This window comes from Drosophila montana, unplaced genomic scaffold (genome assembly GCF_035044405.1).
Source record: "Drosophila montana isolate Dmon_TW-CO22-7 unplaced genomic scaffold, ASM3504440v1 contig_2482_1, whole genome shotgun sequence".
NCBI classification, from domain to species: domain Eukaryota; kingdom Metazoa; phylum Arthropoda; class Insecta; order Diptera; family Drosophilidae; genus Drosophila; species Drosophila montana.
Genome location: NW_026997352.1, coordinates 1 through 126115, shown reverse-complemented (window position 1 = coordinate 126115; position 126115 = coordinate 1). Strand labels below are relative to the sequence as shown.

At 44.0% G+C, this 126115-nt stretch overlaps 11 protein-coding genes and 1 non-coding gene across 12 annotated transcripts; 5 read left to right on the top strand and 7 right to left on the bottom strand.

The window, feature by feature from the left end:
• Positions 1 to 6834: 6834 nt before the first annotated feature.
• TRNAP-CGG (transfer RNA proline (anticodon CGG)) lies at positions 6835 to 6906 on the bottom strand. Its single transcript has one exon. It is a non-coding gene; the product is annotated as a tRNA-Pro (tRNA).
• Positions 6907 to 10974: 4068 nt separating this feature from the next.
• Positions 10975 to 11914, top strand: LOC135428599 (proteasome subunit alpha type-6-like). The gene has a single exon (XM_064682672.1). The coding sequence runs from the start codon at positions 11064 to 11066 to the stop codon at positions 11811 to 11813; it is 750 nt and encodes a 249-aa protein (XP_064538742.1). The 5' UTR covers positions 10975 to 11063; the 3' UTR covers positions 11814 to 11914.
• A 5374-nt stretch (positions 11915 to 17288) lies between these two features.
• PGRP-SA (Peptidoglycan recognition protein SA) lies at positions 17289 to 18118 on the bottom strand. Its single transcript, XM_064682695.1, has 3 exons — positions 17782 to 18118; positions 17609 to 17727; positions 17289 to 17533 (listed from the first exon to the last, which is right to left on the bottom strand). The coding sequence occupies exons 1-3, from the start codon at positions 18072 to 18074 to the stop codon at positions 17349 to 17351; spliced, it is 597 nt and encodes a 198-aa protein (XP_064538765.1). The 5' UTR covers positions 18075 to 18118; the 3' UTR covers positions 17289 to 17348.
• A 5030-nt stretch (positions 18119 to 23148) lies between these two features.
• fd3F (forkhead domain 3F) lies at positions 23149 to 40500 on the top strand. The gene is made up of 5 exons (XM_064682694.1): positions 23149 to 24376; positions 26873 to 26968; positions 39361 to 39532; positions 39590 to 40040; positions 40108 to 40500. Exons 1-5 carry the CDS (start codon positions 23178 to 23180, stop codon positions 40371 to 40373), a joined length of 2184 nt encoding a protein of 727 aa, XP_064538764.1. The 5' UTR covers positions 23149 to 23177; the 3' UTR covers positions 40374 to 40500.
• A 1688-nt stretch (positions 40501 to 42188) lies between these two features.
• RpII215 (RNA polymerase II subunit RpII215) lies at positions 42189 to 49692 on the bottom strand. Its single transcript, XM_064682706.1, has 4 exons — positions 49340 to 49692; positions 46115 to 48358; positions 43815 to 46059; positions 42189 to 43730 (listed from the first exon to the last, which is right to left on the bottom strand). Exons 1-4 carry the CDS (start codon positions 49418 to 49420, stop codon positions 42631 to 42633), a joined length of 5670 nt encoding a protein of 1889 aa, XP_064538776.1. The 5' UTR covers positions 49421 to 49692; the 3' UTR covers positions 42189 to 42630.
• A 563-nt stretch (positions 49693 to 50255) lies between these two features.
• LOC135428633 (transmembrane protein 242) lies at positions 50256 to 51047 on the top strand. Its single transcript, XM_064682712.1, has 3 exons — positions 50256 to 50415; positions 50470 to 50711; positions 50777 to 51047. Exons 1-3 carry the CDS (start codon positions 50349 to 50351, stop codon positions 50906 to 50908), a joined length of 441 nt encoding a protein of 146 aa, XP_064538782.1. The 5' UTR covers positions 50256 to 50348; the 3' UTR covers positions 50909 to 51047.
• Positions 51048 to 51050: 3 nt separating this feature from the next.
• On the bottom strand, positions 51051 to 51764 carry Kmn1 (kinetochore Mis12-Ndc80 network component 1). The gene is made up of 2 exons (XM_064682711.1): positions 51509 to 51764; positions 51051 to 51421 (listed from the first exon to the last, which is right to left on the bottom strand). Exons 1-2 carry the CDS (start codon positions 51702 to 51704, stop codon positions 51054 to 51056), a joined length of 564 nt encoding a protein of 187 aa, XP_064538781.1. The 5' UTR covers positions 51705 to 51764; the 3' UTR covers positions 51051 to 51053.
• A 566-nt stretch (positions 51765 to 52330) lies between these two features.
• Reepl1 (Receptor accessory protein like 1) lies at positions 52331 to 53684 on the top strand. The gene is made up of 2 exons (XM_064682710.1): positions 52331 to 53003; positions 53061 to 53684. Exons 1-2 carry the CDS (start codon positions 52545 to 52547, stop codon positions 53511 to 53513), a joined length of 912 nt encoding a protein of 303 aa, XP_064538780.1. The 5' UTR covers positions 52331 to 52544; the 3' UTR covers positions 53514 to 53684.
• LOC135428630 (uncharacterized) lies at positions 53580 to 55240 on the bottom strand. Its single transcript, XM_064682707.1, has 2 exons — positions 54040 to 55240; positions 53580 to 53969 (listed from the first exon to the last, which is right to left on the bottom strand). The coding sequence occupies exons 1-2, from the start codon at positions 55100 to 55102 to the stop codon at positions 53725 to 53727; spliced, it is 1308 nt and encodes a 435-aa protein (XP_064538777.1). The 5' UTR covers positions 55103 to 55240; the 3' UTR covers positions 53580 to 53724.
• A 380-nt stretch (positions 55241 to 55620) lies between these two features.
• On the top strand, positions 55621 to 96448 carry Myo10A (Myosin 10A). The gene is made up of 7 exons (XM_064682663.1): positions 55621 to 56152; positions 67573 to 67868; positions 72302 to 79447; positions 93789 to 94282; positions 94350 to 94584; positions 94643 to 95785; positions 95877 to 96448. Exons 2-7 carry the CDS (start codon positions 67743 to 67745, stop codon positions 96042 to 96044), a joined length of 9312 nt encoding a protein of 3103 aa, XP_064538733.1. The 5' UTR covers positions 55621 to 56152; positions 67573 to 67742; the 3' UTR covers positions 96045 to 96448.
• A 1196-nt stretch (positions 96449 to 97644) lies between these two features.
• C901 lies at positions 97645 to 99645 on the bottom strand. Its single transcript, XM_064682675.1, has 7 exons — positions 99501 to 99645; positions 99290 to 99428; positions 99070 to 99228; positions 98816 to 99007; positions 98698 to 98758; positions 98481 to 98611; positions 97645 to 98411 (listed from the first exon to the last, which is right to left on the bottom strand). The coding sequence occupies exons 1-7, from the start codon at positions 99633 to 99635 to the stop codon at positions 97645 to 97647; spliced, it is 1584 nt and encodes a 527-aa protein (XP_064538745.1). The 5' UTR covers positions 99636 to 99645.
• Positions 99646 to 104074: 4429 nt separating this feature from the next.
• On the bottom strand, positions 104075 to 118528 carry LOC135428606 (uncharacterized). The gene is made up of 3 exons (XM_064682681.1): positions 118422 to 118528; positions 104889 to 104965; positions 104075 to 104714 (listed from the first exon to the last, which is right to left on the bottom strand). The coding sequence occupies exons 1-3, from the start codon at positions 118526 to 118528 to the stop codon at positions 104107 to 104109; spliced, it is 792 nt and encodes a 263-aa protein (XP_064538751.1). The 3' UTR covers positions 104075 to 104106.
• Between the last annotated feature and the right edge of the window lie 7587 nt (positions 118529 to 126115).

Here is a 126115-nt window from a genome sequence, read left to right as displayed (position 1 = left end):
TCAGCTCCATTCGAGCAGAACTCAAATGAGTGCTTGGTTGTGACTGCAGCTCAAATGAGTGCGCAACATGTGCTATGAATACACTCACGAGCATGCAGAGCTGATTCAAGTGATTTCAACGTACGCCACATGTAAATATAATCAAATGATAGAGTATCTGTGACAACTGAATTGCGATTGAAGCGATTCAAGTTTAATAAACAAACTTTAATACAAATTTAATACAAATTTAATAGATTTACAAGGTTCGTAATTCCAAAGTCTTGAAAAGCATACCGAATCCTCCCATAGAGCTATAAGATATAGTAGCTCAATGTTTATAAGAATATAAAGAACATAATGGAACTCATGTTAATGAAAAGACTAACAAGTTTTCCGTAAAAATCATTTAAATCTCGACAGATTGTTCCAATGGCAGCAATATGTTATGGTAGTCCAATGATTATATTTATTAGATATATCTCAAAGAACAGAAAATTACTTTACACAATAGCTAAGCTATATAATTTGATTGATTCACATATGAAAACATTCATGAGAGACTAGTTAACATACAAAAAAACAGAGGCGCATGCCATAACAACTTGGATGTTAAAACAGATCAGGAATGTATATACATGCTGTACGGGCTCGGATTCCTTCAATTTTGTGTTTTATCAGGAAATCCTAACACACTCGTCAAGGCAATAACAAGTAAGAGGGAATACCCTGAACAACCTCCTCTACCAACACTTCTTTAGCAGTAATAGAAATACATTAAAAAATATATATGTTTGGTTCCCTTGATATAAAGATATTTTTATATACATACTGTTCATGAAGCTACTTGTCAAGTTTGGTGTCTCCAGCTTTTATAATTTACGAGATTTGCTCAAGAAACAGTTTTTCGATATCGATTTTTATCGATTGCTTGTTAACAGGGCAAGTTATCGACTATCGGAAACAAACTCGTACTAGCTCTTATAGGTTCTGAGATCCTTGCGTTCATACATCGACTATCGGCTATGCTGATGCTGATCAAGAATATATATACTTTATGGGGTCAGGGATGCTTCCATCTGCACAAATACATTATACCCCTTTTTCAATGGGTTCAGGGTATACAAAAAAAAAAAAAAATACGAATTGAAAACTAAAGTTTTCTACTCTGTGAGAAGCAAATGTTCTTTTTGTGCTTCATCATTGACAAATCGTTTGAGAAATCGCTTGATCTTCACGTTAACGTTTGACATTGGGCCAGACAATCAATTATCAGTACTTTGATGTTAATAATAATATTATTATTATTATTGTTGCTGTTGTTGCTTGTAAACATTCCATTTGAAGAGTGCATGTTAATGGAATGAGTTGCACTTGTTGTCGACTTTCTTCCTGCTGCTAGCTGCAACACATGCTGCTGCACGCATCTCATGACTCTCGACTGGCAATTACAATAGCTCAATCACTGCCCCTCCCTTCCCCACCCCTTCAACCTGCCCGCCCCGGCTGCAATTGCATAGCTCTGGCGTAAGTATGCCAAGTATGTTGAGCACCTGTTGGCATAATTTCTGGCTCAGCTCGAGCTGCCAGCAAACGAGTTGCCAGCAACAACAACGACGACAACAACGTTGGCGACCCTGAAATCAATGCAATTCTCTACTCTGTAGCACAGTGTAGTCATGTGTTTGCTTTTGTTTATCGTCGCCGCTTGGCCTGAAACGTGGTCGCCGTTTAGCTCGCCTCGAGATTGGGCCAACTGCTGCGCTTCGCTGCAATTGACCACCTGCTCTTGTTGTTCTTGTTGTTCTTGTTGCTGTTGTTGTTGTCGTGCATCCAATTGAATTGAATGTGCCACGGGCCCACGTGCTATACCTTTTCGACTCTCTTCCTAATTTGACAATTTAACGGGCCTGCATTCAGCCTGTGGGCGGCTGCCCACGTCGCAGCTCTGCCCCGAGCTGGCGTGGAGGCGGCGCCCACGCGGCCCCAACTGCCGCTGCCGCGGTCATAGTTGACAGCGAAGACCTCAACAACCCCGGCTCTTGTCAGGCATGCCCGACTAGCAGTTACCCTGGGCCCACACATACACTTATAATATTTTCGCCTATGGTTTCCCTGCAGAAGGTGTTTTTTATCTCAACCCAAATAGAGCTAGATAAAAATTTCTTTTTAATATGAACATATAGCTGTTGTCAGGCATGCCCGACTAGGAGTTACACACAAAAAAAAAATCATTGTAAATTGTATAAATTGCACATAGATTTAAATATTTTTGCCAATGCATTATACCCCATTTAGCAATTTTCAATGGGTATAGCAACAACAACAACTTGGCAGAGGCGCGCATTCCTGAAGGTGCGCAAATCAATTTGACAGTCGCGCTGGCGCGTCTAATGCGCCAACGGCAGCCCGAGTGTCCACAGTCGTCGCTGATCCTCGTGCCCAACATGGACACCAAGTGCAGCTCCAGCTTCGGTCAGCCTGATTGATTGGATGCGCGCATGCGTCGCGGCGACGATGACAGCAGCTGTGCCGCTTAATTGCAAGTACAACAGAGCAAGAGGAAGCGGCAGCGGAGGAGGACAGCAGAGCCCAAAGGCAGTGAACGACTTAGGAAATACCCTGTAGCCGCAAAGGTCTGGGCCAGCGAAAACGAGAGCTGTATTAACAAAAAGATCGAAATCTCGAGAGGGTCGCTTCGGGAACCGAGAGCTGATCCAGTTCCGGACCTATTCACGGCTTGGCTCCAATTTATCGATTATACATATTTGATCGATAAGTCATAGTCGATAAGTCACATTAATCATAAGTAATTATATCTATTGAGGTAGATAAAGGATTCAAATGTTCTTGTAATTGAAATATGTTCACATTCTTTTCTCTCACAGAAGCTCTTCGATTACCTTCAAAATTCACAGCTTTGCTGAAAATCTTCGCCGACTTTGTAGACACTTAAGGCTCAAGTTAATCTGAGCAAGCGTATACTCCCGTTGATTCTAGGGTATGCCCTTAAAATATACCCTTGAAGAGGCCACCAAGCGACAATCAAGTTAAATGGGCGTCTTTGTTCGGCAAAATGAAACGCGAAAGCGTTGAGCATGTTATTGGAGGGCAGGGTGCGGGGGGCGGGGCATATGGCAGACAATGGTCGATTGTGGCAGACAGACAGACTGGCAGACAGACAGACTGGCAGACTGGCAGACAGACAGATAGATAGACAGCCAGACAAACAGACAGCATAATTTATAGTTTTGCAGTTCGAAGAGCGAAGTCGCGTCTTTTGGCCAGAAAATGCCGCGCGATTTGCTGTCAGAGCCAGGTCCCAGTTCCCTTTTCCCTGGTCAATGCGCCCTTTTCCCTGGTTCCTTTTCCCAGTTAACCTTTTCCCAGGTCCCTGGTCCCTTTTCCCAGTTCCTTTTCCCCAGTTTCCTTTTCCCAGCTTGCTTTTCGCAGCTCGCTTTTCGCAGTTCTCTTTTCCCAGTTCCATTTTCCCAGTTCCCTTTTCCAGTTCCCTTTTCCCAGTTCTCTTTTCCCAGTTCCTTTTTCCCAGCTCCCTTTTCCCAGCTTCCTTTTCCCAGTTCCCTTTTTCCAGTTCCCTTTTCCCAATTCCTCTTTCCCTGCTCCCAGTTGCGTTCCCCATACCCAACCCAGTTGCAGTTGTCAGCTGGAAAACTCAGCGCCAATCAAATGGAAATTGATAAGCTGCGTGTGTGGCTGACCGCAGCTGTCATAACTGCGAAAGCCGCCCCCCCCCCCCTCCCCTTCCCCTCCTTCCTTTCAGCTACATTATTGCCGAGCATCTCCATTAGACTGAGCTTGAGGTATGCAAATTGCCGAGATGCCGCAGCTGTCAAATGTGAGCTTCATTGGACAAGCCCCAGCCGCAGCGCATATCTTGGCCATTAGCAACACCTTAGACCAGTTAATTATGGCCAAAACTATAAATCAGCCTAACAAGCCACCAAGCACGCACTAAAGCTGCCAAAAGATGCTTTAACTATAGCTCGAAAGCCTCAGCTAATTCTGATGCCTCGATACCTCGACTAGCATCGCCCGATCGAGTCTCGTATCGCCTGCTCGTGGGCGTTTATGTTAATTTATTACGCATATTTTTTCGTTTTTTTCTTTTAGCATTTTTCATACCCTATACCCATTGAAGAGTCGTTAAATTGGGTATGCCCATCTCCATATGTATAAACTAGCTAAAGATGAGAATCTTGGCGAGAATCTCGAATCTAAATAATAAACTTTCGTTTATTAAACCTTTGACCCGCATTTGCCGCCCAAGAACTTATCAAATAAATTCTCACAGAGATCTTTGGAAATGATTTCGAATCCGATCGATTTTTCCGCCAATTTTTCACTGTTACGAGTGAAATTTTCCCACGTATTCATTAAGTTCTTATGTAGAGCTTTGAAAATCAAGTTGGCATCTAAATCTGGCAGTATTATTCCTGGCCAAAATTCATATAAAAATGGTACCCTCAAATATCCCAAGGTCAAAATTTCCCCACCCATAACTCGGCCAAAACTCAACCGATTTACATAAGGTTAGATCAACTTGGCATCTAATTCTTGGTACAAATTCAGGTGCAAATATCCTATAAAAATCCTATATAGACATAGGTCAAAATTTCCCAAATATCATGTACACCAATGGTTCAAAATTCCCCACCTCCATAAAAATATAATAAGAACAATGATCTTTATATAAAAAACAGTTTTTCCTGACTGACTTTACTTTCTGGCTGTCTTCAGCCGATCGCAGCCAAACAGATTTTTAGAGCTTTAGTCTCCCAGTCGGGCACTACCGACTAGATCACTCTACACGGTATCAACTAGTCGAACTATAAAGTAATCTTGTATTTATTTAAAAAGAATTTATCCGCCAATTACAGGGTATCAACTAGTCGAACTATAGAGTGGTCTTTTTATATTTTTGGCAGCAAATTAAAAGCCACAAAACTGAAGCGAGCGCTGCCCGCGATACATTCCACACACACAAGAAACTACCAGCACACACACACACACACACACACACACACACACACTTGGCTACAAATTCTGGGTTTTGTCTGTTGGCTCGTTTGCGGCTTTTAGCCACGTGCTGCATTACTCGAGTCTTTTTAGACTTTTATGGAAATTAACATTTTTTAATGGGTTTCTTTTTCTCGTATTTATTTATTTGCTTTTTTTTTCGTTTTTGTTTTTTGTTCAATGTGTTTTTTTTTTGTTGTTTTTTTCGCCCCGCTACATTAATTGTTTTCGGAAAGCCGTCGCGCTGCATATCTTTATATTTATACATATATATGTATATATATATATATATATATATAGGATACATTTTGTGGGCATGCATGGATCCCGGTTCGAAGCGATTCGTTAATCATCAACGTAATTTGGTGGCATGAGTCGGCTGCATAACGAAATCCGAGTCCAAGAAAATCCAATCGCAGTTGCGTGCAGCATCGTGGAAAATGAACGTGCAGCGTGAACAATGGACAAAAGATCTCCCAAAAGGCATTTAACGGATATTATTCAAGCTGCAGGTGCAACTGGGGCAAGCTCAAAGCGGGAGTAGGGGTAGGGGAGGGGGAAGCAGCGGCCAACGGCATCGGAAATATGCGCAATCCGAACAGAAATTCAGACGACTAAGGAATGTCAGTCAAAGCGCCATCTAGCGTCGGGTAGCTTTCAAAGTTTAATTCGTGCAAGTTACGAAGTGGTTGATTGGGGGGGGGTGTAGGAAGGGGGGCGAAAATAAGCAACGACCAACGGCAACAACAAATACAGACGATTGAGGAATGCCCGCCAAAGCACCATCTAGCGTCGGGTAGCTTTCAACGTTGATAATTCGCGCAAGTTGCAAGCTGAAAACTTTACAGAAATTGCTTGAGAATTCGCTCTAACGAGCAAATGATGCATCAAATTGAGTATTTACGCTCTCCACCAATATTTCGCTCTCTTGCTCTCAAACGGCTCGCGTATAGATGGATATTTGTGAGTCAACTACTCGAATTGTATTCTTATCGCTCCGCTTGCCACAATTTCAATTAGTCCAGCTGCTGGCTTTGGGCCTGGGAAGCTGCAGTTCTCGATTTGTGAGAAATTTTACGCTCAAGAGCAGCCACTTGACTGAATTGTGGGAGTGCAGCTCAAGTGGCTACGAGGGCAGCAGGGACAAAGAGAAATAAGAGAGGGAGAGGGAGAGGGAGAGAGGCGGTAAGCAGGGATTGCAACTGGAGCAGCTCCTACTCATATCTCAATCAATCAATCTGCAATTTAAAATCGATTAACAGGCCAACAAGAAACACTTTGAAGGCAAAAAACTGGCTGCTCCTGCAACCTCGACCACAACCACAACCACATCCATATCCAGTTGGAGCAGTGCCCAAATCTGTGTCTTAGTTGAGATGTTGTTGAAATTTGGTCGCCCCAAGTGCTGACCGAACACACGAGAAGAAGCAAAAACAAAAACAAAAAAAAACAACGACACGCAACTCCGAAGATCAGCATCAAACATGTAATTACATGAAACTCCATGATCATCATCATCATCATCATCATCATAATCGTCTGCTTCTTCTTCATCAGTTACAGTTCGTTCACGCCAAACTCGTGGAGACGGGAGGGGGGCAACTTTGACGCCCACCAAAGAGCCGCGCCGTGGCTAAATGACAAATGGTTGATAGAAGCGCCCCCAACCCACCCTCCCCCACCCATTGCCATCAATAGAGAGGGGCTCGAAGATGAATGCTAAACGAGCCGCAGCTTGAATGACAGCCCGATAGCAATCTCTATTATTATAATATTTCAAAACAAAACGCGAGTGAAAAGGAACAAAAAAAACGACCTGGGCTCGTCCGGGAGTTGAACCCGGGACCTCTCGCACCCGAAGCGAGAATCATACCCCTAGACCAACGAGCCATGTTAATTTCGTTCGCCAATTTACACAATACAAATCGCAGCGAATAAAGCTCGAGCGTTATGTGTGAGAAAATGCCAAATCCAATTGGAATGGCTGCAATTGGTAAACGCCAAGAACTCAGCCACACACGCACACACACACACGCGCACACATTACTCCTGCTCTTCCTTAAGCAGCGATCGGCTTTTGTAGATCGCGCTCCTCCTCGCATTGAATACGGGCCGTGCTGTTGTAATTTTTAGCCAGAAGCCACCACTGACCTGAACTGAGGCGGCCATATCAGCATGATACGCCCATGTATATAGTATATACATATATACATATATGTACATCTATATATATGTGTGTTTGTGTGTGTGTGTGCGTGCATGTCTGCCCGCCGCATATGCAGCATATTCAAAGATCTGTTTATTGTTTACACTGGCCGCTGGAATCGGCCTTTTTAAGATGCCAAAACTATTAAGACGGGAAATGTGCGCGGCGACAAGCCGACATGCATATACTCTAAAAAAACTTGGAAATAAATTCGAATTAATTGCTTGAACTCGACTAGTACCTTCTAATCTCTAACGAGCCAATGAGTGTGAGAGAAGAGAAGAATGCTGGAATATATCCAATGAAGGGAAGGGCAGACATATCGTAATACTGCGAGGTATTTAGATGATTCTTCCTTTGGAGAAATATTAATTCTATATCAAAATATGTTGTTTTTTATACGATATTAATTCTATATTTAAATTGCACATTCGTTTATTATTTTATTATTCATATATTTTATATTATTTTTTATTGTATTTTATTAACAACTGCAACTATTATAATATTTTGTTCATTTTTTATGATCTCTCAGTTCTTTAGATCCATTCCTTAAATATCTGCCTAAAGCCGCTTTCTCAGTTCTGAAATGTTGCACTTTAGTGCAACTATGGGATCAATGGACTATAGATGAATCAAGTTAATCTCTTCTCACTCTGAAATTTCAGGTATTTTCATAATTTAAACATTTCAAACTGTGTGCAACGCTTTCATTTCTATAATAAAACGATTTCCCTGCACTTCCCGAGCAAGTTCTAATGCCCAGCTTCGGTTAGTGTATGGAAATTGTTGTTTGCTAGCCAAGCAGCACGTGCCTTCCGATCTATCAGATTTCTTGCTGGCATTATAAAGGCAACAACAACAACAACAACAACAGCAACAACTGCGAGCAGCAACTAAAATTGTTGCTGGAGCTGAATTTTGTTACAATTTTTTTTTTCTCTTTTTGTTTGAAATTTCTTTGAAAACAAAGCAGAACAACAAAGGGGCTGTACGTGCAGGGGAGTAAGTGGGGTGACCAGTTGAGGGGGGGGAAGGGGGGTTGGTAAATAGATTGTTGTTGTTGTTGCAGCTTTAATTGTTGCCGCAACTGTTGCCTCTGCTGCTGCAGATATTTATGCACTTGATGGGCCGCCTTCGCCTTCGCCTCCTCCTCCTCCTCCATCCTCCCTCCCCAGCCCCCTCATGCTGCTGTTTATCGTGATTTACAGTCCATTTGTGGGGTGCAGCAGTTCGATACGATTTGGTGTGGATTGGAATGATCCGCTTGCAGTCGATATGCTCAAACACCAAGCGAGCTCTTGACTCTGAAATACAGTGCTCGCTCGCTAAGGGGAACTCTCAGAGAGAGGCAGAGGCAGAGAGGGGGGAAAAGTACAACAAACTAACTAATGCTTAACACGCACTTAATCGAAAATTCTTATTTATTATTAGAATTTATTCTAGAATTTATACGATGTATTTCGAACTTTTCTTTGGGCTTATAGGATTTCCAGAAATTCGAATTCTCGCAATAGTGAGCGATATATACAAAGGAGTATATCCTTTGCCATTTCCTAAAGTGCTTCAAAGAGTGCTTCTATCTCTCTCTTCTCTCTCTCTCTCTCTCTCTCTCTCTCTCTCTCTCTCTCTCTCTCTCCCTCTCTCTCTCTCTCTCTCTCTCTCTCTATCTGCCCCTTCTCTATCTGATTCAAAGAGTGCTTCTATCTCTCTCTCTCTCTCTCTCTCTCTCTCTCTCTCTCTCTCTCTCTCTCTCTCTCTCTCTATCTGCCCCTACCTCTCTCTATTTCTGTATGAATCTACTTCTCTTTCTCTCTCTGCCCCACTATCTTTTTCTCTATGCCTCCAACGCTCTCTCTCTCTCTATCTATATATATATGTATATATAACGCCCCTAGTTCTCTCTCTCTCTCTCTCTCTTTCTATATATACATACATATATATGTATATATATAAATCTCCCAACTCTTTCTTTACACATACATATATATATATTTATATATATACATATATCCCCTATCTCTCTCTCTCTCTCTCTCTCGCTCTCTCTCTCGCTCTCTCTCTCAATGCTCCCCGTATAATAGGCCGACTTCTTTGAATGAGTCTTTCTCTCCCTCTCTCTCTTTCTCTCTCTCCCTCTCTCACACTATCTCTTTCTCTCCTCCTTCCTATCTATCTCTATCTCTCTCTCCCTCCCTCTCTTGATTGTACCCTATATAATAGGTTAACGTCTTTGAATGAGTCTGTCTCTTCCTCTCTCCGTCTTTCTCCCTCTCCATCTCCCACTCTATCCCTTTCTCTCTCTCGCAATCTCTCACTCTCTCTCTCTTGCTCCCTTTCCACCCCCTCTCTTGATTGCTCCCTGTATAATAGGTCAACGTCTTTGAATGAGTCTCACGCAATTTGCGTTGAACAATCGCTGAATTAACATACTCCGCGAGACACTCCGCGTGCTCCGCTACTCGCTTTAAGATTTGCTCCAGTTCAGCAGCCAGCAACAACGACAACAACGACAACAACGACAACAACAACAACAACGACAACTACAGCAATGACAACAGCACTTAAATAGACAACAGTTAGTTAATAGCGCCCCAGAGCTAATGTCTAATGATAATAAGATGATAAAAATGACAATTTGCGGCGACAAATGAAGTTTTATGCTTAAACAATCGTCAAAAAGCTTCGATCAGATGAAGCTTTAACTGGAATACATACATATATGAAGATATATTCGGGACCTGTCAAGTGACAATCCTTAGCCTTAAATTCAAGAAAAACTTGGAAAAAATCGAATATGTTACGTTTTTTTGATAAAAGATGAAGACTTTTGCGAATGTGGTTCTAAGCTACATTACGTAAAAGTCTCCTGAAAAAACTCAAATATTAATAAGTAGAAGGCATACCTGAAACATCTCATACTTTGTTTATGTTTTTTTCCCAAATTTATTAACTTTGCAACAAAGTAAATGAACAGTCTTAAAAGTTAAAAATTTTGTCTGGCTGCGCACCAGCGACCTCTCGTTTGCTAGTTCAACGCTCGAAAGACCAAACGAAGCAGGCTTTTGTAAGAACTTTGGCAGAACCCTATTTTTATTGGTCATTTTCATACGAATGTTCGATCACTGTATTTCCCAACTTGGAAGTAAGATTTTCCAAATCCCCTTCAAAGTCGTCAATCTCCACCACCAATTATTTCCTAGCTCCGGCTGCTTGGTTTGGTTACCAAGCAGTTAGTCGGATTTATAAAGATTAAGTCCTAGTCAAGCATATTTACAAATATAAACAAGAGTGCTCTAGTCGGGCGTGCCCGACTAGGTAATACCCTGAATCCAATTTTACCCTTACTCTTTTCTAGAAGCTACAAATCAAATTTGAACACTCTAGCTATTAAAACGAACGAGATTTGCTTAAAAAAGAGGATTTCGATAACGATTTTCTATCGATTGCTAGGAATCGGCGCTAGTTATCGATTATAAAAAAAATCTCGTACTGCACGGCCAGAAGGAGGAGCTACGTTCTAAATTTCAAGTCTCTAGCTCTTAGAGATTCTGAGATCCTTGCGTTTATACATCTGGACAGACGGCTAGATTTACTTGGCTAGATTTACTTGGCTATATATGTATATAAAGTGTTTGGAGATGTTTCCCTTTATACCCTTTCTCTCAACTAATAGCAAATAAAATGGAATAAATTTGCTCTCTTTTCCCATTGCACACATGAATTCCTCTTACTGGAGCTGAACAACTGATTAAATCGAGTACATGGAAAAGCAGTCTGTGCCCAAGTTGTAGATTTGACAAATGCCGAAGAATATATTTAATTAAGTATTGAATACGGGATGGCTCGAGGCAGCGCCGCAGGCTTTGACAGGCACATAACCGTCTTTTCGCCAGAAGGACGCCTTTTCCAGGTGGAATATGCATTCAGGGCACTCGCACTGGACAACCTGACGCTGATCGCCATACGGGGCGCCAGCTGTGCCGTGCTGATTGTGCAGCAGAAGCCGCTGGATAAGCTGATTGTGCCGGAGACAGTGTCGCGTTTGTTTTCAATTAACAAGCAGATTGGCTGCGGCATGATCGGACGCATTGCCGACGCCCGGGCCCAGGTCCAGAAGGCCGTCTACGAGGCGGGCAGCTTTCAATTCCGATACGGCTACAACATGCCCATCGATGTGCTCTGCGGCCGAATGGGCGACATCAGCCAGGTGTACACCCAGAACGCCGAGATGCGTCCCCTCGGCTGCAGCATGGTGATGATCGCCTACGACGACGATCTCGGGCCCTGCATCTACAAGACCGACCCCGCTGGCTATTGTTGCGGCTACCGGGCGACCGCGGTGGGCACCCAAATGCTCGACGCCCTTGCCTATTTGGACAGAAAGTACAAGAAGAATCTCAGCGACGAGAACACCGTACAGCTGGCCATCAACTGTCTGGCCACGGTGCTGGGCATCCAGTTGAAGGCCACCGACTTCGAGCTGGCCATGGTCACCAAGTCGCATCGCCTATTCCACATACTCAGCCAGCAGGAGCGCGAGGAGCAGCTGGGCAAAACGGTCGGGGGATCCACGAATTCGAGTCGATAGCTCAAGCTCGAAACTCCTATTCCTATTCCTATTCCATTGGAATTGTGGCACGAAAACCAACCAAAAACACGTCCGAAAGTTAATAAAGTAATTTTAAAAGATATGGCTGCAATTTGTGTTCCCATTCGGTTCTTTAAGTCTTTCTTGGATTTAAATCAGTTGGATGAGCTCCTCTTCTAACTCAGTTCAAGTAAAGCCAACAGCTTAGTTTACTCCAGAGTTACCCTGCTCCCTGCGCCAAGCTGCCCTTCACTTCGAACACAAGCCCCACACTATAAGAAATGCGTTCCCTATTAACTTCGGCGTCTACAGTCCGATCTTATTGAAGTTTTCTAAGCTTAAATATGGCACACCAAAGTGTGTATATATCAGAGCACAAGGCTCTATCCTTGAGACTAAGTTCTTTCTTATTTGCGAGGAGAAGGGGAGAAGGGGGGGAGGTATCCAAAAAGTGAACTATTTTTAATTTGTATATGCTCTGCGAGAAGCTACATTTCAAGTCTGATGCATATCGCGCTAATAGTTCCCGAGATATGCGGAAAAAACGAAACTGAGCTTGAAACTGAGTTTTGTTTTTTGTCAAATTTCGGGGTAATTGGAGGAGGCAGCTGAAGAGCATTAAACGAGAGCGTACACAGCAAATTTCAGGTATCTAGCTTGAATAGTATTTGAGTTATGCTTAAAAAACCAAGTCTCGAAATCGATATTTATCGATATTTTCAAAATGGAACGATATATCATTCGGCATGTGGTAATATATATTTAAAAAGTAGTCGCAAGCTATTGTATTTCAATCTGACAGACGTGCTAGACCTTGGCATACGGATGGACTGATCAGTAGAGCTGGAAAAGGATCGATGGGCCTATCGAATATATCGATGTATTTGGATCGCAAAAACTTAAACGAATTTCACTCTAAGCCTGATCTCAACAATACAATTCATGGTATTGGAAATGTTACTTATTTTTAGAGAAAATAATAAATTAGTTTCTTGTCTAATGTCTAATAATTTTCTTTTTTCAAAGATTGATACTATCGATGTTTTGCTTAAAAACAATCGAAAACATCGATTGTCTCAGATATCGATGTTTTTCCAGCTCTACTGATCGGGAATATGTGGAAACGGGGTATACAAAAAAGAAATTCAAAACATTTTGCACTGTGTGTCAGAGCGAGCTTTTGGGTAATTAAGAAACTTTTGCTGCGCCAATATTTAACGGCAGTTTCGCACTCATCGATTAACCAGCTAGAGGGGCAGGGGCAGGGGCAGGGGCAGTAGAGGGGTTTCTGTGTGTGGCAGGTGAAAATCGATGCAGCGACAGCAGCTGCGTAAATTTTACGCAATTGGGGACAACAAATTACACGCAATGCAATTTACTGCGGGACCTGAAATTGCAACCGGAACGGAGGCAGGAGCTGAGGCAGGAGCTGAGGCTGTGGCTGTGGCTGTGGCTGGGACTCGAGCTGGGGCCGGGACTGGGTCTGGGTCTGAGGCTAGGCCTGTGGGCCTGGCTGCGTCTCGAATTGAGGTTATGCGACGCTGTCTGGCCTGTGGCTCGCTCGATTATGCAAATGCGGCGAATTTCACTGGAGCCAACGCATCTAATCGAGTAGCCGAAGCCATAAAATCAAGTCCACGCACCAGACGCATTCCATCAAAATACTGTACCGCAACGGGAGTGCGCGACGAGGCGATACCCTGTGACTGCGTGCGCTTCTTCAATGAACTCTTAACTTTCATTTCAAAAATATCGATAAATATCGATTTCGAGACTTGGTTTTTTAAGCATAACTCAAATACTATTCAAGCTAGATACCTGAAATTTATTGTGTACGCTTTCGTATAGTGTACAAGGACTGAGAACATTTTGCTCTTCAGCTGCCTCCTCCAATTACCCCGAAATTTGACAAAAAACAATACTCAGTTTCAAGCTCAGTTTCGTTTTTTCCGCATATCTCGAGAACTATTAGTGCGATATGCATCAGACTTGGAATGTAGCTTCTCGCAGAAAACACAAAAATTAAAAATAGTTCACTTTTTGGATACCTCCCCCCCTTCTCCCCTTCTCCTCGCAAATAAGAAAGAACTTAGTCTTAAGGATAGAGCCTTGTGCTCTGATATATACACACTTTTGTGTGCCATATTTAAGCTTAGAAAACTTCAATAAGATCGGACTGTAGACGCCGAAGTTAATAGGGAACGCATTTCTTATAGTGTGGGGCTTGTGTTCGAAGTGAAGGTCAACTTCAAAGAACTCTTAACTCGTTTATTAACAGCCCGATCGTTATGAAATTTTCAGTCAATAGAGTTGACACTTCAATTACTGTGAGTACCAAAGATCAAGTCTGCAACTATATTTATTCTCCAGTTTCTAATCGCTGAGGGATAGACAGCCAGAGTTGGCTTTTCCATCGAGAATACTCTACAGATGCCTTCTTCTGGCCATGTCAATTGCTTGAGGGTATAAAAAAGAGCTGCAACAACTTGAATTTGTTAATGAAACGTTTTCGGACTTGAGCTGGCAAATGTGCCAAGCGAATATGCACGTACAAATCGTATTTGCAGATATGTCAGTTATATGTTTGTTATTTTTTTTTAACATTTTATTTTTACGCAATGCATATCGTACATGGCACTACAGCAACAACAGCAACAACAACAACAATAACCAGAGATTGGCACGCAACTTTTTTGGCTTTTTGGCAGCCAACGTTAAAAGAGTTGATGACCCCGAAACCCCAAAGAAGACGCTCGATGAAGCCGCAGCAACATCAGCAACAGCCACAACAACAACAACAACAACACATAACAAACATCATTACAACAGTTTGCCAAAAAAAAAATAAAAGAGAGAAAAAAACAGAACAAAATACCCGAAAATGGCCGCAAAATCATTACAAAAAGCGGCAAAGGCCATGAAATCGAATCACATATGTTGAATGTGATGTATGTTATGTATGTGATGTATGTGTTGCATGTGCAAGCGGGGCTAAGAACTCGCTTGATATGAAACGAAAAGAACTATATACCAATAACCTTAATTGGATAACGAATACATGCTGTCAAATGCCTTATATGCAGATGATGTGGAAATCGTGTCCAAATATAACCCCAAACAAAATACTTTCTATGGTAACTCGGCTGCTTGGCAGTCGATCTATGTGAAATTTGGAAAATAAATAGAGAACATGCTTGTTAGCATGCATACCAAAAGTCAAGCTGATTGACTGACTGATTGACTGATTGATGAGCAGCGCACAGCCCAAGGCGAAAAGCTAGAGACCTTATGTGATGTACGGGAGAATAATAAATAGAGGACATGCCTGTAAGCATGCATACCAAAAGTCAAGCCAGTCTGATTGACTGACTGACTGACTGATTGATTGATGAGTAACGCACAGCCCAAGGCGGAAGAGCTAGGAAGTTCTAAGTCTATACCAAGAGAGAATATTGTGTAAATAAACCTGGCAAGTAGAAAAAATTCGTATACAACTGTTTTATGAAACTTTCTAGTTGAGATGATATCAGATGATTTATTCAAGTAATTTATACTCTGGCCCAAAGTTCTTTCGTTTAAAGAAAATCCAATTTTGTGAGCGAAAAATTTTGATCTAAGCTTATATGAACAATCGACCGTTTCACGTTTTACATGGAAAATCTAACATCAAAATCTATCAAAGAGCAAAAGAATATAATTCGAACGGGCAAAGCCGGGTAATGCTTGCTCTAACTATGATAGTTTATGCTTCAAATAGCAAAAGAAGCACGATCTTATTGCCAGTTGGTCAGATCTTTACATTTCATTGGCTTATAGATACCCTGTAACTTACAAATACCCTGTAACTTACAGATACCCTGTAACTTACCTTTGTGAACTGATGGAATCGCAGCTGGGTTTGTTACAGTCCTGGACAGGCGCAACAATTGCGGTTGCATTTGTTGGCCGGAAGTTTTGGTTGGCCGCAGGATGCGTGGACGAGGGGCTAAACAGTTACTCTTGCACACGACAGAGACACAGCGAAAGAGAGAGAGAGAGAGCGAGAGAGAGCGAGAGAGAGAGAGGGAAAGAGGGAGAGACCCAATTGGTGTATTGCAGATATTTGGCCAAGATTTTTGTTTTGGCTTTGACTTTGGCCTCGCAGCTTGGCGAACGTTAAGTTGAATATTTTTCACACGCTTTCACTTGAACATCAAAAAAATATAAACAAATTTTTGTTTGCTGTGCTCTTCTTCTGCTTCTTCTTCTTTAGCTTCTTCTTCTTGTTTTTATTACAATTTGGCGCTTTAACTGTATTTTACTGCATTGCAATAGTTGCGTTCGTTTCTGCCACTCGATTTCGCACAGAAGCACAGTAGGAAATAAACAAAATCACAAACACAATAAAAAAGAACGCGAAAAGAAACGCGATAAACAAACGGCGCGAGTATCGAAACAACAAAAACAAAGTCTAAGCTAGCGCCGGCCGCTGAACGCGCTTCACCTCCGCTCGTTTCAAATGCGATACAACAACTGTTTGCGGGCTGTCAATAGGTGGCAAGTCGCCGCACTGAGAGCGGCACACACATGTTGCGCTCTCTGAGCGATAACTAAAGACTAAAAAATACCGCATAGCGAAAAATACTGTACGAACGCTGCCTATCGGTATAAGCTGAGAGCTGCACTAGCTCACGTCCAGGTAAACTACAACTTTAAAAAACAATTAAAGAACTAAGAGCATTTGATAAGTGCAATAAATAATACATACACTAAACTGTATTTGGCTCAATAGCGATTATTAAAAGGCGTTAAAAGACGAAGCGCAAAATAAAGCTATCGATTATTTATTTTGCCTGCGCTGCGTTAAGTTCGAAAACCAGAGTTTGCTGTGTGCTTCCGATAGAGGGCGACACCGTTTTTGTTGAGCTGCTGAACTTTCAACGGAACAGTGAGTATGTAGAGGGCGGCACAGTTTTCCCATATATAGTGTGCTTGAAGTTCGCTATACAGCTAAAAAGCGCTGCATGGTTGCGTTAAATATATGAAACGAAGAATAAAATTGATGTAACAAAATAATTCAGAAATAAATACAAAACGTTATTCATAATAGCAATATATTTAAATGCTAATATTCAAATAAGTTATAAGTCGGCTCTAATACACTGTTCACGGCAGTTGAAAATAATTTTCTTGTTGTAAAGCTGAAGACCGTTCAACTGAGTAGGCAGTAGAGGGCGCCACAGTTACAGCGCACTTGTAACGCAGTATTTGGCTAAGTGGCGTTGTGCAGTTGCGTCGAAAGTGGGTAGCAAAAATGTGATCGAAATGACAAAATAAAAAAAAACTGAGCCGTGTGTAGAGGGCGCCACAGTCATCGTTTATATAGTGCGATCTGACATTGCCAAATGGCGCTGCGCTGTTGCGTCGAAAATGCAAAGCGGAAAATATGATCGTAAGTACGATAAATCTTTGAACGTAAATAGAAAACGTTATAAATTCACGATAAAAATATATTTAAATGCAAATCTTAAATCTAGATTCACCAGGGCATCCGGATCAGGGATTGGGCAGCCAATGTGGCCACTCCTGTATCTCATTGTAGAGCGTCAGGCCCGGACTCTGGGTGCTTATCACCTGGGAGCCGCCAATTAGCCCGTAATCCTCGCTCAGCTCGCCCAGCTCCACGCCGCAGGCGAGCAGCTTCTTACACGCATCCAACGCCGCCTGCGCGGGCAGCTTGTCTGCAAGGGAGGAGGCAAAAGTTGAGCCAAGAAGCTCGTCAATACTCGGAGACGTAGACGGAGACGGAGACTTACCCACGTAGTTGCCAATGAAGGCGATGCCCGTGCCGTTCGCATTGTAGCCGTAGGTGTGAGCGCCAGCGATGCCCCAGCCGGTGCCCTCATAGACGATGCCGTCGTTGCCAATTAGAAAACTGCGCAGGGGCTTGAGTGAGCCGGGAAATATAAGACCTGAACTGCAAACTCACTTGTAGCCAATGTCGTGGTAGTCCAGCTGCGTCTGGTGATAGCTCTGCATGCCCTGCAGCAGCTCGGCGCACTGCACAAAGCCGGCGCACTCGCTGGTGACCGTATGATGGATGACCACAAAGCGGACGGGCCGCACCTGGTAGTTGATGCTGCACGCCGGCTTGCCGCCCCATTGCCGCTTCAGCTTCGTCTGCGGGCAGTCGGCGCCCTTCTTGCGCCCCTTCTTCCCCTTCGCCGCCACCGACGCCACCAAAACCAAACAGACAACGAGCAACAGCATCAAACGGGACATCTTCTCTGCGTTCTGCTCGGCTCCGGCTACGTTTGGGTACTGCCCGCCGGATCAGTCGCAACCGCTTCTTATCGCATGCATACGCCTCGTCCCAAGTGACGCAATTGCCGACGAGCGGGCGGGTGGAGCGGGTGGAGCGGGGGGGCAGCGCTACAGAAACAAGTTTTAATCTCAAATTCGTCTCATACTCTGCCAGCGGATGCTACAGAAAATATGATCCAATATGCAACGCATACAAATGCTACACACCTTTCAATTAAATAGCTCGAAATAGGTTGAAAAGCGACTGCTTGATTGTGAGAGCAGTGGCTCTTAAACTGTAACGCCAAAGCGACTGCTTGATTGTGAGAGCAGTGGCTCTTAAACTGTTAACCCCCAATTTTGTACACTTTTGCGGCTTGATGTTGGGAGGCTATCAATCTACCTGCTAACTAGCAGGGCGCCTACTCTAAAACTGTAAGAAAAGTGGATCTCAAAGTGTATTTATAAGGCACTGCCCTTACAACTGTAAGATTGGAAAATAGACATTGTTGTGAATGCGCGATGTTTTAGTAGGTTGGCTGCAAGAATAGTAGTTCCAAAACTGTAGCCTTAAGGCGGTGCCTTTCCAACTGTAACTTTGGCAAATATACATTTTTGAGTGGATCTAAATATTTTCAATCTAAGGAGGTTTTCGAGCCGTTCAACGCCTCTTACTTTAAAACTGGAAGAATAGTTCCTGTAAAACTGTAGCCTACAAGCGGTGGCTTTCCAACTGTTACTTTTTATATCCACATATAACCCAGAACATATAACCCTGTTGGAACTTGGATTTGCATGCCATTGCGCTTTGCTATGCACAAATTATTGCATTTCTGTATTTAAGTTCCGCAAATTTTACAGCGATCGGACTATAAGCACCGAAGTTGAGCAAGATTGCATTTTCTCATAGTTGGATGGAAAGGAAAATTAATAAATAAATAATTTGTGCGTGTAAGTACAGAAGGAAGCTGAGCTAGGGTATCTGCTAGTCGGGCATTCTGATCAGGCAACTCTTATTTGTTTATATTTTGAATATTCATATTTAAAAAATGAGTTTTTCTAGGCTTCTCACATATGTACGAGCCAAATTCTGCCAGAGTCCAGAGCACTTTATTATAAATTTTGTTTTTCTCTTAAAATCGGACAATATAAATATCACATATCATAAATATACATATATATATATATATACTACAACAAATGTTTCCTCTAAGAGAAATCTCATGTCTGAACATTTATATCCACTTTGATGCCCTTTATCGTGCAGGGTATTTAATCTTCCGCATGTCGCTTTATCTTCTTTGAATTTATCTTAATGTTTTGCGAATTTAGTCCGGGAGTCCCAATTCAGCGGCTTCTGTTAGTAATGTGATGAGTTCTTTTCTTCTTTCACTCAAAGCTCGCCGAATCCAATCATGAGTCATTCGAAAGCCTGAACTCAAACAGGTTTCCAGAGCTGAACTTCAGCATTTTCGATAGTAAAGACACTAAAAAACCACTCAGAAGCATTTGCGAATAAATGGATTTATTCCGCAAAATACACTCCGAGAAAAACGAGCATCTAAGTTTCAGTTTGACCGGACAGGAATTCAGAAAGTTTTCACCTTCAAATGTGAAATATTCTTAATTTTAAAAGTAGCTATAAAAACAACAAAGACAAGTTTTCTACAGGCTGCGATATACCCTGCAGCGCTTAGCTAGCTTCTAGCTGCCTTCTACAGCAGCTGAGCTTCTTCTTGCCTTGGCCCTAGCTTATGCATGGAATATGCATTCTTGATGAACTTCGTTATTTATAGTCCAATCCTTATGAAATTATCAGGGCTTGAATATGGCATAAAAAAGTGTGTATATACCAAAGCACAAGGCTCTACCCTAAAGACGAATGTTTTTTCTTATTTAAATAGGGAACAGGGGAGTTATCCAAGAAATTAACTATTTTCAATTTGTGTATTCTCTGCGAGAAGCTACATTCCAAGTTTGATGCATATCGCGCTAATAGTTCTCGAGATATGCGGAAAAAACAATATCTCAAAATCGATATTTATCGATAATATGTAAAGGGCAGGTGATATTGAAAGCACATAGTTAACTTGTTCTGTTAGTTACATATGAGAATATATATTTCAAATTTTGAGTCTCTAGCTCTTGTAGTTTCCGAGATCGATCAGGAATATATACAGCTTATGGGGTCGGAGATGTTACGATCTATGTAAAGTAGGGTTACGTTTTCCAACCTATACATCCAGATATGTCAACTAGGCGGGAATCCGAAATATAACAAAAGGAATCTTTAACAAATTTATCACTAGTCTTGTAGTTGACTTTATACAGTTTGTAGGCATAAAGTCTGAAACATATTTTCGTACTTGTTGTCATGCAACCTTTTATTTGTTTCGATACTTCCTGAACTGATGAATGCGCCTCGAAAAATTAATTTAATGATGCAACTTTATATATTCAACCCAATGTATATCATTATTCAACATGATTGATGCACTCTGAGAAAAAAGTCAAATATTGTAAAATCGAGTAAAAACGTGGACAAAACGCGGCTCAAATTTTTTTTGAAGATTGGAATTCTGATTCTAGGGAACTTTATAATAAATACTTGAATATGGTTCTCAGTCTAAAGAATATTGTACATGTATATGTCTTAAGAGGCTTATTACAAGTAACCAAGTATTTTTTTTGTGCAGATATATGTAAAGGTTGACATATCTGGATATATAGGTTGGAAAACGTAACCCTACTTCACATAAGAACTTGAACTGTATTTCTACCAAGTCTCAAACCGAATTAAGCAAGATTTGTTATTTACATCATGAGCGGCATAGCTGAGATTACAGATCACAGTTTAACATCTACACTTCTTCTGGATTTGAACCAGCTGCTTGGTTCAAACCTTAACTTACTTTACATAATATTATTTTAAACATATATTAAGAGGGACATCTATTGGAACTTGGATTTGCGCTCCATTGTCATACGCAAGATCTCTCCACGAGCTTGCCTTTCTCTCACTCTCTCTCTCTCTCTCACTCCCTCTCTCTCTTATTCTCTCTCTCTCTCTCTCTTACTCCCTCGCTCACACTCTTTCTTGCTTCCTCGTCCACCCTCCCTCTCTGTCGCCGTGTAACCCTTGGCAATTGCGAGGCACTCATGAGACAATCCAATCCTGCGCAACACCTGTGCGAGAGGCAGCTCGACAGGCTGTCTACGACAGGGTGTCCGCTCTGCAGGCGCGATTAGACGCTTCAATGGCCGCCCCGCCGCCCCGTCCCGTGGACATGTCGTCGAATTGGCACTGGGCTATAACGGGGACTGGGCCTGTGAGGGACGGCAGGCAGCAGGCGCGGGCACATGTTCGATTATGGCCAAAACGCGACCGAGCAGAACCAGAGAGAACTTAGCTCAGATCGTTGGCGGTGCCCGACTGCACGATACTCTGTTCGCTACCGAGAGAACAGCTCGAAACAGGTTGAAAAGCGACTGCTCGATTATGAGATCAGTGGCTCTTAAACTGTTAGCCCCAAGTCAGTCGATGTGAGGAGGCTATTAATCTGCCTGCTAACTAGCAGGGCTCTTGCTATAAAACTGTAAGAAAAGTGACTCTCAAACTGTATTTATAAGGCACTGCCTTTCCAACTGTAAGATTGGAAAATAAACATTGTTGAGTGAATCCAAGTATAAAAAGACTGCAAGAAAAGTGGTTCCAAAACTGTAGCCTTAAAGCGGTGCCTTTCCAACTGTTACTTTGGCGAATATAAATTTTTAAGTGGATCTTAATATTTTCAATCTAAGGAGGTTTTCGAGCCGTTAAAGGCCTCTTACTTTAAAACTGGAAGAATAGTTCCTGTAAAACTGTAGCCTTAAGGCGGTGTCTTTGCAACTGTAACTTTGGCCAATATAAATGTTTGCAAGTTTCTAAATATTTTCGGGTTAATCTAAAAATAAGGTTTTGGAGCCATTGAAGGACTCTTATTTTTAAGCTGAAAAAGTAGTTAATGTAAAACTGTAGCCTCACGGCGGTGCCTTTCCAACTGTTACTTTAGAAAAAACATGTTTGCGCAGATCTAAATATTTTCGGCTCGATCTAAGGGGGAAGATGTAAAAAGGCCTGGTAAGTTCACGGACTCTAACCCTGTGCGAATCATAGCTCTAAAAGTGTAAATCCAAGGCTGTTCCTGTAAAACTGTAACATTGGGAAAATATCGATTATTACCGATATTGAGAAGCTATCAGCAGACAGCTTTGGTGACACAAGCTCCAAAACTGCGCGAGCAGCGGCTCTCAAACTGTAACATTAGCGAGGTGCCTTTTCAACTGTGTCTCAAGAAGAGACATTTGCCTCGATCTTAAGAGGAGTTTAACTATTGTCAACTTGCTATGCTCTCGAGCAGTTGTTCTAAAACTGTAAGAAACAAAAATAGTTGCTCTAAAACTGTAACAGCTGTAGAGTTTTGCGTGGCCAACGAAATGTTTCCCACAAATTGAACGGACAGTCGAACGGACGGACTGGCGGACGGACGGACGGGCGGACGAATATACCCCATTGAACAATTGCGTACAGGGTAAAGTAAAGAGCGCGCGCGCTTTGAGTATTGTTAAAAGGTCGTGGGCCCGACCCGCGGCTTGGGTCGGGGGTCATCGATAGCTGCTTCGCTTGACTGAGTGCGCAAGGGTAATGAGAGGCGCGGCCCTGAGCAGGCGCAGGCTGAGGCCGCCGCCGCTGCCACGGCTGCTGCTGCTGCCACGGCTGGCAGTATCGCAGAAGCTCTGCTGTCAGCTCGTTGCTCCTGGCCAGGAAAAAAAAAAAGAGGTCCGACAATCGCAAACGCAATCGCCCAGCCGCATTCCGTGGCCAGTCGCAGCGCGAGACGGAATCCAGCGCGGACTTTTCACATCTAGTTGCTGCTCCTCATCCTTCTCCTTCGCCTCCTCCTTCTCCGGCGCCTGCTCCTGCTCTTAAGCTCTTCTTTTTTGTTTGTTCTGTGTGTGTGCGTGTGTGTGTGTGTGTGTGTGTTGAGAAAATCGACGTGAAAATCAAGGCGAAAACAAATTCGGAAATATTTTTGAGCAAATATGATTGTCAATATGCCCGTCAATGGGCCGAACAGCAGCGCGGCTCAGTCGCATCCCAGTGCCAGCAACAATAACAACAACAACAACAACAACAACAACAACTGCAACAACAACTGCAACAACAACAACAACAACTGCAACTCGCTGCAATCGCCGTGCGAATTCAATTACCTGAAACGCAAATACGAGACGCAGCTGGAGCAGCAGCCGCTGGAGCCGTACGAACAGCTCGCGGCGAATCCGTGGAAGAAGCGTCATCTCGACTACGATGCCGGCGGCGATATGTGCTTCCAGCTGCAGCTGGACACGAGCAGCGCAGCCACATCGAGCGGCGCCGCCTCCTTCATCAACGATCTGTTCGCCTACGACAGCAGCCTTCTGGTGCCCGCCGCCTCCTACTGTGCGCCGCCCAGTGCCCCGTTGGAGGCCGATGCCGGTGGCTGGCAGACGGGCGAGCTGCTCGAGCTGGATCATCGCTACAATTCCGGACTGCAGGCGGACTTCTCCCAGCTGAATGCGACGCTGCCGCCGCCACCGCCCCAGCAGCAGCAGGAGCTGCAACCACAGCAGCAGCAGGATCAGAGACAGCAACAGCAGCAGCAGCAGCAACAGCAGCTGGAGATGGTGTCCAGTGCCAGCTTTTTGGTGCCCATTCCGCAGAAGACACAGCCGGCCCAGGTCGGCTGTCGGCCCGTGGCTTGTGGCAGACGCTCTTCGCCGGCGGCCAGCGAATCGGAGGCGGATTTCGAGGACAAGAATCTGTCCTGGCTGTTGAATTTCAAGTTCGATGAGTTTCCGCATCTGTCGCCGGATGTTGGCGGCGTTGCCCGGCTGGGCAATGGACCCGGTGTTGGCCTGGAGGCGGCCACGCCCACAGCGACTGCTCACATGTCGAACGCATCGCCCTGCAGCTCGACATCACCCGCATCCGCATCCGCAAGCACATCCAACTCGAGCCAGTCGCTCAGCTGCCACACAACGCAGCTGGAGCCGCGCGGACGCTGCTCGCCCAAGAGCTGCACATCCCCGTCAAACACAACGACAGCAACAGGAGCAACAGGAGCAACAACAACAATAACGACACCGACCAGAACTGGCCGCAAGTTCGAGGAGCTGGTCATGGAGGTCACCTCTGAGATGGATGGCAACGATATGATTGTGGCCGAGCATGTCGTCATCGAGGATACAACGTCCAAGGCGTAAGTACGAGGTGGCCCAGTCAGGGGAAGACATCTCAGAATAAAATAAGACCTCTTGGAAAGCATATTCCATCATATTCCATAACTCCAGCAAAGCCCTAGCACCCCAAACCTTTTGACTTTAGGACTTGGGACAAGCGGCAAAAGTATTCCTTTAAGAGTATTCCTTCCTCTCAGTTGAGAGACTTAGGTTTCTGCTCTCCCTAGACCGAGCTATCATAATCCGTTTAGATAATAGATCACATCATCTTTCGTATCATATTGCCGAACTCCTACGAAGAACACTCCAACAATCCTCCATATTATGCAGAGCTTTAGGAATTGGAGTTGCAATCATGTTCCCGAATTCATGTGAAGGACTTGGGACCATATCTGTAGGCAACATCCAAGCTGCGGGAGTATTCCTTCCTCTCAGTTGAGAGACTTAGGTTTTTGCTCTCCCTAGACCGAGCTATCATAATCCGTTTAGATACTAGATCTCATCATCTTTCATATCATATTGCCGAACTCCTACGAAGAACACTCCAACAATCCTCCATATTATGCAGAGCTTTAGGAATTGGAGTTGCAATCATGTTCGCGAATTCATGTGAAGGACTTGGGACTTGGACAAGAGTATTCCTTTAAGAAAAATCTCAGTTAACAGGACTTAGATATCTGCTCTCCGGAAACCGAGCTATCCTAATCCCATTAAATACTAGATCATTTCATCTTTCTCTGCGAATAGCAATCCAACACTTCTCTTTCTTAAACTCAGGTTGAAGGTTTTCATTTATCTTTAGGCAACAACCAAGCTGTAAGGAAGAGCAAGGAATAACACTTCCACGGTCAAGCTACTGCAATCAGTTTAAATACAAGATTAAAGATCATTAATGAATGAAACTCCATCAGAGTACTTGAAATCCTCTATATTAAACTTGACCTTAGGAAGTGAACTATAGGCAACATCCGAGTTCCTTGAAGAGAGATCTCAGCTCTGGAAACCTAGATATCTGATCCGCTTAGATACTATTTCAAAGGTTATATATTTACGATTTTCTGCGAAAAACACTTCATCAGAGTACTGAAAATTCACTTTATTTAACTTGACTTTAGTCATTGGGTTATGTTATTTATTTGCAAACGACATCCAATCATTATTCCCATTGATCCGTGAGATTCCTTTCTAAGCACAAGATGAATGCAACACATCAGATAGTTACTTGAAACAAGAACCCAAAGGAGCATATTTGGGAAAGCAAAAGAAAACAAACTCAACCAAAATAGATTTCTCACGGAAATGTCGCAAATATTTCATCATTTTGAACCCTCTAAAGGGATTGCTGGAAACTAAACTTCCGCAAAGGGTTTCAACTTATATGTTCCTTGATTTCGCGACGTTTCCCAACTCTTTTAAGTGACTTATGTGGGGTTTGATCGAATAGAATAGCCCAGATTGGACAAAATTTCAACTATTTATAACAGTTGATCCATTTTCCTGTTCCTTGAAAGAACTTGCTCGTAATTGAGACCTTGATTGTTTATTGTTATATCAGATTTACGTTCTCCAGCCAAGTTAGCCGCTTATTAATTTTTGTTTACGCATTTCCTAACTTGTTCAGCAATTGCTTAGTGGAGTTTAATATCCTAAGTCTGCACTTGATTATTAAAGTACAAGTCTTCAGATCTCTTTCGAAGTATTTTAAACATTTGTAATAAATACTTCGGGCTTATCCCAGGAATACTAAATAGGTACTTCCGGAATTTCCCAAAAATAATACAAAATTAGTATATAATACTTCGGGTTTATCCCAGGAATAATAAAAAAATAATCAATAAATATTTGGGGCTTATCCCAGGAATGATAAATAAATAATAAATAAATACTTCGGGTTTATCCCAGGAATATTAAATAAATAATCAATAAATATTTGGAGCTTATCCCAGGAATGATAAATAAATAATAGATAAATATTTCGGGTTTATCCCAGGAATAAAAAATAAATAATAAATAAATACTACGGGCCTTTCCCAGGAATAATAAATAACTCGATTATCTTAGAGTAAAATATTGTAGACTTCGGCTCGTAGCTAGGGACAATGCTGTGAAGCATATTCTCAAAGAATCAAATAATTTAAATAGACAAAAATTAGCTTCCAGCGAAAGTTTTCAAAATTCCGTCAAGACAATGTCGAGGATTGCAAGTTCTGATTTTTCCCCAATTCGCTTGTTGACTTTCAGGAATTTCTGTATTTAATTGAGAGATTTGCAAGCTGGATTGAGTTTAATATTTAGATAATATATATATATATATATTTTTTCGATTTTCGTCAAAGTCGAACGCAACTCCATTTTAATAAATATTTATTTGACGTATTTTTTGTCTCTCTTCTGCTCTCTTTCGCGCTCTCTCTCGCTCGGCGTTCGCTCTTGTGCGATGGGGCGCCAATCGATGTGGCTGAACGTGGCCACCCGCAACCAACCCACCAACGAACCAACCACCGCAAAACAAGCAGGCCAAAGAAACCACCGTTTACATACACGGAACTCATCGAATACGCCCTCGAGGACAAGGGTGAGCTGACGGTGTCGGGCATATACCAATGGATATCGTAAGTACTCGTTAACATCCACGATTCCAGCCAGTCGAGCCAGCCCCGCTCCACCCGCTCCACCCGCTCCACCCGCAGCCCGAACGACTTGGCTTTGATGGGGGTGGAAAAGCATTTGCTGCTGTGTGTGTGTGTGGGGTAGCAGATGGGCAGGTGTGTGTGTGTGTGCAGGTGTGTGTGCAGGTGTGCGGGATGGGGGATGGGGGATGGGGGATGTGGCAATGCCGGATGCAATTAAACAAATCTCAAGCATTTCTTTGCGCATTCCCGTTGGCCACTTTTTTTTTAGCTTCCTCTTCTTGCTGGCCTTTATTTCATTTATGTTTGGCTAACAACCGACAACAACAACAACAAATATAGAGCTAAAAACTTGCCAGTTCCAATAATTTATTACCTGTTAAAATTCTTGGCAAGTTCTTTGTTCTTTTTGTTGCCATTTTATTATTGTACTTTTTGTGTCTTTGCATTCGCATTCGTTTTAATTCTTAAAACACAGCCGTTTTTGTTGTTGTTCAACAAGTTGTCCCATATATCAAGATTTCGACGCTTTACCCCAAGGATTAGGCATAAACAAATAAATGTAGGTAATATATTATGTGGCAGTTGCTAAATGGAGTTATTCCAAATTTATACACTTTTATTTACAGCCGAGTCGATCTAGCCATGTCCGTCTGTCCGTCTGTCCGTATGTCTGTCGCATGTATGAACGCAAGGATCTCAGAGCCTATAAGAGCTAGAGACTTGAAATTTTAGCTGTGGGTCCTCCTAGTGCCCGCGCAGATCGAGCTTGTTTCCGATATTCGATAACTTGCCCCGTTTCCAAGTAATCGATATCGAAATCCTGTTTTTTGTTGTTGTTGAAAGAAGAGGGTTCAGGGTATCCCCTAGTCGGGAGCTCCCGACTAGAACCTCTTACTTGTTTCTCTGCTATTTATTCCAATTTATCTTGACCTTAAGGCAAAAGCTCTTAAATGTATTGTACTTTTTTTATGGATCAGGAAAAACGTTTTACATTTTATCTCTTGCATAATTAAAATGTGTCTTTCGTCACGACATTTGTGAGGGACTAGAAAGTAAAGATATCATCGGCACGCCGAAGACTTAATACCCTTCTAGACATTTGCCTTTGGGCTTTGCAGATATGTGAGCAGAGCGAAAGAAGCTCGTGCATGCTGAGTTTGAGAAAAATGTCTTGCAAAACAGAATATTTTGTCATACAAAAATTCATTCATGTTATTCTTTGTGGGAATTTATTTGAAAAATGCTTTCCTTCTTGGTGGAAATGGAGTTCAAATATTTGGTGGGTGACGTTTCGTATTAAAATTGATTTCCAAAGATCTATGCAAAAAATCATTTGAGACGTGTTTCACAGTTTTCGCGGAATCAGAGGTTCCTCGATGGCAAACGCGATTTCATGATTTTGTTGGTGAAGTTTTAAGTTTTGTCCGATTCAAACTAATTTTCAAAGATCTTTGTGCGGGTCAAAGGTTTAATAAACGATAAAGATTCTCTTTCAGCTCTGATTCCTTATTCGATGCACTTAAAACATATTTGTAGAAAGAAGTGGAAATCTAGATGGGAAGATTTAAACGGGCGTGTTATTAGTGGAAATGGTTATATCGAATATGTATATCAAAAAGTTCCACGGGCAAGGCCGGGCAATACGCGCTAGTTTATACATATATATATATATATATATATATATGTCAGCTATATGATATAGTGGTCCGATCCGGTCCTATGCACTGCCTGCAACAGAAAGACGAACCTATGTAAAGTAAATTTTCAAGATTTTAGCTTTAAGACTGAGAGACAGAGGCACAGAGGGAGGCTATATGAACTCAGCTTTTAATGCTGATCTAGAATATATATATATATACTGATCTAGAATATATATATATATACTTTAGAGACTTGGAGATTTCTGCTTCTATGCATTCCACAATTCATGACAAAACTATAATATCCTCTACAAGGGTTTAAAAGTAAGGTTTGTTTCTGGGTTTGAACCGGCTTGGTTCAAACCCACTTTGCAACATACATATATGTATTTCAGGGTCTCGGTAGAGTTTTAAATGCAATTGCCATCAATTTGCAAAGGGTAAAGAAAAAACGAGAAGATTCTTTTGGGATCATTTGCATTCGCTGTGCTGAAACTCCTTCAATTGGAAGTGCATAATTATCGTTGTGGCTCGAGAACTTTTAATTGGAAATGCATATTCGTTTCGTTTTACCGACTGTCTCGGTTCCATTTCCCTTCCCCCCCCCCCTGCCTTTTCGAAGGGGGTCACAAGAAACTGGGAAAAGCCGCAGAGGAACTTTCCATATACCCATATAAATATATATATGTTAAAATATATTTCGATGTGTATCTACATCAGTTTGACGACAATAATAAAAAAGTTTTAACACATTTTTCAAGGTTCATTAATTTAGCCCCTGCCACCTGCCACCTGCCACCCACTCCCCTCTCCCAAAAAGGAGGGGGGTGGACAAATTGTCAAAGTTGTAGGCCTAGTCGCAGCCCACGCAACGGCGCTAGCTTGTGGCAGGGCGCAGGGGGGCGGGGGCGGAGGAATCACTGTAAATATTTGAAGCCACAGCGAAAATGTTGCGTGTAAATATCCTATATATGTTAATGTATATAGAGACCCCTTGCCCCGCCCCCATAGGCCTGCACCCTGCCCCTGCCCCTGCCCCAGCAATTGATGACATTTGCCCATCAGCTGCCGCGGATTGGGGCACGGGCCGCAGCTCGGGCAACCTGTTCATTAAATGTAATGAGCCAGCAGACCGACCAAATCTACCCTGTCCTATCCACCCCACCCTCCCACCTGCCGCTCCCCCCTCATAGAGTCGCCTCCCTCGCGCCTGCTTAGTGAACTTTTTTTTATTGGGAAGTTTTCATTAACCATTCACAAATTTACTTTGTGGGCGCCAGCAAATAGGCTGGGCACGGGCGGGGCTTGGAGCTGGGAGAGGTTAGCAAGAGAGAGAGGGGGGGGGGGTTGTCGAGGGGTTGGCGCACAGCTGGGCGAAGGGCTGCAATCGTCAGGGACGCGTTCAAGGCAAAAAAAAAAAAAAAACAGGCGCCTGCGCAAACCTTGCGGCAGCTCGCCCACGCGAACCCCCGCGACCTCTGTGCATGTGTGTGGCAATTGCCCATGAAATTTATATACACACACACACACACACATGCACATGTGTGCCTAGTATAATTATTAATTGCCGGGGTTGGCCGTTTGCCGCCTTTTAGGGCCTGCTTCGACTCTTTTTCCGGCCTTTCTACACCTTTTACACGCCTGAATGCATCAGGATCAGGTGTTTGACAAGCGCAACTCGGCGCACAATTTCCAGCAATTACTCGGTCAACCCATTAACCAGGTCCCAGGTCCCAGGCACCAGCACCAGTCTCGAGTCCGAGCGGGAGCTGCTCTTCCGGTCAATTTGAATTGCATATTGAGTGTTTATTGGATGCGGATCATGGCTCATTGCACAGAGCTCAGGGCGAAGGGCGAAGGGTGGAGGGTGAAGGGGGAGGGGGGAGGGGTGAAGGGTGAGGGGTGAAGGGTGTACCAGGCAGGACACGGTGTGCAGGATCTGGAACGGGAAAAAGGTTCCCACTTCCCCGAAAAATACCTGAATCCAATCAGAATATTGCCAGGCAAGAGAGAGTTCGGTTTTAGCTGAAAGATAAGAGAGCAGGCAGATCGGCTATCTTCGGCACACCGAAGAGAAGATACCCTAGTCGAAATTTATATGCGCTTAGAGATATGTGATGGGGGCTTGTGAAGCTCGTTATTGAAGATTTCGCTGTAGAAGCAAACAAATTCTTTGCACAAAAACTCTTGCAGATTCTTCCTATAGCTGTCAAAGTCATATTGGGTCGAAAGAAAATACCTGTACGAGAAATTTCTTTGTTTCCCTAACTCTTATTTACTTTTAACTTATTTGGAACATCTTTTTAATATATATATTATATAGTATACCCAATCATATATATATAACAGCATATCATAAATAATCATATCATATGGATAAATGTAAAATGTTCTGTCTCTTGAAATTGGAATTGAAAATCTTTGCTTAGGGCTCATTTATCATATACTATATATAATAGCATATCATATATATCTTAGCATAAGTTTCTGTTTAGATAAATGTTTTGTCTCTTGAAAATATTTTCAACAATTTTTGCAAAATCTTCTTAACATAGTATATAGTATATATATAGTATATAGTATATCATATCATATCATATACTATATCATAAAATGTTCTGTCTCTTGAAATTGAAAATCTTTGCAAATCTTCTCAATGTAGGACTCCTATATCACATATGTCATAGCATACCATATAGTATACCATATAGTATACCATATCATATATATCTTAGCATAAGTTTCTGTTTAGATAGATGTTCTGTCTCTAGAAAATATCTTCACCAATCTTTGCAAAATCTGCTTAACGTAAGACCTCTATATCATATCATATACGTATACCATATCATATAGTTTATCATATCATGTATATCATTGTATAAGTTTTTGTTTTGATAAATGTTTTCTCTCATAAAAATACCTTCACCAAACTTTGCCAGCATATCTGCCAAATCGTAAGTCTTATGTCCAAAAGGGCATTTAAAGGTCGACGTTCACTTTTATTGAATAGAATTTGAATTCTAACATTAATAATTGAAAGTTATTTACCATTAAGAGCCTCGATTCAAGCTTCCTGCCTCCCTAGTTTCCCCCCTGAACATCAGAGCCTACGATCCTTTCTTATATATCTTTTTATAATCCTTTTCGAATAATATAATCGCATTCTTTCCATATCGAAATCTACATCTAAATGCATAAAAGTGACAAATAAGATTTGCTTCTCTGATTGTGGAGGACATCTTTAATGGGCAGCCGGCAGAGTCTGTCTCTTGTTCTGGCTTCTGGCTTTTGGTGGGCGTGGCCAGCTACGCCCCATTTGCTATTTAAAAAGTTTTCTTGACTTTTTGAAGCAAAGCGCAGGCAACTTCTTTGGCTGCCATAAATCCATAAATTGTGCACATTTTGGCGACTGAGACTTGGTTGGAACGGGCGGGGGCGGGGGCGGGGCCGGGGTCGCAACAATTTATGTACTGAGCTGCAATACATTTATATAAATATAAATGTGGATATATATATATATATATATGTGTGTGTGTGTGTGTGTATGTGAAACGAGGAGAGGAATGTGGAGAAATGAACTCGAAACAAACCGCCAGAGAAGTAGTTGCCCAGTCTGGGGTATCGGTTGCCCAAGCGGCGAGGAGCTCCTGGGCGCCATGTCAAAAAATATGTAAATGTGTGAGAGAGTGTGTGTGTGTGTGTTTCGGCTTGCGTGCCAGGCACGCCCAGACACGGCACGGGCAGCCAACCAACCAGGCAGCCAGTCCAAGCGACCAGCTACAGCGCCAGCCTATCAGACAGAATGCTTTATAAAGCCTCTGGCACGGACCCCGTCCAAAGGCAACTGCCGCACCCGTACCCGTACCCGCACCCGTACCCGGACTCTCACCCGGACACAAAGCTAGGGGCAACTCAAATTCAAACTTAATTTACGGTGCCAGCAGGCCCTGCGCTGGACAGCAGGCAATAGGCGGCGCGTAGCTGACAGTTGGCCTAAACCAGGCAGCCAGATACTTCAACCCTCCCCTCCTCCACCCACTCATACGACCCCACAGGCGCCAGGTGATAGCCTGTCAGTCCGGCTGCCTGTTCGACCACTCGCATTATTTGTGAGACCAAAATCGAAATCGAGACAACAACAAAAACTATGGTCTAAATCAAGTTGATTCTATAAAATATCTGTTATTTTGTGAGCGAGGGGGGGGGGGGGGGGGGGGGGGGGAGTGCGGGGCCTGCGCACGATGCCGTGTGTTTCGACAATTTGATTCGAGGCCCAAAAGCTGAAGGCGAATGCGAATGCGAATGCGAATGTGAATGGGAGCTCAGTCATTCAATTCATTGACAATGATGACAATGTTGATAGTGGATATTTGATTTTATTTTTCCTGCCCAACCCCCCCCCCCCCCCAACCCACACCCCCCTTCCACACAAGCAACCCCGCCCACGCTGTGAGCACCCGCTGCAAGCAACGTTGACAACTCGACAAGTGCGAGAGAGAGAGAGAACAAGTCATCATTGTCGGATTTGATCGACTAGGAGATACCCTCAACTTAGCGAGATACCCTTCTAGCTTCCTTCTTTACGCAACACCCTACTTCACTTGCCTTAGACGCACGCCAAAAATGGTAAATAGATTCCCGATGAACTTCGGAGCTTACAGTCTGATCCTCGGGAAATTCTCAGGCACATAAATGTGCATACATAGCAAAGCGCAAGGCTTTACCTTTCCAAATAACGCAACTTTCTCAATATGTGTTTCCCTTACGAGAACCTACATTATGTAGCTCTTATAACGCTTTGAACCAAGTCTCATAATCGATAATTATCGATATTATGCAAGTGGAAGATCATATGAAAAAACAATGGCATAGTATAAGAAAGTAATAGCCGATCCACAATGCTCAAAGTATGTTACATTTACAAACTACACATTATGCGGTTCCATTGCCAAATGTCCGTTGTCGTTAACATGTGAATGGCAAAAGTGCTGCTTCTTTAAATAAACACTATTTAAAAAACTATAAATGTAAAAAACTGTGGGATTATTAACATTTTAAATTATAATTTGCTATATCAGCTATTTATGGTAATAATACTTATATATTTTTCATAAGTACGAAGTTCGATAAATCATCGCAAAGCCTACGAATTATTCGGGTCGAATACCAACATATTTTGCAAATGTGAAAAATGTGGTTTGCTTAGAGAAAACGCAGAGGCCACATATTTAACATTTGCAACAAATGTAAGAAATGTTGACAGTGGAATTAGGCTATTAGGGGAAAACGTACAAGCGACATAATTCACATTCGCAAAAAATGTGAAAAATATTGTCAGTGGAATTAGGTTATTAGGGAAAACGTACAAGCGACATATTTCACATTTGCAACAAATGTAAGAAATGTTGTCAGTGGAATTAGGCTATTAGGGGAAAACGTACAAGCGACATATTTCACATTTGCAACAAATGTAAGAAATGTTGTCAGTGGAATTAGGCTATATGTATATATATTTGAGTCTAGTCTGAGATCGACACACACAGAAGGACGGATGGAAATGATCGACTCGTCTTCGAAAACAAATATGCATTTCCTTTTTTTGGTGTTGGGAGATGCTTCTGCCTGTCACATGCACCGGCACAAAACCCTTTTCGATGTGTGTACGAATGCTTTTGTGTATCACTGTCTAAACGCCCACAATAACGCCTATCGATTGGTTTGGGGCCCCGAGTGCATGATTAAAGCATGCTAGACATGCAGCTCCATAAAGTACACAACATCCAACTCCGGCGGGCACCCAATTCCCATTTTCCGTTTTCTATTTTCCGTATTTCGTATTTATAATTTTACAAGTACATTTGGGTGCTTCGCAGTGCCCACATTTTGGGGGGAGTCTAACAATAACTTAAACATGCCAAACATGAAGAAAACAAACCAATTTCGAACTTTGCACCAAAAATATCAAAGTTCCTGAGTACGTATGTCTCTGCAAATACCCTGTGACATATTGGGCATATGTGATAGTCGATGGATATCCTATATATATGTCTGGCGGATTTCTTTTTGTTTTAGTAAAACCTTCCAGCTAGTATAGCATATTATAACACAACAATATAATCGCATGGATCTGTTAATAGCAAGTTAAAATCTTTGGAGAATGTGGAAGATATCCGAATTTTGGTTCGATTTTTTCCATCTTTTTGGATTTAGTATCAAAAGTCAAGCCACCATATGAAACTTATCGATATTCAATAGATGGAGAAGTTATCGAAGAAAAAAATAAGCCTGTTCTTCAGCTTATAATATACGTTAACCTACATTCGAGACTTGAAGGCTCCAGCTCTCTCTTAAAGGTCTCAACAACTAGATTACAAGTTTATTTTCTGATAACGATAACTGCCCCATTTAATGAGAATCGATATGTATCGATACTCTGCTCACTTCAACCTGTGAGATCGAGGAGAAGACAAACATGCATTGCTCAGGAAACATTCTTATCTACTTTATGGGATCTAAGATAGCTCCCCGCGCTCTTGACTCTCGATATATATCGATATAATCGATAGCTCCCCCATTTCCTGACTCTCTATATATGTATATATCGAGGTATTGCCCACCTCAATTTCTAAAAGATAGCTCCCCCTCCTCTTGACTCTCGATATATATCGATATTCTGGCTGCTTCAATCGCTGAGATCGAAGAGAAAAGAAACCTACATAGATCAGGAAATATTCCTATCTAGTTAATGGGATCCAAGATACCTCCTTCATATTTTGACTCTCGATATTTATCGATATATTGCCTGCTTCAACCTCTGATAGGCAGCTCCCCCTTCTCTCGACTATCGATATGTATCGATATTCTAATTACTTCCACACCTGAGATCGAAGAGAAGACAAGCATGTATAGATCGGGAAACATTCCCATATACATATACACACATTTTCACATAGTCAGCATGCCCTTTCAGCGGATATAGGGTATGATAACAAATAAAAAACTGTCAGCTAAATGTGTTACACACATATGAGATTCACCCCCGCCCGCCCGCAATGCCAAGTACCGAGTCGTATACGAAACCATTTATTACGAATTTCTAGCGTAAAATAGTGAACGCCAGGAGCCAGGAACCAGCTCAGACCCGTGCCACATGATGCGGCTTCTAATCAAGTCCAAGCTGCATTCGCTCCGCTCCACTCAACCAATTTGAAGTGCCATCCTTTCGGGCGTGTGCCTTGGCTGATGCGTCATGACGTCTGCGTGGGCGGAGGGAAAGCCAATCCGAATGACAGTTATCAGAGCGGGGGAGACGGGGCTCGGGCGTCGGGCGTCGGGGGGTTGGGGGGGATCATTAAAGAGCTGCCTGACGCTGCCTTTCAACTTGAGCCAGACAAGCGTCAGGCCTGGAGCCCAGGCTTAGATTTATGCATTCCATTTCATTCCGTTCCAGTTCATTTATAAAAAAAAAGGAAGTAAATCTATATAGATATATATGGGTGTGTGTGTGGGGCATGCGGCCCACAATGGGCGCCTCGCGTGTTGAAATACAGAAAAAAATATTGTTGGATTGCTTTTTAGCTCGGAGGAGGAGTTGCCCGACGGAGCTCGAGGCGAAGCAGAGAGATTGCTGGCAGGGAGCAGCAGTTAACCAATGACAATGCGCTGCTGCTGCTGCGGGGGTTGTTTTCGGACCTGGCGCGTGTGCACCAACCCCCCCCCCCCCCATCCCCTCCCTCTCTCTGTGAAATACTTTCCATTTTGTTGCACAGCCCGCCCCCAGCTGCCGTCCCAGGCCTGCGTCGGTGTCGTTCCTGCCCAGAGTGGGAGCGCGCTTGGCACGCGATGTCCCTTCCGGTCGACGTAGTTTCCTTTTACATATGCCCCGTGTCGGGGGTTGGCTTCAGCTGCAGCCACCTGCCCGCCAGCTACTCCATTTTTCGCTCCACGTCCACATCGCCTGTTCGTGACTGACTACAAAACGACGCATAATTTGTGCCACTGCCGCTGTCCGTGTCCGTGTCCCTGTCCGTGTCCGTGTTCCCGCCTCCTCCCACTTGCCCCATCCACCCTCCTGTCTGCCGCAGTGGCGTGCCATGACGTGTTCCATGTAAATTTGCCTGCTTTGGCTTCGTATTCAAACTTTAATTGCAACTGGTCAAAAAGTTGTAATAGTTCGAGCAGCCCGACCAGGCCAACAACAATTGGGGGTAGGTTCTGACCACGACTGGCCAATCGGCGCCGCGTACACCCCGCTCTGGCCCACACGTTTGACCAATCCGTGCTCGGACCAAGCAGAGAAAATGCCAATGAAAAACTAACAGCGAGAAACTATGAATATCTTCGACATGCCGACGATTCAATACCCTTGTAGACATTTTTCTACGGGTTTGCAGATATGTGAGAATAGGGAAGCTCAAAAATCCTCTTAAAGAAAATAGTTTGCCACCCAAAAATTTATTCTTACTAAGATTTTTCCTATCTCTATTTGGGAAATTCCATCCGTATGTGTGGAAAAATCAACAAAAACATTTGTATGCAAGTTCTTGTTTACTGTCCGATCGGATTAGAAATCATTTTCAAAGATCTTAGTAAGTATTTATTTTAAATGTGACAAGGGCAAGGACGGGGTATACCCGCTATTATCCTAGATATAGGTCAAAATTTCCCACCCCCATAACTTGGTCAAAAGTCAAGCGATTTTCTGGAGGTTTGGCGCTTTTTGGTCATGGCTTGGTCTCTAGATCGATTTGGCATCTTAATCAGGAAATATATATGTATATATGTAATTATGTAATTATGTACTCACCTGTCAACTTTCACGCAATATTTTTTTATCGTCATCTATCGGAAGGCGGTAGACCAACTTTAATAAAAACACTTTTTCTGAAAACACATAACTGAAAGAAAGCAGAAAAATGGTTTATTAGTTTAAAATACGGCTTTTGGTTTGCTGAACCTGGCTTGAATTAGTGAGAATCGCGTAGATGAGCAATACTTATAAATACGTTTATTGTTCATTTTCAGCTCAGCTCAATATACGCACATGTTCAAAAACATGCATACATGTATGTATTCAAATAAATGCAAAGCAATATGCATACATACGATTGTAATAGTTATTACTTTTGTTAATAATAATTGAAAATGTTTTTAATACGTACTAGTTGCTTCAATGGCATCCGCCAAAGCCATAGCCATTGCCTCCTGCAAGTTGATTCTGGCTCCTCATTTGCTCAAGCTGCCGTCTCCTCCAATATTGTAGCCGCCGCCTCCGCCACTTCACTTTAGCCCATAGGCATTTCATACGACTTACTTGAATTCATGAGAATCGCATAGTAGGGCATTAGTTAAGAATATTTTTTTTTTAATACTCATACATACATACATACATACACACATATATTCACACATGCATACACATATACATATACCCATATATTTATATATGCTCACATATATTCACACATACCTACATTCACACATACATACTTACAGATATATATACATCCATACATACTTACAGATATATATACATACATACATAAATACATACATACATACATACATACATACATACATACATACATACATACATACATACATACATACATACATACATACATACATACATACATACATATATACATACATACATACATACATACATACATACATACATACATACATACATACATACATACATACATACATACATACATACATACATACATACATACATACATACATACAAACATACATGCCTACAAACATACGCCTCCTGCTCCGCCCCCTTGGTGCTCCACCGTCATGCTCCTCCGGCCTCCCAGTTTCCAGCGTTGAAGCCGCCTGCGACTAATACATAGGCGAAGCCTGCAAGCCTTCGTTACATTTTTAAGAATCGAGGAGGAGGGCAGCTTTAATTCATACGTTTTCTTATTTAAATTTGCCGCTCGACAAAACAAATTGGTCTGCTATTGGTATAGAGGACAACTTACACGCATATATACATACATATGTACATACGAACACACATACACTTTTTGAATATATACTCCCATTCCCTGCGAAATTGGAAATATCAAATATTAATATAAAATTATGACATTATTTATGCTTTGTTAATAGAAAAAATATGATTTTGAGCATTAGTCAAAGTCGAGATTTATCTGTAGGCACTTGCATGAGAATATTTGTGAATATACATATATATATATTTGAATATAAGTAAGCTCCACGAACCGATTTCGCAAGAAATTACCCAGTTACTAGAGCGAAGGAAATTACTGGGAATTAGATTTCTGCATAGGTCACTCGCGTGGGTTCTGAACTCGGTTCCTACCAATTTGACCAGTTTGGTATTAAAAAAAATCATTTAGTATTTTTATTTTATTCTTTTCTTACTCGTCCAAAAGTAGGCAATACACATTTGAGGGAAAATTTATAGTTCGGAAATTTTTTCTTTATAATTAATCAGAAATTATAGAAAATTATAAAATTGAAAGAATGTTAAACTTGAAAAACTTTCTTTATGCGTCAAATTTTCAACTTTTTCTTAATAATTAATCAAAAAATATAGAAACTATAGAATTGGAATAATGTTGAGCTTTAAAAACGTGCTCATCCAAACGATGCTAATCATTTTCTCTCTCCCTCTATTTCTCCCTTTCTCTCTCTGGCTTATGCTTCCGCTCTGACTGTGCCTATGTTGTTGTCCCTGTCGGTTTCGTGCAGCGATCGCTTTCCCTACTACAAGTCGAACGACGATCGCTGGAAGAACTCGGTGCGGCACAATCTGTCCATCAATCCGCACTTCCGCAAGGGCGTCAAGGCGCCCCAAGGCGCCGGCCACCTGTGGGCCATATCCAGCGGCGACTCCGCGGAGAATGTGCTCGCCTGGGAGCATGTAAGTATGCATAAAAACGCGCTGCATTTGCATGCCTAAGAACACTTTGAATTGTAGAAAAAGCAACGCTTGGATTTGTTCTTCAAAATGGAATCGATCAATCGCGAGCGCATTCAACAGCATCAGCAGCAAATGCAGCAGCAGCAACAGCAACAGCAGCAGCAACAGCAGCAGCAGCAGCAACAGCAGCAGCAGCAGCAATTGCAGCAACAGCAGCAACATTGCCAGTCGCCGCAGCAGCAGCAGCAGCAGCAATCGAATTGCCTTTACGATGAGGCAGCTGCAGCTGCTGCGGCGCTGACGCAGGAGATGCTGCAGCAGGCGCCGAGCGAGGCGTCGCCCACGTCGCAGGCCCATCCGCAGCGCCTGTTGCCCTTCGGCGATCTGCTGAGCGACGAGGAGCTGCGCAAGACGGCGGGCCAGATACTGAATGGCATCCATCGGGAGGTGGAGGTGCAGTCGGTTAACTCCATCATCAGCACCTACCAGGACGTGCTGCTCGACAATGGTGAGTAGCTTGCGGCTCGCGGCTCGTTTGGTGGTCTGTTCATAAACGTGCGCCTTGCTTCCAGCAGACTATCTCAATCCCATACACAAGGACGTCGCGGTCACCGAGAGCGGACTGCGCCAGCACCAACAACAGCAGCACCAACAGCAACAGCAGCAGCAGCAGCAGCATTCGCTCAGCCACTCGCAGTACTACATCACCGAAATCGATCCCATGGAGCTGGGCATACAGATGTCGCACCAGGTGGAGCCGTCCGAGGAGGAGGTGCTCTTCAGCGACGACTTCAATCTCAACTACTTTGGCTATAATCCCGGCAGCGATATTGTCGCTTGACCGCGCAAGCAGCAGGCGACGCAGTTGCTGCCAGTTGCGGAACTAGTTCCGGAACCAGTTCAGCTGCAGGGGAGCAATCGGAGTACTCATAAGCCAATTATAAACCAATACTAGTCACACTTACCAATTCGTCGTCGAACTATCTAAACTAACCACCTACGAGCCCCTCCCCAAGTCGCAGACCCAGTTCCAGTTCCAGATCCAGTTCCAGTTCCAGACCTAGCCCCATGTATAGTCTAGTCTTCAATGTACCAACCATTTTTTTTTTTCTCTAATCATATCTAGTTTATCTTATAGAACCTAAGAGTAGCCTCTACTTAGCATTAAGCATTCGCATCATACCGAAATCCCGGGAGCATTACGAGTCCATATTTTCGACTTCTGGCTCTGGCTATAATCCTTAGTTAAGAGTTTTTACTAGTAGCTGATTACCTATACTATATATATATATATATACATGAATATTCACACATGCTTAGATACTTACCAATACCTATCTATAATATATATATATATACATACATATATATATATATTGTCCAAATACTAATCATAGTTCGTATCGATATTGTTTACCCTACCCCATGTAGCATAACGGCACTTACTTGTACAACTACTGATCTATCTATTATGGCAAATACATATACCTATTCTTTTTTTTATTTACATTTAAATCGTAACTCTCATGTCTATATATGTCTGAGGAGGCTTAAGGCTGCAGTCCCGCAAATGGGTTCGGTTAACGGGTCGAGGTTCAAGAGCTCGTTAAACATTTTATTTTTAACCAAACCAAGTCTCGAAAGAGAATATCCCTAGAATCAAAATTCGAACTATTTTCTATAGATACATACTCAGCAAATGTGCTTCTTCTTCCCTTAGCTCCACATTATGCATGGCAAATTGAAATAATTCAGAGTTTAAAGTCCGATCTTTAAGAAAATTCAAGTTTTCCAAAGGTTCAACTCCCAATTTGGTGTCGCCAGCTCCGAGAAAATCAATTCTAATAAAAAAAAATTAATATTATACCGAAACTTTAGCACAATGTCTGTAACTAAACAATTTTGCAATTTTTTAAAAATACCTTAAACTATTTTTAAACAAAAACATGTTTCGAATGAGAATACGATATGCCTGAAATCAAAATTTGAACTATTTTCTATAGCTGCACTCACATAAAACGTGCTTGAAATACTTCGGTGTGTATAGTCCGATCTTTATAAAATTCAAATAACTATTACAATTTTTCGGAAGAGGGGAGGAGCTATCCAAAGGCAATAAATTTGGAAAAGATATAAATTAAATCTGCGCGGGCAATATGATCCGAATTTCTAGTCTCTAGCTGTTATAGTCCCTGAGATCGACGTGGCTTAATCGACTCGGCTCTTAATGCTGAATATATATTTTCTCTTATTCTTAAAGCTATCATGACGAAATTCTGCCCAGATGTGTCTATCATTTGCAGACAGTGCATGTTTAAACATCGGTCGGATCGGGCTACTATATCATATAGTTGCAAGCAAAAGTTAAGCTCTTGTATGAAAAAACTTGTATAAGATTCTTCAAGATATGCGGACAAAACTTAACATTTACGAAGTTTTACATATGAGCAAAGGCTTAACAAAATCGGACTACTATATCATATTAAGGCTAATACGGAAAAGTTTATACTTAGAAAGGGAATTCGAAATAATTGAAACGCGAATCTCTACATGAAGATGCCTTGATTTGTTATTCTTGTTCTCTACTCAAACTACTCGACTTATCAGAGTTATACTTACATATATATAATCTATACAAACAGATGAATACTTTAAATTTTTGTGGTTTACAAAAATGTTTATTAATTGTTTTATTTATATTACGACTATCGTTTGTCATTGTGCTTAATCGGGGGCGCTTTAAACTTAAAAGATTATATATTTGTGGGAGGATTTGTTGCATATGTATAAAATTTAATAACATCGCCCTTAAATAGATCGACTGACAGAAAGGCGAAAAAAAAAAGAAATTAGCTACACATATATTCATATATATGTATATATATATGTGTGTGATTATCATAGATATCGTTATAGATATAGATACATAATAGCGTGAGGTGTCCGGCTCTGCTCTACTGTAGATCGCCCGCCGCCGTCACAAAGACAATGAAGTATCATATATATATCTATATATATATATATATATAGGGACTGTCGCTAGATTTTGATGGATAAGATGCCATTGTAATCCTCCAATTCAGAGGAAGGCCGCCGCCTTAGTCGTCGCTCTCCTCGAATGTGGGGCTGCTGGGCGAGTAGGCGGGACTCGTGGGGCTGAAGTGCGAGGGCGCCGTCGGTGAGTACATGGGCGATGTGGGCGAATAGTTGCGCGCTGTGGGCGTGTACGTTGGCGATGTGGGCGAATATTTGGTGCTGCTCGGCGAGTAGATGGACATGTTGGGCGAGTAGCGTGGACTCGTCGCCGAATATGTTGATCCTGTCGGACTGTACTGGTTCGACGGTGAGTGCTGCGGCGAACTGGGCGAGTACAGCGGCGACGTCGGCGAATATTTGGGTGAGGCCGGTGAGTATTGCGGCGAGCCGGGCGTATATTGTGGCGAGCCGGGCGAACCGTCATACGACGGCGACGGCGGCGAATACGTTGGCGATGTTGGCGAATAATTTACGCCCGTCTGTGAGTATGCCGGCGATGCTGGCGAATAATGCGGCGAGGCCGAATAGTTGGGCGACGTCGGTGAATACGAAGGCGTAACGGGCGTATAGTTCGGCGAAGTCGGTGAGTACGAGGGCGATGTGGGTGAATAACAGGGCGACGTTGGCGAATACGATGGACTCGACGGCGAATATGAGGGCGACATCGGTGAGTAAGACGGCGAATTGGGCGAGTAGTTTGACGAGCTCGGCGAATACGCATTGCCCGGCGAATACATATTACTGCCGCTGCCAGCAAACGAGGGACTCGACTGGAAATTCGACGTGGGCGAATACACAGGCGATGTTGGCGAATAGCCCGACGACGACGGCGAATAGCCGGTCGACTGTGGATTAAAGTTGGGCGTCGCCGACGCATAGCGTGGACTGGTGGCCGCATAAAGCGGCGATGTAGGCGAATAGTTCGGGCTCGACGGTGAATAATTGGGCGATGCACCGCCCGGCGAAGAGGCCGTATAATTGGGCGATGTCGGTGAATACGATGGCGAGACGCTCGGCGAGGCCGGAAAATGTGGCGACATCGATGGCCCCGGTGAGCTGGGCGAGGAGCCAGGATGCGCTGGCGACCAGCTGGGCGACATACCCGATGCATCCGATGCCGCCGAAGGCGAGAAACTGGGTCCGCCTGGCGTCATGCCGCTCACTAAAAAAGAGAGTAAGAGAAAACGTTAACGTAAGCAAAAGAGATGGCAATAGAGAGCGAGCGAGAGCGAGAGAGATAGCTTACCATGACCGGAGGGTGAGAAGTAGCGCGGCGTATGGCAATTCACCCAAGGCGTCATCGGCGGCGTCATGCTGGGCGTAGAGCCGCCGCCCATGAAGATGGCAGCGCCGCCCAGCATGCTGCTGCCCAAGGAGTTGGGTATCTCGATGCCGAAGCGGCATTTCTCGGCGTCCAGCAGCAGGTCAAAGCAGCCGGTGCCCATCTTGGGCAGCTGTCCCATGATAATGTTCTCGGAGACGCCGCGCATGGGATCCGTTTCCGCATGGGCGGCGGCATCCATTAGCACATCGACTGTCTCCTCGAAGGAGCAGCGCATAAGGGCGCCCGTGTCCTGTCGATTGATGCCGTGACGCGTTATGGCCATCAAATGGCCCTTGGCCGTCATTACGTCGCACAGCAGCGCCAGATGGCGATAGTTCACGTAGAGGCCATAGAACTGGAGCACGGCATTCATTTCCTTTTCAACGGATTTACGAACAGCCTCGATGCCGAGCACCTGGAAGATCTCGCAAATGTCGTTGGAGGAGGTGCGTATCGGGTCAACATCGCGCTCGGAGAGCACCTTCATCATGGAGGTGCCGTCCGTCTCGAGCAGCCACTCGCCAATTGCCTTGAATTCGCCCGTCTCCGTGATGACGATGCGCTTCTTGCTGTCCGTTTGGGGCAGATGCATGTACACCTTGCCAATGGCCTCGATGCCCTGCAGCGTCATATCCGACAACATGTTCGCCTCGATGCAGCGCAGGAACATATCGTCCTCCATTTTGTCGACAGCCTCGTCCTCGTCCTGGAACTTGTTCTCCTCGTTGTTCATGATGCGTATGCGCAGCACCAGTTTGTCCGCATTGTCATCATTGAAGATGCAATTGAGATCCTCGCCAAAGCCGACATTGATTTTCTCGGCGATCTGCTCCATGGTCAGCTTCTTGTCTGTCATGCGCTTGCGGTCGAGCTCGATGCGGAGCAGCCAGGGTGAAATGCGCGTCGGATCAAAGTCGGGCATCTCGTAGTAGACATTGACAAACTCCTGATCCTCGGCTATCACCGTACGCTGCGGATCCGGATCATAGTAGATGGCCGTATTGGCCGTCACTTTGCGCAGCGTCGTATGCTCCAGCCGGCACAGCACGTTCTTGGCCTTCTCCGCATCGCGTGCCGCGCCGCCTGTCAGGAAAACGGTTAGCGAGGGCGCCTTTGGCTTCTTCGATATATTGATGATCTCCTTGAGCCTGGGCACGCCCAGTGTTACGTTCTTGGAGGAGACACCGGCGAAATGGAAAGTGTTCAGCGTCATCTGGGTGGCCGGCTCGCCCAAACTCTGGGCGGCCAGAGCGCCGACCATTTCACCAGGATTGGCCTGCGCCTGCTGGAAACGCGTCTCGATCTCACCGATCAACCACTCGAACGCCTCCGTGGACAGTCGAAACTCCTCGGATACATATTTGGTGCACAGCGTCGAGCGTATGAGGCACTGGAACAGGAGAGTTGCGTTCTCATTGGCTTGCTTTGAGATGCGATCGTTGCCGGTGACGATAACACAGCGCTCCAGCAGGCCCTTGACGCCGCGTATGACACGCATAGGCGACAGATCCGTGGGCAGGCGTTTGTTGATGTGAAAGATCTTCTGGACGTTCCAGATCATGCGCTGTAAATTGCACGGCAGCACCACCTTCGAGTCGCCATTGGGAAAGATTGTGCGCAAATTGTCGCGATCGCTGACCAGGCGATCCCACTCGGACTCCAGCTCCTGTATGGCATCGCTGCTGTCTGTCATCTCCTTGATTACATCGTCCGTGAAGACGCGCCGCATGTAGCGCTCGTTGGACCAATCGAACTTGAAGCGTTTCTCGAACACCTTGTTCGACAGCTTGACCGTGGGCATGTGCTGGAACTCGACCAGCTCGCCGCAGAGGCCGTCCTCGCCGTAACGCAACTGAATCAGCTGGCCGACAGAGTTACGCACGGTGCCATCGTAGTTGACCATCACGGACTCCATAGCCTTGATCAGACGACGCTGGATATAGCCGGTTTCGGCTGTCTTGACGGCCGTATCGATGAGACCCTCACGACCACCCATGGCATGGAAATAGAACTCGGAGGGTGTCAGGCCGGCCAGATAGGAATTCTCCACAAAGCCTCTGGACTCGGGACCATAATCGTCCTTGATGAAATGCGGCAGAGTGCGCTTCCGGAAGCCGTACGGTATGCGCTTGCCCTCCACGTTCTGCTGGCCCACACAAGCAATAACCTAAACGGGATTGGGATTAGCTCAAGCGCGTGAAAATCAGCCTTCGAACACTCACCTGTGAGATGTTAATGTTGGAGCCCTTCGAGCCGGACACGACCATGGCCTTTAGATTGTTGTATTCGGTGAGGGATTTCTTGGCGGAGCCGCCAGTTTTGTCACGAGCATCGTTTAGGATGCGATTCACCTTGTTCTCGAAGGTCTGACGCAGCGTGTTGCCGGGCGTCGGTTCGAGTTCCATGTTGTGCGCCTTCTGGATGACATTTATGACATCGTCCTTGGCCTTCTTGATGGCCATCTGGATTTCGTTGTACGTCTGCGGATCGGCAATGGTGTCGCCAATGCCAATGCTGTGGCCCTCGAGCAGCAGCCAGTTGTTGATGACCGTCTGGATGTTGCCGTAGAACCGGCCAGCGATATCGTGGCCCAGCTCCAGGAAGCAAATATGCAGCAGGGAGCCGGCAGATGTGCCCAGCGTCTTCTTACAGAGTATGCCCATGATCAGTTCACCGTGCTCCACCATAACCTTGGTGTCACCGGGCGATATCCACTTGTAGGGCCCGTCATCCTCCTCGTCGGGATGCGTTTCATGGGCGCGTATCATGTTCACGTTGCCGGGTATAATCAGCGAGAAAATCTGTTTGCCCGTCCAAAGGGGACGCGGCTTCAAAATGCACGGCTGCGGCATTTTGCCATCCCAGGTGGGCAGAAACATGAGCAGATTCATCACCTGTTCGCGCGTTATGAACACATCACGCTTGGTCATCTTACGAACGGCCGTCAGGGTGTCCTGGACAATGCCCATGACGGGCTTGTTGGCCTGCGGCGTTATAATCTGTCGCGGGGTGATGTGTATGTTCTCCACCTCGGCGCGCGTCTCCATGGACTGCGGCACATGGAGATTCATTTCGTCGCCATCGAAATCGGCATTGTACGGCGATGTGCAGGACAGATTCATACGGAACGTGGACCAGGGCAGCACCTTCACCCTGTGCCCCATCATACTCATCTTGTGGAGCGTCGGCTGTCGATTGAATATGACCAGATCGTCGTCGCGCAAATGCCGCTCCACTTTGTAGCCGCACTGCAGATGCAGATCTGAGGATTTGGGATGAAAACGCAGATCAATGCGCTCCCCATTGTCGCGGACAATGTATTTGGCGCCCGGATACTGGGAGTTGCCGCGTCGCACCAGCTCCTGCATGCGATCAATGTTGAAGGGTGTCACCAGCTCCGGAAAGGTAAGATTCTGTGCAATAGAGCGCGGCACGCCCACCTGATCGATACGCAAATTGGGATCAGGTGTGATGACCGTACGGGCGGAGAAGTCCACACGCTTGCCCATAAGATTACCTCGGATGCGGCCCTCCTTGCCTTTGAGACGCGCCTTGATCGCTTTCAGCGGCTTGCCGGACTTCTGCATGGCACGCGGCATGCCGGGCATGTCGTTGTCGACGAGTGTGGCCACATGGAACTGCAGCATCTTGATGTTCTCCTGGATGACGTGCGCGGCGGCGCCGCTGGCCTCGTTCTTGCGCAGCTCGTTGTTCGCCTTGATAATGTCCGCCAGTTTGTGGGTCAAATCGTCCTGATTCTTCGCCGCGCCAAACATAACGACAGCCGGACGCACGGCCAGCGGCGGCACGGGCAGCACTGTGACAATCATCCAATCGGGTCGGGCATATTTGGGATCCATGCCCAATATGAAGCACTCCTCGTCTGTGATGTGCTTCAGTATCTCCCAGACGCGCTCAGCGGACACAATGATCTTCTTCTCCTGCGAATCCTCGTTCACGTGCTTCCACTCGGCGGTCAGATCGAGGCCGGTTCGACGTATCGAGGGCTGGTAGTGGCCGCAGCCGCCGTGGCCGGGTTTCTTGTTGGGATCAACCTGCTGATTGTCCTTGGTCAGATCCATGTCCTCGCCGCCCTCACAGATCGTTTTGCCCTTGCACAGATCGTAGACGTAGGCCAGACGCTTGCGCGGCTGGCCCTTAGATTTGACGACGATCTCCTTGATCTTGGGATTGTGCGGCGACACCAGCATCTTGGAGCAATAGAAGCACACGCAGCGCAATATCTTGATCGTCTTTGTGATGAAGCCAATGTGAAACACCGGCTTGACCAGATCAATGTGCCCGAAATGTCCGGGACACTCGGTCATGTTGCCGGCGCACGTCTGACAGCGCGACGTGCGATCTATGACGCCCTGTCGCGGATCCATCAGGCCGCCCAGCTTCGGACGGCCGCCCTCCAGCGTCTCCGCAAACTGTACGCCGCCCTCCGTCACAGACATCCGGCGCTGAAGCATCAGAAAATTAATTTCAAATTGTATTATATATTTCATAAAGGCGAATGCAGATATTCCTTTTTATTAGCCCTGTTTTTAGCTAAATAATATATGACTTTATGCATTTTACTGATTGATTGACTGACTGATTGATGATCAACACGATCAACTCGATTGCTGAAGCTGATCAAGAATACATGAGCCTAAAGCCGAACCTGTTGGAGCCCGGCAATGGGCAAAATAAGAACGAAGCCTTAAGAATCTGAATTTGAGGTTAGGTTTATATGCGAACGGAACTTTAAAGTAGGACATTGGTTCGAACCCTGAACAGAACCAGCGACAAATTTGGATAAATCCAAAAATGTCATGCAAAAAATTTACAAATATCCAAAAATATCAATCAAGTTGTGAGTTTATCCCATAATTTGTAAGTTATTTAAGGATCTGTGCAGGTTTCTTTATGCCTTACGACAGGCTAAAACATATTTAAAGTTTTTCCACAGACCAGAGGAACGAAACGAAGTCAAAATGCGGTCGTTGTTTGGCGCGATCTGATCTGATCCCTGAGAAAATGAGCGCCAAGGAAGCGGAAGGAAGCTGGCAAGCTGCAAGAGATTTGGGACTGTTTCTTGATCACATTATATGGAATTATTATATACTATACGACTATACTATAGTATAAGAGTTCGCTGTTAGGTCTGGGACAACTTGAAATGCTTATGAATACTCCATTCTTATATCGAATCCAGGTCTGGAGTATATACATATATACAAAGTGGGAGGCGGCAGCGAGTTCGGATTGTTATTTCGTCACAAAGTGTAAATCCCCCCTCTACAAGGATTTGGCAAAAGATGGGCAATTCGGGTTAAGTGGCCGCCGATAATTCTAGTGAATCATTGTGTGCATCTTGTTTACTTAAATGCGACAATTGATTTTCAATATGGCGTCGATTTCACATTTCGCATTTCACCTTTGGGTTGGATGGTACTTACGATTTCGTCAGGTGACAAAATGCCAAACTGCACACGCTTCACCTGGCGCAGCGGCGCCTTCGAGTCCGTCGTGGTGCTCATTGCGATGCGAAAAGTTTAAGATTTATCCAGGGAGAGCTGATGAAAATTTTGCACGCGTGACAAAGCCACAGAGCAGCGCAATGGGCACACGCTTGAAAATTGCAGGAAAAAACAATAAGTTGTTGGCGTTTGCTGCGTTGTTTTAGTGCATTTTTTATTACAATTGTTCGTGTTGTGTTGGGAATACACTTTAATATGGACTTTAGCTGCTAAATCCGCGTTTTTTCAATTGCAGACGCGAGGCAACGCAGTCCGTAAAGCGCACTAAAAAATTTAGTGGGTGTCCGATTTGAGCGCAATGCAACTCTGCGTTTACCTTTCTCTTTGTTCGATAGCGTTATCGAAGGCAACACTTATCGCGGTAATTTTGCTGCGCACAGCAACAGTTTGTTATTTGTTGTTCGGTTTTTACTGGGCTTGTTGTGCAACAATGTTGACGTCTTTTTTTTATGACAATTCTAAACATTTTTTTCGTTAGCTGTCTCTCTTGCCCATTCTAGAGTTGCCGCTACAGAAAAATTAAGGTTGTCTCTATGTTCACGTTAGCGCCGATATCTAAACGATATTGTTGGTTGCGATTTTCAGCATTGCATTTTAAGAGTCGATAATAAATTTAAATTAATAACAATATTGCGGCTAACGTTACGAAAGCACGCTCTAAAAAAATTATTTCCACTCGCTGTTGTTTCCATAGGCATTACTATCGTTATTATCAAAGTTCAGCGATTCTCTTAATTATTATTGTTGTAAGGCATGGATGTTCGTTTAAATTTAATTTTATTGATTTGTTTTCTGTCATGTTTATTATTCGTGACTATCGCAAATATCGGGCAAATACCTATCGATTTATCGTTAGGGCAACAACTTTCACGACCTGCGATTACGACAATACAAAAAAAAATATCAAAATAAGTAAAGATTTTTCACGATGAGCGAAGCCGGCCCCGCCGTAGATGCAGTGGAAGCGGAAAAGCGGCGCAAATTTCGCATCCAAGGTACGCAAATACATAAATTCAACGAATAGAAGCTCATTTCATACCGAATTTAAGCGGCTGCATTTATGGGTCTCGTCGGCGGCATCTCTGCACTGTTTGGATTCTCGCGCACACTAGCCACGGCCAAGAAGTCAGACAGCAAGGTGCTGCAGCAGCAGGGCACACGCCAGGGCATTATACTCATGGACGAGGGCGCAACGCTGGCTATGCGCGCACTCGGATGGGGCACACTCTATGCGGTGCTGGGCACTGGGGCATTTTGCTATGGATTCTGGAAATTGAGTGGCGCCAAGGATGTACGTAACACACATTCACACGCTTGTCGAGGGTTTAATTAATATTTTCATTTAATTTATTGTAGTTTGAAGAGTTTCGCATGAAAATGGGCAACGCACTGCCACGCATTAGCAGGGAGGAGCCAGCTAACAGCCGCACGGACTTCGAGAGCCTTACAGATCTAATGAAGTACTTGGCCGCCTGGAACAAGGAGTAAACTGCCACCACACACACACACTTACACACAACACACCCACACAGCTGTTGGCTAGCCTATAGAGCTCATAAAATGTTTGTTCCATTTGTACCTGTTAATAATTAATGTTTATGAGCCGTAAAAAAAAAGCAACTACAAATATGTTTCATTCGTCGCGCATTCTATTTGTCTGAGATTCGGCTATGTTGATGCGTTGTATTTGGCATGCCAGGGACTGACAGCACTCCTTTAGGTTTTCCTGTATCTCTTGGATTTCCTCAAACTCCAGCATGAACGTCGTTCCATCGTTCATAAACGTGCTAAATCCGCGTATAAAGCTTTGTAGATTGGGGCCTTGACCGAGGTAGGCCAGCTGCTCCTCGCTGGGCCTGTAGGTAACGCCTCCCGCAGGGCCAAATGCGCCCGGTCTGTGCATGTATTTGGTGGCAAAGGATTCCCAATTTTGTTTCTCCTGCACAACGCTCTCCATATACGCCTCAATGGCAGCACCGGCTGTTTCACAAATAGATCCCGCTGAAAGGTTTAAGTGTAAGTTTAAGTTTGGTATATATACATATACATTTATATTTTTATTTATATTTGGGCGTGACTTTGGCTCACCTTCCGCCAGGTCGAGTGTGGTATTGAAAATGCTTCTCTTCTCATCGTAGACTGGTTTCGATGTTATCGTCTTGTGCAGCTTGTCTACAACATCTTCTACGTCAATATCGGAGATGTCATCCACATCGCTCAGGCGCGCAGTAGGCGAATTTAAGCATTTCTCCCTTTCACATGAAATATTTGCTTCGGCTTCCATTTTCAAAATATGACGCCGGAATTAGCGCAATAGACAAGGTTACGCAAATAAGAGGACCGACAATTGGCATTGAGCCTGTGACGTCAGAATTGCGCAGTCGATATTAGAGTTGGGTGCATGTCGTGCATTCATCGTTGCACGAACCGCCACGAATTAACAAGACGCGTTGGTGTGCACATGCCATATTAACAAAATAAAATCATCCAATAACTACTAAATCAACTCCGATAAAAATTACAAGTTATAAGTTTTGGTAGAACTAGGAAACAATACAATATTTTTTTTAGTCATTGGGTTTTGTAATCGGACCTGGGCATTTGCATTGGCAATAATAACAGGATATTAAGCAATTGAGGGCTTCAAGTTTTGTCAAGAGTTGCTATCTCTTCGGCGTGACGTATTGGTAATATTTTCAACGAGCTTATTGAATTTTCGAGTCTTCACAGAAAATTGTCTAACGCCCGTCGCTAGTCGAAATAACGTTCTTGCCGCGGTCACCTTTTGCGTGAGTTGTACGAGCGATAGCGATTTTTATGCCAGCACTTATCAACACTGCATAGCGGGCTTTTCATTTTCAATTTGAAAGCAACGAAAGCAAATTAATTAAAATCAAGTAGTCATCGTTTTAATTGTATAGTTTGTTGTATTTGGAGCAGAGGTGTGTAGCTCACTTGAAACAGTGCTTTCACAAAAACAGAGGCGTGCTCCGAAATATCGAAATTATAGAAATAGGAAATTTTGTTCACAAATTTCGTGTGCCGTGGTTCAGTGACTTCTCCGGGCGTAAAACGTTAGTTACCAATAAACCAAAAAAGAAAGAAAACCACAATTATTTTCGACATGATTTACGAGTTTATCATAATGCTGATCGGCTGGCTATATCCGGCTTTCGCGACATACAATAGCCTGAACGGCAACCTACGCTCACAGGTATCCTGGATGAAATACTGGATTGTGTTTGGCGTCTTCAATGCCTTTCACTTTTTCACCGGCTGCCTGGAGCCGTGGGTGCCCTTCCTGAGTGGCTTCAAGCTGTTCATTTTGTGCTGGCTGCTGCCCAGCTTGGGCAGCGGCAGCCAGTTCATCCATGACGACATACTCGATCCGCTGCTGAAGAGCAACAAGGAGGCAATCAATCGAACCGTGGACAGCGTCTCGAGCGTGAGCAGCGCCCTGCTGCGCGAGCTGGTTAAGATGATCTATCACCTGCTCGTCGATGTGGTCGAGCAGTGCTGGCTGATGACCCGCAATGCGAATGACATCCATGTGACGCCACGCCTCCAGGCGGCCATTAACGAGGTAATTGCCGAACTCCGCGCGGCCAGACAGGCAGCCATATTCATGCCCCATTCACAGCAAGCAGCCATTCAACTGGAGGATGTTAACACCGTCGAACCACAACCGCCGTCGCCACCATCGCCGCCGACTCCACCATCGCCGCCGCGGCCGAAGCCAGACGCCAGCCAACCCTCAAATGGAGCTTTCCGGGCAGCCGCCCTGAGCAGCAGCATGGTAGATGACCAACTGTCGTTGCGCATACTCCTCGCCGAGGCGGTCAGTGCGGAGCGCATGCAGTTGTGCCAACAGCTGTCCAGTTCGGAGCATTTGGCGCCGATCCACAGCCACGTGAGAGCGGTACCCCCGATCACAACGAAGCCCACGCCCAAGCCACAGCGTCCGCCCAAGCCGAAGCGCGGCAAGCGCAAGCATCTGGAGGCAGCCGCCGCACGATTCCAGCTGGAGATGGATCTGGATGCCGATCGCGCCTATCGCGAATACTGCGACGCCGATGACGAAGAGAAGCACTAATCCCCCCACCATCTGGCACCCAGCTACATTTGAGTGAGACGGAGGAGGAGGAGGAGGAGGAGATAGTCCGAGACAGAATAATCGGCTTAGCCCAGTTTTTGTGTTTTTATCAGTTTCTTATGTGCTAAACGCATACTTCAATAAATTAAGCTGTTGCCATCTAAAAAGTAAGCCTAGGTTTGAGGTTGCGCCTCCTAAGCCTAGGCCTCTGCTAGGCAGCCGCCTTGCGTTCCCGTTCCCTGTCGCGCTCTCGCTCTCGCTCCCGCTCCCTCTCACGCTCCCGTTCCCGTTTGACTGTCGGCAATCGGGTCCAAATGTAGCCGCCTGTGCGGTGCGTCGTATACTCATCCACATCGGGCAGCGGGAAGGGCGTCGTGCGATCGTAGTAGTAATTGCTGGGCGCGTGCATCACAAACTCCAGATAGCACAGTTTGCGGGAGAGCTCCTCGTCGGGACCTGAAACGTAAAGGCAATGAGACCATTTGCATTGGCGGACGCGAATATTTCTCAATTATGATTGGCTTACCAATTAGATAGGTGGCTGGATCAAAGCCCTCCTGGGGATCGGGACTGTCCTGCGTGGGTATCAGCCAGGTGAGAAACGCCGATTTCTCGCAGTAGGCATCCACCAGTAGGCCCCGAATCTGGGCATAGAATATGTTCTGTTCGCTATCCACGATGCTCACAATGTCGCCGATCTGCATGTAGCTGCCCTTGTAGAACACGCTCTTCACGAACTGCGTGCAGGCCTGCACCCGTGGCGTCTTCTGGGCGGGACGCTTGAAAAGGGTGCGGCGATTGCGTGCACCGGATGCGGCGCCAGCGCCGCCAGCTCCGGTTTTGCCATGTGCCTTGGCACCGCCGGCCGCATGTGACGGACCGCCAGGCGATTGCCCAGCAGCACCGCCGACGACCTGGCCATTGTGGCCATTGATTGCACCACTTCCGGTTGTATTGCCACGTCCCGTTAGCTTCGATTTGAAGCGTGTGCTGCGCGTGCTTTTTCGCAGCCGTTTGATTATGGTTGGCGATCGGGCGCCATTGAGGCTGCTGCGCGTCACTTTGCCAGCGCGCTGCGGCGTCTGGGACGTGGCTGTTTCCGCCGGGCTGGTCTCCGCCATTTTGGATACACATCTGACATCTGCATTTGCGTCGCCATCGGCTTCGAGGCTGGCCTCGGCCTTAACTGTAGCGGGACTGTTTGCTTTCGCCTTGACGTCATCCACGGTGGCCTCATTGGAAGTTTGACTCCCGTGTGGCGGCTCCTCCTTGGCTGGCGGCTCCTCCTCTGTTTTCCGATTACCCTTCCCAATACCTTTCCCATTGGCATTAATTTGCATATTTATCGTTGGCCTGTTGTCGTCCAGCTCATCCAGTTCGTCCAATGTCTCTGTAGTGGTCAAATCGGCATCAATTTCCATTTTCACAGGCTCCTCAGTTTTCGCCAGTCGCTGCTCGGCTGCTGCTGCTGCGTCCAGGTTAACACAATCGGTACAGTGGGCAACTTCGGCTGCATTTGTTGGGGTTGTTGTCTCTTTCTGGCATTTGCTGCACCTCGTGGGCGGCTCGCATCCAGATGCTGTGGACATTGTTAGGCTTAATTTTTGGTGAACCAACACATACACACGGTTCACGTCTTAATTGAATTTTTGTTTATTTAAATAATTAATTTGGTTGCTGTTCTGCAAATGATACTGTTATGCTCAGCTTGTCTGCTACTGCTCAATTGAGCTGTTAATACAACAGAACATTTAGATTCTCATAACAGTGCCATTTTGAGTCGGCGAATATTTATGTTCGCTCGCAACTAAAAGAACATTATTTTTGACAATATATATATTTACTTTTTCATATGCTCTGCTCAGTATTATTTTTTTTTAGCCGGATATAAGTGAATAATTAAACATGGTATTCGTCTGGTAGGTTCAGTTTTACAGAACACTGCTAACGCAAATTCGAGTCGCTTGTTGGCGCTACGTGCGCAGCATCGATACCATAACGCATATTGCGCTGCACTTAACAGTCTGTTATCGAACAAGCCTAGACGAGAGCAAACGCGAGCATCGCTCGGCGCTCATTGTAAATTCTGTTTTATAGCTGGCAGGTCGTGTGCGCAGAATCGGTCGGTCTAATTTGAACATTTTTTTTTTAGTGCGCGCGTGCCACGATTTACTATTGCATACACACACATAGTCACAAAATAAACACAAATTGTAGTATTTTATATATTTTTTTTGCAAGTGCGCGCTTTGATATTTCATATTTGATTTATTAGTCTACCTGTGCATACACACACACATATGCACATAGAGAGCTTTTGGAGAAGAGGCCAATGCAGCAGCAGCAACAACAACAGCAACAAAACGCATGAAATGTAGTAGAATTCTTCTAATGTGTGTGACGAAGTGACGTAGAAAGCAGCAGCAGAAGAAGTAGAAGCAGAAGAGAACGCGGTACGCTTGAAAAAAGCAGAGCTCAAAACGCAAACACACAAACACACACATACACAAATACAAATACGAATACAAAGAAAGCATATAAAGTACAAACGTGGACAATAACAGTGGCAGCGGCAGCGGCAGCGGGGAGCGCAACAGTTAACTGAAACGAGGGAGCAGCAAACAACAACAACAAAGCAAGTGAGTGATGAATTAGCATGCAACAAGTATGAATGTTTGTATACACACAGCTACATATAAGCTATCGATTACCGATAACTGTGATCACTGCCAAATGTCATTGCCATCCAAATCCTAGCCAATAAGAAGTCACAACGGTAAATTCGATTACATTGATATGTGTTGGAAAAGACTTATTTGCATTACTGCGCCGGCTAAGGTACTGTAGGGAGAGGGAGAGAGATGCCACTAGCTGCACATTCTGTTAGTTATTCTACGTTGTTTTTCGCTTTGCTTAGAAATCTGCTCATTATTTATTTTAATGGAATATCTATTCAATCAATCAATGCAATGAGCTCATCAAAAGCCAGTCAAAATACCTTGAAAGCGGCAGAGATTCAGCTAAAGCATCATTCGTTATGCAGTTGGCATTTGCAATTCTTCCATTTCAGTTACATTAAATAATTATATATGAAACTATATATTTTTAGTATTTATCTACCCCAATTTCGTCGTATTTATATATATATTTATATTAGAGTTTCGTTAAGTTCCAATATATTTCCTGCATTCTTCGGAAAAATGTCCTCTTGTTCTAAAAAAAAATGATTCCTGGAGCAATGAAACAACTTCAAACGGAAAAAAAACATGCTTAATATTATTCGGACAATGGGAATATTAAAAAAAAAAAAAGGCTTTCCATGACTTATTTATGCGGAATGTAATCTAGGAGAATGGCTTATTTCTGTAAGATGATACATTTACAAATTAAACGCTGCAGACTCGAATTTCAGAAAGTTCTCTTCTTCTAGCGACCACAGTTCCATTAACTTTAAAATCGCTTATTAAAGTGTTCAAAAAACATAAAATCCGATGTAAAGATTACAGTTTGCCGCAGTCGACACCTGTTGCATACGTTTTAATTAGATTCGGGTACCTGTTTTTCGTTGTTCTTCTTCTTGTTCTATTTGATGTCTCGATTCATCGGTTTCGGATTGGGCAGCGGATCGATTTCAGTTTATTGTCAGTCAGTAACGGTACTCTTCCCAGTTGCATAAGTTTGTTTGTGGACGCCTAACGGTTGCTGCTGCCACAATGGGGCAACAAAGTAGGAGGATGGGGGGGTAGGCGGGGCAGCTGTGGCACAGACTGCAACGACTTTGGCTTGGCTTTAGGGAGCGAGCGTAGCCTCAACGCAATTCGCCGCTTCGGTCTTTAATTCAATTGGTTGCTTGGGCGAATGAGAAGCGGAGAGAAGGGGGCAATGCATTTTGGCAAATCATGTCGAGAACGCTTGCTTGCAACGGTATACAACGCCGAACAGTTAAGCGTGCAGAAATATGGAGAAAAGGCAAAGCGAAAAAGGCAATCAAAAGCAAAAAATAAAAACTGAAAAATATATGTATATATATATATATATGTATGTGTAAAAAAAAATTGGTAGAAGTAACACAAAAAAAACTGGTTCCGGCTGCCAAAGAATTCCGCATTGGCCACTCGACTATGGAATTGCTTCGACGAACTCTCAACTAAAATTGTCTCGCTCTCGCTCTCGCTCACTCTCTATCTTTCATTCTTTATGAGTGTGTGTGTGTGTGTGCGAGTGTGCGTGTGTGTGTGTGCCACTTCCGTATCCAATGTACACAACCCGCCCCAGCTATGGTAACAACAGCAGTTGGCGCAGTTGCCTCTTGCGACTCTCTCAACATTCTTGGTTCACGTTCGTTGCCTAAGTCTTTTGTTTTTTTTGTTGTTATTTTTATTTGCCTCGTTTCTTTGCTGTTTTTATCGCTGTTCGCCTCTTGCAAGCAACCGATCAGACCAGCAACAGGGCTCAGGCAACAACAACAAAAACAACAACACAACAAATGCATAACAAAGAGAGGCACTCAGAGTGCCACACACACACACACACACGCACGCACACGCACACCTTCTTCTAGCTGGTGTGCATGTTAATGCGACAAAGATGTTAATTGGCTTTTACTTTACTCAAACAAAATACTTAGTCAGAGCGAACGAACAACAACAACTGCAACAACGACGCACACAGAAATCCATCAGAGTGAAATTTAATTTAGTTGTCGCGACGTCTCATCTGCATCTCGTTTCACTCGGCAACTATTTTGGTTTTACAATCTGATTTGACTAATCGAATAGAGTTTCAGTCGTCGATACGTTGATAACGTTGATAGAAAAGCTGCTTAAGTTATCGATACGTTGATAACTTAAGCAGCTTTTCTATCGGTCTATCGATCCCTAATGGCCAATACATATATTTGCAAATCATATTTATTATACATTTATTGATTACATAGTAAACATTTGCTTATGTACAGATGTAGCTGCGACCACTTATCGATAACAAACAGAAATTTAATCGATATCTGATCGATTTCGCCCCATAATCAGTAGCTGTCTGATAACATGGCGATCTATAAAGTAGCTTGAATTGTGGAATATATATTGCGGCTAAAGTGACCGTAAAAGTCGAATACATTTATCAATTAAAGTTACCCTTACAATTAATCGATTCAAAGCAATCGAAAGCTATTGATGAAATATAGATTAGACAGTTTATTTGAGTGAGCTGTAGGCACCAAAATTGTTCTATAGAAAGCTTTAATTTATTCGAAGTATTTGACTTGAGTAATCGATAATAATGAATGGCTGAAATAAGCAATCGATGAAAATATCGATACAACAGATGAAATTATAATTTTCTAAACATATCAACAAATGTATCGACATGTTTGGCGATAACTTTCATAATTTCGATAGCTCCTCAATAGTTTATCGATAGTTATAGCTTTGATAGCTAAGTTTTCTATAATTGATCGATATTTGTAACTTCGATAGCTAAGTATTCGATATTTATAACTTCGATAGCCAAATATTCGATAATTTATCGATAGTTTAAACTTCGATAGCCAAATATTCGATAATTTATCGATAGTTTAAACTTCGATAGCCAAATATTCGATAATTTATCGACTGGCTTAATGCTTCGCAATAGATCGTGCACACAGTTGCGCGTCCCAGTTGATATCTGCATAGCAGCTGCTTGTGGGGGCGACCCAATGCGCCGTTCTTTTATTCAATTGCTGCCTGTCTGCCCGCCTCCAAGTTGTGGGTGCGGCGGCAACTAGCAACAACCAACAGCAACAGCAACAGCAACAACAAATAGTTGAATGCTTGGCAAAACAAATCAAGCGGCGCACCTCAGACAACAGACAACAACAAATAGCAGCACGAATGCTTTTTAGAATAATTTAATGACAGCAGCAGCGACAACAACAACAACAACAACAACAACAACAACAACAACAACAACAACAAAAACAATAACAACTAGCAGATGTCGTCTCGCACTTTCAATTGTCTTTTGCATGCAATGAAAATAAAAAACAAAAGCAAACTTTTTTTTTTGTTTTTGTTTGTTAAAAATTTCCCTTTTTGTTTTCAGTACGTATGTGTGTGTGTGTGTGTGTGTGATCGATGAGCAGCAGCAACCACAACAACAACAAAAACAACAACAACAACAGCCGCAACAGTGGCTCAGTCTTTTGGCGCTTTGGCTACCAGCGAAGACAACGCCGCGCGTTCGACGCTGTCTCTTCTCAAAGGTTTATTGGCCTTTTGGCTCACTGCGCTGCCCGTGTCTATGTGTGTGTGTGTCGCCGTTTTAGCCAAGTTTACTTGCTGGCTGAGCATTTGGCTTGGCCCTAGTGTTAGTGAAATCGTTCGACTTCGACTTCGACTTTGGCTTCTTGCTAAATATTTCTTCTTTCTACATGAAATTTTCTATTTGTGCGAGTACAACAAAACGTGAGGCCGCCACAAAATTTGTGATAGCAGGCGTTGAGTGCGGCAAAGAAGGGGAGGGGGAGGGGGCAAGGGCAAGGGCAAGGAGGCAAACATTAAGCGGCTTACAAATAATATGTGACTAGTCACTGCTGCTTTCGAGCTGTCCGTTTGGCCAATAACTCAAACTGTCAGTCAGCTTGCCACGAACAAGCAGTTAAAGTAGAAGAAGAAGAAATAGTAGAAGAGGTTAAAGAAGAAGAGCACCAGGCCATGCCAAACGGGGAGTGCAAATAACACCTCATCCATAGAAAACTGGCCCCCGACTCCAGTAAATCCAGATAAACCGTTGCACACGAATTCTAACAGATCTTTGAAAAGAAACGAGTTATTCAAAATTGAACATTGACAAATTATTAATATCTAAAAGAAATTACTCGGCTTTGCCTGGGTCAAATGAATTATGTTGCAAGCGTTGCAAGTCGTACTCATATTGTTTGTGCCCCTCGCCCCAACTTTGGACCTAAGCCAAGCCAATCAAATTTCCAACACGCGTCTTATCCACCGAGATCTAATCTTGTTTCTTCACAGAGCTCGTCTATAACAATATGATAAGAGCCTTTGGATTTGAACTTTGGATTCTTCACTGCTAAGCCGATGCTCAAGCGATCGTCTTTTCACCATTGGGATCTTTGTCATTTGCCTAGTCTTGATGGTTTTGGTCTTCATAGTTTTTTTTGCCTAGAGCTGTGCCTCACTCACCAGTCAGTCAATCAGTCAGTTAGTCAGTCAATCAGTCAGTCAGTCAGTCAGTTAGGCAGTCAGTTTGTTAATCAGTTAATCAGTCAGTCAGTCAATCCATCAACAGTCAGTAAGTCAATCAGTCAGTCAATCAGTCAGACAATCAGTCACTCAATCAGTCAATCAGTCCGTCAGTCAATCAGTCAGTCAGCCAGTCAGTCAACCAGTCAGACTATCAGTCAGTCAATAAGTCTGTCAGTCAATCAGTCAATCAGTCAATCAGTCAGTCAGTCAGGCAATTAGTCAGGGCCGACTCTTTTATTTATACAGATTAATTCGATTTTAGGGCTTGGCTCGTGTGGAATTTTAATATCTCAATTAGAAAACGAATTTCAATCAAATGAAAACAAATGAAATCGCAACCGTTGCGCTTCAGGTCTTCCATGGAGAGAAATGCAATGGAGCAGCGTGTTAAATGTTAAACATCAGTTGCTAAAAAAAAAGGCAAAAAAAACGCAAGTTGAAAGTAAAATGAACAATAAATTAAATAAATTGCAGTTCGACAAACTGAGTCAATTAAAGCGACTGTCGAAATCGATATCGAAGTGTGTGTGTGCGTGTGTGCGAGTGTGTGTTAAATGAAATAATTAAGCGGCACATTTTTGTGCGTGCCATAAAAATGGAAATGGATTGGCTGAAGCTGTGGATCTCTGCGGATCTATGGTCTTGTCAAGAGTTTCACTTGGCGTGCTCGCGACTGCGCCCCGCTGTGTTTGCTGCGTAGGTTACAAGCGCCGAATGCAGCCATGCCGCCAAATGTGGCATGTTGCTCCACGCAACCCGCCCACACTCCCCCGCACATTATCCAAATGCAGCGCATCGAATTATGCGAATGTGCTGTGCCCAGAGTAAATGCGGTTCAATAAACCAATGTAGAAGATCAGAAACGAATTGCACAGCTCGTTGGTCTGAACACGTAGACACAATAAATCCCGCTAGTTGCAGCCCTGGGTAATAGTCCAGTTAGTGGAGAGTAGCTTATTCCAGCGACGAGGGCTGAAAGCGTAAGGTTCTTGAAGTTCTTCTCTTCTTCCGAAAGCCCCTTAAGCTGCCAAGATGAGCCCCAAAAGGCACAAGTCCAGGGATGACCCTTCAACTGTTTGGCATTGAACAAAACTGAGAAGTATCTTTGGTACCATGGCATAACCTGGTGTCGAGGCTAGTCCAATTGGAGCTCGGTCTCCTTATGGGTGTATCTTGGCGGAGTTGCCCTCCCATCAATGGGGGAGTATTATGTTCGCCCCACCTGCATTCAATTGGTATCAAAGTGAAGCTAAACAGAGAGTCTCGGCGCATTGCTTTGGCTCACAGTTCCATATGTCACGTGGCTGACATTCCTACAGGGTAAACGCCACGTAAAACAAAAATAGACTTAATGTGCCAAGGGACTGCGAACTGGCAGCTGGTCGCGGTCCGAGCTATGCCAAGAATCTGGCACGAAAATCAATTTAATAGCAACAAAGTCGAAAACTAGAAACTCGCTCTTACACACACATGCACACACACACACACACGTTGATACACACACCTGCGTCAGTTGGAGCTTAACATTTGTGCAGGTGCGGTTCAGAGTTTTGTATCAACTGTTTCGTCTCAGAAAACACAAATTTATGACACATCACACGCTCACACAGACACTCACACACCCAATACACACACACACATACACACAGACACACCGTAAATGCGCTTAACAACGAAATTGTAAGGAAATTTTTAGCGCATTTGGTCATGGGAAAAGCGACAGGTTTGAAAATGCATATGAAAATCTCCAAAACAAAAATCAAGTAAATCGAAAGACTCAGGCAACGAACTTGACGACAAATATAAAAGACTTGAACAACGAACTTTTTGGGCAACACATCTTAACTGGCTACACCTAACCAGATTATAGGCAGATAAAGAGGGGGAAATGTGTGGAGAAGGAAGGGGGAGGGGGGGCAAGACATTTTTGATCCCAACTGAAAACCTTGAACCCGGGCAACATGTTGCTTAGCCAGGTCAGCCGACGCAGTTAGTCAAAGTTCAAAGTGCTTAGCATCAGGCAACGCCCTCATTTGCATTTTCAAAGATATGTGAAAAGTCGCTGCAACTGGAACTGGAACTGGAACTGGTTCACAATGAATTGTAAATCTTTTCCGAATGTAGAAAGAATATTCATTTGATTTACGCCCGGCTTAAGAATAGCTCACAAAAGTGCTGCAAGTAAAGATGTGAGCATCAGGTACATTTGCCAAGTCTGTGAACTAGTTCAAAGTGGTTCAGTTGATCAATTTTGAACCTAGCTAGGGCATACAATGAAGATATATAAAAGGTTTTAGATATTAATTGAACTTGAACGAACATTTCGACTGTGAACTTGTTCGTAGCTGGATAATGTTAAGATATGATGCGATGAATAATGTGTCATACTTATTAATAGTTATTAATTGCATAACAATATATTGCACTTCAATCATTTTAAAAGTTCAACGCGTTTATTTTACCTGTTTTTCAAAAGATTTTTTTCTCGTTTTCTCGTTTTGTTTTGGCATTCTTTGGATTCTTGTATTTTCATTTTTTGTTCACACTCAATTTGCAAATGTTGCACAGCTGCCGCTCATTGATTACACATGAAAACCTCCATTAAATTGTTTTTATTCTACGAGCTGTGCTTGTTGCTGTTGTAGCATAGACATCGACATCAACATCCACATCCACATCGATGGCGGCTGCAGGCAAGCGCTCGGACAGCGACGTCTTAGCATTGGAATGCGGTCGAACTCGACTCGTTGCCAAGCCAAGATTTGTTATTTGTCGTAGAGCCCAAAAGAGAGACACTCTGTTGGTGTGCGTGAGAGAGCGAGAGCGAGCGATCGAAACTGACTCACTGACTGACTGACTAACTGGTTGAATGAATGAATGAATGAGCGGTAGCTGCCACATTGAACACGGGGCCCATCTCACAGGTACTTGGTGCGCGCTTTTATACCCTGGAAGGGTATAAGGTTTTCGCGTTACTGTATGCAACACGCAGAAGAAAATATCTCCCATCCCGAGCTGAGCTGATCTAGCCTGGTCTGTTCGTCTGTTTGTCTGTGCCTAAAGACTTGGAATTTAAAATCTATATTCTCTTTAAAGCATAGCTCGAGAATTTGAAGAGCTAGATGCACCCAATTTGATATCTAGATACACAACTTGGAAGTTTTTCATTTGCTGGATTCCTTCTCATATTTTACACAGAATTGGGAAATAATAAATATTAAATATTAAATAAAAAATATTAAATAATAAACAGTAAATAATAAAATAATAAAAAAAATGTTAAATAAAATATTATTATAATAATTGATAATATATAATTGATAGTAAAAAAATAAATAATAAATAATAAGCAATGAATAATAAATAATAAAAAAAATTATAATTTTTTAATATTAGATATTAAATATTATATAATAAATAAAATAATAATATTCTTAAATGTAGAGCCTTGTTCCTTGGTATGTCACCTTTGTATGCTAGATTTAGATTTCGATTTCGTAGACACCAAAGTTAATTGGGAATTTCTTTTCCATAAATAGTTCGGGACGAAGGCTAAACGAAGCACAGCTGTTTTTTCTATGCAAAGAAGGCAGCTGCAAGGCTTGTTATCACAACATTCGCTTTGGGTTCAGGGTATCTGCAAGTCGGTTACGACATTGCGCTTACTTGTTTTATCTTGTTAAATGCGGCGCGCTAAACGAGTTGTCTCTCGCAACACCAACCCCACACACACCCGCCTTTGTATTGACTTTGTCAATTCGTAAGCACTTGTCCAGCCATTTAGCACGAATTTGTTGGCCTACACCAAAAGCGAAGCTCAAGCCAAACCCAAGCCCAAAGCCAAACCCAAAGCCAAAGCCAATTCCAAATCCCAAGCCAAATTCAGTGCGAGTGCGCGCATTTCTTTGCCACATGAATAAAATTACAACAACAACAACAACCGCTTTTCTTGCTGTTGTTGTAACTTGTCATATTTTTTTTTTTTTTTTTTTGGGCATAAATATTTATGTTAAAGGCTTTTGCCGCTAAACAGGTGAAAGTTTGTCTCGCCAATGGTAATCAGCCACCGCGCAACAATCACAACAAACAACAACAACAACAAATAACAACAACAACAAACAACAACAACAACAAATGTGTGTGTGTCTCGCTTTTGGCCATGGCTGCTTAATATTCTTGACCAGCATTTTTTTTGGGCGGCCGCATTTTTCATATTATTTATTTATGAATTTTGCCAACAATTTCCAAATTTAAAGCCGAATTCTCATCTTTTGGCGCTTTGTTCATCAAATCAATTTTAATCAAATGTTTTTCTTCTTCTTCTACGCTTTTAATTATGCATTTTTTTTGTTTTACATTTTTTTGCATCTGGGCCAAATGCTGAAATTTGAGAGATTCTGAAAAGAACTGAAGGTGAAAGCGAATTCTCAAAAAAAAAAAAAAACAGCTCTGTGGAAAGTTATTTTCAGAAGCGGCAACGAACAAACGGATTTGTCTTGTGCTTCATAAATATGTAAATTCGAGGATTTTCTCTCACTAATATAATATAATAAAATAAAAATAATGTAACTAATACAATTGTAGGGGGAGTCTCTGCCTGATGCAGTGCCATGAGCTCTAGAGACAAACTCTTTGCCCAGATGCGACCTCCTTGTATAAGACGCATCCTTCTTCCTGGCTATAACGTATCCTTAGGTCACATTGTTTTTGATGTCCATAGTTGTTGTTCTACCTTTCTTCAAGCACAGCCAGAGTCTAAGTCGGGGTACAGCCGCATTATGTGAAGACTTGACTGTGTAGGCAACTAGCTGTCAGCTCTTTGAAGATTTCTAGTTCTATAGATCAAAGACTACCACTTGTAGTCGCTTGCTAGATCAACAGAGGTTCTCTTAATCCTCTTCCAGAGAAAGGATGCTACCACAGAAACTCACAGCAGGACTCTAGGCCAATTAGAGAGAGGCACCTGAGCTCGACTATAACTTTAATGCCGCTCTACGTACCACAAAATTGGACTCACAATAGACTTCTTTCAACATCGAAGTTCGTCAAGAAGCTGCCATATAAAGTATGGGACATGCGTATGTTTATTTTTTGCTTATGCCCTTGATAGAAAGAAGCTAGAATATTCTTGCCTCATTAATTCGCTTGGTAGAGATAAGAAGGTACTGATCGATTTCAGCGCAAAATAAAACAAATTGAAGAAAGAATATTTTTACCGGCAGCTTGTTGCTGCGTATAGGGTATCTCCCAGTCGAGCAGTCTTACTGCTTATACGCTGATCCCTTTGAAAATGTATAAAAAGGGTATGATGATGAAATTTTGAACGTAGTACGAGTTTGTTTTACGAAAATCGATAAATTGCCCCGTTGCCCAGCAAACGATAAGAATCGTTATCGGAATTCTGTTTTTTGAGCAAATCTCTTAGATTTTTAGAGCTAGAGTCGCCAAATTTTGTAGCTTCTGGAATAGTATAAACAGATCAAATATCTTTAATTTGCTGTTGGTTGAGGAAGAGCACACTTACTTTTTTAACCCTTGCAGACGGTATTATAATTCGTTCTTGATCAGATTCAACAGCCGAGTCGATTTAAGGATGTCCGTCTGTCTGTCTGTTTATATACGAACTTGTCTCTCAGTTTCAAAGCTATCGTCATAAAACTTGCAGAAGTCCCTCTTACTGTTGCACGCAGTATATATGTCGGAACCAGCTGGATCGAACCACTATATAATACAACTGCCATAGGAACGTTCGGTCGAAAAGTAGGTTCTTGTATGAAAAACTTTTTTGCTTATCAAGATATCTTGACCAAACTCGACATTTATTAGTTTTACTATGCTACTCTTATATTTGCAAAATCCTATCAACATCGGACCACTATATCATATAGCTGCCATTGGAACGATTGGTTGAAAATTAAGTTGTTGTATGGAAAACTTTTTTGTTTTTCAAAATATCTTGACCAAACTCGCCATTTATAAGTTTTACTATGTTCCCTACATTTGTGCAAAGTCTTATTTACATCGGACCACTAAATCATATAGCTGTCATAGGAACGATCGATCGGAAATAAGGTTCTTGCATGAACAACTTTTTTATTTATCCATACTCGGCATTTAATTATTTTCCCTGTGCTTCTTAGACACGGGCAAAGCTTTATGAAAAGGTTCGCTCTGCAAGGGTATTAAATCTTCGGTGTGCCGCAGATACCCCCTCTTTCTCGCTTCGTCAAGTTTCTACTGGATCTGGAATGCCCATTTATACATTACCAGATGCATCTTTAATCGTCTGACCTTTTGAATCGAGGCGCTGCTGGCTAAACAATTGTTGCTGTCAAAACGTATGAACTTTGCGGTTGCGTTTGATTGCATTTCAAAAGGAGAAAAAAAAAAACAACAACAACAAAAAAATACAAATAATAATTGTAATAATAAGCTGGAAAGCAAAGTGAAAAGAAAAGATAAAAAAAACGTACTTTCATTCAATGAGCGCAGGCAGTGCACGGCCTTCAGCCGTCTGCCCCCCTCCTAAACGTTGACAACTTTGTCTCCTGTCTCAAACACACACACACACATACACACACACGCACACCTGCGAGTGACAATGACAATCACCTGTGTCGGGTGAAGGGAGGCGAGCGAGGTCTCTGATAAGCCAAAGGCAGCGACTTTTTTATAGAGAGGCGAAATAATTACGTGCATTTTTTATGGTCTGCTGTTTTTTTTTTTTTATATTTTTGTGGCTCAGCTTTTTTCTGTGTGAATCAAAGTCTTGACTAATCAAATGTTTTTTAATTATTAATTTTTATTTACAGCAATGCATCAGCCGGCAGCTTGAAGTTTTGCCAGCCCCACAATTCCCCTGTACTTGCTCCCGCTCAGCGCTTGCAGAAGAAAGACAAATTATTAATAATTGCAAATAGTTCGCTGGAAAAGTTGGAGCTGATCTACTGAACGCATACGGGTTAGATCCAAGTTGGACGCGATGGACTGGGCCGAAGGCGATCTGGTGTGGTTCGATCCGGGCGTGGGTCATCCCATACCCGGCGAGATTCAGGAGGTGCATCGCGCAGCTCAAGTGATTGTCGTCCAGGCCATGATCAAGGGCAAGGTGAGTGCTAACTTTTGGCAGTCAGTGTTTCGATTGCGGACAGAAAGAAAATTACACGAAAATCTTTAAAGATTGTATTTGGAATGGAACAAATGTTGGATAGTGGAAATCTAAGGGAAAGAGAAAGGCACATAAAAGCAGGGTATCTGCTGGCCGAGCATACATTTCTTTAGGCACTTACTTTTGCACGAAAATATTTAAAGAATTTATTTAGAATAGATTAAATGTTGGATAGTGAGTAGAGAAAAGCACAGATATCAAAGCAGGGTATTTTCGAGTCGAGCATACATTTTTTGTGGCACTAACTTTTGGCAGTCAGTGTTTCGATTCCGGACTTAGAAAATTACACGAGAATAAATGGAATAAATGTGGGATAGTGGGTAAAGAAAAGCATAGTCATAAAAGCAGGGTATCTCCTGGTCGAGCATATCTTTTTGTTCGCAGTCGCCAAGGGCCAGCAGCTTTTTTTATGACAGCTTTTCACTATTTTCACCTGTCAGCGAAAAGAAATAGATGACAATGCGGCAACTGGGCAAATCGCTTTTGTTTTTGGCAGTTGGCAAAACTTGGTATTCATCACATGCCGCTGGCCACTGGCGACTGTCCACTGGCCACTGTCCACTTGGCAGGCAACTGGTGGCCAATTTCGTGCTGCAACGGAAGTGTTTTGTATGCTGCTCCGATCGACCGAGCCAGTCGCCGGCTCTCTAATTGCCCAGCGCCGGCAGCGACTTCTTCTGACTCCGTTTCCTTTTTCCTTTGCAATTAAGCCTGCCAGTCAACGGCAGCAAGAGTCACTCAGCCAGCGGCTTTGGCTAATAACTGGTAACAGTTACCGATGCCGATGCCGTTGCCGCTGCCAGTTGCCAGTTTCAGTTGCAGTTGTTGCCCCCTAAGCGCCAGCAAAGAAATCAAGAATACAAATCCCCAAACTGGCTCGCATGCTTCTACTTGTCGCCAGGGTTGCCAGCTGTTGCTTAAAAAAAGTGCTAAAAGTAGCTGTAAATAGCTGAATTGGTCCATAAGCTAAAATACTGCATTCGGCAACAAATGTTAAAGTTAAAAAGCTAAAAAGAATAGCTAAATCCCTTCAAAAGTAGCCAGAATTGGCAGGCAACTGCAAATGTCAGCAGTTTCCGGCTGCTGACCTCTGCCTGTAGCTGAATTTAGCCAGAATAGAGCTGAAATGGTCAACACTGCTCGCAACCAGTATTCAGTGTATCCTGTTCAATTGGCATCGTCTGACAACTTGTTGGCCAGTTAGCCACAAGAAAAAACGTTTCAGTTGGGAAACATGAACTGGGACATGCCCCCTGCGTAAGCCAGACCGGCAATTAGCTGCGCGAGAGGAGCTTTGCAAGCGCCTGAAAGCTTTTAGCGAGCTCAATTTTACTTACATTGAACTAATTAGCTGTGCGAGAGGAGCTTTGAAAGCGCCTGAAAGCTTTGAGCGAGCTTAATTGCGCTTAAATGAAAGAATTACGTTTTGCTTAAGCTCAAATTTTGGGCCATCTTTTCTGTTTTAAATATTTAATCAGTTTAGCTAACGCAATGAGATAAAAAGCTATATATCGATATATTATTAGAAAACTATCATTTAAGTAAAATTCAACCATGTTTTAATTGTTTTCACAAAGCTTATCGGATAATTTTTAATTCAATCAATATTTCGATTAGCGCAAGCTGCATCATCCTTTTAAAAGCTAAGCTTGTAAATCAATCGATTAGTCGATTAATTCTAATATATTATTAGAAAGCTATTATTCATTTCATTTGACCTTAGAGCTTTGTTTTAATCAAAGCTTATCGGATAGTTTTGAATTCAATAGATATTTCAATTAATGCAAGCTGCTTATGGCAAGCTTATAAATCAATCAATTAGTCGATTAATCCAAGGCACAAGAGGTAAAGGTTGTCGTTGATAATAATGCTTGCCAATTAATCGATTTATCGATTTACACACAAACAAATATTCATTCTATTCAGATTCACTATTAAGCTAATCGAATATTCGACAAATGTCGAAAATTAAAGTATACTCTTTCAGCTATCTAGCAAATTAATCTACACCTATTTGATAATTTGGTTATCGATTATTCGATAGGATAAAGGCCTTAGCATGCGAGTTTTCTCGCAACTTTTATTTTGATCAGTCGATCAATTTCGGGCACTATCGATTATAATAATCGATTATAATAATCGATACGCTGCACGCGTTGCTGCAGCGGATTTAAAAGACCAAGAATGCAAGACTTGAACTGTTTCTGGCTTGGCTCGGAGAAAGTGGCGCTCTCTCGCGAAAGATAGAGAGAGGGAGAGAGAGTTGTTCTTCTCTTAATTGAATTGAGATCACAAAGATCGGGCAGCGCGAGATCAAAGTCAAAGCCATGCGACAGGTTTCTCTTGCGCAAGTCTTGTCTACCGTTTCCCGTTGTTCTCTCGCTCTCCAAAACTGGCTGCCCGTCTGCCAGCCAGTTAGCCGGGAGGAGTGTCATCTTTGGGCCGCGTGCTACCCCCACTTTCGGCCGAAATAGACACAGAAACGTGTTTCAATCGATTGCCTTAAGAAAACGTTTAGGCGCTTGAGCAGAGGGGCGGCCAGGTGGACAGGAGGGGGGCAGGGAAAAACGCATACTGGGGGAAAACTGTGGCAATGTCTCGGCTATTGGCCCAGCTCCGCTTGACTCCTTTCAGTTGCATTCGAGACGGCGGCCAACAAAGTCTCCGGCGCCATTGTTGTTTTTGGTTAACGTCCGGTTTTTCCGCGTCGAATCTCGGTTCGGTTCGGTTCGGTTCGGTTCTTGGTTCTCGGCTAGTACCGTTAGATGCGCATCGTACGCTTCCACCTGGAGCCGTGGCAGCGGGGCAGCGGCTGCGGCTCAGTGACGCCCAGTCCGGCCCAGTCGCCGTCGCTGGCGCTGCTCTCGCCGCACGTGCTGCGCCGCCAGCGGCCAGCTAGTCTCGAGGATCTGGACGAAATCTTTGCCCAGCAGTCGCCACAGCAACAGCAGCAGCTGCTGCTGCGTCGCCAGCGTCGCCTCAAGTGCCGCTATCCTCAGGTGGTCAAGCGGCTCTCGACGCTCTGCAGCGATGTGATAGCCCGCCATGTGAGCCAAGCCAAACCGCATACCCAACTAAATCCTGTCACAAGTTGTCGACTTGTTCGGTTCTCAATTCGATATTCTCATAAAATCGATTAGGTCTTTCTCTCAGCTTTTATTCCCAGCCGGACTTATCCAAATATAATCCAAGCTAAAAGACCAGTTAGGTTAGACTTATCAAGTGTCATAAATTGCGGCCGCTTCCATGGAAGTTATGGAAGATGGAACTTCGATGAAGCTGACCTGTATTTATTAGAAGGCTGAACAATCTCTTCCATCGGAAGAAGAGGGTTCTATAGAGCGTGTTTTCGTTGCATGTATTCTCTATCTTCCTGGTTTGAGCTGTGGGCATAAGGTGGGAAAGCAGGCAAGACCTTCAATGAGACTGATCTGCATTTATTAGAAGGTGGAATAATCTCTTCCCTTGGATGAACAATCCTGAAAAGCACGGACTGTCTGGAAGAAGCTGTCTGGTTAAGCCGTCTGCAATTGATAGACCTGGCTTTCCATGTGGAGTATATGAGATGGTTTAAATTCCGTACGAAACGAAAGCAAACCAAGCCCGCAAATGAAGACTTTGCTGCCAAAAAAAAAACCTACCACAAGAATCCCAGCTTGATGAATGGAATATGTGACTACCAGAGACCTGAACCAAACGCAAGAATAGAATGCAAACCAAGTCCGCAAATGGAGACTATCCTATTCCCAAAAAAACAACCGACCACAAGAATACCAGCTTGAAATATAGAATATGGGTTACCCGAGACCTAATCCCAAACTCAAGTATAGAATGGACAAGAGAGATAATAAAAAGTGCTTGTCGTATACGGAATGTTAAACTCCTTAGACCAGACACATGCTCCTCTTTCCCAATCAAACGCAGTTGACCTAATCTAAGATTCTCAGCTGAGAAAAGCATTGGGGGAGTGTACGCATCCTCGGGTTGTCGAATAACCACACCACGATTTATCCGATGGGTCTAGGCGAAGTTTCATTAAGTGGGTTTTGTTATTGAGAGACGAGTCGGCAGACCGACGGACGGACGTGGATGGACTTTATCGAAAGAACTTATTCACTTGTTGGGTTGCAAAAGGATTCCTTCCATCGTTGCGATAGTATAATTTGTCTTACTCTTTGATGCTGACAGACGAATTTGTATAGGAACAGGCAGAGGGACCGACAGACATGGAACTCATTCACTTGATGGGTTGATGCGTTGCAAAGGGTTTCCTTCTATCGTTGCGATAGGTTGACGTGTCTTAAGCCCGCAATCCAAACACAATTGGAACGATCAGCTTGAACTGAACTAATTGAATCTCTTTTGCGTCACAGGCACAAACGTTTGCCCTGCAGCCGGGCGAGGGCAGCCTGCGGGCGCGTCAGGATTTGGGCAGCAGCGGAGTGGAGGACATGACCCTGCTGGACGATCTGCACGAGGCGTCGCTGCTGTGGAATCTGCGACTGCGCTACGACAAGGGGCTCATCTACACGTTCGCGGGCAGCATTTTGATCGCGGTCAATCCCTACAAGATGTTCCCCGACGCCTACGGCCTGGAGGTGGCCAAGCAGTACGCGGGCCGTCCGCTGGGCGCTCTGCCGCCGCATCTGTTTGCCATTGGAGCGGCGGCGCATGCAGCACTGCCCTCACCCCAGGTGGTCGTCATATCGGGGGAGTCGGGCTCCGGCAAAACGGAGTCCACCAAACTCGTAATGCAATATCTGGCGGCGGTGGTGCCGGGCGGCGGCAGTGCCTCGGCTGTCATCACGGAGCAGATACTGGAGGCGGCGCCGCTGCTGGAGGCCTTCGGCAATGCGCGGACCGCACGCAACGACAACAGCTCCCGGTTCGGCAAGTATCTGGAGGTCTACTTTAAGAGCGGCGCCATTGTCGGCGCCAAGATAACCCAATATCTGCTGGAGAAGTCGCGCATTGTCACCCAGGCGCCCGGCGAGCGCAACTATCATGTCTTCTACGAGATGCTCGGCGGCCTGAGCGAATCGGAGCGCGCCAAATATGGTCTGCTCGAGGCGGACAAGTACTTCTATTTGAACCAGGGCGCGACGGACTGTGCCAGCGGTCGGGTCGACTGGGCCTCCCTGCTGAGCGCCATGCAGGTGCTCGGTGTCACCGAGGGCGAACGCGAGGGCATTGTCCGTGTGCTAGCGGCCGTGCTGCATCTGGGCAACGTGTACTTCCATCGCCGGCAGCTGCGTCACGGCCAGGAGGGCGTCGAGATTGGCTCCGATGCCGAAATCAAATGGGCCGCCCATCTGCTGCACATCAGCGCCGAGGGCATGCACCGAGCGCTGACCAGCCGGACGACCGAGGCGCGAGCCGAGCGCCTCCACACGCCGCTCGGCATCGATCAGGCGCTGGATGCCCGCGATGCGTTCGCCAAGGCTCTCTATGCGGGCCTCTTCAATTGGCTCGTCTCGCGCATCAATTCGATTGTGCAGAAGGGCGGCACCCATGACGCCCATCGCATCAGCATCCTGGACATCTTCGGCTTCGAGGATCTGGCCGAGAACAGCTTCGAGCAGCTGTGCATCAACTATGCCAACGAGAATCTGCAGCTGTATTTCAACAAGCACGTCTTCAAGCTCGAGCAGGCCGAGTATGCTCGGGAGCGTCTCGAGTGGACGCCTCTCGCCTGGGACGATAATTTGCCGGTGATCCATCTGCTGGCCAAGAAACCGGTCGGCATTTGTCATCTGCTCGACGACGAGTCAAATTTTCCGCGTGCCACCGATCTGAGTTTCCTCGAGAAGTGCCACTATAATCACGCGCTCAGCGAACTGTACGCCCGGCCGCGCATTGGCGCCCAGGAGTTCGGCGTTACACACTATGCCGGCCAGGTGTGGTATTGCGTTGATGGTTTTCTGGACAAGAATCGGGATGCGCTGCGCAGCGATGTGCTCGAGCTGCTGGCCACCAGCCGGCTGCCCCTGGTCAGCGAGCTGACCAAGCAGCTGCGGGCCCAACGCGATGCCGGCAAGACCCTGCCCAAGGGCAGTAACGGACGCTTTGTCACCATGAAGCCGCGCACGCCGACGGTGGCCGCCCGCTTTGCGGACTCACTGCAGCAGCTGCTGCAGTCGATGGGCCGCTGTCATCCGTGGTTTGTGCGCTGCATCAAGCCCAATCAGGAGAAGCAGCCGCTGCGCATGGACATGCCCTGTGTCCTGCAGCAGCTGCGCTATCTGGGCATGCTGGACACCATACAGATACGCCAGCGCGGCTATCCGGTGCGTCTGCGCTTCCAGCACTTTGTCGAGCGCTATCGCCATCTGTTGAGCGCGCCGCTTGCCCGCGGCACGCCCTATCGCGAGCTCTGCCGCCTGCTGCTGGAGGCGATGCCGCGCACCGGCGTCGAGGGACCCGACTATCAGCTGGGCGCCACGCGCGTCTTCCTACGCGAGGCACTGCATCGCGCACTCGAGAGCGGACGCACCGAACGTCTGCGCCAGGCCGCCGTCCATATACAGCGGCATGTGCGCGGCATGCTGGTGCGCCGCCAGCTGGCCCGACGCCAGTCGGCGGCCATCCGTCTGCAGGCACGTTGGCGCGGCCAGCGCCAGCAGCTGCGGTACGAGCAGCTGCGACGGGGCGTGCGCACCGCCCAGCGGCTGTGGCGCGGCAAGATGGCGCGGCGTCGCGTCCAGCAGCTGCGCTCCGATCATCGCCGGCGGCAAGAGGCGCGCGAGGCGGCGCAGCGGGCGCGGGAGGCGCGCGAGGCCAAGCAGGCGGTGCTGGAGCGCAGCCAGCTCAGCTATCTGGACATACCCGCCGAGCTGGCGTTCATCTATTCGAAGCTGCAGGGCTGGACGCCGCCGCACAGCGATCGGCATCTGGTCAAGGTGCTGGGCACGGTGCCCGGCCCGCCCGCGGCCAGTGCACAGCTGCCGTCGGATCTGGGCCAGTTTAGCTTTGGCAAGTTCAGCAGCGTCTATTGCAACGGGCTGCGGCTGCAGCCGCGCCGCGAGCCAATTGCGGCGCCCCTGTTGACGCGCGCCGCCTCCCGGGATCAGGACTTTCAGGATGCCCTCGCCGTCTTCAAGCTCATACTGCGCTGGAGCAACGACAAGGCGCTGGAGGGCGAGGGCGCCAAGGAGAAGCTGCTCTCCGACTATATTGTGCACAAGGCGCTCAGCTCGCGCGGCCTGCGCGACGAGATTCTCGTCCAGCTCTGCAATCAGCTGCACGGCGCCGAACCCGCTCTGGCCACACGCCTCTGGCAGCTGCTCGGCCAGTGCCTGTGCTGCTTCCAGCCGAGTCCGGCGTTTAGCAAGTATCTGCTCAAGTTTGTCACGGACGAGGCGCCGGCGACGGCCACGCGCCAGCTGCTCCAGCGCCAGCTGCTGCGCCAGCAGAGCAGCTCAACCGGCGCCGCTGCCAATTGTCGCAGCTTCGTGCCCGCCTGGCTGGAGTGGCGCGCCTGGGCCCGTGGTTGCGACATGGCCTTGCCGCTCACACTGCCCGATGAGGCCAGCCAGACGGTGGCCGTCGATTCCTGGACCAGTTGCGAGGAGGCCGCCGCTTTGGCCGTTTCCACGCTGGGCGTGGCCAGCCGCGGCTGGACCCTGGTGCTGGACGATGGCCAGCAGCTGACGGACAGCTGCGGGCTCGACTATGTCATGGATCTGATTGCCGAGAAGGAGCTGTGCCCCGCCTTCCCAGCGCCGCGCAGCGACCTTTTGCGCTCCGGCGCAAAATTCACGCGCACTAGCCTGCCCGAGGCCGTCAAGCGTCCGGGCGTGCCACCGCCGGCGCCACCCACAACGTCCGCCGCCGCCGCCGCCGCCGCCGCCAGCAAGCAGCAGCGGGATCGGGAGCGGGAGAGGGATAGGGAGCGGGACATGGAGCCGGAGCCGGCTCAGCCGCAGCGACGCAGCAGTCGGGAGCTGCTGTCACGCAGCTCGGCGCTGAACGAGCGCTATTTCGAACGGACCGAGGAGCCCATAACGCCGCATCTGCTGCCCGGGGCGCAGTCCAAGTCGCGCTCCAAGTCGCTGGACGATCTGCTGGCCGGGGATATGGGCAGTCAGCAGCTGCCGCTGCCCGACAGCGATTCGCAGGAGTCGCCGCTGCACACGCTCGCCTTGGGTCTGTCCGAGAGCAGGCTGAACGATCGCTACCATTCGGCGGAGCGGCTGGCGCCGATGGGCAAGGAGTCGGCGCCGCGCTATCAGAAATCCCAGAATGCCGGACGGCGTTCGCATGCCGCATCGCACGGCTCCGCGCACAGCAGCAAATACAACATGGACAAGTCGGAATATGCGACACGCTCCTCGGCCATGTCGGACACCAGCGAGGCGCCCTCGCTGGCCTCCCATGTGCGGCGCGTGCGCGTCCCCTCGCAGGCCTCCGACGTCGATCAGTTTCTCGACGATCTGTTTAGCCCCGTGCTCGATGGCTCACTGGACGAGCTCTCCGATGCGCGCTCCCTGGCCGCCAGCATACGAGGCGGCGGCGGTGGCGGCGCCCAGAGAGCTAATCCTGCTCAAGCTGACAATCTTGAACAGTTTGTGGGCGAGCTGTTGCCTTTGGACGAGACACTCGATACGCTCGGCTCGCGTCAGCAGCTGGTGGCCTGCATCAAGGGCGGCGGCAGCACGGAGCACAGCCAAGCCGGCGCCGCCGATCCGCTGCTGCATCAGCTCATCCAGCTGCCCGGCGGCGATTCAGATGCCGCGCCTGCCGCTCTCTATCAGCAGCAGGTGCAGCGCGCCTTTCTCCAGTCGGCCATGGCGCAGAATCTACAGATACAACAGCAGCTGCTGGCCCAGAACCAGGCCCTCCAAACCCTGCTCAGCCAGCAGGCCAGCGCCAACAACAACAACAACAACAACAACAATGGGAGCAACAACAACAATGGGAGCGGCAGCAATGGCAGCGGCTCACCTCCGGCTGCGATCATTGGCAGCATCTCGCCGCCGCCGGCTCAGACGCCGCTGCGCTTGAAGACGACGACCATGATGACGACGACGAGAAGCAGCAGTTTGGTGCTGGAGGCAGCGTCTGGGATGCAGCCGCCGGCGCCGCCGCCGCCGCCGCCGATGCCGCCACCGCTGGAGAGCAAGGATCCGTCGGAGACGCGCCACTTTCTGGATCCCTATGGCCGGGCCAAGACGGTGCGCATTGGCAAATGGCGCTGGCCGCCGCCGCAGGGCGAGCCGCAATTCCAAACGGAGGAGGACTTCTTTGCCTTCAAGCTGCGCCAGCAGCAGCGCAAGACAACGCCCCAGGCGCAGCATAATGCCGGCAGCAGCAGCAGCAGCGCCGCCGCCGCCGCCGCCGCCGCGGCCATCGAGTGGGAGGAGTTCGAGATTGAGTCCTGCAAGAGTCCGACGCCGCCCGTCATGCAGCTCATGCGCAGCAGCATGCGCCTGGAGACGAATGGCGGCGGAAGGGATGTACAGGATGCGGCACAGCTGCACCACCATCAGCTCCAGCTCCAGCAGCAGCATCAGCTCCAACAGCAGCAGCAGCAGCAGCAGCAGACGACGACGACGACGACGACAACGACCACAATTATGGCCACAAAGCTGGCCAAGAAGAGCTTCGAGATTGGCGCCGATCGCCCGCCACCGGGCAGCGTCGGCAAGCTGAAGCTCAGCTCGGAGATGCGCCAACGTCTCGAGCAGGTGACCGCCGGGCATTCGGTGCGCTCCACCGTCTCCAATAAGTCGGAGCAGCGTGCTCCCGCCAAGCTGGAGGACACGCGCAAACTGATGCTACAGCAGCAGCTGGGCGGGCTCTTTGCCAGCGCCAATCCGCCGCCCGTCGAGTCCCTGGCCACGGTCCGCACCCAGATCGAGCGCATGGAGGGCAAACTATCGCCGCCGCCGGCTCCACCGGGCAGCGCCTGGCCGGGCGTGCTGCTGCCGCCGGCGCCCAGCGTGCCGGCGCCACCGCCGCCCATAAGGCCGCCCAGCATGGCGCCGCCTGCACCGCCGCCGGCGCCACAAAGTCCGCCCGCGCAGCAGCAGCAGCAGCACGGATCACCCGATGCCGACGAGCCGGAGCCAGACTATCGCAAGGAGCACGTGCCCGCTTTTATACAGCGCCAGGAGCGCGACACCTTCGGTGCAGTGCGTCAAATGCACCATCTCCAGCACCAGCAGCAGCAGTCACTGCACCACCATCAGCACCATCTCCAACAGCAGCATCACCAGCACCAGCAGCAGCAGCAGCAACAGCATTCGCTGCACCACCAGCAGGAGCAGCATGCGGCCGCCGCCTGGGAGCAGGAGCTGCAAACGGAGCGGGAGCGCTCGCGCAGCCGCAGTCGCTCGCGGGATCGGGAAGACTACTCGGAGTCGGTGTGGGATCGCGCCGAGGTCGAGGGCCCCGCCTCGGGCAGCGGCAGCGAGAAGGAGCGCGAGAAGCGCGAACGCGAACGCGAGCGTCTCTACGAGCTGCGCCAGGTGGAGCGCGAGAAGGAGAGCCACAAGGTCTATCAGCCGGCGCCGCCGCGCGTCATACAGGCCAGCCTGGACACCACAGGCGCCAAGTTGAATCGCGAAAGGGAACGAGAACGAGAACGGGAAAGGGAAAGGGACCGAGATCGGGAAAGGGAACGAGATCGAGATCGAGATCGAGAAAGGGAACGAGAAAGAGAAAGAGATCGGGAGCGGGAGCGGGATCGAGATGCTTTGGCCTCGACGCCGGCCACGTTCCGCACGCACATGGCCCAGAAGTATGAGAACGAGCGCAAGCGCAAGAGCTCCGCCAGTTCGGCGGGCATGCGTGAAGATCTACTGGACTCGAGCATGTCGGCCGTGGTGGTGCCGGCTCCTGTGCCGCCGCCCGTTACGCCCACATCCTCATCGACCGTGGCGGCGACAGCAGCTGCCGTTACGGCCAGCTCAGCGGCTGGCACCGGCGCCGGCGCCGTCGGATCGAGCGCCTGCCTCACCTACAATCGCGTGCCATGGAAACTGCGGGTGCGCAAGGAGGTATTCCAGCCGCACGAGCCAATCGGTCCGCCCGTGGCGCTCGATCTGCTCTTCGCCCAGGTGCTCAGCGATGTGTTCGGCGTGACGCCCTGTCTGCGCATCACGCCGCAGGAGAAGAATGCGGCGCTAAATATGCTCCATGGCCATGGCGTCAGCGTGGACACGTTGGCTGCCCGCGGGCAACAGGTGCGCGCTTTGGTCAAACGTCATCTGGTGGACATGGCCCGCGACTGGCCCCTGTACTTTGCCCGCCTGTTTGCCGTTCAGGGCGCACCGCTCTATCCGGATGTCTCCATCATGGGCGTCTCCCACAGCGGCCTCTATTTGGCACGGCGCGACGCCGACTATCTGATCGTTGTACAGGCCATATCCTTTGCCGAGATCCAGAACGCCGTCACGCTGCCCCGGCCCGCCGCCCTGCAGCTCAATCTGCGCAACGGCAAGCATCTGGCCCTCCATGCCACACGAGCCGCCGCCATCCAAACGATGATCACCGCATTTGTCCAGGAGTACCGCAAGGTGAGTCCCAACCCATGTCCACAACCACAACCACATCCACAGTTAATAGTCCACAGTCAACAGTCTCATCTTCCAATGAAGTTCACCAAACTGGGGCTTAACGGGGCACTCAATAATCTGCCTTTTACCGTTTTACTTCTCTTTAAGTTTCTTTCTCCATTTATTTATCTCTTCTTTTTGTCATGCTTCCCGAGCTTGTTTCTCTATTTAACTGTTATCATCATTTGCGTGTGGGCGCTTCGGATTATAAGAGAGCTTTAAGCTATTAGAAATGGACTAAGCTTTAAGAGAAAGCGAAAGCTTTAATCCATTTATCAATTTATGTTTTGTATCAGCTTAAAGCTCACTTAGGCAATGGGCGCTTCTGAATACGTAAGAGCTTTAAGCTATCGCCATCAATTGAATAAGCTTTAAGAGAAAGCAAATGCTTTAATCCATTTTTCAAAGTATTTTGTATCAGCTTAAAGCTCACTTAGCCAATGTGCGCTTCTAAAAACGTGAGAGCTTTAAGCTATCGCCATTCATTAAATAGGCTTTACGAGAAAGCAAAAGCTTTTATCTTATTTCTCAAAGTATTTTGTATCAGCTTAAAGCTTGCTTAGCCAATGGGCAACAATTGGGACTATAATTAACTCGAAGTAAATGTCAAATGATTTTCTGGAGGCTTAATTTTACGATACTTTAAATTTTAAAGTGGAATTATTTTTGATTTAATTTAAATGTTGTTTCTAAAACTTCGATAGAACAAATATCAGATTCAATAATTAGTTCAAAATTCAACAGTCTTAAAGAAAACCTTTTACACTCTTCGATCATTAAAAATGGGTTAATATAAATGTATGCGACAAACAGGAGCAAGCAGCTCCTTTGCCCCAAATAAAGTATATATATTCTTGCTGGACGCTAAGCTGAGCCGATTTCCATCCATATCACATCGATCTTTGGAAACTTTAAAAGCCAAATACTTCCAAATGCATGTACATATTCTTGGCTATCATACCTTGAACTAGTTTATCATTTTTTCGAGATATTCTCCCATTTTATAATATCGACGGTTTAATATAATATGATTTAAATATATCTCGAGAATTATAAGAGCTAGATAAACCCAGCTTGTTATGTAGGCTCTCGTATATATATATATAAGATTAAATTTATACAACTAATTATTGAAGGGATACGCCATGCGTAATCCTAGAAAAATTCATTAAGATCGGACTATAAGCACCGAACTTCATCAATAATGAATTTCCTATATAGACGCCCGACTAAAGTAGTCTTGTATTATTTTGTTCTCTTTTTTGCCCCCTTCATCGAGTTCTACCTTAAATTCGGAGTCTTTTCTGGCACAGCTTTTTCATTATCTCCGAAAGCTTTTAAAGCTAAGTTGTACTTGTGACCTTCATAGCAAAGCTTCTGCCTTATGAATCCTTTTACGATTCGCTGTGTATTTTTATTTCATCTGTCAATATTTGCCCTTTTCATCGAGTTCTACTTTAAATTCGGAGTCTTTTCTGGCACAGCTTTTACATTATCTCCGAAAGCTTTTAAAGCTAAGTTGTACTCGTGACCTTCATACGAAAGCTTCTGCCTTATGAATCCTTTTACGAATCGCTGTCTATTTTGATTTTCTCTGCCAGATTCGCCCCGCACCCTTCTTCGCTTCTTGCTCTTTGGCAATGCAGTCGCATAGTTGCACGCGTGGTTCAAGCTCAGTGGGTCTCAGTCTGTCAGTGTGACCATATATGTGTTAGACGAGCTGTCCAGCGAGTGATACTCGTTGCGGCGCAACTCGACTGCGATTCACATTCACATTCACATTCGCATTCGCATTCACATTCATATTCGCATTCATGCGATGCGGCGCATTCATTTATCAGTTGGCAGCTTTTTCAGCTTTTCTGCTTTTCTTTGAATGCATCTCTTAAGTTATTTTAATTTAATTCAGTTTTATGCGTGAAAACTGGTCGAATGCCAAACTTGGCTCAAAACCCGAACCTGCCCGAGAGCTGGCCCGAATGAAACAGTTAGCCACACACACACACACACACACTCACAGGTGGGTTGAAAAACCACTTTGTTGGTGCGCTACTCGTTTCTTGGTGTTGCTTCTCTTAAGCAGTGCTGCCAATTTTTTCTATTTTCTAGCTAAATTTGGCTAGATTAAGAGCTTAGTAGCCGGAAACAGCAACATTTTTATGTGAATTAGCTCTACTTCGGCTACTTCAGCTTTTTAACGGCTATATTTCGTCTCTTAAACTGCGTTGCCAATTCAGCTTTTTTCTGGACAAATTTGGCTACTTTAAGACTTGAATCAATTCTGTTTTCCTAGCCATTTTGCGGCAACTTCAGCTTTTTTCTGGCTATATTTCTTCTCTTAAGCAGTGCTGCCAATTCAGCCTTTTTTTTAGCCAAATTTGGCTGCTTTAAGAGCTTAGTAAAACAGCAAAATTGTTATGTAAATTAGCTCTTTTTTACTAGCCAATTTGTGGCTTCTTTAGCTTTTTTATGGCCATGTTTCTTCTTTTAAGCTGTGCTGCCAATTCAGCTATTTTCGAGCTAAATTTGGGCATTTTAAAATATTTCTATTTCTATATACATTTTTTTTTGACTCTCTAAAGCCGTTAATTAGCCAATTTGCGGCTACTTCAGCTTTTTTCCAGCTACATTTCGCATGGTATTCAGCTACTTTTCTTATAAAGCGGCGGCTGGCAACTCTGCTCTTAACGCTCCGCTTGGCCCCGCTGCAGTTTTCACTCACTTCCAGTCGCGCTCTCCCTCCCTCTCTCTCCCTCTCTCTCTATCTCTCATTCTCTCTCTCCGTGCTCTGGTGTTCTGCTCGGCTGCGAGTGAAATGGTCAGTCGCTTGGCAACTCGCCAGCCGCCTCTTTTGACCAGTCTGCCCAGTTTTCAGTTGCCACAAATGTTCGTTAACGGCATCACGCGGCGCGCGTCTCCACAAATTCCCAATTCTACAGTTTATTTTGATTTTTTTTTATATTTCTTTTCGTGCCAATGTTGACCAACTTTTTTTTATTCGTGTTGTGCTGTGCTCAGAATGAAATCTTTTTGTTTGGCCACACTCAAAGATAGCTGTTCATGTGCCTGACCCAATAATCGATCGTCGTCTCGAATACAGCTCGATGCAATGGACCACGGCACTGAGTTGACTGATCTATTCATAAAAATATAAGAAATCAAACAAATAAATCCAAATACAAACAAAAGATTAAAAATAGTGCGAACATAAACTTGATAGCCGGGTAAAATTCTTAAGATTTAGTGTTTACCGGAGCTGTGTTATCTACGCCCAGAGCTTGACTTGTAGTACTTATTTTGGTTTAGTCTTAAAGTTGCTTTCTATATATACCTCTTGGTATTATATTATTATGGCCATATATAAGCAGGCAATGATATACATTCCCAGTAAATTCACTATGACTTTCATCTGATTAATAGTTTTCTATATTACTTTCCTTATAGTTCAAGCCTAATCAAATATTTCTCTGGCCCAACTATTCCTAAATGCAGTTCCTATTGCCCGAATGTCTATTCAGATGCTGATGAAATTAGCCCAAGTGACCATGTTCAAATGTTGTATGCTAAACAATGCAAGTCCGAAATTGTTTGTGTAATTCGCGCCAACTTCAGACTTCAGACTTCAGACAAAGCCGCTCCAATTGCCAACACACGTCTTTGCATTCGCCCTAATTTATTTAGCTTGTCTTGCCTTGATTGCACAAAAGAAAAAACTTTTGGTTTAATTTATTAAAAAAATACCTCTCTTTTCTTATATAATTTAAATGTGTTTGCTTAACAAATATTAAAATGAAAATTTGCTGTTTGAACCACTCTTGCTAGTCCGACGCGCAGAGACCTTAGCCACGCAGGCTTCTGACATTCATCAAGTTAGTTGCTTGTTGACTGCGTTGTAGTTGGACCCAAGAATAATTTAAAACTAATTGTTTGAACCGGCGACTTCTGCTTTGCTGGTCCGACGCGCAGACACGAAAGGCACGCAGGCTCATCTGGTTGCATTTGACTGCGTTGTGCTTCAACCCAAGGAAAATTTGCCGCACAAATTGCAGTGATATCAATTAGTCAGGGCAAACTTTAATTGCATTTATCGTTAATTTCATTATTTACGTTACAATTTGTAAAGTTTTCATATCTTTTCTTGCCCTGGAATAGTTTTTCTATAAGCAACTCAGACTTGCGTTCGTTTAGCTCTTGAGCGTAGTTTCATAATATTATTTTCAAGTTAACCCACTTCAATTTGCAGTTCGAATTATATAATATAATATAAAATGTAATATATATATAAAATAATTTATATATATCAATAATTCTGTACTCCGAACTCTGAAAAGTTCTCATATCTATTTTGTCAAATTTCCAGAAAACGTTTCCCCAGCAATATTTATAATATACAAATCAATTAGAAGGATTGTTGTCTAAAGCAGACCTTCATTTATTTTGAGCCTCTTTTTGGGTATATATTTGTAATATATATGATATCAGTCCACGTGGTTTAATCAAAAATTTCTATCTAGTTACAATACCTGTTCTTGAAGTTCTCCAGCTCTCAGCCATATTCAAGATTTCCCCAGCAGTATTCATGATATGCACATTTTCTCTTGGAGTTATATTAAACCTCCTTTATACTAAATAGTTTTTAATTCGAGTAAACTCTAAAGCAGCCTTAATTTATTTTGTTCCTTTCTTGAATCAAATATCTCTATCTAGTTACAATACTTGTTATTGCAGTTCTTCAGCTCTTCCCTTTTCAAGTTTCCTCTGGTCGTATTCATGATATGCACATCATATGCAATTATTCAAGCCAAGTGAATGGTTGCTCAGTGAACTCCGATCTCAAGATCAATAACCGCAGTTAACTGCGAATTTCGCAGCATCCTGTTGCCAGTTGCCAGTTGAATTTTTTTTGTTTTTTTTTTTTTTTGTTTTTGGCACAAACGTTTGACGGCTTCTCATGTCTCGGGACAGGTGTCAGGCGAACGAGCGAGTGTTTTGAAGTGGCAAATTAAAAATAAATTCAGGTCTGGCAAATTGCAGCGCACGAAAATTGAAAACTGACATTTTTCACTAAACAAAAAGCGGCTAAAGACGAAAAGAAAAAAAATAGCAAAAAGCAAAGAAATAGCCAAAAAGATAACAAAAAAAAAACAAAAACAACAAAAAAGCAAACATCACGTATACGCAGCGTTTTTCCACAAAATCGACAGGCGCGTGTGTGTCTGTGTGTGTGTGTGTGTGCGTGTGTGTAAACAATATAGTTAACATTCATTATGGTCGTGTAGTTTGGCCAGTTCGATCAACAAAATGCAATAACAACTTTCACTGGCACGCGCCGCCGCCGCCGGAATCGCAATAAACGGCAATCCGTGGCAACATGTCGCACAGTGTGCGCTGCAGCAAGTCCTGCCAGGCCACGCCCACAGCCCATGGCGGCAGCTCGAAGCACGAACAGTTGACGCCGGGAGGCAGTGTGCCGCACAAGTTCAGCAGCATTGTGAACAAGGTGGAGTCGCTCATCCACAAGATGCACCACGACAAGGTCAACAACTTTAAGCTCCTGCAGCAGCAGGGCCAGCAGCGACAGGAGGGGCCGGGCCCGAGGCCGGGTCAGGGTCAGGGTCAGGGTCACGGTCAGGAGGAGAGATGTCAGGATCATCGCGAGCAGAGCTGCAACAAGTGCGCCTCGCTGGACTCACTCAACAATCTGACCGATGCGGACAGCGGCGAAGAGCACGAGCTGCTCTACACGGACTCGGACGATGCGGAAATCGCGCACATAACGGGCACCACCGCCGCCCAGGTGCACCACCAGCAGCTGCAGCTGCATCGCCGCAGCGATCTCGACCAGCTGACCAATGAGAGCATCCGGGAGCTCAACGAGCAGTGCTGCGTCTCGCTGGGCGGCGAGCTGAACGCCGCCGGCGCTGGGGTCGGCGGCGCCAGCGGCGGTGGTCAGGATCAGGACTACGACAATGCCTGGAGCGTCGAGGAGGACATTGTGTACAAGTGCTGCAGCGGCTCGGCCTCCACGACAACGGCCAGCGGCAGCCTCTGCGAGGAGTGCTGCTTCGAAGAGCAGCTCAACTACAAGCTGCGGCTCAACCAAAGAGATAACAACAATAACAACAACAACGAGGTGGAGGAGGAGGAGATGCAAGATGACGAGGATGTTGTTAATGCAACAACTGTGGATGCAACCATAACAACAACAACAACAACAACACAAATGACATCAACTGGCGTTAGTCTGCCCATTCCCATTCCCGTGCCCATCGCCGGCTCCGGCTCCGCCTCGACGCTGCTGCTGGGCAACAAGACGCGACGCGTGAGCAACGCCAGCAGCGGCTCCATCAGCCGCATGGAGACCATCCTGGAGGAGCCCACGGAGTCCAAAATATCCGTCAAGGAAATCCTGGCACGTTTCGAGACTATGAACTCCAATGAGGTATGCAGCAGCTCGCAATCCCACAAGTCTCTGTTTAAGTGCGTTAATTCCGGAACTTCCCAAAAGCTTGTGGTTTGTCGGGGAAAAGTTTGAGGAAATTCAATGGGAATAATCAGAAAGTTAAAACTCGACAAAGGTTGAACATTTAATGGAGTTACTTAGTCATTTTTCAACTATCCCTTCAAAGGATGTTAAAGGGGACAATGTTTTTTTGTGTAAGAGAAGAACGAGAACGAAGCATCTTCCACTTCATTGAGATATATATTTAGTCCTAATTAGGGCAGAGTCGAAAATAACAAAAGCTGTAGACTTATATATGTTCTCACATACCATAATCGGATACCAGAAGGATTAAACATTTTCTTCCGATATATTCTCGCATTTTGACAATATCGATATATATCGATTTAGAGACATATTTTTTCAAGCATTGCTCGAAAACAATTCAAGCTTGACTTGAACTTTGATATATATTATATATTTTCACATACTATATGCAGAAGAACATTGTCTTTCGATATATTCTCTCATTTTTACAATAAATAAATATCGATTTATATAAAGGGTTTTTGAAGCACAACACGGAAACTATTAAAGCTATATACGCCAAATTTGGTGTATAGTTTTTCGTATAGCTTACACAAATTAGGCATATTTCAGTTTTTTTAGATTGCTGCACCCATTCTTCCTCAGATAACAAACAAACAAACGAAATTTCTGCTATAATAACGGAAGTTAATCAAGAATGCATTTCTCATACAAAGTCTGGGGCAAAATTTGCAGGGTATGTTCTCCTCGGCCAACTCCGACTAGCTCACTCTTACTTGCTGATGCATGATATTTATTTCTTAAGCATAAATCAAGAGATTGACATTGGCTTAACTCTGATCGACTCGAAAGTATTTGTCTGGAACTTCCCAATCAAAGCTCTTCGTAATAATCACAAATTACGTTGCTCGCGTGCGAAGAAAGCAAAATGAGAGCTCTTTACAGTTGGCAGCGAGTGTTGCTAAAGGCTAACGGTTAAGTTAATCAACACATAATCGCATTATTAGCTAGCCCAGGCACAATGCCAGATCGAGGGCCAGCAGCAGCGACCCACCTGAACCACCTGAACCACCTGCTTACATCATTCGGCTCGCTCTTCAACCTCATCTCAGCTCTGTGGAGAGCAGCAGCGTCTGTCGCGACTAACAAAAGTGACAAACTGACCGATCAAAGGTGTCGATTATACAACATGCAACAACAATTGGTCCAGCTTTTGGGCTAAAAGGTTTTCAAGTGTGGCCCATAGAAATTATGTTATATATCTACACACACACACACATAAAAGGTGTCCGTCGAATTAGTTCAACTTCAAATTGTTCACTTTCCAACTGTGAATCAGCTGGTCTCGAAAGAGAGTCGTCTGTGGTTAATGAAATCAAAAGTAAAGCTGGAAGTTATTTGAGGGAGTGATATCTAACTAAATCTGTGTCTGGATATATTTATAGTTATGCTCAGGGCTATGCTCTTATCGATATCTATATATCTATATATCTATATATCTATCTATCTATATATCTATATATCTATATATCTATCTATCTATATATCTATATATCTATATATCTATATATCTATATATCTATATATCTATATATCTATATATCTATATATCTATATATCTATATATCTATATATCTATATATCTGTATATCTATATATCTATATATCTATATCTATATATATATATCTATATATATATATCTATGTATCTTTGTGTCTATATCTTGGTATCTATATATGTATCGTATACTGTCATCTTTTGGGATCATCTGATGGCACTTGAACCGGATCCGATGCTACGCTTCGGATCGAGGGGTTGTTTAAATGCCAAAAAACTGTGCTTAGGCCAGAAGTTGGGCACTCATAAAACCACAAAGAAAGAACCGTTGACCCACAAAGATACAAGATACATTTACAGATACTTTAACGTGCGTCTGCAAACGTGAACACATGAGATACTCTCGAATGAGACGAGCAGCAGCTGAAGATTGTAATTTAACTGTAATTTGATTTCAATAATTTAATTACATTTCGTGCGTCTTTTATTGTCGGTGGCGGGTTCTTTTGTTCTCCGCCTCTGGTAAATGGGTTTAATTTCTTTTGGCTGTCATGTATCTGCGGCTCTAAATTGTATCTGACAGCTGGCTGCGGCTCGGGCTGCGGCTCGGGCTGCGGCTCGGGCTGCGGCTCGGGCTGCGGCTCGGGCTGCGGCTCGGGCTGTATCTGCTTCTTCTGCAGGTGTTTCGTTTCTGGGTCTGGAGCTCTCTTTCGGCGTTGATTTCAGTGTGTGGTGCGCATTAATTTCGAATTTTAATTAACTCGAGCAAAACGCAAATAAAAACTACACTTAACAAAAAAACCAAAAAAAAAACAAAACAAATGCCAAAAAGAAAGTTGCTGCTGTTTAGACGAACCCCCTTTGGCCCCTGTGCTAAAAAAAAAATATGAATGCTAAACCCGACTCGCCAGAAATTTTATTCGAAATTAAAGTTTAAAGTTTTTCTCGGTATTCGTTCGTAATGTTTTTACGTTTTAACATTTTGTTTTGCTCGCTTTTCCACTGCATCGAATTCGCATTCGCATTCGCATTCGTATTCGCAGCCAACTGGAGCACAGCCGACGCCAGTCTATGCCCCACTCCCCGCCCCGCCTTGCCACGCCTCGACCCCTGAGGGGCGCCGCTGGGCCGCAGAAAAAACAAAAAAAAAACAAGTCATGTGACCCAGTTGCGTGCCCGGTTCTTTAGAGTCCACGTTCTAAATATGTGCGCACAACTCGATCCATAAACCAGCTCCATCTCCAGCTCCAACTCCAGCTCCAGCTTCAGCTCCAGTTCGAGTTCGAGTTGCATCTCCGATTTGTGCAGACCGCTTCTCGATCTGCAATCATTTGGCTTATTTATTGACTGTCAGCTCGTGCTCTGAATTCAGCACAGCGATAAAGCCCACGGGAACTGTCAGCCGCAATCGTTAGAATTCACAGATGATATTGAAGAATTGCCATCAATTTGTCAGCCGTCCGCCAACCGGTTAACTTGTCCGCCTCTCTTTTGGCAGATAGCTGAACCATGGAGGACCATCGAGGTTCATTCAATTGCCGTTAGTACACAACCTAAATGCTTATAATCTTGACGTGTCCTCCATGCTCACTTCGTTTATATGTTGGTACTCCATGGTCTCCATTCTAGTTTCTTTGCTCATTTAACTTGTTTAGTTTCAGGTCCTCCATGCTCACCTGAAGCCATAAATATTCATGACATTTCCGCCATGCTTCCACGATTAACTGCTTCTTGAAGCTGTCTTCTGACATGCCGTCCTCCATGGACGGCTGTACTCAGCAAATGCTTTGACTAATTGCTTCCTTTTCGTATCTTCACGTGTCCTCCATAGTCACGCGACTTACTACTTCCAGGTGCTTAGTTTTTAATGTCCTCCATGTTCACTTGATAACTATCGACTATCTGTCGGCAGATCCTTCGTGCTTAGCGGTTAATTTTATTATTTAATTTACTCTCTTCACTTGTATTAAAGTCTCGATGATCTAATTCTTTAAAGCAGCGAACTGCTGAAATATGCACCTTGCGATCTCTACCAAGCGAATGAATTAGGGCAGCAGGTATAGTTACAAGTATGTAACTTATATGATATTCAAATAGATATTATTTATATATACATTAGCATAGGGATCCTTACAATGCAAGGGTAGAAGGTATTCTAATAATCCGCCTCGTAGATAGGTCGCCGGGGTGTAGCCTCTCAGCCTGGACCCTGGACCCGTTCGGATGCTGCAGCAGCTTGTCTGATTGCTGCGAGCTTCTATATCATATTTTTAGTTCTATTCAAAGAATCGTAAAATGAGATTCGGTTTGACAAAACTTTCTGTTTTCTATCTGCAAGGGTATTGAATCGTCGGCGTGCCAAAGAAGCCGTTCTCTCTTGTGGCAACTATTATATTATTAAATATTATACAAGTATTTTGTTTGAAGGCATATAAGTATTATATATGCGTGTGTGTGTATGTATGTGTGTGTGTGTGTGTGTGTGTGTGGGCAAGTGGGTGTTAGTGTCTTTATGCACGTATGTATTTTTTATGTATATATGTGTGCATGCATGTTTGTTTTCTAATACCAAACGAAGACCAATCTGATTTGTCGCTGTGCTGCAAATTTAAATAAAACGAATTTCTACCAAGTGCTTTACTCCTCGATTCTCAAGAATTCAAGTAGGCTCAGCAGTTTCTCATGCTAAGCTAAGTAGTAGGGTAGTGATTTTCTTGTTGTTTTCTTTTTTTGGTTTTTTTTTGTGTGTGTATGTATATACATTTATATGTATTTATGAATGTATGTATGCATGTATGTATGTATGTATGCATGTATGTATGTATGTATGTATGTATGTATGTATGTATGTATGTATGTATGTATGTATGTATGTAGGTATGTAGGTATGTAGGTATGTATGTATGTATGTATGTATGTGTGTATGTATGTGTGTATGTATGTATGTTATGTATGTATGTATGTGTGTATGTATGTATGTAGGTATGTATGTATGTATGTTATGTATGTCTGTAGGTATGTATGTATGTACATATGTCTGTATGTATGTAAGTATGTATGTGTGTCTGTCTTTATATATGTATGTATGTATGTGTGAAAGTATGTGTTTTTTCGAGAAGTGTGAAACACCCCTTAAATGAATTCGAACAAAGAACTTTGAAAATGAGTTTGCGTTTTTTCGATTTTTCCACACATGCGAGTGGAATTCCCGGGTTATGTCTTAACGTGCGCCTTAATCACATAAGGTAACTACTGTCGAAATTTCAGCTTCCTAGCTCTTACGGTATGAGCTGTGCGTTGATCACCAATCAGTCAGTCAATAAGTCAATCAGTCAGTCAGTCAGAACAAACAGTTTTATATATAGAGATTATATTATATTATATATTATATTTTTTTACATATATCTTCCATTCTTCTTCACTTCTATTCTACTTCAGTTGTGTGTGCCTTCTTCATATCGCATGTCCTCCATGGTTACATAATACTCAATCAGCAGCTATCATCTGAACATGCGCTTTCTTCTTCTTTCGCTCCATCTTTACATGGACCATGGAGGACACATGGTCATATGTTGTTTCTGATCACCTGTTGTTATGTTTATTATTCACAATCATTTGATTTGCTTAAATTTTTGTCTTTTCCTTTTTATATCCAATACATACACATGTCCTTCATGGTCACGTTATTGCTTACTTGTTCTCCATGGTCACATGCTACTCAGACAACGGTTGTCAATAACCTATGCACTTTTCTTTCTTCGTCTTTTGCATCATTGGAACATGTCCTCCATGGTCACATGATTTTGTGGCTTCAGCCTACTTATCCTCCATGGTCACATTATACTCAAGCAAGATTTGTCATCTCCTCTTATACACTTTACTTTCGTCTTCTTTTGCGTCATTATCAAATGTCCTCCATGGCCGTATGATTTTTCTCTCTCTTCAGCTTACTTGTCCTCCATGGTCACATTATACTCAAGCGAGAATCGTCATCTCCTCTTATGCACTTTACTTTCTGCTATTTCTTTTTCTCAATCTTTACATCTCCTCCATGGTCACTTATGTGTATTTCATAATTTGCCATCTCCAGCTGTACTAGTCGATATTTTGAATGGGGAATCGTGGCGCCATTTTGTACATGCCTGATAGTGCCTTGTTGCGTCGCCAGGTGGCGTGTTGGCCTTTATTGCATATTAATGCGTTAATTGAAATATAAATTGAAATCGAAATGAAAATGAATAAAAGAGTAGGCCAATTAGAAGTGCGATATTTCGTACGAGGCAACATGACTGATCGGTGAAAGATTTCCGCTTTCATAAACAACAACAACAGCAACAACAAACTTTTACTCACCTCCATTTTTGTTGTAGTTGTTGTTGTTGTTGTTGTTTTATGCGCTTGAGCGTGTGCAAAATGCAACAAATTTTTATTTAACAGTGGGTGTTTTTTTTGTTAGCTTCAACAAGCTGGCTGAGTCGAGGAGGTTAGCGAGGAGGGGGGAGGTGTGTGTGGGCTGTGTGAGCTGTATTTTGAGTGGGTGGAATGGAAAGGAAAGCAACGCGCGCCGAATTGCATTTGGCAATAAAAGTGAAAAATATATTGGCAAGCACTTTCGTTGCCGAAAGAAAACCCAGCCAGCCCCCCAAATCAAATAGTACAGTGAAAGCTCCACGAATGGACAACGCCTTAAGCCAGCCAAATTTGTTATTTACAATCTTTGATCCCATTAAATAGTATATATGTCAGATAATCCGTCTGTCTGTTTCTATGCAGAGTAGTCTCTTAACTTTGCCCAAGTGCAAGACTTTCCGTTGGAGGCATTAAATATGTCGAAACGGGATATCATGTCCTCTAAAAGAAGGAAGAAATCCTTTATGTGGGACACTTTTATGCCTTTGGCAATATCTGAAGCAAACTCTAGCTGCAGGAACCGTCGGTTGGAAATGAAACTTTTATATAAAACCATCTCCAAGCACCTCTATGTCTGCTTTTGAGCTCTGTGGGGGGTATTTGTTATTTCTAATCTCTTATTACTTGCGGAGTGGGTGAAGCCGTCACACGATCCCATTAAATCAGATTATCTGTCTGTCTGTTTCTATGCAAAGTTTAGTTTCATTTTGATGAAACTCTGCCCAAGTCCAAGTCTTTCTGTTGAAGGCAGTAAATATGTCGATATCATGTCCTCAGCTCTAAAAGAAGGAGCAAATCCTTCATGGGGAACACTTTTCTGCCTCTCACAATATCTGGAGCAAACTTCAGCTGTAGAAATCATGCGGGCGGTAATCAAACTTTATGTAAAAACAGCTATATCTCTGGGCGGAGGTAAACCATAGAGTTTATTAAGTATACATAGGTCATTTGAAGCCTGACACGCGGACCTAAGCACCCGATTGGGCTTAACAAACTCTTCTAATCTTCGAGTAAAGCTTAAAAACTCATGTCTCAAAATCGATATATATCGATATAGCTTCTTATTTAATCAATTTTGTTCTCTTCTAATCTTTGATAATAGCTTAAAATCACATGTCTATTCGATATTTATCGATATAGCATTCAAACACGCGTCTCAAAATCGATATTTATCGTTGAAGCATAAAAACACATGTCTCAAAATCGATATTTATCGATATGGCATAAAAACACATGTCTCAAAATCGATATAGCAACTTATTCAGGCAACTTTGTTTAATAAACTCTTCTAATCTTTGATAATAACTTAAAAACACGTGTCTAATCGATATTTATCGATATAGCATTAAAACACACTTCTCGAAATCGATATTTTTCGATATATACCAATATAGTAACTTATTCAGCCAATTTTGTTTAATAACATCTTCTAATCTTTGATTAGAGCTTAAAACACATGTCTCAAAATCGATATTTATCGATAACGCATTAAACCACATGTCTCAAAATCGATATTTATGTAAATAGAAACTTAATTGGATTATTCGCGTCTTGGGAATGCCTCGTTCTGCCTGTTACAGAATATAATAAGCATGAGTGTTCGCTTGAGCGAGCTTTCACTGTAGCATATACCATCCATATATCATATTTACACGACACACACATCATCAACATCATGATAGGCGCGCCCCATTCAAACCGGTCGTCGTCATCGTGGCTTGGCTTGGCTTGGCTGGGCGACCGGTTGGCCAAAAAGGCGCCCAGCAACTTTCACAAGCCATTGACTCCGGCCGACAGAGACAATTAACAAATTGCATTCATTGTGCTTTTTCTGCTTCTTCCAGTCGCAATCGAAGGCATCGACGCTGTCGTCGGGCGCACGCGCCGCCGCCCAAACGCTGAACGTGCCGCTGGAGCGTCTGGAGGCGCGCCAGGCGCATGCCCAGCGCCAGGAGCACGCCCACTCCAATGGCAACCAGGAGGAGCAGCAGCAGCAGCAGCAGCAACAACAAGTGGAGCTGCATCATCAGCAACAGCAACAGCAGCTGGAGGATGCCGCCGAGGAGCAGCAGCTGGCGGATCAGCAGCGTTATATGAAGCAGCAGAGCTATCTGCACTCGGCGCGCAAATCGAATGCCGGTCAGCAGCCCAGCTCCCTGACCAATGGCCACCAGCAGCAGCAGCAACAGCAACAGCAGCAACAGCAGCAGCAACAGGCAGCGCATCATGACTTGGATGGCAACTATATGTTGCAGGATGAGCTTAATGGCAGCGGCACGCCTCCATCTGTGACCAAGTACTCGCTGCTGCAGTTCGCCATGCAGCATTTCCGCAATGAGTAAGTGCATCCATCCTATATAATCTCCCATTTACGACACTCACCTTCTTCCCCACCTACCCTGCAGTCAGCTGCGCGACGCGGATCGTCATCACGAGCGTCATCAGTCGTCGGCTGCGAATCGCTCCTATGCGGAGCTGGTCAAGTGGCAGGGCCATGCCATACGCCTGCCCCTGCTGCGTCTGCCCAATGATCTGGCACCGCTGGCGCTCGAATGTTTCGATTGCATTCTGCGCTACTGCGGCGACATACCGCTCGATCCGGAGCTGACCGAGGTCAAGTGCGTCTATACCGTGTTAATGGTAGGTCCCTTCAATCAATTGCGTGCAGCTCTGTTGCTAAAATCCTTTGCTTTTGCAGCATTGTCACAAGTATCTGGCGCTGCGGGATGAGGTCTACTGCCAGCTGATGAAGCAGACGACGGCGAATCGTTCGCCCTGTCCGGACAGCTCGCAGCGCGCGTGGCGTCTGCTCAGCATATTGGCGGCCTACTTTGGCTGCTCGGACGCACTGCGTCCTTATCTGATGGAGCATCTGACATCGGCCGCCTCGGATCGCCGTCGCTCGTGCCATGGCACCGCCGCCGTCTGCCTAACCAATCTCCGGAAAACGGCGCGCTGCGGCGGACGCAAGAATGTGCCCAGCGTCGAGGAGGTGACAGCCGTCTCGGCGGGTCGCTCGGCCCGTCGCCAGATCTATAGGCTGCCCGGCGGAGCGGAGCGTGTGGTCAACACACGCTGCTCCACAGTGGTCGCCGATGTCATTGCCGAGCTGTGCGCCCTGCTCGGCGTCGAGTCGGAGGCCGAGCAGCAGGAGTTCTCGCTCTACTGCATCGTTCAGGGCGACGCCTTCACCATGCCTCTGGCCGCCGATGAGTACATCCTGGACGTGACCACGGAGCTGCTTAAGTCCGGACAGCCATTCTACTTGATATTCTGTCGCTCCGTCTGGCACTTTGCGCTCAAGCGCGAACCGGCGCCGATGCCGTTGTACGTGGAGGTGCTCTTCAATCAGGTGGCGCCCGATTATCTGGAGGGTCTGCTCCTGGAGCTGCCCGGCAATGGTGTGCCAATGCCGGAGATGGTACGGGATATGGCGCGCATCGCTGCCCTGCTGCATCGGGCCGCCGATCTGAGCCATGTGCCGGCCATGAAGGAGATCAAATTTCTGCTGCCCAAGCCGGCGCTGGGCATACGCGAGATCCGGCCCGCCCAGTGGGTGGGCCTGGTGCAGTCGGCGTGGCCGCAGGTGGCCGGTCTGAGTCCGGGGCAGGTGAAGGCGCAGTTCTTGAACGTGCTGGCCGCCTGGCCCCTGTTCGGCAGCAGTTTCTTTGCGGTGAAACGCATCTGGGCCGAGGAGGGGCCGCACGTGGAGGACAATCACAGTCCCATGTGGCGGGATCTGATATTGGCCTTGAATAGACGCGGAGTGCTATTCTTGGATCCAAACACACACGAAACACTGCAGCACTGGAGCTTCATGGAGGTCATCTCCACGCGCAAGGTATGCAAACGACAAATTTATCCATCTATCGATTGTCCCAGCTCATGCTCTCTCTCTCTCTCTCTCTCTCTCTCTCTCTTTCTGTTCGCAGGTGCGCTCCGAGGATGGCGCCCTCTTCCTGGACATGAAGGTGGGCAATCTAATGCAACAGCGCGTCATACGCGTCCAGACGGAGCAGGCGCACGAGATCTCGCGCCTGGTGCGCCAATACATCACCATGGCCCAGATCAGTCAGCGCGACAAGCGGGAGCTAAACTAGATGCAACGAATATTACGAATATGTTTATTATTATTATAACTATTATTACTATTATTATTATTATTATTATAATATTCCCCACACTTTTTTTTTTGTCTCGATTTTTAAGTCCATATATATTGATACCTGTGCCTAAGCCCATAAGGGAGCAGAATCTTTCCCAATACCCAACCTCCTCCAACACTTTATCGGCCATATTCCAATTCTTTCGCCTCTTCCATGCAGTCATATAGATGCCTATATGCTGGCATTATATCTGAACAATTTGTGTCCTAATTTTAAGCAACAATGTGCAATCGCAATCCGAGTATTTGGCCCCGGCTCTTTCATTCCATATCCCTGCTATGAATTCTTTTCCCTCTGCTAAGCTTAAGCGAATCTTAAATATATATAAACTCTTTTTTTTTTTTGACAATTTGTTAAACGAAATTCGTTGCAGTTGTTTGTGTGTTTAGTCTAAATTACCGTAAATAAATACAATTCCACATATACCATATACATTTACCATACACCAAAGTCGCCTTTCTATCAGGCTCACCATACTTTATGCTCTTCATAAAGCTAGCATTATATTCTTTGCGAATTTTCTATCCGAACAAATAAAACTATCAACTGGTTAAAGGACATTGAAATCGTCCTGTTAGTTCTCGAGATATCGAGCATTTATTGCTGGTGATTTTTAAATGAATCCTTCATCCTTTTATATAAATCGGTGCAATTGGTCCTTGACATCGCGCGATGTTCTTTGACAATCCGCCAGAATATTGTCTAGTTAAAGCTTAGAGGAATATTCGAATAATGGCCATAATTTGGATAAATTCTTAAGGAACCTGGCGAGTTGAGTGTCAAATAAATCGTCATGAACTGAACATTAAGCGACTCAAAGGACATTTTAATCGTCCTGTAAGTTATCGAGATAATAAGGTGTGATTGATGATTAATCTGTTTTATCCTTAGATAGGTGCCATATACTTGAATGTCTGTCAATAGAGTTGCACTTTTTAAATAGGAAATTTCATTCAGGACTAAAGGACTAAAGATCGACATTCAAGGATTTACGGAAGCTAGTTTTATTTAAGGAATATTCGTATAATAGCCATAACTCGGCTAAAATCTTAAGGAACCTATCGGGTCGAGTGTCAAATAAATCGTCATCAATTGAACTTTGTGCGGCCCAAAGGACATTTTAATCGTCCTGTTAGTTTTCGAGATAATAGAGTCTGTTTAATCCTTAGATCTGTTTAATACTTGAATGTCAATCGATAGAGCTGTGAATCCAGCGCACTTTTTAAAGAGGAAATTTACTTAAAAGGAAAATCTTGGCAAATTCACTATCAATTGATATTCAAGGATTTTCGGAGTTCGTAATGCTTAAAATTCCAACGCATCTCAAAGTTCTTTTGCCTCGAGTCTTTTGAATTTTTGGCCGTGTGCTTGCGCATGTTTTCAACAAATCAAATCTGATCAAAGTGACAAAAAAAAAACGTAATAAATAAATAAATAATTTATTAGCTAAATAAATATGCTGTATATAAAAAAAATATAAATGACACAAAAAAAAAACAAAAAACAAATGCCGGGCAATTTGTCAGCCCGTTGCTCAAATAATATTTGGTATGATTTGATCATTGTCATCATCCTCATCATCATAATCGTCGCCATCCTCCTCCTCGTCCTCCTCATCTTCATCCTCGTCCTCGTCCTCATCCTCCTCGTCCTCATCCTCGTCGCCCTCATCAGCCTTGACGGGCGCCGTCGTCGTCGTCGCCGTCAGCTGCTCACTGTGTGCACTGAGCTGTGCCCCTGCTGGAGCTGGAGCTGGAGCTGAAACTGGAGCGGGAGATGGCGACCCACTTGTTGCATTAGCCTCAGCTTGTGTTTGTGGTGCTGTTGTTGTTGTTGCTGCTGTTGCTGTTGCTGTTGAGGGTGTGGCACGCCTCGTTGTTGTCGCCTCCTCAGCAGCTGCAATGCCGCTTAACGCTTCATTAGACGCATTGTGGCTGGCAAGGCGTGTGGCTGCGGTCTCTGCGCCCAGCCCCAGACCCAGTGCCAGTGCCTCGCCCATTGCTGTTGTCCTCGCTGTTGTTGTTGGTGCAGCTGTGGCCTCGCCTAATCCCAGCGTTGGCAACTTTGTTGCCAGCTCCGTGTGGCTGCTGTTGTCATCAGGCGCCGGCGCCGGCTCCAGCGGCGGCGGCGTAATGCGCGGTGGCGCCACAGAGGTCAGCAGAAACTCATCCAATATCTCGCAGTTCTTGCCCAGGTAGCCCTGGCGGCACTGGCAGCGATAGCTGCCATCCTCGCGGCTCAGCGAGACGCATTTGCCACCATTGGCACAGGTCTCCGGATTGTCGAGGCAGTAGCTCAGCCCTGAAAGCGAGAGAAGCGAGAGGTGAGAAACTGGTAATGGAGAGCTGGAGAGCTAGAGAGTTCGCTCACTTTCATCGCAGAGCATGCCGCCCCAGCCGGGCCGGCAGTTGCACTCCCAGGGCGCCTCGCAGTCGCCGTTGACGCAGCCGGGATAGGGGAAGCACTTGTCGCACTGTGCGCCCGTCCAGCCCACCTTGCAGCTGCCAGAAGAGTGTGCAAGGAAGAGAGAGAGAGAGAAGGTTGTAGTTCCGCTTGCCAGGGGTCAAAGGTCGCTCGACACACTTACCGACACTCGCCAGGCTTGCGGCAATAGCCATGCTGCTTGCTGCAGTCGGAGGCGCAGAGCGCTGCAAGAAGCAATGGTCAGGGAGAAGGATGCGAATGGTCAGGGACTCGCTACTCACCTGTCTGGCAGAGCAGGCCCGTATAGCCCGGCTGGCAGTTGCACTCGAGCGGCTTGTTGCAGCTGCCGTGCTGGCAGCCCGGCATTGTGGCGCACTCGCTGCAGCTGCGGCCCGCCCAGCCGATCCGGCAGCGGCACTCGCCGGGCGCCTCGCAGTAGCCCCTCGTGCTGTGGCAGCCGCTGCGGCAGCTGGCTGAGAGAGAGAGAGAGAGAGAGATTACCAATCGACTGGTGTCCAATCTGTGGCCCACTTACGTTCCGTGCAGAAGAGGCCATCCCAGCCGGGCTTGCAGATGCACTCGAACGGCTTGCTGCAGGTGCCGTGCTGGCAGCCCGGCAGCGGTATGCACTTGTCGCACTGCTCCCCGGTGTAGCCGATCCGGCAGCGGCACTCGCCGGGTCGCTGGCAATAGCCTGCGGAGAGCATCAGATGCGGATTGAGCTATTGAGATTTGTTTGGGGCGCTCTTGCTTACCATTCATGGGATCACAGCCGCGCCGGCACATCGGCACCTGGCAGAGATCGCCCTGCCAGCCGGGCAGGCACTTCACGTCGCCCTTCTCGTCGCAGGTGTAGTGCGAGTTCATCTTGTACTTTTGCGTCTTCTCGCAGGCCTGCGGCAAAATGGCTGCTCTTTAGTTGGCACTCTTGCACACTTGCTGCCTGCTCGGCGGGGCTCTACTTACGCGTTGCTTCCACAGCGGAATGTTCGAGTTGACGCTCGTCTGGCGGGCATCAAAGTTCCGTCTCAGCGCCTCGCCGCTGCCCATCGTGGTGGCCATCAGCAGCACCAGGGCACCCAATCCGTGCGATGATGGCATTTCTATATATCTACCTGTAAACTTTATAAAGATACGATATTATTATCCATTTTCGGAGTTACTTCGCATTTTATTGGAATTTTTCGAACTATGCTAAGATACGATTTCAATATGATTTTTCGGAGTTAGTTTCGCATGTTAGGATACGATTTTAATATGATTTTTCGGAGTTACTTTCGCATTCTATTGGAATTTATTCGAACTACGTTAAGATACGGTATTAATATGCTTTTTCGGAGTTGGTTTCGCATTTTATTGGAGTTTATTCGAACTATTTTAAAATACGATATTAAAATGTATTTTCGGAGTTAGTTTCGCATGTTAGGATACGATTTTAAAATTAATTTTCGACGTAACTTTCGCAGTTTATTTAAATTTATTCGACCTTTGTTAACGATATTAGAATGCATTTTCGGAGTTACTTTCGCATTTTATTGGAATTTTTCGAACTATGCTAAAATATGATTTTTCGGAGTTACTTTCGCATTCTATTGGAATTTATTCGAACTTTGTTAAGGTACGATTCTAATATGAATTTTCGAAATTTCTTTCTCATTTTTTTTTTCTTTTTCCGTTATAGTCAGGTTCTTTATTTGGATTATGTAGATGGTTTTCGTTTCTTTTGATGGATTGTCAAAAGAAACCACTTGGGCAACGCAGAGCGACCGCACCAAAGACAATTAACATGTTTGAAGACAACTTTCTTCGTGGCAACGACAACAATTGTAAGAACTGTAAGGTCTACAGACCCAGACCGGACCAGACTGACGGGCCGACTGACCGACTGACCGACCGATTGCTTGATGAATCATCGGCGAACGCACCAAAAACAAATATAAAAGAAAAAAAACAAAGTGATTGAAATGAAAATCCGAAACCTTGCTCAGCTGTCGGGAGAGCTAAAAGAGTCCAATCCAATCCAATCCAATCCACGTCTGCCGCGGCTTGCGTTTACTTGGCGACTAATCAATTAGCCCTGACTTTGACTTTGAAGGCGACTCTGAAACTGAAACTCCATTTCTCTCTCTCTCTCTCTCTCTCTCTCTCTCTCTCTCTCTCTCTCTTTCTCTTTTTCTATGCGTTTAGCTGTCTCTGTCTTTGGCTTTGTTGCCTTCTCTGTCTGTGCTGGCGCAGAGAAATTTCAAAACCGGCAGCTGTTGCTGGCATTTGCCTACACTTGGCTCACAGCTCTTACCTCTTGCCTCTTGCCGCTTGGCTCGTGGCCCGTGGCACCTGCGCAATTGGGTCAAACGGTAAGTCCGAAATCAGCTGAGCGCGGCGCCCCGCTCCGCCCCGCCCCCCCCGTCTCGCCATGGAGCGAAACGAGTCGCGACAAGAAAAAAAATGAAAAGCGTTTACGCATCTTCGGCTTTGTTTTCAAAATTATATTTGTTTCTTTATTGTGAATGCTCAATTTTCATTACATTAGTCGAATAATTATTTTAGTTTTTCTGGATTTTCTTTCGTATGTGCCTTAAAGTTTATTTATAATTTTTTTTTTAGCCCAAAGAACATTTTTATTGTAGTTTTTAATTTTTCTTATTTTGCTTTCTGATATATATCTATCCATGGGTGAGTGTGTGCGTGTGTGTGCGTGTGCTTAGTTCCAGTTGGACACATAAAGTGGGGTTCACTGTGCCGCTTAGACTCGGTTCTCGATTTCAGCTGAAAGTCTGGGAACTTATCTATGCTCTAAAGTATGTGACTGCAAAGGTGTTCCTTATCGTCGGGAAGATAGTGTGGCGATACTTGAGAATGGCTTTCGAAGTTAGATGGCAGACAAAAGATATTGGCATCGCCGGTCGCAAAGTGAGCAAAGAAATTGGCCGCTATCGCTATTCTATCTCCCAGGCGAAACGCTTGCTTATCGCCTAGAAGAAACGCTTATTGAAGAGTTCTAGCATGAGCCGAAGAAGAACGCTTTGGATAAATATTTCTACTATGCCACAAATACAACTATGAACGTCTTTTTATTAAGATTACCAGTTTTAAAATATTCGTGAAATTTTAGAATACTTAATCTATAAATATTACGAAAGCAGGAAAGAGAAGCTTGCTTTGTTCTTTGAGTGAAGAATTGAGAAGAGTTGAGAAGAGCTGAGAAGAGTTAAGAAGAGTTAAGAAGAGTTGAGAAGAGTTGAGAAGAATTAAGAAGAGTTGCGAAGAGTTGAGATAAGTTGAGAAGAATTGAAAAGACTTGAGAAGTGTTAAGAATTATGAACGTCTTTTTATTAAGATTACCAGTTTTAAAATAATCTTCAATTTGTAGAATACTTCATCTATAAATATTACAAAAGCAGGAAAGAAAAGCTTGCTTTGGTCTTCGAGTGAAGAATTGAGAAGAGTTGAGAAGAGTTTAGAAGAGTTGAGAAGAATTGAGAAGAGCTGAGAAGAGTTGAGAAGAGTTGAGAGGAGTTGAGAAGAGTTGAGAAAAGTTGAAAAGAGTTGCGAAGAGTTGCAAAGAGTTGAGAAGAGAGGAGAAGAGTTGAGAAGAGTTGCGAAGGGTTGAGATAAGTTGAGCAGAATTGAAAAGACTTGAGAAGTGTTAAGAATTATGAATGTGTTTTAATTAAGATTACCAGTTTTAAAATAATCTTCAATTAGTAGAATACTTCATCTATAAATATTACAAAAGCAGGAAAGAAAAGCTTGCTTTGTTCTTCGAGTGAAGAATTGAGAAGAGCTGAGAAGAGTTGAGAAGAGTTGAGAAGAGTTGAGAAAAGTTTAGAAGAGTTGAGAAGAATTGAGAAGAGTTGAGAAGAGTTGAGAAGAGTTGAGAGGAGTTGAGAAGAGTTGAGAAGAGTTGAGAAGAGTTGACATCAGTTGGAAGAAACGCATTCTGATCTTATGCGATGGGAACTGCGCGTGTGTGTGAGTGTGTGTGTGTGTGCGTGCGCGGGTGTGTGTGTGTGTGCTTAGGACTAGTTTTGCAAGTAAAATGAAGAGCTAATGGTTAAGCATGATATACACATGCATGCAAGGGCGAGTGTTTAAGTAATATTAACTGTTAATTGCATATGTCTAAGCCGACGGCAGCACATACACTACAAATTGTTGCTGCACATGTATGTGTGGGTGCATCTCTTATGGCTATCTGGATGGGGTACATTCATTTCTATGCGGGCATGCTAAGTGCGCTGCCTGGAATCGAATCCCTAGTGGGAATACACACATATATATATCTATGCTAAAGGGGCTTGCGGGGTGTCGGGTGGTGGGCGTGGCGCTAATATCAATATAATTATGGGTATATCGTTTTATTAGTTAGTAAGTTGTATCATCTTCTTCTTCTTCTTGTTCTTGGACAAGACTTGTCGGTAAATTGTGTTGTGTCATTTCCAGCTTTGGACTCTGGGTAAATGATCTATTTACAACGTTGGTACAGTAAGAACTCGCCGCAACGGACACCAATTGAAATTGCGTGTAAATAGCGAGCCATTTTTGCACTCTCTCCATAAATACCCTTGCAGAGGATATTCAAATTGTGTCCTCAAATGTGGGAGACCTATCTGATGTTATAGAGTATAGAGCATATATGTCTAAGTCGGACGGATCGGACTACTTTATCATAAAGCTGCCAGAGGAATGATCTGTCGAAATTATCTTGATATCTTGACCAAACTTCCATATTTATTATTCATATCAAGCTCCCAATATATGAGCAAAATCTTTCCAATATCGGACAACTATACTAAAGGGTTCAATGGGAAAAATCAGTGGAAAATATGGTTTTTGATGTCAAACATTTTCTTTTCTCTAACAATGCTTCATCTATTTCTGTTATAAACTTATGTAGTTATATAGTTATATGTAATATAGCATGCCATATAGCTGTAATTGGAACAATCGTGTCTAAAAACCATGTCATATTTATCTATTTCTGTAAGGGTATTTCGTCTTCGGAGCCCGAAGAAAAGTGTTCTTATTTTTTTGTTGGTACACTGATTATGCATAGAGTGAGTGAGAGAGAGAGAGAGAGAGAGAGAGAGTTGGGCTTGTGGAGACAAAAAAAAACACGTACACTTTATTTCAATTCTTAATTAACTTTCTTAAAGTTTTAACACTTATATGCGAGCTCTTGTCTCAGTGTGTGTGTGTGTGTGGGTGTGTGTGGGTGTGTGGGGGGGGGGGGGGGTTGGGGAAGGGGCTCTTGCTGTGTTATAGACAGCTGCTAGTTCGATATGATGCTAGGATATGATATGGATGAGAGAGCGCGTGGCAGCAACCGTTCAGGGTAGTCGAATTCGGGGCTGGGGCTGGGGCTGGGGCTAGAGCTGAGGTTGGGGTTGGGGTTGGGGTTGGGGCTGGGGCTGGGGTCTGGGAATCGGGAATCGGGCTTGGGAACTGTGTACTCGCTACATAGACTACGCGTTTACCCTACACATACTGATACCATACTATATATTGATGTCTCAATCGGATGGTTCATCATCAAAAAAAAAAAGCGACGACGCAATGCCCTTTTGCTGCTTTAGACGAAGATGAACTGCGCGTGGTTGCATTTCTTGGGCGGACCGATGGTCAGACGCAGCCATTTGCCGCGACACGACGGCGCCGGCAGCGCGCTCCAGCGTGTCGTGCGCCCCGACAGACCCTCGCCGCGGCAATGATAGCTCAGCAGCAGCAGCTGTTGCTGCTCCTCCTGCTCCTTCTGCTGCTGCTGTTGGAGCGCCGGCGGCAAGATTGGAGCGGCGCTTCGCTTGGACGTCGCGGAGCGTGGACGATGCGACTGGCGCTGATGCTTGTACTCGTGACTTTCGTTGCTGCCCAATTCCGGTTCCGATTCCGGTTCCGGTTCCGCATCAGCTTCAGGCTCGAGCATGTTCTGAGCATCGTCCTCCTCAGTAGTTTCCTCCTCGTCGTCCTCGTTGTCATCCTCGTTGTTGCTGCTGCTGCTGCTGTCCAGCCGCTCGGCGTCGTCGCCATCATCCATCGAATACGGCTGCGCCATTGGGGTCTTGCGTGTTGTAGTCGTTGTGGTTGTAGCTGCTCCTCGGCTGCCCTGCTTGCCACCTGCTGCAGTTGTTGCCGCATCCTGGACGAGCGCCTCGAGGTCACAGCGCACCGTAATGCGATCGCCTGTGGCAAGAGGCAAAAGTTCACGGATTAATCGGCGATTCAAGGCAATCTGATATAGACTGTACAGTGAAAACTCTCCCAATGCACACTCTCTCTCTCTTTTTATCTCTGTTACACGACAGTCGCTGTCCGCCCAGGCGAGTTTTCACTGTACACATTTGTCGTAGAACTCACCTTCAAGCATTAGATTGTAGGGCGGCAGCTTGTGGCAGGCCTTCGAAGCCTTGATTACCTCGAACTCTACGCAGTATCTGAAAGGAAAAGGTATGTCAAACAATTAATAAACATATGATAAGAGATAAAGCGTTTGATTGATTGATTGACTGACTGACTGACTGACTGCCGCGAAGTTTACGCAATATCTACCAGAAAATGTACACAAAAGAATTTATAGTCAAGAGCTTATCTCAAAGGATAAATGCATAGAAAGCGTGACTGTTTGACTGACTGACTGATTGATTGATTGACTGACTGACTGACTTGTTGACTGACCGACAACTTATATCGAACCCTATGCAGTATCTGCAATGAAATGAATGCAAAAATATTAATAATAAAATATTTATTTGAAAAGATAAATGGGCTTAAAGCGTTTGATTGACTGATTGACTGACTGAATACCTTGATCTCTATGCAGTATCTGCAAGAAAATGTATGCAAAAGAACTAATAATAAAACCTGTATCTTAAAGATAAATGGATTTAAACGTTTAATTGACTGACTAACTGCCTGATTGACTGATTGACTGACTGATTACCCTACAGACTAGTTAGTATCTGCAATGTATGCGAAAGGGTTAAAAACAAAACGTGTTACTTGATAAGTGGATTTTCGGCGATTAATTGAGTGACTGATGGACTGATAGACTGATTGACCGACTGACTGACTGACTGATGATTGTGGCATAGTCCAATTTGTTAGAACTGCAAAGCTCGTATTTACACAGTAGTTACTTTAAGTATTGTAAATGACGAACTGTTTCCGATTGTCTACGAGCTCTTCAAAGAACTTTGTGAAAGACGTTTTTGACACTCTTGCGAGACTTATGTGATCACATAGATAGCTAGACAGATGACATAGATATATATATAGATATCTTATTTATAATAATAGAAAATAATATAGATGATTTTATTTTCATTTCATAGAGATTATGGAGCCATGCAATTTGTTTTCACTAAATCTCTTCTCACTGAGATGGGTTTTATTTATTTATATATTTTTTGTAAATTAAGTTCAGGGATATGTAGGAGCAGAGCGAATGGGTAGAGGGTGGAGGGGGGGGGGGGGTTTGCCCATTAACTGTGTTGGGTTTACAATGAATTTTGACAACAGCCATGGAAATGCATAAAGTTGGAAAATAGCAAGAACAGAGGCAGGAAAGGAGAATAAACGAAGGACAGAGAGCACAGAGCTGACAGACAGGCAGGCGAAGGGCAAAGGGCAAAGGACGAAGGACGAAGAACGGCCGCACAGAATGATGATTATTGCGCATTTGAGCGCAGCCGAAAAAAAAGAGCGGTGCCGGGCGGGGCGGGGCGTGGCGTGGCGGGGCATACAGTTCAAAGGCGCCGCTAGTCAACCGGAAATTCGAACTGTCTATTAAGCCTAACAATTTCCGATTCCGTTACGCAAAAAACGCAGCGAATACAAAAACAAATACAGAGAGAGAGAGAGAGAGATAGAGAGACGACTGTCAAGTGGCTTTGGGTGTGTGTTTAAGTGTGTGCGTGTGTGTGTGTCTGTGTGTGTGTGTGTGTGTTTGACAGCTGTCAAGGTGTTGACAGCGGAAATTGCGTCGGAAATTCAAATGCGCCGTCAAACGTTGATGGCCTCATCCACGCTTTACTCGCATCGCATCGGTCTGGCGGATATTTGGCCACTTAGCCACAAGGGCTCAATTAGCAAATCGCCGAATTAGCCGGGCCTGCATTCAATTGGCGCCGCGGAAATCAAAATCACAAAATCTCAAAACATCAAACCAAACGAAAAAACACGTGAGACTGTTCCAGTTGACGGTGCCTGACTAGGATATACCCTGCACCTAGCCACACTCAGTCGAGCTTTCTTCTGTATATATGTAGATATATAACAACACAAACACACACACAGGCGAGCAATTGAATATGCCCAGCCCTGTTCTTGATTAACTTCGGTGCTTATAGTCCAATATTATAGCCTGTCAACATTTCTTAAATTTTTTGCGAATGTGAAATATGTTGCCTGTACATTTCCCATAAGAAACCACATTTTTCACATTTGTAAAAAATGTTGGTATATTTCCCACAAACAGCTTATTATATTACAATTATAATTTCAAATTTTACTAATCCCACAGTTTTTAACATTCAAAGATGGCCACATCCCGCAAAGAATCCATCAAATGGAGTCCCTACTTCGAGACCGTATTATTTGACTTTTGGAAGGAAAACTTTGCGGCGCCTTGGTAAATCAAATCAAACCGATTAGCTGTTTATTTACATGTTACCGACAACTGGAACCAATGGAATCGCAGAATGTGAAGTTTGTGAATGTAACATATTTTGAGCAAAGTCGAATCAGGCTAAAAAAGGCAAAGTGCAAGGCTCTTCTGTTACATAATAGTGAATGGTGGCACGAGTTGTCTTAAAAGTCAAATATTCTTCAGCTGTTTATAATAGAAGAGAAACTACGTACCAAGTTTAATAGCTTCAATAATCTTCGAGCTATGCTTGAAAAACTATCAGCCGGAGATTAGCAGAAAAAATATATCGATATAAAGGATGGCATTTGCATTGGCATGTAGAGAATGTAGCTCTTGTAATAGAAGGAGAATGCTGAGAATGTAGCTCTTGTAGTATAAGGAGAATGTAGAGAATGTAGCTCTTGTAATAGAAGGAGAATGTAGAGAATGTAGCTCTTGTAGAATAAGGATAATGTAGAGAATGTAGTCGAAGGAGAATGTAGAGAATGTAGCTCTTGTAGTAGAAGGAGAATATAGATCTTGTAGTAGAAGGAGAATGTAGAGAATGTAGTAAAAGAAGAATGTAGAGAATGTAGATCTTGTAGTAGAAGGAGAATGTAGAGAATGTAGCTCTTGTAATAGAAGGAGAATGTAGAGAATGTAGCTCTTGTAATAGAAGGAGAATGTAGAGAATGCAGCTCTTGTAGTAGAAGGACAGATGGAAAAGAATGGATCGTCTGTTGATATTGATCAATAATATATATGTCTATTGTGTGTTCTTCTGGGCGTGACAAATTTGGTGACAAACTCATAATACCCTCGACTAGGGCATACAAATGGCGGCTCTGATAGAAATATAATTCGGGCAGTCGTCGGCTTTGCCCGAGCTGAGCACTTAATTAACTTGGCCCACAGCCTGTCCGGGCCAGCCTCTGCCGGGCAGCTCGGCCATAAAGGTAAATTGAAAAAAAGCAAAAAAAAGCAAAAGAGCAAAAATAACATTGATGTAAATAAACTTGGCGGCAGCCGCCGCACAAAGTAATAAAAATAAACAAGGCAATGCACAAAACTTGAGCAGCAAAATATAATTAAACTCAAGTGGAAGCAACTTCTGCAGTAAGGGGAGGGGGGGGGGAAAGGGAGGGTGGGGTTCACCTTTAACGATGACAAAGAACTTTGCTGAAATTGGCAAAATGAGACTGAGCCTCTGCCTAGTTCACATTGCAGCAATGCGGCTTCCCAAGCTTCCCAATCTCGCCAATCTTTTCAATCTTTCCAAGTCCTTGTCAAAACTAATCCGATTCCATGAGGATTAACATTTCAGCCAAGCACAAAATTTGAATGTGACAATGTTTTGTTTAATTTTGATATAAAATTCCACACGAGAAAATGTCCATTTGAGACACAAGAAAATGCTGTTCAATTTTCAAAAGTCTTAAATGGATTCCTTTATCTGGCATCAGATCGGATCACTATTTAATATAGAATAATTGTTCCCATGGGAATAATTGCTTGAAAAATAATATTCATACACTTTCTTCCTTGATTTATTTTGACAAGCAATTTTGGCTATATTACGATACAAGTATATATATTTAGGTCAAGCTTTATCATTATTTTATTTCTTATGTTCTTATAGCAAGATGTTGACGTCTTCTCAGCCGAATGATGGGATGAGCTTCAGAGAGAGAGAGAGAGAGAGAGAGAGAGAGAGAGAGAGAGAGAGAGGTCTGGCCAGTCTCTATCGGATTGTTTGGCGGTTAACTTGGAGCTCTAATTGAATATAATTCAGGTCACAGTGAAGCGTATTGAAGCATCTGTCATCAGCCATCTGTTTCCCAGATCTTGACTCCGTATCTTCAGGTGGGCACGATGTGTACTCTCCTCTCAGACCCGAAGGGGCAGCTTGGAGGGGGAGCCATCTTGTACCTCCTGTTGGAGACTGTGGCCTGGTCGCTTATCCAGGCTGACGCCCAGATACTTTGCCCCTTGAGGTCATGCAGAGGGACCCCATCGTTAAGCCAGACTTTTAGCATCTCACCCCTGCGTAGGATGTAGCTGGACATTCCCGCACTTAACCGGATTTAGTTGAATGTTTCACCTGCGAGCCCAGCAGATGCAGTTGTGCCTGCCTTCTCCAGGTGCAGGAACGTCTGTTCTGAAGAGGGCCGAGAGAGGAGCAAGTGGGTCTTCCCGCTGGGCAGATAGCTGCACTCCTCGACACCTGCAACTTTCGCCTCTCCAGGTATTTGTTTTATAATTCAAAAGCTAGTCTGTTGCTCAAAGGCATAATCCTATCAACATCGGACCACCATGTCATAGCTTTATCTTTATTGGAAGAATCAGCCTGAGTAGCATGAGTTGTTGTGTTCTGTTTGTCGAGATATCTTCAGCAAAGTCCGCCTTCTCCTCGCTTACCTGTAAAACCATCTGTCCTTTGTCAAAAATGGCATTTTGTATATTCTGTTTAAAGATGCAGTCGAAATCAATTTCAATTGTCTGTCGCTTCCTATTACAGCGTCCCGCTTTTCTTTTTTCCTCTCTGAAGTGTCATTTAAGTGAAATTTAGCCCAAAAGTGAAACCATGGCAATTCGATTTTTCTTTGCCTTCCCTTTGCTCGCGGAATTGCCCGTTGCATAGGTAGGCTCTATTTCATACACCACCCCCCTCCGTCCCCCCCTCTCCTGTTGGGCTGGCCTCAAGCCGTGTCATTTGTGTTCATACGCCCCGTAGTCCCCCCGCTGTCACATGCTCTATTTGCAGCGCTAATTTTAGCAGGCAACCATCCATCGAGCCGAGCTGCCAACTATACATTGTCAATATCAATTATTTGGCACGGCCGGGCGACGACGGGTGCTGCGAGGGGGCCAAAATCGCATGCATAATACATATATATGTATATGTATATGTATATATATGTATATGTATATGTGTATATCCTTTATTTGCGCGGGCAGCCAAGCGAAACTGTCGCTGCAAGGACGATGAGCCGGGCGATGGAGGCGGAGAGCTAGTTCCAGGCGTTGTCCCTTTGCATTCCCCGGCCGCTGGAAAGTATGCAACAAGATTTGCACGCTGCTCAATCATCATTAAAAGGGGCGTGGCATGGGGGGGAGGGGGGTAAGGCAAGCTAAACGAAAGTCCTGCAGAGACTCGCTCAGCTTTTGGCCATTCAGGCGGCTCACTCAAGCGCCGCAAAGTGCTTCCTTTGGCCAGCCCCAGACGAGGACGTCGCCGGCCTGCAGCCCAGCTCGGGTCCAAGTCCAGAGTCGGGCCCGTCCAATCCAAATCGGACACGGTCCGGTGCCGAGTGTTGCCTGTCGACTGTCGCATGTCGCATGTTGCCTGTTGCTCTATCGACTAAATCCAAATTGAGATGTCGCCGCGTCGTTTTCGTTTCCGGTTTTCTGTGCGGAAATGGGGAAGAGCCTCCGCCCCTCCGTCCAGCTGCGGGGAGCACCGCAAGCAAGCGGCCGCAAGCTGTGAGCCAACTTTGTCAAGCAATTATTTTTAGCAGCTGGAGAAGCGCCAGACCTTGCTTTCTTTTTTTCTCTCTTCTTCCTAACGTGCTGCTGCACCCATTAAAAATGCGCCAAATTAGGGCATATTCACTTTTTGGCACACACATGTGACAGTCAGCAGAAAGTACATATGCATATATTCCTGGCCAGGACGACGAACGTTTTGATATACAAATGTTCTTTTGCCATATGCAGAGCGAATTTATTGTTTCAACGAGATCGGACTCCAAGCACCGATTAGGTAGCACATTATGTGGGACAGGAAAGGAAAGATGAAGCACAGCCGTGTGTGTGTGTGTGCGTGTGTGTGTAGCAAAAAGACTTTCCGTCAGCTTGACGCGGAGTTCACGTCCAGGGTATTTTCTAGTCAGTCACTCGCGACTGGCGCACTCGTACATGTTTTATTTGTGTTTGCCTTTCATATAAACGAGTGCAAATACTTTTTTAAGTGCCTGTGTTCCTGTTCTTCTTCTTGTTGTTGTTGTTGTTGTTGTTGTTGTTGCAATCGTTGCCTGCCATTGACAGTTGTCGGCGCGTCCTTTGAAGTGGCAAAATATTTGACAAGAAAATGACATTTTTGCAGGGGGGCGGCGCCAATTGGCAGAATGATGTCGACATTTGACTTAGCTGAACACTGCATGCCACATGCCACATGCCAGATGCCGCATGCCAGATGCCAGATGCCAGATGCCACTTGCCCCACTTGAATCAGCCGCAAAAGTTTCTCGTTGCGTTTTCTTCTTTTATTTGCACTGTTTCAACTTGTTGCCACGAGCCGTTTCCTTGAAGCTGCAAAGCAGCTCAATTCCACTTTTATTTGGATAAATGTGAACTAGGGATGAATCATTTTAAACATATTTGTAACTGACTATCGGGTATTCCCCGGCCTTGACCGAGCCAAGTTTCTTGCTTCAAATTAAAGACATATTTTTCCACCTATTTCTCGCCGTGTGCAATTTTATATAGCTCACATATATGTTTGAAAGAGAGTTAGAGCCTGCTCGGTTGGTAAACAAAAATGTTGCAAATTGTTACCCTAGTTTCCACTGTTGCGGGTGGATTTTCTAAATTCGCTAAAACACGTATTTATACAGTTTTTAGTTTAAGCTTTAAAAATGAGACTAAAAACAATCAGACAAAATTTAAAATAACGCACCCAACCTCTATTTTCCGCCAAGAAGGGTGGATTTTGCGAAAAGTGTGACACGTGCATAATTTTCCGCCAGGATGGGTGGATTTTGCGAAAAGTGTGAAACATGTCTCATTCATTTGCAACTGACTTAAACCCAACTGAGCCCGAATCCTTCAAAAACCCCTTCATTCAGCCCCTGAACCGCATTTATTATGAAAATAAATCTGAGTCCAAAAATTCAAAAACCAAACTTTTGACCCTCATTTTCCTTCCAAGAGGGATGGATTCTGCGAAGAGTGTGAAAATGTCTCATATGAATTTTCATAAAGATCCTTGAAAGTGAATTCGAACGGAAAACTTTAACCATCATATCTTTGATCCCAATTTTCACTAAGGAGGAATGGATTATACAAAAAGTGTGAAACACATCTCAAATTAATTTGAAGAACGATCTTACATACAACCGATTTTCACGATTTTCCCACACTTTAGGGTGAAATTTCACAATAACGTAACTACAGTCAAAATCTTCGCTTGCGAGCTCTTACGGCTTGATCATCAATCAATCAGTCAGTCAATGAATCAATCGTTCAGTGAGTCAATCAGTCAGCACAATCAGTTGTAGTGTGTACATCTGTGTATATCTTCAAATACTATTTCAAACTATTTATTAATTTTATAACTTTACCATATAATTGAGTTTTTTTGAGTGCATTAACAACTAATTAGAAAGTTGATTGCTGTCAATTTCGTGAGCCGCTTTAAGCTGCGTTTTAACTATCTCCGCCGACCACTGCTCCCCCTCCCCCCACCTCCCTCTCCCTCTTCCTCTTTTTCTCTCTTTCTCTCGTGTTCAGTTTTTTGCGCGTCGCTTTCTTTCACTTTGGCCTCGCCATTAAGTGCATAATTCAATTTGAAAAGCAGACTTTGAGTGCCCCCTAAAAGTATGCAAAGCACAGCGACACACACACGCACGCACGCACACTCACACACACGCACACTCACACACACGCACACTCACAGGCACACACATAGATCAACTGGGCATAAAACGTAGGCGGCTCCGTTTGTGTTTGTGTTTGTGTGTTTTTTCTTCGCTCTGCATAATGAAAATAAAGTAGCAGCTTTTACGCATTTTTATGGTTTTTATTTAACTGCCTGCTGAGAGGCAGATGTGTGCCTCACCTGCTATGCAAATGAGTGTGCGTGTGTGTGTGTGTGTGTGTGTTTGTGTGTGTGTGTATTCGCGCGTATCATAAAATCTGTCAATTCGCAGGACGATTGTCTTCAATTTTCAGCAGGAGCCACAGACACGCATACAGATGACTTAAAGGCTAGCAATCAAGTTGCCTCTCCCCCCCCCCTCTCCCTCTCCCGCTCCCGCTGCCTCTCCCTCTCTCTTCCTCTCTCTCACTCTCTCCTCTGTCCGGCTCTCTGTTTGCCTGCAAATTTATGCGGTCCAAGCTAATCCTCATGGGGATTTTTGCTTAAAACGTTTTATTGTTGCGCACCCAACGCAGGTGAAGCAGAATAAGGGCAGCAGGAGGAGCGCAGCAGTAGGAGAGGAGGGGAGCAGGAGGAGGGGAGCTGGAGCTGGAGCAGGAGCTGCAGCTCGCCGGGCAGCTGGTGGAGTTGAAGCTGGAGTCGTTGGCCTGTAGGCCGTCTTGTCCCATTTAAAGTCTGTCGACTGCAGATTTCCCAGTTGTCCTGTAAATTTATCACATTAAAAAGTGTGAATTTCGTCGACAGCGGGGGGGGGGGGGGGCGCGGGGGTGGGTAGGCTCTGTAGGCTAAAGGTCTGTATCCTGTATCCCGCATCCCGCATGCTGTATCCTGTGTATTCTGTTTGCTTTTGTAATTCCTTCACGGCAATCGTTTCGCACTGTCATTATGTAAATGAAATTGTGGCGAATTATTATTTGCATACCCTGCCAAAAGGTGCCAACTATTTCTGATGTCGTGTGTGACACCCAAAAGGCAGACACTGTCTGTATACATATATATCTATATTTATATGGGATAAACATTTTGATAAAGCCATGTCCTTAAAAATACCTGGCAAGTTGTCGTCCTTTTCTTTGCAGTGCTCACATTTTGGAAGAGTTCTCTCTTCGAGATATGCTCATACAGCAGGCTATCGATATATATCGATATATATATCACGTAAACGGGGCAAGCTATCGATGGCCAGCATCTTCATCTTCAAAGATCTGAGATCGTTGCGTGAAATCTTCTTTAGGTCTCTTTTAGCCTAGTTGCACTGTCAACATATCTGAAATTTTTTGCGAATGTAACATTTCTGCACGTTTTCCCATAAGAAACAACATTTTTTACATTTGCGAATAATTTTGGTATTCGCCCAGAGTAATTCGTGTTTTTTGCGATGATTTCTCGAATTGCGTATCGATGTTATGAATTTTAAAGTTTACTTATCGCACAGTTTTTAACATTTCTAGATGGCCAAATCCCGCAAAGAGTCCATTGAATGGAGCCCCTACTTCGAGACCGTATTATTTGACTTTTGCCATTCACATGTTACCGACAACTCAGACTTGCCAATGGGATCGCAAAATGTGAAGTTTGTAAATGTTACATATTTTGAGCATAGTGATATCAGACTTTTTGGTACAAGCTTATAAGAAATCCGCAAGGGTATTTGTGCTTCGGTGCTGCGAAGTTTTCCTTTTGTTATTGTTAGCATTTTGTTTGTGTGCTTATTCTTTGTTTTTTTATTTTTGTTTTTCCATTTGTTATTTGCGTAATTTATTTATTTATTTTCTCCGCGCAAGTACCACGCCTCTCCTCTCCTCCCCCTCCAGCTTCCTCTCCCCTCCTCTCCCCTCCTCTCCTATCCTCTGTTGTGTTTCTCCGCATTTGAGCGCATAATTCATAATTCGTGCCTTGGTCCGGTGTCCTTTGTGCCCAGGCAATAAAAGTTTGTCGCTAGTTAACAAATCATTGGACAAGTGAATTGTGGCCAGGGGCAGAGGTGGACAGTGTCGGGTGCGGGGCGAAGGGCTGATTATGATTCAGTTTGAATTGATTTGTGTGCCTGAACGAGTACCTTTCGATTTTATCGATGCGCGAACATATATTCATAAGTTATTCATATGCTTGTAACAGTAAAAATGTGAGCATAGAGAAGAGCTGTGAAAGAACGATTCATTTATGAATCAATTGGCGAGTCATTCAGTAATCGAATTGAATATATTTACTCCATCAACAAATAAATCAAACTAAATTGTAGAAACCCATTAATTCACTTTATTTTTACTTTGACTCATTGAAACTGGCCTAAAGTGAAAGTTATCGATAAATCTCTATCGATATTGCATGCATATTTGGCAGCAATTTTTTGTAGTTTCTCTTAAATGACGAATGATTCATTTAAAAAATTGAGCTGGCCTGTTTTAAATGTATTCATACAATCATAAAATGAATCGAATTCAACTTTGCATTGCAAAAATGTACATATATTTTTGAAGAATTTTCACTTTAGTTCAACAAAACTAAATAAAAGTAAAAGTTTTCGATTAATATTTATCGCATTTGCAAGCAAAAAGTTGGCACTACGAAAGCTTTTGTATTTATTTTACTTTTTCTATTTTTTTTAATGGAAAAAGCTTGAGCCGAATTGAAAGAAAATGCAAAGCAAAAACTTACATATATTTGTAAAGACTTTTCACTTTTGTTCAACAAAACTCAATAAAAGTAAAAGTTATCGATTAATATTTATCGCATTTGCAAGCAAAAAAAAAGCACCACGTTTCTAACTGTATTTATTTTATTTATTCTATTTTTTTTTTTGTCGCATGGATGAAGCTTGAGCTGAATTGAAAGAAAATGGAAAAGGCATAAAATAATAAATTGCGGATTTAATTTAATTTCGAGTGCGAGCAACAAAAGCAACGGAGGGCAACGGAAGGCAACTGAAGGAACAGAACAAAAGCAAAGCGCAGCATAATAAACGGCTTTTGATGAGCAGCGAAACACTTAAGAAGGAAGAAGAAGCAGCAGCAGCAAGACGACACAACAAACCGCAACAAGCACAAGAACAACAACAACAGCAACAACAACAACTAGCGAAAGTCGGGGATTTGGCTTGACCCCTCCCCGCATCCCCCCCTACCGCAAACATCACTCATTGCAGGGTGTACAACGGGGCGTATGCGGCACGTGATTGATGTCCGTTAGCTTATTAGCAGAAGGAACGGAGAGTGGGGGCAACTGCTTGCCCCTCCACCCCCTCTTGTTGCTGTTTCTGCAATCAGCGACTCACATTTGTATGGCGTGAGCGTGTGTGCAAGAGAGAGAGAGAGAGAGAGAGAGACAGCTAGAGCCGAGTCCAGGGTCCAGTAAATAGTCGCATTGAGGTTAGGACATGCTCTGAATGCTGGACGCTTTTCTAATGAGTTTAAAGGGTATTCGAAAGTTGATGATGCACAGCACAGCCCCAAAAATAGCTTGAAAAGTAAACAAATTTTGCATATAGAACGGAAAGGAAGAACAAAGAAGACATATGCCACACACGATTCTGCAGAATTACGTGAAGAATCAGGCTACGACCGACTCTTTTTATAGGGACTATGATATACTAGTCCGAAATAGGGTATAGCTCGTAAGTGCCTAATTTGGCTAAGAAATTTTGGTAAACAAAAAGATTTGCACACAAGAACTTAATCCTTGACATGATAGCTATGCGATATAAAGGCCCGATCCGGCTGCGTTCGACATATAGTACATATGCCCGATAGGGAGAGAGGAGTCTAGACAAAGTATAACGATATCCCTAGAGAACTGAGAGGCCTACAGACAGCCGGATTGATAGATTAGACAATAAGTGTATATATAAACCGTGCGTTACACATTGTACAGGGTATCTCTAAGTCAGACCTAGACTAGATTATAGCTCGCTCTTCTTTTTCCTTATACTTTGTTTGGCTTGTGGACAATTGAAAGAAGACATCAAGGACACTTGGGCACGGAGGAGTCAAGGATTCCTAGCCAACCTGTCTGTGTACGAATGGAATGAATCATAAACATTTCCAGTCCCAAACAAAAACAGACGGAAAAAAAAAGAGGAAAACAGAAAAGAAAACAACGAAATACTCGTAAGGACGAAAATTAACAGCGCGTCAAATCAAGGCGGGGATTTTATACAATTTTTATGCGCCTTTTATGATGGATTTTTATTGCTGGCGCTTATGCTGATGTTATTCTTGGACGGAACCCAATCCCCAATTCCCAATCCCCGCGTCTCTGCCAGTTTCCCATTACAACATGAAATTGTTGTTTGCATGCCGCGCGCCATAAAAACACAACAGCTAGTAACAAATTTGGGATTAATACTGAAATTTCCCAAACCTCCTCCCCCCCCACCATATTCCCGCTAACCTAATGCCGTAAAAGCGGCTTTGGAGATTTGGATCTTCCATACCTTTCGCATAGCATCGAGAAGTCAAATTAAAGAAAATCATGCGTGAAAAAGGTCCAGACAAGTGGAAATCATTTCACGCTCGGCTCCTGGATGGAATTATTAAGCGTAAAGCTATCCGTAGCTAGACCTAGGTTTAAATATCTGCGCAGATCTAAAGCTGAAAAGCGAAGGAACTCTGTGCCTTGGGAAAAAAAGACAGAGAGAGAGAGAGATTGAAAGAGAGAGCTAGGGAGAGACGAGTGAAAAGCAACTTCTCTAAGAACTGATCTCCGGAAATAATAAGTTGAAAAGCCAGCTTTATTGAAAGTAATATGAGCATTAAGAAATATATAGATCCTTAAGTTTTCCAACTCATCCCTAGAAATATGGGGACGAAGAATGAGAGAGAGAGATCGAGAGAGTGCTGAGAACTGTGAAAGTAACTTGTCAATGAAGAAATCTCCAGATCTTTTCAGATGAAAAGTTAGCTTAATTTAAACAAATTAAGCATATAACATGGTATAGATTATTCATTATAGTACTGAGTACTGTGAAAAATACTTCTCTAGGAACTAGTCTTCAAAGATATTGATAATAATTTGTAAAATCCCTTGCTAAACAATTTATTATAAGCATTAAACAAAATGTAGATCTTTAAGTTTTCTAACTAATCCGTAAAAAGAAAGGGAGACATCGAGAGAGTACTGAGTCCTGTGAGTAGTTCTTTAAGAATTCATCTTCAGAGCTCTGTGGACAAAGAAAGAGTGAGAGACAGAGTTCGAGAGAGTACTGTGAAAGTTAACAAGAACAAGTCTTCAAAGACCTTGAGATGAAAAGCGAGATATATTGATAATTATTGGTAAAAGCCTTTCGGGATATTTTTAAGATCCCGAAATCTTAAGATTAAATTATGCTGAAGCTTTATGCTCTTCAGATAGGGTAAAAAATCCAAAGTACTTCTATATATATGAAATAGACGAAGGAGAGACCAAAGAAAGAGAGAAATAGAAAAAAGGATATTTAAAAATGTATAAAATCATCCACAAAATGTCGTAAGTGCCATGAATTGAGGTTAACTAACTCCAGATAGCCTACAAATAATGTCACATCACTTTCTTACCCTGTTTTTGCTTTTTCTCACAGATCTTCAGAGTAGAACCATGATTCAAATAGTGTTGTGTAGCGTATACTTACTCATGATCCCGATTGTGCTTGTAGGAGTCGCGGTAGCGCGTGCGCAGATTGCGGCTGTTGTTCGCATGGTGGCTGCGGGAGAGGGCGGCGGGCAGCAGCAGGGCCATCTCTGAAAGAAGCAGAAAGAAACGTTTGTTGATAAATCCAAGAAGCCAGCTCAGAGGGAAAGCAGTTCGGAAAAGTCACGTGAAAATCAATTTGTAAACGCGATGCGCCAAATATTTTGCCAAGTCACGTGTTGGACGGGTAAATGCCGGCGCTGTAGCCGGAAGAGGTGGCTGTAATTTCGTCAACGAGATTGTGTGCGAGTGTGTGCGTGTGTGAGTGTGTGTGTGTGTGTGTGTGTGCTGGGGGAAAACGCGTGCCTGCGTGCCTGAGGTTGTGCCACACGTTTCGCTTGCTTTCGCTTTGGTTTGACTGGCTTCGCTTGATGTTTGCGTAGCTGAGAGCGAAATCAAAACATGCCATTAGACAACACCGGAACAACAAAAAAAAACAACAACAACAGAAAAAGAAAGAAAACACAGAGGGGGTGGCAACGCCAGCTGACAGGAAAAACAAGCGACGGCAAACAACCAGCGCCATAACCAGCTTGGCGCCCAACGTGGGTCCGCCCCCCATTCAACATGCTGACTTTTGACTATTGCACAGAAAAACTGGAATCGACATCGCCAAAAGCAAATCCTGCAACTGACACCCAACCCAAAGGGGCCGGAGGAGGGGGGGGGGGCACCTGCCGTTTCACTGAGCCATTCACGTGACTCGTGAAAAGTGTTGCCAACGCCTGCAAAGAAAGAACTTGAGCTTTGTAAGCCTGGGCCAGCTGTGGATGCCATTGCAGAGCGTGCCTCGGTCTGACTACGTGGGGCACAGACAGACGAAGACCAAGTGCTTAGTCCCTACTCTCCCTCGTTCAGTGCCCTGCACCCACTGGAGATGGCTAATAGAAAGGGGAGACTATGGAATAGAATAAGGGAGAATATTCAAACGGGGGCGTATTACGAGTCCAAAATGGTATATCGTTCCAAAATCTGACATTATTTGGCCGAGATATTCAAAAAAATAATCAAACAAGTTTTAAGATTCGAACCGACCCCGATTTTGAGAAAAATAATGCCAATTGATAATTGGGGTTAAACCACTTTTTTTTTTAAATGTGAATATCGCCTGATTTTGAAATGTTATACATTTTTGAATTCCTACGGATCCCTATTATCAAGTGGCATTCAAACATTTCAAAAAGCAAGTGGTTCAAAAAAGTGGTTGACCAAAAACCGATTCGTTTGTAAAGTCAACCTTTTTTGATCATTTTTTGGAGTATCTCGTCCAAATAATGTCCGATTTGGGAATTTTATACCATTTTGGACTCGTAAGGATCAACACTATCGATTGGCATCAAAAAAATAAAAATCTAAATTTTGAGCGAAATCAACAAAATGGCAAGGGGTTACATCACGTTTTTTCTCAAATTCGGGGTCGGTTCGAAAATCAAAACTTTTTTGATGATTTTTATTGAATATCTCGGGTAAATACTGTCAGATTTTGAAATGTTATACCTTTTTGAATTCGTACGGATCCCTACTATAAATTGGCATTCAAACATTTCAAAAAGCAAGTGGTTAAAAAATGTGGTTGACCAAAAACCGATTCGTTTGTAAAGTCAACCTTTTATGTTGATTTTTTGGAATATCTCGTCCAAATAATGTCCGATTTGGGAATTTTATACCATTTTGGACTCGTAAGGATCCCTACTATCAATTGGCATTCCAACATTTCAAAAATCAAGTGGTTAAAAAAAGTTTTTGAACAAAAACCGATTCGTTTGTAAAGTCAACCTTTTTTGATCATTTTTTGGAGTATCTCGTCCAAATAATGTCCGATTTGGGAATTTTATACCATTTTGGACTCGTAAGGATCAACACTATCGATTGGCATCAAACAAATAAAAATCCAAATTTTGACCGAAATCAACAAAATGGCAAGGGGTTACATCACGTTTTTTCTCAAATTCGGGGTCGGTTCGAAAATCAAAACTTTTTTGATGATTTTTATTGAATATCTCGGGTAAATACTGTCAGATTTTGAAATGTTATACCTTTTTGAATTCGTACGGATCCCTACTATCAATTGGCATTCAAACATTTCAAAAATCGAGTGGTTGAAAAAAGTTTTTGAACAAAAACCGATTCGTTTGTAAAGTCAACCTTTTATGTTGATTTTTTGGAATATCTCGTCCAAATAATGTCCGATTTGGGAATTTTATACCATTTTGGACTCGTAAGGATCAACACTATCGATTGGCATCAAAAAAATAAAAATCTAAATTTTGACCGAAATCAACAAAATGGCAAGGGGTTACATCACGTTTTTTCTCAAATTCGGGGTCGGTTCGAAAATCAAAACTTTTTTGATGATTTTTATTGAATATCTCGGGTAAATACTGTCAGATTTTGAAATGTTATACCTTTTTGAATTCGTACGGATCCCTACTATCAATTGGCATTCAAACATTTCAAAAATCAAGTGGTTAAAAAAAGTGGTTGACCAAGATCCGATTCGTTTGTAAAGTCAACCTTTTATGTTGATTTTTCGAGTATCTCGTCCAACTAATGTCCGATTTGGGAATTTTATACCATTTTGGACTCGTAAGGATCAACACTATCGATTGGCATCAAAAAAATAAAAATCTAAATTTTGACCGAAATCAACAAAATGGCAAGGGGTTACATCACGTTTTTTCTCAAATTCGGGGTCGGTTCGAAAATCAAAACTTTTTTGATGATTTTTATTGAATATCTCGGGTAAATACTGTCAGATTTTGAAATGTTATACCTTTCTAAATTCGTACAGATCCCTACTATCAATTGGCATTCAAACATTTCAAAAATAGAGTGGTTAAAAAAAGTTTTTGAACAAAAACCGATTCGTTTGTAAAGTCAACCTTTTTTGATCATTTTTTTGAGTATCTCGTCCAAATAATGTACGATTTGGGAATTTTATACCAGTTTGGACTCGTAAGGATCAACACTATCGATTGGCATCAAAAAAATAAAAATCTAAATTTTGACCGAAATCAACAAAATGGCAAGGGGTTACATCACGTTTTTTCTCAAATTCGGGGTCGGTTCGAAAATCAAAACTTTTTTGATGATTTTTATTGAATATCTCGGGTAAATACTGTCAGATTTTGAAATGTTATACCTTTTTGAATTCGTACGGATCCCTACTATCAATTGGCATTCAAACATTTCAAAAAGCAAGTGGTTAAAAAAAGTGGTTGACCAAAAACCGATTCGTTTGTAAAGTCAACCTTTTATGTTGATTTTTTGGAATATCTCGTCCAAATAATGTCCGATTTGGGAATTTTATACCATTTTGGACTCGTAAGGATCAACACTATCGATTGGCATCAAAAAAATAAAAATCCAAATTTTGACCGAAATCAACAAAATGGCAAGCGGTTACATCACGTTTTTTCTCAAATTCGGGGTCGGTTCGAAAATCAAAACTTTTTTGATGATTTTTATTGAATATCTCGGGTAAATACTGTCAGATTTTGAAATGTTATACCTTTTTGAATTCGTACGGATCCCTACTATCAATTGGCATTCAAATATTTCAAAAATCAAGTGGTTAAAAAAAGTGGTTGACCAAGATCCGATTCGTTTGTAAAGTCAACCTTTTTTGTTGACTTTTTGGAATATCTCGACCAAATAATGTCCGATTTGGGAATTTTATACCATTTTGGATTAAGGATCAACACTATCGATTGGCATCAAAAAAATAAAAATCTAAATTTTGACCGAAATCAACAAAATGGCAAGGGGTTACATCACGTTTTTTCTCAAATTCGGGGTCGGTTCGAAAATCAAAACTTTTTTGATGATTTTTATTGAATATCTCGGGTAAATACTGTCAGATTTTGAAATGTTATACCTTTTTGAATTCGTACGGATCCCTACTATCAATTGGCATTCAAACATTTCAAAAATCAAGTGGTTAAAAAAAGTGGTTGACCAAAAACCGATTCGTTTGTAAAGTCAACCTTTTATGTTGATTTTTTGGAATATCTCGTCCAAATAATGTCCGATTTGGGAATTTTATACCATTTTGGACTCGTAAGGATCAACACTATCGATTGGCATCAAAAAAATAAAAATCTAAATTTTGACCGAAATCAACAAAATGGCAAGGGGTTACATCACGTTTTTTCTCAAATTCGGGGTCGGTTCGAAAATCAAAACTTTTTTGATGATTTTTATTGAATATCTCGGGTAAATACTGTCAGATTTTGAAATGTTATACCTTTTTGAATTCGTACGGATCCCTACTATCAATTGGCATTCAAACATTTAAAAAATCGAGTGGTTAAAAAAAGTTTTTGAACAAAAACCGATTCGTTTGTAAAGTCAACCTTTTTTGATCATTTTTTGGAGTATCTCGTCCAAATAATGTCCGATTTGGGAATTTTATACCATTTTGGACTCGTAAGGATCAACACTATCGATTGGCATCAAAAAAATAAAAATCCAAATTTTGACCGAAATCAACAAAATGGCAAGCGGTTACATCACGTTTTTTCTCAAATTCGGGGTCGGTTCGAAAATCAAAACTTTTTTGATGATTTTTATTGAATATCTCGGGTAAATACTGTCAGATTTTGAAATGTTATACCTTTTTGAATTCGTACGGATCCCTACTATCAATTGGCATTCAAATATTTCAAAAATCAAGTGGTTAAAAAAAGTGGTTGACCAAGATCCGATTCGTTTGTAAAGTCAACCTTTTTTGTTGACTTTTTGGAATATCTCGACCAAATAATGTCCGATTTGGGAATTTTATACCATTTTGGATTAAGGATCAACACTATCGATTGGCATCAAAAAAATAAAAATCTAAATTTTGACCGAAATCAACAAAATGGCAAGGGGTTACATCACGTTTTTTCTCAAATTCGGGGTCGGTTCGAAAATCAAAACTTTTTTGATGATTTTTATTGAATATCTCGGGTAAATACTGTCAGATTTTGAAATGTTATACCTTTTTGAATTCGTACGGATCCCTACTATCAATTGGCATTCAAACATTTCAAAAATCAAGTGGTTAAAAAAAGTGGTTGACCAAAAACCGATTCGTTTGTAAAGTCAACCTTTTATGTTGATTTTTTGGAATATCTCGTCCAAATAATGTCCGATTTGGGAATTTTATACCATTTTGGACTCGTAAGGATCAACACTATCGATTGGCATCAAAAAAATAAAAATCTAAATTTTGACCGAAATCAACAAAATGGCAAGGGGTTACATCACGTTTTTTCTCAAATTCGGGGTCGGTTCGAAAATCAAAACTTTTTTGATGATTTTTATTGAATATCTCGGGTAAATACTGTCAGGTTTTGAAATGTTATACCTTTTTGAATTCGTACGGATCCCTACTATCAATTGGCATTCAAACATTTAAAAAATCGAGTGGTTAAAAAAAGTTTTTGAACAAAAACCGATTCGTTTGTAAAGTCAACCTTTTATGTTGATTTTTTGGAATATCTCGTCCAAATAATGTCCGATTTGGGAATTTTATACCAGTTTGGACTCGTAAGGATCAACACTATCGATTGGCATCAAACAAATAAAAATCCAAATTTTGACCGAAATCAACAAAATGGCAAGGGGTTACATCACGTTTTTTCTCAAATTCGGGGTCGGTTCGAAAATCAAAACTTTTTTGATGATTTTTATTGAATATCTCGGGTAAATACTGTCAGATTTTGAAATGTTATACCTTTTTGAATTCGTACGGATCCCTACTATCAATTGGCATTCAAACATTTCAAAAAGCAAGTGGTTAAAAAAAGTGGTTGACCAAGATCCGATTCGTTTGTAAAGTCAACCTTTTTTGTTGATTGTTTGGAATATCTCGACCAAATAATGTCCGATTTGGGAATTTTATACCATTTTGGACTCGTAAGGATCAACACTATCGATTGGCATCAAAAAAATAAAAATCTAAATTTTGACCGAAATCAACAAAATGGCAAGGGGTTACATCACGTTTTTTCTCAAATTCGGGGTCGGTTCGAAAATCAAAACTTTTTTGATGATTTTTATTGAATATCTCGGGTAAATACTGTCAGATTTTGAAATGTTATACCTTTTTGAATTCGTACGGATCCCTACTATCAATTGGCATTCAAACATTTCAAAAATCAAGTGGTTAAAAAAAGTGGTTGACCAAAAACCGATTCGTTTGTAAAGTCAACCTTTTATGTTGATTTTTTGGAATATCTCGTCCAAATAATGTCCGATTTGGGAATTTTATACCATTTTGGACTCGTAAGGATCAACACTATCGATTGGCATCAAAAAAATAAAAATCTAAATTTTGACCGAAATCAACAAAATGGCAAGGGGTTACATCACGTTTTTTCTCAAATTCGGGGTCGGTTCGAAACTCAAAACTTTTTTGATGATTTTTATTGAATATCTCGGGTAAATACTGTCAGATTTTGAAATGTTATACCTTTTTGAATTCGTACGGATCCCTACTATCAATTGGCATTCAAACATTTAAAAAATCGAGTGGTTAAAAAAAGTTTTTGAACAAAAACCGATTCGTTTGTAAAGTCAACCTTTTATGTTGATTTTTTGGAATATCTCGTCCAAATAATGTCCGATTTGGGAATTTTATACCAGTTTGGACTCGTAAGGATCAACACTTTCGATTGGCATCAAAAAAATAAAAATCTAAATTTTGACCGAAATCAACAAAATGGCAAGGGGTTACATCACGTTTTTTCTCAAATTCGGGGTCGGTTCGAAAATCAAAACTTTTTTGATGATTTTTATTGAATATCTCGGGTAAATACTGTCAGATTTTGAAATGTTATACCTTTTTGAATTCGTACGGATCCCTACTATCAATTGGCATTCAAACATTTCAAAAATCGAGTGGTTAAAAAAAGTTTTTGAACAAAAACCGATTCGTTTGTAAAGTCAACCTTTTATGTTGATTTTTTGGAATATCTCGTCCAAATAATGTCCGATTTGGGAATTTTATACCAGTTTGGACTCGTAAGGATCAACACTATCGATTGGCATCAAACAAATAAAAATCCAAATTTTGACCGAAATCAACAAAATGGCAAGGGGTTACATCACGTTTTTTCTCAAATTCGGGGTCGGTTCGAAAATCAAAACTTTTTTGATGATTTTTATTGAATATCTCGGGTAAATACTGTCAGATTTTGAAATGTTATACCTTTTTGAATTCGTACGGATCCCTACTATCAATTGGCATTCAAACATTTCAAAAAGCAAGTGGTTAAAAAAAGTGGTTGACCAAGATCCGATTCGTTTGTAAAGTCAACCTTTTTTGTTGATTGTTTGGAATATCTCGACCAAATAATGTCCGATTTGGGAATTTTATACCATTTTGGACTCGTAAGGATCAACACTATCGATTGGCATCAAAAAAATAAAAATCTAAATTTTGACCGAAATCAACAAAATGGCAAGGGGTTACATCACGTTTTTTCTCAAATTCGGGGTCGGTTCGAAAATCAAAACTTTTTTGATGATTTTTATTGAATATCTCGGGTAAATACTGTCAGATTTTGAAATGTTATACCTTTTTACTTGTACGGATCCCTACTATCAATTGGCATTCAAACATTTCAAAAATCAAGTGGTTAAAAAAAG

Coding starts and splice junctions, on each gene's coding strand:
- LOC135428599 (XM_064682672.1), top strand. CDS start 11,064: ATGGCTCGAGGCAGCGCCGCAGGCTTTGACAGGCACATAACCGTCTTT.
- PGRP-SA (XM_064682695.1), bottom strand. CDS start 18,074: ATGTCCCGTTTGATGCTGTTGCTCGTTGTCTGTTTGGTTTTGGTGGCG. Junction 17,728..17,781: donor TACCACGACATTGGCTACAA/GTGAGTTTGCAG, acceptor GCCCCTGCGCAG/TTTTCTAATTGGCAACGACG. Junction 17,534..17,608: donor CTTCATTGGCAACTACGTGG/GTAAGTCTCCGT, acceptor CCTCCCTTGCAG/ACAAGCTGCCCGCGCAGGCG.
- fd3F (XM_064682694.1), top strand. CDS start 23,178: ATGATTGTCAATATGCCCGTCAATGGGCCGAACAGCAGCGCGGCTCAG. Junction 24,377..26,872: donor GAGGATACAACGTCCAAGGC/GTAAGTACGAGG, acceptor CAAAACAAGCAG/GCCAAAGAAACCACCGTTTA. Junction 39,533..39,589: donor ATGTGCTCGCCTGGGAGCAT/GTAAGTATGCAT, acceptor TTTGAATTGTAG/AAAAAGCAACGCTTGGATTT.
- RpII215 (XM_064682706.1), bottom strand. CDS start 49,420: ATGAGCACCACGACGGACTCGAAGGCGCCGCTGCGCCAGGTGAAGCGT. Junction 48,359..49,339: donor TTTTGTCACCTGACGAAATC/GTAAGTACCATC, acceptor CTGATGCTTCAG/CGCCGGATGTCTGTGACGGA. Junction 46,060..46,114: donor CCAACATTAACATCTCACAG/GTGAGTGTTCGA, acceptor AATCCCGTTTAG/GTTATTGCTTGTGTGGGCCA.
- LOC135428633 (XM_064682712.1), top strand. CDS start 50,349: ATGAGCGAAGCCGGCCCCGCCGTAGATGCAGTGGAAGCGGAAAAGCGG. Junction 50,416..50,469: donor GCGCAAATTTCGCATCCAAG/GTACGCAAATAC, acceptor ACCGAATTTAAG/CGGCTGCATTTATGGGTCTC. Junction 50,712..50,776: donor AATTGAGTGGCGCCAAGGAT/GTACGTAACACA, acceptor AATTTATTGTAG/TTTGAAGAGTTTCGCATGAA.
- Kmn1 (XM_064682711.1), bottom strand. CDS start 51,704: ATGGAAGCCGAAGCAAATATTTCATGTGAAAGGGAGAAATGCTTAAAT. Junction 51,422..51,508: donor CACACTCGACCTGGCGGAAG/GTGAGCCAAAGT, acceptor TAAACCTTTCAG/CGGGATCTATTTGTGAAACA.
- Reepl1 (XM_064682710.1), top strand. CDS start 52,545: ATGATTTACGAGTTTATCATAATGCTGATCGGCTGGCTATATCCGGCT. Junction 53,004..53,060: donor TCCAGGCGGCCATTAACGAG/GTAATTGCCGAA, acceptor CCCCATTCACAG/CAAGCAGCCATTCAACTGGA.
- LOC135428630 (XM_064682707.1), bottom strand. CDS start 55,102: ATGTCCACAGCATCTGGATGCGAGCCGCCCACGAGGTGCAGCAAATGC. Junction 53,970..54,039: donor TCCAGCCACCTATCTAATTG/GTAAGCCAATCA, acceptor TTTACGTTTCAG/GTCCCGACGAGGAGCTCTCC.
- Myo10A (XM_064682663.1), top strand. CDS start 67,743: ATGGACTGGGCCGAAGGCGATCTGGTGTGGTTCGATCCGGGCGTGGGT. Junction 67,869..72,301: donor AGGCCATGATCAAGGGCAAG/GTGAGTGCTAAC, acceptor TTTGCGTCACAG/GCACAAACGTTTGCCCTGCA. Junction 94,283..94,349: donor ATGCAGCATTTCCGCAATGA/GTAAGTGCATCC, acceptor CCTACCCTGCAG/TCAGCTGCGCGACGCGGATC.
- C901 (XM_064682675.1), bottom strand. CDS start 99,635: ATGCCATCATCGCACGGATTGGGTGCCCTGGTGCTGCTGATGGCCACC. Junction 99,229..99,289: donor CGGCTGTGATCCCATGAATG/GTAAGCAAGAGC, acceptor TGCTCTCCGCAG/GCTATTGCCAGCGACCCGGC. Junction 98,612..98,697: donor CGCAAGCCTGGCGAGTGTCG/GTAAGTGTGTCG, acceptor CTCTTCTGGCAG/CTGCAAGGTGGGCTGGACGG.
- LOC135428606 (XM_064682681.1), bottom strand. CDS start 118,528: ATGGCCCTGCTGCTGCCCGCCGCCCTCTCCCGCAGCCACCATGCGAAC. Junction 104,966..118,421: donor AAGCACAATCGGGATCATGA/GTAAGTATACGC, acceptor TTTTCCTTTCAG/ATACTGCGTAGAGTTCGAGG. Junction 104,715..104,888: donor CTACAATCTAATGCTTGAAG/GTGAGTTCTACG, acceptor CTCTTGCCACAG/GCGATCGCATTACGGTGCGC.